The sequence below is a fragment of the Strix aluco genome, chromosome 3 (genome assembly GCF_031877795.1).
Source record: "Strix aluco isolate bStrAlu1 chromosome 3, bStrAlu1.hap1, whole genome shotgun sequence".
Taxonomy (NCBI): domain Eukaryota; kingdom Metazoa; phylum Chordata; class Aves; order Strigiformes; family Strigidae; genus Strix; species Strix aluco.
In genome coordinates, this window is record NC_133933.1 from 116,306,637 (window position 1) to 116,450,304 (window position 143,668).

The window sequence follows — 143,668 nt, forward strand, 5'->3', positions numbered from 1 at the left end:
CAGAAAGAGATTTGTTATGATCCTTCAGCATCATTCCTCTATTTGGGTTGCGTCTATTCTTTATGATCTTGCAGTTTTCCTATGCTGTTGCATATATCAGTGTAAACTGTTACACCATGGAATGCCTGGGATGATAGTGCCATGAATAAATTAACAATGTTTTCATGAAAATACACAAGGAAAGGTGTTTATGGAGGACTTGCCTTGCACCAACCAAAAATATCATGGAGCACAGTGCTGGGAAGAAATAACAAGATGTTGGTAGCATAGTTAGAGCAAGCCTAGTCTAATCTGAATTTTTCTTAGGTAGAAAAGGGAAGCCATGTGGATGGTTTGGCCTGGCAACAAGTGTGGTCATAATATAGGTCCATGCTAGAACTATAATTGTTCTATGTAAAGGCATTTGTTCTTACCACTGAAGCTTTGCTGAATATTCCAAATTTAGAGTTGAGTTCAAACTTCCTTTCTATGCAGACACAGATTCCAACATCACAAAATAAATGTAAAATAAGGTAAACTTCAAGTTGGAAATATATAATCTGTATGTCTTAAAGCCGCCGCCAGTCTGAATGAGACAATGTTGTCCCTTTTAGTCAATTATCCAAACTATTTAACCCACCTTTGACCTCAGTAAAGCACTTGTATCTTATGATATTGGCTTTGTCTGCATTACTGTGAGGCTACTGCATTGAATAAAATCATATCAAAATTTCTAATTTTCTTGCTTGAAGACTTCTGTCCTGAACTCTAGCTCTTGCTAGTAGCAGATCAACAAATATTATTAGTATGGGATTAGTTGGAAAGAGTCCAACAGTTATGTGTCATCTTCTTAGATCACCGCAGTGGTTAAATCTACCTTTCTGCTCTGCAGCATTTAAAGGATTTTCACAGTCCACTTCTTCTAAGCATGCCCAGTCCCTTTTCTTATCTTTATACAACAGTGGTTATAAATTGTACAAGTCAGATCAATAAAAGGGGATTTTGAAGAAGGGTGAAAATAAATGTCATGCTTCATAATTTCTTTCAAGACATCGCTATCTTTATTATTGTCATGCCTACACCTTGCTAAAAATAAGCACGGGTTAGAAGACAGAGTCAAATTCATTTTCAGAAATGTCCTTTTCAGGTGTTCCCAAAGAAATATTTGAGACTGATATTATTCACCACCACTCCGCTAAGTTATACACCTTCAGAAACTCAGAGAAGGCAGATCTTCTGCAGTTTTCCAGCCCAAAGAGTTCATGACATTGTCACTCAATGTGAAATCCTCTTTGAGCCTTTCATGCACTCAAGCCCTTCCAGTGGAGGAAACAGTTCCTTAATTTGGGGGGTAAAGTTGTTAGTGTTTCCATCGGATTTCCATGTGTACAAATACCTGCGGGGGAGGAAGGAAGAGGGAGCTAGACATTTCTCTGGAGTGCCGACTGACAGTGCAAGAGGCACTGGGCACAAGTAAACCCCACAGAATTCCATCTGAACACAAGAAAACACTTTTTTCTTGTGAGAGTGGTCAAACACTGGCACAGATTGCCCACAGAGGCTGTAGAGTCTCCATCAGTGGAGATGCTCAAAACCTGACTGGATGTGGTCCTGGGCAACCTGCTCTGAAAAGGTGAAGTTGGATGAAATGGTCTCCAGAGGACACCCCGTTGCAAGGGGCTGAGGAGCCTTCCAGACTTATCCATTTTGTGAGTCTGCAATTTTACATAGGACTCCAGGAGCTGCATATATTTTGCAGATGCCTCAATGCATTGAAAGGGGTGGTACATTTCGGCATCCCTAAAGCTATGTTATTGTTGTATCAGAAGGATATTTCCCATCTACATAGGAGTCTCCTTTTACATGCCCATGGAAACGTTTTTCCTTTGGAATATGCAATATATAGACCTTAACACTCGCAGGGCTCATGTCTGAATGCACAAACATAAAAGCAGGTAGGGAAGGGGAAAGCCTTGCTGGGCTGCAAGCTTTATTGTGAGCTATAGTCTCCTGCAGTGATCAATGAAAGTAGAGTGAAGCCTCTTCCTGTTATGAATTACCAGGTCAAACCCTTCATCTGTGAAGACTAAAGCTGTTGAGAGAACCTGCAGAGGTTATATTAGAGTCATGGATTGAAATCCCTTGTGTGACAGCTCGATAGCTTTAGGTCTACAGAGGCAGCTAATTTATTACATCAGGATTACATTCCTTTGAAAGCTCTTTGTGATCCAACTGTTGAGACTGAGTGCAAATGCATACTTTAAAATCTTGTATGAAAGATCTCAGTTCATTTAAATGATCTCATGGCAGTTGCTCTATCTTTAGGGAAGATAGATGTATGTATGTGGAGACTTTTGTTTCTGAAACGCCCTTGCTATACCTTTGTCATAGGTTTTATAATGGTTCTACATGTGATGGGACAAAATAAAGTTTAATCAGTCTGAAAGAAAAATGAAGGCTACAGAAACAATGCTTACTGGTGTATCCTTTGTGGGTTCATGCCTGCAGCTCTGGTGTGGGGCACTGCTGTGTTTGGCAGCCTCGAAGGACTGTTTCCAGCCCAGACGCTGCTTGTACAACACCAGAGCTGTGGGGATGTGGAAAGCAGCCCCTGTGATGCAGAGGGTGATTTGGAAATGCTTAGGGAACTCTCCCTTCTTTGGCTTTAGCATTCATTTTTCTCTACCCCAGCCAAGCCACTCTTTCTGGTGCGGTTACTTTAGCCCTAGAAGTACTCCTCCCTGGCGTGCAGTGTAAGGGGCTATACCTACCTCCCTGCTTGGTTTGGGCCCATTATACCTTATTGCTGAACTAGAAGTAGCACTAATCCCTTACATGCCACTGCAATGGTAATTTCTGCATTTTCACACATGCAGCCCTCACTTTTGGTCATCTGAATCTTGATACATATGACAGGCCTTCAAAACAAGCCTTCAAATAACATCATCAGACAACTTGAGTGAATAATTTTTTTGAGAAAATCTGATGCACAAGGACTACTGATAAGGAGAAACACAGAGACAGGGAAGTGAGGGAGGCGTCAGAGACAGAGAGACTGGGAGAGGAGGATGTCTCCAAAGTAAACCTATGCCACCCATGCTGCCAAATTGTTTTAAGGAGAAGCTGGAGTTTAGCATGCATGAAAGTGCAATATTCCTGTCCACCTCAATAAAGAACAATGTTGTCTCAAGTAGACAAAGTTGGAGGGAATTCAGCATGCAGCAAGCCCACAAAATTTTCTGAAATTTAACTCTGGATGGAAGAGCGAAGAAAGCCAGAACTGATCAGAGCAGACTGAGCTTAAATAAAAGTGCCTGAGCAGAGACGCAATGGCTACAGGTACACAACAGGAAACGGTAAAGAGGTCAGGGACGGAGTACCACCCCTAATGAGTGAGGACAGAACAAGGAATAATGGACTCAGCATGCAGCTGAACTGAAAAGGTGGCTATGAATACAGCACTGTATCCAGGAGGTCTCTTTTTTGTTCATGATGTTCGAATAACTTTCACAGGCAAACCACTACTGTGTGGGCTTTAACAGCAAGCTTGTGCAGTCCCGCTTTCTTGTCTGGGAGGATGTATTTGCAGCAGAGACTTCCTTTGCAGGGGAACTTCTCTGCTTTTGCTGGTAAACTGCAGCTGCAAGAATGCCCAGGGTAGTGAGGGAGAACACACCTGAGATGCCTCAGGGAAGAAGGGATGTCCTGTCCCCCAAATCCACACATCACAGGGGTGTAGACAGAGGAAAACTGCAGAGGCTGTGGGAAGAAGAAAAGTGAGGGAAAGGGGCAGGGATATCAGAGGGAGGGAAGAGAGGAGGTACTGGTTAGGAAGGGTGACCACAAGAGGTGAATGGAGGAAGCTGGACAACGTCCAGCCCACAGCAGCCCAGGAATGGGATGATTCCTGTTTGTGTGTGCCCACTGCACTGGTCTGGGGGCTGAACTTGCTCTGTTGAACAAGTGAAAACACCAGGGCTGCTGGTGCTTACAGCATAGCTGGGTACAGGTGGGCAGCAGTGGACACAGCCTGCAATGCCACCGTTTCCTGACTCCCCAGTGTCCTGTGCACCAAAGGAGAGACTTGGAGGGTTCAGAGGCAGGTGGTCAGAGTGCTCCTTGGAAGGTGGGCAAGCAGCGTTTCTCCTCTCAACTATTTTAGAAATTTGGGTTTATGCTTTCTGAAAGCTTGTTTGCAATTTCAGTAACACTGAGTTTGGTTTCCTCCTATAGCAGACACTCATGTCTTATTACTAAATACATTGATTTCTTTAAATGGAGATGGATACTCCTTACCTCTGCTACCACATCTTCAGGGCTGGTAATCATGTACTTTTGTGCCACCCTTAGACTATGAAATACTTTCCTTCTGTTTAGGCCTTGTCCTGTGATGTATTTAGAAAGTGCAATCATATTCCTTTTCAGCCCATGGTTAGCAAAACAAGACATCCTTTTTCACCCTTTGAGACAAGTTTTAGTCTCCTGCTCATCCCGGTTAACCTCCCTCTACAACTGCCCTGCTTTTAACCTCTCTGCCTTGTGTGCAGTGGGCAGAACAAAGCACATAGTTGCAGATTAAGTCTAATTTTCTGTTAATATAGCTTCCTTATCCTTGCTGGAAATATCTGATGGCTTCCTAATTGTCCACTGGACAATTTGTTGAGGTTCGTGAGTGCAAGTGGAACAGGACTTATTAGTTTAACTTCAATAACATAAAAGACTGGAACATAAGTTTTGAAGAAAAGAAGAACTAAATGGATAACATAAGGTCAAATGTACAGGTGGATCATGTTAGATTAATCTAACCTATCCTTGGTAAACGAGGCGAAGCACCACTGTACTGTGCATATATGAAATGGTGTTGCAGGGAGAAATGTTAGGGAAGTAGAGAAGACTGCTGCTGCTTCAGGGACTGATGGTCTGCAAGGAACCAGCTCAGAGGGAAGGAGATGCAGTGAGAATGAAAGCTTTGGCAGCAGCCATTTGCTAGAGGAGTTTCCCAAAGTCTGTCCCTGTAGGAAATCTCACAGGAATGTTTTCAATAACAACCTTAGCACAAAAAGGAGTGTGTTAATGAACTGGGTTTTGGCATCCCCACTAAATAAGAATGGAAGACCATTGAAGAATAGACCTTCAGAATGAATAAGGCAAAGGATGAAACAGGAACATGCAAACATCAAGATCATGCATGTATGAGCTATGGAAATATTCATGGAAAGTAACAGAGCCTAGAGCTATTGGAGGTGTAACTGCACCAACAGAGCATTTAAGGTAACTGGAAACTTTAATGTGGAATCTCAGTGACAACTACTAAGTAGTGTGTGCTGTTGTACAATAGTTTTTCTCATGCTTCTATTTGTAGCTCTTTTGCTCTGAGGAAATTGAACACTATGTCCTCGCCATGCAATCTGCATCTGGCTGGACTCCACAGGTTCCTGTGGAGCCCTGAGCAGGCAGAAAAGCCCATTTCCACAGACAGCCCCTGGGCTGGAGCGAGACCTCTGCAACACCAATATCACCAGCAAATGTCTGCATGGTACCTGCCGTGGCCAGGAAGCAACTGCTTATCCTCAAAGAGATGAAAGACTCTGGTGTGAAAAACACTGCTTTTGTCAGGGTTGTCCATTCATGCATTTCGGCATTACTTTCACAACTGCATTACTTAGTTCTTTGGTTGTAACAATTCACTTTTCCTGTTTTTAAAAGAATTGTTCCTTTGTGGCAGGGTATTCTTGCTTGCTCATATTTCCCAGTAAAGTGGTATTTGGTCCTTGTTTTAAGTCATTCTCAGGAGTTCAGGATCAATCAAACTACCTTCATGTGAAGCATGACTAAGCTATGTAGCTTGATGAAATTTTATTTGCACTCTAAAGTTATCCTGAGCAAACCTAGACCTTTCACAAAAGATAGGAGAACTTAAAAAAGAGGGTATAAGAAAAGGTATTCTGGTTTTGACCATATCTCAGATTATCCTGCACTGCACATCCACAAAGAATTCAGGGTATGGTTTCAGGTGAGAAACATGACTGCGGTGGGGAAACTCTTTTCTGTCATGTGTATGTGATTTGTTTACCTGGATTAAAAGGAAGGACACTACTAAAGAGGTCCATTAATGGCTGTGCAAACAGCAAAGACTTGTTACCAGTAGATGCTTGTGCTTTTACTGTAAATATTTAGCTGGTGCTGTGTGTTGGACAGGACCTTGAGTAATGGTAGGAAACTGGGTTGTCCTGGCAGGGCCAGGCCTTTTGGCAAACGTATTAATGGAGCTGCATAAACTTTCATCCTTGTTGAGCAGCCCATGGACAGGGAGATGGCTGAGCCACCAGTGCCTCCATCACAGCCAAAGGGATTGCAGCAGGATGGTGGCACAGCCTTGAGATGGAACTCCCTGTGAGCCTGGGGCAAAAACCAGAGGAGAAGGGAGATGAAAGTGTCAAGCATTTAATGAAAACCAAGACACACTAGGAAAGAGATTCTGGCAAAACTTCACCGAGGCTGCTGCTAGAAGGATGAGGAACGTGATCAGACTCAGGTAAAGATCAGGGAATGACTGATATGCCCCTGGGAGAGGAAATACTCATTTCTGAATGACTCAGTCTGTAATATTGTTGCCCATGGCTGCTCCGTTTCCTCAAACAACAGTTTGCATTTATGCAGTGCATTTAAAATCAGCTTTATGCAGAAATTATTTAACAGACACCAAAAGGCAAAAAGATACACCCTAAATGTTTTTACAGGGTGAGTCATCTGCCTGTAAGGCTATAGCAGGGTGACCATGTCAACATGACCATTTGTTATCTGAAGGTGTTATTGATTCATAACCTTGTAGCACATCCTAGATGTCAGCTGTACAAGGGACAGTTTCCAGGATCTCCTGGCCTGGAATGAACAAGGTGCAGAACAGAGAGAGCAATCATGATCTAGGCTTGAATCTCAGTGTTATTTATATATTCCTAGTTGTTGAAATTACAGCTCCACCTAAATGATGACCATGACACTGGTGGTTTTCTCAGATTTGAAGATACACCTCCTGAAAGGAGAGGAGATTTACACTTTTCAGTGAGTTGAGAAATCGTGTACAGACCTGTAAAAACAGGAATAATATAGTTTGTGCAAATTTTACATACTAATTTGCTCATTATGGAGTGTCAACTGTAAGAGTATACAAAAGGGACAGATGATAATTCTGTCATCATCTAAGAACTAAACTCTTAAATCTTTTTGCAAAGAAATCTGAATGTACAAAAACTAATGACTTGCAGAAGCAGTGAAAGGATGCCACAGATCTTTCCACTGTTTTTTATATAGATCACTTGATTGTGACAATAAATTTAAAATTGGTCCTCCTATATTCACCACAGCTCAAGACACACATCTCAACAGGACAAAAACTTTAGAATTACAGAAGGGAATTCGTTTTGGCAGTACTTGAACATGTGGTAATGTTAAGGCATGTCCAGCTGAAAGGCTGTTAAATGTTTTCTATCAGACATGGTTTTAGACGAAGCTTACTCACTGCAATATTAAGTTCTTCAAAGATTTTCTTCCTTCCCTAAGCACGTACAAAACAATAGGGATGATGGACAGATACTTTATTACTGAGTACTATTAGCTTTTTCACAATATCCTGAGTGCATTCCTGTTATCGTGTTAAATTTATAAAAAAACCTGATTGTATGTGCTGGAATTTGTCATGAAAATTAAGTTGAATGAAAATATATTAAAAAAGAATTCATTTAATGAGGCGTATATTAGTTCTCAAACACTGACTTCACATTTTCATTTCAACAGTGTTCATATGGTTCAGGAATCTTTGGGTTAGAAGTGATTTGGTATTTTTATCTTCAGGTCCTGGCTGTCTCCACTTCTTGGAACTAATGGAAGTTGCTGGTTTCACTTCTGCTTGAAATTCAACAATGGAGAGACCTTTTATGTGTGTGTGTTAACACACTTAGGCAGATTATATAAACCTGCTAAATATCGATTCTGTAAATGCTGAGTGTCAAATTAATTTTAATTACCCCTTTAAAGAGCTTAAGCAATGATTAAATATACTAAATGTCATTTTAAATAATAAATTGATGCTTTGGATAATTGTATATATTAATATAACTGCATATTTTATTATGATAAAAAAACATGCATGGCAGTAAAAATGCACACTCTGTTAAGGGCAGTGGTTCAGCTTTTAATTTTAAGAGGTGTTCCTCATTTCCACCCTAGAGACGTAAAGATGCTACTAGTGAATAATCCAATTAACATTTTGGGCAGGAGAGTGTTACGAAGCCCAAGCCCTCATTCAGCTCTCAGCTGAAGGGGTGTAGCTCTCCCCACTTCTGTCCTGGTCCCTTTTCATGAAGGTCCCCACTGCTGCGGAGAGTTGCCCAGCTGGAGTCCTTTGAAGGACAGAATCCTTTCTATAAAACAGTAAGAAACACTTCCATATCTTCCACAATTTTACGATGCAAAAATGTACATTTTACTGAACAGCTGCATAAAAATGTCTTCAGTAGCTGGGATGGAGTATATACAGTTGTCCCTGGATGTGAGTCACTGGAGCTGGCTGCTCCAGCCTGCGGTGCAGCAGAGATGCTGGGCTGCGTCTTACAGCAGAGCTGAGCTGGAGACCATAGCTGGCACCTTTGGAGATGGGGTCAGGCTTTGCTTTCCAGTGCGAGGGCATGTGTTCTACACTATAAGTGCACTGTTTTCACGTGTTGGCACTTGTCTGTGTTAGGGGGCAAAACCGGCTAGAACTGCCCAGGGATTGACATTTTCCCAGTTGGCACAGATGGTGTAGTGCTGGGGTCGGGTCACAGGTCCCAGCAGGTTCTGGCTCTGGCTGGCATTACCCTAGCTGTGCTTGACAGGGACCTTCAACAGACCCCAAATCCTTCTTGTGCTCTGTGCAAGTGACCTGATGCTTCTTAGTGAGTGATCGTGCAGGAGGGGAACCTAGGAGTAGCCAAGGATAGGAGGAGTCTGAATTATCATCTTGGTAGCTCTGTAATAAAACACAGGGAAAGGGTAAGCATGAATGGTCTGTGATGGACATTTATTCTAGTCAGTGGAGCTATGTCCACTTACTGGCATTGCCCCTCTGAAGAGGTGTTCCTCTTTTGTGATCATGACGTGCGCTTGTATAATGGTTCCTGTTTGATGCTAAGATCTCTGTGGTCTTTAAAGTTCTTGAGTGGGTCTTTTATAAGCAGAAACAAATGTCAAATGTTCCTTTGACTTTGCTCTGTTGGTGAGTCAGGAGAAGAAGGGCTGCGATATTATTTCTACCACTGGAGTTTAACCACTGGCTTTTCTGCCTCGTGCAGAGCTGCTGGGATGTTAGCACACTGGCTGGTCTGGCACATAGCAGTGATTCTCTGCTCTGAACCAACAGGCTAGTACAGAATGTCTCATCAACATGGAGTAGAGGGGATGGATTTAGATTATATGGAAATCTTCACAAAAATACACCTTTTTATGTTGAACATTTTCTGGCTTTCATTTCTTTTTTATTAAAATAGATTCTCCCATTTCTAGTCCTCATCTCTACCCAATGCCTGTTTTTCTTTCTATGTCTACTTTATCACTGTTCCTTAAGTAAACACAAAGATTTAATGAAGTGATATCTCAGAGTAGTTCCTTTCCCTTTGAAGTCCCACTGGAATTTTCTTATGCAAACCATATTATCAGGACAAATAATATTCTTCTGACTCCTTCACATATGATATGTTGAAACAATACGAAGTTCATGGCATGTAAGATGCCTCTTTGAGTCAGTACTGGAGTCAAGTGAAAGAGATAAAATAAATTATTCAGTGCAGTTTGGATTTGCTCATGCAAGTGAGTAGATCTCAGCGCTCTTGATCCAGGGCTCTGCAGTGTAGTAGCAGTCAGAAGTTCTGCTGCCAGCCTTTCTTTCATAAAAGCACCTTGCTGTTCCTCCTTGTATTCAATGTTGCATATAATGTGCACTGGCTGGCAATAAAATACTGCATGCAAGGTTGGAAGTAGAGCACCATGTGCACTAAAGTGCTTATTGAGCACTTTAAGGAGCACTTAGGTTCCTGCCTCTTGGAGATGGTCTGTGGGAACTGCGTACTCATTTCCCATGTGTCCTCTCCAGAGAGGGGGAAGGGCCCTTGAAAAGATATGCCCATTCTTGCTAAAGCTCTCTTAGCTTCTTTTCCAAGCAGTAGACTTTTGGAGCAGGAAAAAGTAGGTCTGCTGCTCCAGTAGATATGGGGACACCTGCAGTGAGTGGCCATCACCTTCCTGGAGTCAAGGCTTGAAGGAAATGCAAGGGAGTGAAATGGGTCTCCTATAGTATAGCCAGATGTCCAGGGAAGACAAGGTCAGGAATGGTGCACATGTGGCTGGCAAGGAACGAGCAATTTACCAAACCCTAATTAGAGTTTGGGGTAGGGGAGAAACTAAGGTTCTCCCATACAGATTCCAAGGAAATGGGTTTCAAAATCCCACAGGGTATGAGGGATGGAGTAGGATTTCAAAGTCAAAGCACGGATCCAGTAGAAGGTTGCTTCATTTTTACTGTATTAAGAATAATTATCTTTGTTTATTCTTGCTAAAGAGTGAAGAGACATCCTGTGATTTGATCAGAAGAACCAGCCATTTTCAGGAGCATTGTGATGAAGCCCTCCATGATCAGGGGCCTGAAGTGTCTGGAACTCAATGACTGGTGAGGGAGAGAGCAGCTCAGATGAGAAGGAAAATGAGATATGGTGCAATGGACTCAAACACAGTAAAGCAATCAAGCCATCATGAATTCCCAAATCTCAGACTTACAGCCTTTACAGTGACTTTAACTACTGCTCAACGGTAGTTGAGCAGCTACACATCTTCCGAAGATGAGAGCCAAAGTTTTTATTACCTTTCTACCATCTCTTGCGGATGACATTCTGGTTTAATTCCAGTCTCATTCCAATTTACAAGGCAGAGAATCACAGCTGTAACTGCTGACATTTACTCTTCTCCACAGAGAAGCCAAGTACAAGGACCTAATTCAGCATAGCAGTTAAGTCCAAAGTTTGTCTTCTACTGAAGTTTGCCGAGCATTGAGACAAATATATGTGTGTGAGAAAGGGCGCATTTAATGTGTGTTTAATCACAAAACAGTGTAGGATGAACACCTGACTTCCTATCCCAGGTTAGCTTGTCCAAAGCATGCTGGTTTAGTGATGCTGAGAAACATATGTCAGCTTGACCCCCTCTGTAGAAAAGAAGGCATCTTCAGTCTCCAGGGATGGTGTCTCAGTACTTTTTGCAACATTTAAATCATTTTAAAAGGTCTTTAAGAATTTACAGTAAACCCTTGAGTTCTTCCACAGGCCACAAATTAATTAGCTTGCTCCTTAAATTCCACCAAGCTAAGTGGAAATGCTTCAATTCCTTCCCTGGAAAATGTAAAACATCCTTTGATTAACTCCCCACTTCATGATAATGAAGGCCTGGATTTTTTTTAAGAGCTTGATGTGATTTCTAAATTTGTTTAAGTGTCAGAGTAGGTTTCCAGTCGGAGTGTTAGAGATTAAATCAGTACTTTACTCAGAGTTAGAAGGAAAGAATTTAGTTGGCCATCAACAAGGAGAGACCTTTCTGCCATGAGAGGAGTGTCCAGCTCTGCCTGCTGGCTGAGGCAGTCTGAAAAAAAAACAAAAGCAAAGCAATGTACTACTTCAAGTTGCAGATGGAGATGAACCAAAGGCTGGGGCTGCAGGCCCTGTGGGTGCCTGGTGTTGACTTCATGTGTTAGCTGTCAGTTCTCACACCCAACTGTGTTTGTCATGAGTCTGGAGAATGAACCATAAATCATCAGAGCTGTAAGGGTGTTTGAGAGAGACTTGTGAACTCTCCCCCTGGACCAGGCTATAAGCATGTCCTACCAAAGCATGGCTTGCATTGCCCTGCTGACCAGTCAGTCCTCTTTCTTGCAGTAATCTCTGGAGATTTTGGGATCCTGCCGCCTCCTCCTTGGGTTGCCTTTCCTTTAGTACATGAACACTTGTCCATCCTTTTCAACTGCTCTCAAAGACAGCACTGGCCTTCCTCAATTTGATGCTTGTTTCTAAGGTATGTCCTGCTTCCTGGATCCTCTGGCTGGCAGATTTGAAATGAGATCTCCTTATAGATGACAGTAAAGGAAAAATAAGCCTATTGCTTAGGTAGCTGCTAAATGCAAATGTCAGATGAAATCTCAAGGGATTTGAGAAGCTACAGTGAGAGAACAGGCTCCTCGGAGCTGCTGAAAACCATGAGCTGAACACTCCCAGAGCAAAGGAATCATACTGCCATTTACCTGGAGATAAAATAGCCAGAGGGCAGGTGGGATTTCTTGCAGAAGATCTAGTTCCAACCAACCAGCCGAGGTGGGTTCATTGCCAGCTCCTGGGAGTAGGTCCTGTGGGGTTTGGACCATGGAGCAGCAGAAATGGAGGTTGGACATTACTCCAGTTCTGATGCTGAAGCCTCCTCAGACAAGGCCTTGGAAGAGCTCTGTGAGGGTGCATTGCAGTAGGGAATTGCCAGCAGGTGCAGATATGGCATATCTATGCCAAAATACGCAGCTTCACTGTGAAACAGGGAGATGAGAGCCATATCTGGTCCTTGAGCCAGGGAGTGGCTTCACACAAGATCTGGAGGAGCTGTCACAGCTGTCACAGTTTAAAAATCAAATTTTCCCCATTACAGCCCTGTTCTCAGATCCCCCCTGCAGTGAGAGTCAGGGCTGGGGAGACATCTCTATGGCCTTCTGTGTCCATGACCACTTAAAAACTGATATCCCAAGTCCTGGGGTTCCTGGTTCACTTTCACTAAACTCTGGACAAGAAAATGCTCTCACTGAGTTAACTGATATTTTCGTTTTGTAAATCCTGAGATCCTTCATGACTGAGAAATATTACACCTCCAAACTGGTGGTATTTATTTTGTGCCAATGCCAGTAAGCCATGACTGTAGGAGATGATGCCACAGAACTAGGTGCTGTACCATTATGACCAGCTAGGTGAACTTGTGAAATAATGGGCTACCATACAGTTCCTGAAATGCTTAACATTTCTGCTGCCCTACAGGATCCAAATACACAAGTGGCCCTGTGAGAAGAGAGGGCTCATGCCTGCTGTCTAAGTGGTAATTGCCTCCCAGCCCATGACACTGTTCACCTCTCAGTAGAGTCCTGGGTGAGGTGTCCCCTCTCTCCTCCCTGCCCCTTTCTGCTTGATCCTCACACCAGATCTTATTTTTACCTCCGCCTCCAGCTGCATGGATGGCTCAGATCCACATTTGTGCCAACTCACTGAGATGCTATACTTGCCTGAGGTTCCCAATCTTGAAAAAAACCTTTCAAACAATGGGTGGACCCTCAACAGTAAATTTTAGCTGCCTCTCAATAACCTTGTTTTAGTTAGCTAGTTTAATTTGGGCACGGCAAATCTTGGCCTTGGTTTGTTAACTGTTTATGAATGCTTACACTGTGTGTAGAGTGCAAAAGCATCTACAAACTCTACTGCTGGTGGCATCGTTAAGGTACAAGTTGCTGAAGTATGGTTGCTAAAAAGGCTATGTTGTTTTGTGCGTCATTGGCTACTCAACACTAAGTCTCAGTCCTGCAGTGGGGTGACTTTGTTGAGTAAAGCAGCTGACAACTAAAATTCAACTAAAGAGGTTTTCTATTTACTTCATATGCCACAGAATTAACAATTTGCTGATAATCTGGCTCATGAGGGATGAGACTTGCAGGAGGGGAAACATTTTCTACCTGATCCTTGTTAATAGCTGTGTAACACCTGATTTTGTTTTCCAGAGAAAGCAAAGTATACAGCTGCCAAGGGTGAAAGATCTGAGTAAAAGACAGTTGAGGGGAAAAATGAGAGTGTAATAAACTGAAGCCTAATGAAAAGGCATTCTTAGAGGGTAGACTGAACAAGTACTTGAGCAGCAAGTCATGAAGTCTGGGGAAGACGACCAGACCAGCAAAACACCGTATTGCTACGGGATGGTTGTTTCTGTATTACAGCTATTTACATGCTTTCATCCATCTTCCAAGTAAGAATAATGTAAAAACTCTTTCATACTCTCAAGTCAAAATGTACTGCTTTATTTTTCCTTCAGCGGAGACATTGTGGAAGGTTATGAAGTGAAAACATTGCTATGTTGCTGCAGGAGAACTGAGTTCCTCTCCCTCTAATGACAGTTTTGCACTCTAATATGTCTGCATTTCTGTATCAGCCTACTGCTCCTCTTACTTAGGTTGTAACATAAGGCAGGATACAGATTGTGTATTTCAATGAGCGTAGTAGTATTTAAGGAGATAACAAAAGCCAAAATAGCTGAAAGCAAACTACTCAACCTTATTATAAAGGGGAAATTTGCAAAGCAAGCGTGCTACAAGGAAAGGCAGTTGCATAGTCTCAGAAAGTAGGTTAGGGTACCCAAGAGACAATTTAAATGGGCTAGTAAGGAAAAACAGATCTGGGACTACTGCGAGACTTTCCTGTCTGTTAGTATTGTAGAAATGAGTAAATCCAAGGGGAAAAAAAATCACATTTCATATATACTGCTTCATGTTGTGAAGATTTCTTAAGACCTCAGTGAATCATCTATATCTAAACTCTGCATGAAGAGAGGATGCCAGGAGGAGACTAATATTTGTGATCCAGTATAATAATGCTATGGCAAAATTTATGAGGAAGGACTGGGGGCTTTTTTCCATTATTAGATGTAGGGGAATATTCTGGGATCTTTGCTTTGTTGTGCATGGTGTGTATCCTTGCTAAACTCTTACTGTGGCTATCAACAAGCAAGAATAAGAGCCTGCCTTGACTGAGATGTCATGATTTAGCAAGATACATGACAGGAGTAAACATGATTTCTTGGAAGGTTGAAGGACAGGAGTGAATCATGGTACAAGTGAGATGAGGAACACGAACAGTGGCATGTGGGCTGGGAAAGGTTCTTTCTAAGGCTGCTCAGAGCACTATACTTGCAGCTTCAGCAGCAGTGTCTCAATATAGAAGTGCAAATAACAGTCAAAAATCAGAAAGTGAATGACTGCAAGATGTAAGCTATCAGTTTTGACTCTTGTTAGCCAAAGGCAAGTCTTTATGCTTGAGGCTGCTAATGGAGGGAGCTGCAGGCATCCCCTGCTGCAGTTTCTGTGGCTCTGAGCACTTCTGGGGGTCTGGAGCTCTGGATGCTCTCATTCGGCCATCCCAAGAGGAGTACACAATAGAGTCAAGCCTCAAATCTTTTACTTGGCAAGCTGGTAACCTTATTTCCTAATGTAGAAAAGATCCTCCATTTTAAACACACTAAATTACTGGCAGGTAGAATATCCAATGGTCCTAGAGCAGCTTTTATGCTTTTGTTCAGTTATGCTCCAGTTGTTCCTTCAACTGAGAACTTGCCATAGGGGAAAACACCACTTATGCCCTATCCTTATACCTTCACAGCATCCCCAGGTGAACAAGGCAGTTTAAAAAAACCCTCAGTATTACCTTCTATCTTCTTTATGACATGGGTCACTCACCTGAAAATAAGATCTTATCTGTTGGTAAAATTAGAAACCTTTGTGTGAAGTGAAACTTATTTCTATAGCAGTGTGTAACTACACTTATTTCATTTGGGATTAAATTCTGCAATTTCCAAAGCAGTAACTGTGAATGCTGGTGAACCTTATGTGGCAGAACTGCAATTCTGACCCCATTACAGTCTATGGTAAAACTCCCAGCTCAGCTGGAGCCAGGATTACAACATGGGAACAGGAACAACATACAGATTTTCATCCAGATGTTCCCAGTTTAAACTGATAATATCACTAGAGCAGAAGAAAGGGTGTAGGCATGCAAATTTGCTTGTAAATGTTTATATTGATACAGAAAATAGAATTCCAAAATTCAAATAAAAATCTTGAGGAAAAGAAGGGGTTAAAAACAGAGAAGAAACTGTCCAGCAGCAGCAAATGAAGACAATTAGCCTGATCCTTCATCCCTCATAATTTCCAGAATCAAGTGCTATTTATATTTCTACCTATCAGAAGAGAAGAAAGAACAAGCAATTTTGTGTGCACAGGTACTGATGAAGCCTGGTTTCCAGTGGATTTGTCTGCCAGTTGAACGCTGGCCCAGTGGATGTCTTCTTCCCAGGGAACAGAGGGACCTCATAAAACTGCTCACGTAGCTGACGTTAACGTGTGAGGTTGGGCTACAGTTTTTCCATTTGTCAAGGCACTTACAGTATGCATTCTCTCCCTGCTACTCACACAGGCCCTGTGCACATGGAGCTTGAAGATTATCTCTGAGTTTTGCTCTTTTTCTGTCAACTTCTGGCTGGGATGAGCCAAAGGATTCAGAAGTTATTAGGAGGAGACAAGAAGACAGTGTGGCTTCGTTAAGCCTCGTTCCCATAGAAACATGTCTAAAAAGTGTATTCATTGTCAAGTGGCAGGAAGGGAGAGCTGCAGGGGATGGCTTGCTGTTCCCAAGAGCTTGGCCGTGGGCAGGGGGACATGCAGTAGCTGTCTGGTTTGCATCTTCACGTGCTTGATCCTGTGTGCTGTCAGCAGGGCACAGACCCGCACCAAGGAGGAAGACTCCCCTCTGGTTGCCTTGTACTGGCTGCTGATCCTGGGTGAGGCGGGGACCTTATTTTGGAAAAGAGACTGCATGCCTGCACCCAGGGCAGGCATGCTTTCAACACGGGCTCCCAGAGAGCCAGACAGCAGGCAAAGAGACTGGGAATGTCCTGAGAAAAGCATGCTCCCAGCTGGATTCAGAGAAGAGGGAAAGAGACTGCACAGGGCTCACTGCAAACTAGGAGCCTTGTTGAGCTGACCAAAGGTTAGCCCAGAGGCTGGGATCTGCCCTTCAAGGCCATGGATGGCAAGGAAGAGACCTGCTTACATCTTATTTGGCATAGTTGAATTTCTCTACATAAAAAGCTTATTTTGCAAGTAAAACATAGCCTTATAGAGTTGAGACTCTCTTGGTGGTTTTGAGTGTTCACATTAGATCCATCTCTTAGTTTGCACTGGTTTGTTGTGAACGAGCTATCAGAGGCATGCTGGTTTGCCATCGTGGGGTTTCACTACAGCATGCAGCTTTGCTATAGCAAAAAGATGCATAGCAGCAGAGCACGACTGCTTTGAGCTGACAGACGGAATGATTTCACTGTGCCTCAGTGACAAGGACTCTATTCCTAGTACACACATTCTGAACAGGTGTCCTGTGGCCCTTATGTCCTGTCACTGGGAATCTGGGGACTTTTCTCACAGATGATTGAAGGACACCAGGTAGATGTTGGCCAGAATGAAGAGGGTTTCTGGAAATTTGGGCTAAACTTGCATACTTTAATGCATCTTTGTAGAAAATTATATTCTTGTCCAAGTTACCATGTTGTACCAGGCAGCATGCTGCAGCATTATAGGGCAACTTTTGCTTTCAAGGTCCTCCCACATTATTTCTCCATGCCAAGCACAGTACATCCTAAAGCATCTTGACTTGTTCTGAACCTTAAGGGTGTACTTTGAACTCCTGACCAGCTGCATGTGCTGGGTCACCAAGCAGAATGACAACATGATGATGACCTGTTGAAGATGCAGGTTGTCAGTTCAGTAGATAAGACTCTACTGGGTCTGCGTGAAAGGTAGTTTCTGAAAAATCTGTGCAGGGTCTTCCCTGAGCCATTTAATAATAAGTATGTGTCAAGGGGGTGGGGAAGAAAAGGAAACAAACCCCAGACAAAATCCCTGTAAGGAACAGCACATTTTGGGCTTACTCCATTGCTTTTGCTGAATATCTCTTTCCAAGTAGTTACTAAAACATTCTGGGACCACATCCTGCTCAGTAGAGCTCCTCTTTTTGACACCTTCAGCAGGATTTCAACCCTTAAATGGACTGCATTTAATATAAGTTGACATTCCTACATAAATCTAAGCTGACATTCCTGTATATGAGTGCTTACTGTGGTCATCTGAGCTCCTTTTGAAATCAATCATTGTTCTTAAAGAACAGAGCAACTGAAGCCTTGGAATATGGAAAAGAGATGTAGAAGAATAATTAAAATGATAATAGAAAATTATATCAACCCAGTTCATGGCTTAAGGTGACGCCTGTTCTGATCTTGACAGTGCGATTCTGTTAGAAATGTTCCCTTTTTTTCCCCACTGGGATGATGTTGCAGTCTGGTGATGATCCAAGCTTGCAGGTTTGAAATGCCAGCCATTTCTACCCTCCTTAATTGCAATATTGCATCAAAGAAGATGAGGAGTCTTCTGTATATGTATGTGGAGAGGTGGTTGAGGGGTGAGCAGTTAGCATTCTGGTAAAGGCCTGATAATGCCAAGCCAATTAAAGATAATTCAGGATATATACGTTCTGATTCAGTAACTGCAGGCTGAAAACAGTTTTTGGAGAAAATGAATACATTTTCTTCCTCAATTATTTGGAATTGATGGAGAATTTTGTTTTATTTTTAAAGCAACTTTTTTAAGCATTGATCTTTTTCTCCCTCCATGTCACTTGAATCTGATAACTGCATATTTATTTGTGTAAGACAAGCTCTTTCTTCTTACACTGAAGTTCTTGTAACTTTTCTTTTGGTCTCTTTGAAATCCTGAGGTTTTCTGTAACCAGCCTAAACTTGAGGAACTGATGAAGACGACCGATTTAAATGTGCTTAGAGATGAACTGGGTCAAAAGTTTTGGTCTAAACTGTGCTGCTGCTTTTTTTAACTAACTTTGCCTTTGTTAAATCATCTAAAACATTGGAATGGAAATCTTCAGGCTTTCAGAATGTCATTTTATATGCACAATGCTTTTTTTAACGTCAACAGTTGTTTGTGGGTGTAGCTCACAGTTTTTGGAAAACTAGCTCATTCTCTTCCATCAGAAAACGTCTTTAATGTTACATATGTTGAATTCAGCAAATTGCATCTTCAGTGACAATGTAGGCTGATGTGAGATCTGTCACAGACTATACCCAACTACCTTTCTGTACAAGGTTTGTTTATTTCTCATTTGTCAAATATACCTTCTCTCCCATATTTCTGAAATTACATATATAGACATGTAGCCATTTTACAGAGTTCACACATCTCTTGTTTGTCTCTTTTTTATTCATATCAGTATTATGGATTCACCATAAAGCTCTTCACCTAATGTGTGCTCTTAGCTACTTGAACAAGTTGCTTCGCAACTGAACATTCCTTTTAAAGGTGTGTTTGTGTTTTTAAAATCTGTATAGGAAAGCTTTGTTTTCACTAGTGTCAATCTCTTGATTGCATTCCCAACCAGCCCATAACACCAAAGCTTCTCTTCCCTCATTAACATTTTGCAATCTACACCGTGGCTCTTGCCTCCTGGTATATGTGCTCCCATGTTCTCTGAAGCACAGTCTTTCAGGAAGCAGCCTGAGGTTTGTCTGTCTCTTGTTCTGGTTGTTTTTTGTTTCCAGCCAGCAGAGAGAAGTGGGGTGCTGTGGATGCCCAGAGCAAGGGCATTGCTGCTGGCCACACTCCAGAAGCAAGTCCCAATGCAACCGCTGAAGGGGAAGGGCTTGAAGGCAAAACCAGGCATAAGGTCACCTTTGATGCAGAAACCCAAGAGCTCCGGCTGTTGTTCTGCAATTCTTTTAGAGGCTAAATTTTACGTTGTAGAGTTTGGACCTCAAGTTTCCCCTAAATATATCAGCAATCTGTAGCTTTAATAGCAAATCCCTTCACGTAACCCTCCTCTGTTTTGGACTCCCGCACAATTTAATGATATTCAATAGCAAGAAATTAAGGACTTGGACTGTGTAAGACCCCCTGTACATAATTTAAATGTACTCATTGGAATTGCCTCTGACCAATTATTTAATCAAGTGCAAACCTGGATGAACATCTATTCCCATATTTATGAAGACCACATTATGCTGGCAGACTGTCATTCACACTAAAACAGGACAGGAACAAAACATTCTCTGCTCCACAATACAAACTTTTTGGAGAAACCACAGGGCTTCCACATTATACTCTTTGAAGAAGTAGGCCAAAGGTCAGGAAGTGAAATTTTGGGCTATAAGAAACCAGGGCTGGAAACTCGAAAATGCTGCTGATACAAATTCTATAGAAAAAAAAAAAATACTTAAAATATTGAATTTGAAAGCAAGGTCATTGGAAAGAAGCTTTGAATCCTTTTGTATCTTTAAAGAACTCAGGAGGAATAAATCCCCACTCTTCACTAACTGCTACTTCATTTTTAAAGGAAAATCACCATTCTCTAACATTTTTACGACTGGACAATTTTAAGGTACCATTGCAGAAGTTTTAAACTATCTTTACCCCAAAATTTCACTTCTGAGAAAATGAGAACAGGATGTAAAAGCCATATTATTTTTTTGTTAGAAGAAATTTCAGCTTGCTGTAGGGGTGAGTTTTCCTGTTCTTTTTCTTTTCTCCCTTCATAACAAAGGAAGCATTTCTAGGGGCACAGAACAGGCTTGGAAAACCAAGGCTGATTTAATTAGTCCCTGTATTGTTAGATTGTAAGTGTCTGACCAGTGTAATTCGGAGCCTACTTACCTCATTGTAATTGTTCAGTTTCTCACTTTCTTATATGAAGTGGAATAAGAAGGAAACCATTTTCTTCCATTGCAGCCACAGTGAATAAACTCTGAGGGAAAGAGCAATAAAAACTTCAAAGAAATTGATGGCAGAAATATCTTAGTTCTGCAAATGCATACAACATTGTGTTACTATTATTCCTGAAACAAATTCAGGCACTAAATTTGTGAGGTCCAGGGATGGTGTTCCCTGACTTCTAGCAGTAAAAATTTGAAAGCATCATAAATTATCTGATGGGAATGAGGGAAGAAAAGCATCTTAGAGATGGGTTAGTGAGGAAATAGCAGAAAGCTATAGAAAGCAGGGGCCTGAGGGGGGAAGATAGGCCTGCAATTAGGCAGCATGTTGAGACTCCAATCTCAAGTCAGTTCTTGGCTCTGTCACAGGCTTTTTTTAAGCTTGGGCAAATTAATTGGTTTCTGTCCTTCGATTTCCAATCCATAAAATGTCCCCAGAATGTCTGGCAGGAATTCAAGCGCTATTGTTACAGACTCTCTGTAAAAACTGAAATGTTTGGGGTTTAGGCTGAGTTTTTGACAATGAAGAAATCTTACCCAATCAGTAGCTCTTGCATTACTGTTACTTCAAATGGTGCCAGAAAACAGCCTCATTTTTTCCTGTATAATTCAAGAATTTAATTTGGATGCCTCCTTACTAGCAAGAACTAACAAAGCTCGAATTTAAAGTTCTAATTTTAGTTCATCTCTATTACAAAGTCAAGGGTTGCTGGGGTTTTTTCTTTGTTTTGTTTTTAATGGAAATTCTTCCCAAAATATGTCAGTGATGAAGAGAGTCAGACGTGATGTGCAGAATGAAGGATGTGATAGTGGCAGCTCTCAGCACAGGCGGAAACACTCAGCTCCCCCAGTAGCTAGTTACTGCAGAGTGATTAATAAAGCACTGATAGCAACTGACTGGGATGCTGGGGAATAGGGAGACATGGTGGTAACACAGCTATGTCAAATTAAAAAAAAACAAAACAAAACCCCAGCACCTTTCTTGTTTTCCTTCAGGCACAGTCCCACAGGACTTTGTACTTGGGGTGTCTGTTTTTCTTCTGTAAGTAAGTTGGATTAAAAAAGACCTTGCAAAACATAATTTTTAGGGTTTGAAAAGAATTGGGGTACAAAGAGGGGAGGAAAAAGAAAGGGTAAAGACTGAATCTACTGTCTGCTGAAATGTCATGTGGTGGGTTAGGTCTGTCCATGGGATGGGAGATTACTGTGTTATAAATTTCATTTCATATATGCATGGTAAAAATTTATCACCAAACATTCTCTAAGCACTAAATCTCCCAGCATCCCAGATCACCAAGGACTTGAGCTTTTCCATCCTTTCTCTCGAGCTCTTAGCCTGAGTCATCTGTTAGAAACAGGTAACTGAATCCCAGATAATTAATCTCTTGTTAATACAGTGGTGCCATTGCATCTTCACCTGTCTTATGTTTCTCATGTGAAACAAATCTTTGGTCATTAAAGTAGCCAAAAGAAGAGAAGAGGCCGAGGGAAATGGTAACAAGAAGCAGAGGAGTGAATTAAAGTCTTTTATATATATATGTATGTATCTATGTATGTATATACACTGTTATTTATCAAGCAAGTGTTGTGTCTTGGAGTACAGAAAAGGTTTAGACTTAGGCATGATGGTAATGATCAGCTACCAGTGATGTTAAGATGGATGCAGGAGAGGAAAGTGAACAGAAATATGTGAGCTCTAGAGAGCAGGATTCAGATTTCAAGGATTAACAAGGATTTCCAGTTGCTAAAAACAAGAAGAAAGCTGCTGTGAAAAAGTATCATCTACCTGCTCTGCACTTTTTCCTAATGAATTTGCTGTTACACTAAGATGTCAGGCACAGTCATTGAACTTTGCTCCTTTTTTTTCCCCCTTTTTTCACTATATTTGCTATGGCTTTTCAACTTTTGTACCTGTAGTTCTCTTTTTTAATCATATGTAAACCTTTCTTGGCCTGTGGTATGAGCAGCTGACAGGGAGTAATGGGATAGGAGGGAATAGAAGTCCCACTGACAGGTCGAGAATAAGTATTAAGGGCACGGCACAGCTACCTGTGATTGCTCAACAATCCCTTCTGCCTTGTGCTACTGCTAGTGAGTTACAAAAGATAGGAAGTCATGTCCTTGTCCTCCTCCTCCTTGTAAAGTAACAACAGCAATGGAAGAGTAGACTGAATGTAAAGGTCCTATGAAGAAACAGGAGTTGCAAATTTTTGGTCATGCTATCAAAATGAGGACAGCTAGTTTGGGTATAATAGTTGTGTAGTTGTTTGTTGTCATTTTAGGGTATTGTCATTCTTCGTCATCCAGTATGACCAGGAAAAAACTGCTGATGGAGTTCAGCTGTAGCTTGTGCCAAGCACTTTATAGTGACTACTCAAAAGATGATGTGCTGGCTTCAGTTTCCTCATGTAATGAAATGTGAGGCAAATATTGGAGAGAAAACTCTTGCACAAGGAGATGAAGTGAGTCACTTCTGGTTGTGCTCTCAGTCAGCTGCAGAGCTGGGACCAGCACTCGGCTCTGGAGGGTCCCACCAAGGCAGCTCAGTCCTGTTCCTAGCTTGAATTGACTGATTTTAACTATAACTTCCAGATGGAAAAATGTGGTGGTTGTATCCTGTTGTGCTTCTTGGGATGGTGGCAACTTGGCAGGGCTGAGGGCAATGTCCTTCTAGTGCAAAGTCTGGGGGTGTCATCCTTCGGTGGCTTAAAATTGTTTTCCTGTTCAGGGGTGTGCTGTGCGATCCATGCGTTTCTGACTGAATGTAGCCAGAGACCCATCTTATTAGCATTTCTACACAAACATCTTTAGTCTTTACTCAGAAATGGGAACTATTTTAAAAACAGGCTGTGAATACAGATTCAATGATGTTGTTATAATTACTGTACCAGACAAGATGGCTCATTTTAGGAAGGGGAAAGTAGTTACAAATACAGCATCTCATAAAAGAGACTTTAATTAAGTCGAGAGGCAAAATATAATAACAGTCTTTTTAATGTAGACATGCTGTATCAAAGATCCCCAGACTGACAGGAAGATTAAGCTGGTTATGGTTTCTACGTCAGCATAACTGTTGAATTCAGCACTTGCCAAAATAAAGCCTGGATCATAAAATAGGCGAGTTCCCATATAGCAAACTATGGAAAGTTTTCAGGATTTAAAATTTTTTTTAATTTGGATGAAACAGTTTTATTCACAGTGAATGGTTTAATACCATGCACATTTGTATAATGACAGATAGAAGATCCTTAAAGTAATGAAAAGTACCAGATTCTACCTTAGTTCTTTCCAATATAATTAAATGCTGGGCACATCTATTCATTCATACAGTGCTATTCATATGTGCAGTGCTCCCACTAAAGCACTGCCGGTCATGGCAGCAGCTTCAATGGCTTTTCCCATGTCCCGCAGGATCCTTCAGTGGTGGTCCTGTGATGCTCCCCACTAAAACCCTCAATGACCTTCCCAAAGCTCCCCAGCTTTTGTGCCTCCCTGGAGGTGACTCTACTTCCTACCCCAGCTTGTTCATGCTTGCACTTTCCCCGCTCTGTGTTGCTACCTATTCTCCAACCCTACAAGGTGGCAGGGCTTCTCTTCAGGTTGGCTTGGGATGCACAAATCTCAGTGGAAGCAACTCAAAACTTTTTCTCTGAATAAGTAACATCTTCCTTGTCTAATTTAGAAAGTCAGGCTGTGTTGGCTTGATCCCTAGTGCTGCCTTTGGAGTGGACAGTCTACTTGGGCTGGTTTCTGGATGTTCCCCTTGCTTCCATGCTATGGTTAAAGACACTGGGTTTGGCTGCTCTAGCAGCAGATGGGACCATCATGGACTAATGCTGGGGTTTGTACCCCAGGAAGGAAAGGGTGAACTTTTCTGACCAAATGAGCATCAAGTACCTCTTGCACTGTGGGCTTGTGCTGCCAAGTCCTTAAGATCTTGGACTGAAATAGAGGCATCAGTTCCTACCTTTGCCATAGACTTTTTTTCCAAGTCAGGTAGGTCCATATCAATAAAGATAACTTTAGGAGCCAGACTCCACTTGGAATGTTATTTATTTATGGTTAACTTCAGCATGACTTAAACACTTGGATATAGATCTTCTCTCTTTATGAGATGTGGATACTTTGCCTTTTATTTGCCAAAGCTAGTAAGTCTGTCCCCCAAAGAGCTAACTCTGTGCACATGAAATAATTTGATAATAGGATGCTGCTACAGTAATACTATTAATTGTTAGTGAAATTCTGGCACAGAAGTAGTAAATGAGAGTTGCAAATCACTATCTGCTTATACAACTTTATTGGGATTTTAAAGTAGGAAGCAAACCAAGAATATGGTGCTATAGGCTAGACTGTAACTTCCCGATAATTTTATTTATAATGGTCCTTTTGAATGAAAGATATTTTGTGAATGTTATTTGTAATCATTCAATACTTCAGAGCTCCCCTGCTATTGCTGACTGTCATTACTGGGAAAAAGCAGGCCTTTTGGAATTCAAATGAGATGCAGAGAGCATCCTTCAGCAGACTGACTCCACTTTTGTTGGCAATCTATCAAATACGCTGCCAGTGGGAGTCCGATTCTGCAAGATGAAGAACAGTGAAAAATGCTGGCCCCGCCACACCCCACGCTGGTTTTCAGCCAGGTTTGAAGATGGGTTACTAAACATCCATTCTCAGCCAAGGCTAGTTGTGGGGTTGATCATGGCTGCTTGAGGTTCTCTTGAAGGTGGCAATATTTCACTGGCAACAGGAGAGATGTTGAAGGCTCCCGGACCAGGGTCTTGTTGCAACAGCATCAGCTTTTTCATCAAAAAGATCCTCAGAAAAGCATTGCCTCTACCTGTAAAATTTTTGTTGCTTGGGTTTTTTTGCTCCTGAGGCTTGTTGGCAGTTTTTAATAATGATGTAAAAGGCATCTGTTTTCACTAGTAGTACGTGCACAGCATTCTTGGGAGACAAGTAACCCTTGTCTGGTCAAGTGTTTGGTTTGATGCTTTCTTCCATCCAACTTAGCTTTCACTTAACTAAGAAATTAGAGGGAGGTATTGTTTTCCTTTGGAGCCAGGAAGCAATTTCCCAGGGCAGTGATTATCTGCCTGCATGTTTGGGTCATCTCTCCAGGCACCCCCTCACAAGTGGAGAATCTCTAGGGATGTCTGGGCAAAGCTGTTGTAGCTGTCACAGTTCAAAGGCTGCTCTGAACCACTCTGTCCTGGGCTGTCTGGGAGATCACTCCTTATTTTGGCTGCTCTGCAGCTTTCAGAGGTGTCCTTCAGCTACTTGGCTTCTGCTCTGGGACCAGGCGTGCCATAAGCATCCCTTTCCTGCCCTCCTTGGGGGGCCACAGGCTCCAGCTCATTCTTACATCCCTGCTGTCCAGGGCTCTCTGCCTTTCTGCCTGTGCTTCATCACAAGCAGAGTTTCTATCAATAGCTGAAAGTTTCAACCCAGAATAGGAAAAGATCAAGTTAGAGGGTAGTTCCTGGAGTTAAGAGTTCATTCTTGCTTTCACCTTTGAAGATAAAGCGATGTGAGGACCATGATAGATGGATGAGTTATTTGGAAGTCCAGGAGCACGTAGGTGTACTGAAGAGGAAGTGAGAGAAAAGACTCACAGATGAATAAGCCAAAGGTACCACCTTCGTCCCCAAAAGCACGTGGAATAATAAGACTATTGGAAAGCACCTGGAAGGACCAGGTAAGACAGGTAGCAACAAAACCAACCCAGTCTCTTAAAGTCCCAGATATTTTCACTTTATAGTTAGATAAAAGCCAATGTGCTCAAGGGAGAAACCGGTATCAGAGATACTGTCCTCAGGCTTTGGATGTTACATGTGAATGCCCTGTCTGACCAGGAAGGGAAACATGGTCTGGCTGGACCTACCATGACATATGTGTGAGGTTAGTTGATAACAGTGTATGAAGTGTAGTAATGGTTCACTTCAAAATGAAATGAGGTTGCTGTTGGGCATTGCTGCATCCGTCCTGGCTGTGGTTTTGCTCTGTGTTCTTCGATGATTACCTGGATGATGGACCAAGGCAGTCTGAGCTTGTTAATCTGCAGACAACATGCAACCAGGAGTATCTGCAAGTGCATTGGTGGGCAGGATGAGAATTCAAAATAACCGTAAGAAAATGGACTAAACTGTAGGAGGTGAGTCAGTGATGGCAAATGCAAGGTGCTGACATGTGTGGAGGAAGATAGGGAACATGAAGGTGGGTGGCAGCTGCCCTGTGGGGAAGGGATGACAAGCAGCGGGCTCCCAGTGACCCCAGTGTGTGGCTGCTGGGAGACGCAGACAAGAAAGGAGGAATCAGTTCTTTGTGCTTTTGGTGGGTAGAATAAAAAATCAGAAGCTTAAATTTGCAGGAAGAAAGAATCAAGTTTTACATTATCAAGAAACTCTCAAACCACCAGGAAAGCAAGGTCATGGCAAAGCAGGGGGAGGAAATGTTTTCTTTGCTTATGTCTCCCTTCTGTCAACTGCTAAATTATTAACAGCTGAATTGTTTCCAATGGTGGACAGTCTAGTTCATCTGAACTGGTTTCAGGCAAGTGCTTCTTGTTTTTCAGACCAAAGTGCAGAGATCAGTGCTCAGTCATCTGTCTCCATGACAGCAAAACACTAATTTTGTGGGGAGGGGAACATGGGGGAGATTTAAATCGGGAACCTTTTGGCTCTTTAAACCTGGTGGATAAACGTTGGTTTTGCTCCTGGCAGATGTTCTTAGCACAACTCTTAAAGAAGGTAACAAGTGAAGTTGGGCCGTGACTGAATGCATGGGCAGTGCAGGGCGATGTGCTGGCACAAAACAGGCTGGAGGAGAGATGGTTCTGTCTCTCTTCACAGAGTGCTTGAGAACTGGTGAAATGAAGGGCTAAATATGAGCCTGGCATTGTTGTTAATGTTATAAATGAGATGTTAAGCCAGAAAAAATGGAGAGACTAAGTCATTCCTTTTTGTCCCTTACCCTCTCTACTTGCCGTCTTTAGCTTGCCTCTGCTCATTGTGCCCTCTTTTCACATCCAGCAACCAGCCACAGGCTTTGGCAGGTTTCCCAGCCCTCCTCCAAGGTCCAGCCATCACAGCTGGAGACAGCAAGCTCTGCTGCTGGCCACACTATACTGAGAGGGTGGATGAAGACACTTTCCTCAATCTGGGACTAGATGGTAACATTCTTTAAAAATAATGGGTCCTAGATTTTGCAAAGATCTTGTCATGTGTCCAGCTGCCCTTACTCCTCTATGAATCCTTATGCAGTGAACTGTCCTAGCACTTGCTGTGGTGAGGTGTAGAAATAGCTTCATTATTTAAAGATGCAAAACAGTGATAACCTTGCTGGGTTATATTCCTATGGTTGAATTCTCTTCTTACACACTGTTGCCCATTCAGTTACTATGAATGCTCGAGTAGGTGAAAGGCAGTGTTGGGTGTCTGTTGTTTTACGTTCCTTCTCAGTCGCTGTCAAATTGGAAATTTAAATAACATATGTGGGTAGAGTTCCAGTCAAGTTGTAGAGGTCCCATTTGGATGTTGACTGTCAGGGTTATATTCTGATTCTTAGAGATGCTGAAATGTGTTTTGTGAGATGGAGGCAGGCAGTGGTCATGGATACTTGAATCTTTTATGACTTATTTGATAAATGAATCTTTTATTGCTATTGTAGCAATCAGGCTAATAGACTGAGTTTTCTGATTGCTTTCTGATATCATTAAGCAATTCCAAATGCTTAAGCACCTTCACAGGTTTTGATATCTGCAATACCAGAATTAAACATATTAAATCAAAATTAAAGTAAGCTTTGTTTGTTTCTCCATGAGAAGTATTTCCTATTTAATTTCTGAGATGTTACCAGTATCTGCATGATACTAGTATCATGCTTAGGGAATGAATGGTTTTAACTGGTAAAATATGACAACTATTAGTACATTATAGGTTACGGTTTTAGGCACAAGGAATTGCTCAAATGCATAATGCTGTCTACATGATGATCCAGCCCTTCCCAGAAACATGGTGATTTTCAGAGTTATAGAAGAGTGAAGGAACAGATTGAGCATGTGGCAACATGTTCACACCTTCTTTCCATCTGCATCTCCCACCTGTTCAGAGCTACAGGTGGTATTTCTCCAGGTTGATACTCCTCAGTGGGCTCCCATCCTCCTACAGATGAGTGTAGCTCCATTTTTTGCACCCACAAGCTTTTTGTAACCTGAAGCAAGGAACTCTAGAGATGTTTCATAATCAGGTATTTTCTGCATGTCCACCATTTTGTCCAGTTGTAGAGCATTAAAAAACCTGATAGGAGCCAGGTTCAGTAATTATCATCCTGTTAGCCCTCCCTGTCACACCTGGACCTTGTGGCTCTCTGTGGTGCCTCCGATCCGTTGTCTCTACTGGCCTGAAGATGACGGGCGTGTTGAGCCTTTGTTGCCCTTCCCTGTGTCTCTCCCAGCTCCAGTCAGTGCTGCTGGAGGTGGAGGGCACCTGACCCACATACCACGTGCTAGATGGAGATGTTCCCTGCATGGTCCCAGTCCCACTAGGACAATTTCTTTTCTGTTCTTTGCTTCTCTCCTTATTTTTATGTTCCTTACTTTTAACAGCTACTGTGCTGAGTTTTTAAAAAAACTATCCATCCATTAACCACATGGAAAAATAAATTTAAAATTCATCATTGTGCAGGATTAGAATTTTTTCTGTATGTGTCACTTTGTATTTATCCATAAGTTGCCTACCAGCTTGCTGCCCAATTGCTGCCCAGTGAGGTCCTTCTGAAATTCCTGTGTCACCTTCAGGTTCTCTTTGTTCTAAATAACTCTGTATCATCAGCAACATTTTTCATGTCATTATTCAAGCTCTTTACAGCTCATTACATCTGTTATAACTTCAGGATCTTTTTCCTGAGTGGTAATGGTTTGTTCAGAAACCACTATCATGGAAGTAAAGCAAGAACTGTTCTTCCTGTGTTTATTTATCCACAGTGAATTTAATTTGCCATTATAGAAAATTACGTTGCTTTAAAAACCAGAAGATATCTATTTGAAACAGTTTTTGGTAAGAAGCAAAGTTAAAATTAAACTACAATAATGAAACAGATGATCTGTTTTAAGACATGAAAATATGACAAGTGTGTTAAGGCCAGAACTTGCTATAATATCTGACAATTTAAGTTGATGTAAATGAAATAATGTATTTAAGAATGACATTGCTTATTTCCAAAGTTTGAAAAAGAAAGAACATAAAGATCATAAAAGTCACCAGACAAGCATCTAAAACAAGTTTTTTGTCAAAATAATAAGACAGTTTTACAGCTATTCCATCTCAGCAGGAATTCAGTGGGGTTTTTGTTTCAGCATGTTCATCTAGTTCAGCTTGAAAACAAGTTAATTGAAAGCTGAAAAACTGTTTTGAAATAGTAAAAGCAAAGTGTGATTTTTCTGCACTAACATACAAGTAAAAGTGGGATGTGAGGAGACCAGCTCTAATGATTTTAATGTCTTAAAGTACCTTTAGGTTAGTAATGGCCAGTTCAATTCACCTGCCATAGAAAATGAATATGTTAATAAATGAGAAACTTTTTCAATATAAATCACATTTTATTAAGGATTTAAAGACTATACAACCAAAATAACTGGGTTTTTTAAAAGTTGTTATTGTGCTTTGTATCTGCATTTTTAGCCAAATACATCTTGACCCCAATTACCTAGGAAAATAGTCACAAGCAAATAGCAAATCTTTAACTTACATTTTAAAATATGAAATTATGAGCTACAATAAAAAATTACAGTCTGGAGGTACAAACACAGCTTATTTCCTAGTCCTCAGAAAGTACCACGTGTACCTCCATATTTTGTTAAGTTGTAAAATGACATATCCTGGTGGATGCCAGGCAATAAGAATGATTTTTTTTTTCAATTCAAGTAAAATAGCCAAAGTATGATTAAAATTAATTTGTTTCTATCTGCAGTTGGCAGAACTTTTTGAAACTGGTAAAAATTGCAAGTGGTCAGAGTCAGCTCTTTAGGATAGAGCTGTTGCTGTATGCCTACTTCATCATCGTCCGGTCAGCCAACAGCTCAGTGCACAATTCTCCCTGGCTGATGAAATCAAAATAATCTCGTAATCTTACTTCCAAGTCTGTAAGCAAGATATCACAGCTAGACTCATGCATGATATCGGTCTATGACAATAGGTTAAAATCAAGGGGAATGGCTGGGTGACTCGATTAATACATTCTGGCTAAAGTCTTAATGCAATTTAGCAGCTATTCCAGGTAAACTTTAGCATTCATAACAGAGATATCCTGATTGGGAGCAAACTGGGGATTCCCTTCTTGATAATGCCTCTGACACCCTGAGCTTGTGTGAGTTTTCATTGGCCATCAAATGCTGCAGCTTCCTCTGGGTGACATCTGGCACTGAGAACTTCCCGAATTTCAACAGACTCCTCCTGGACACTTTTGGCACCAACCTGGGTCTCGGCCAGTGCAAATCCATGTAACTCCATTGACTGCAAAGGAGGCAAATTAACAGCAACCATGGACTGAGCCCTGTTTATGCATACATGTGTGCTTTACCTCTAATATAAAAGAAATGTGGTAATTGTTCATATTGGTAATGGCCTCCCTTCCTCATCTACCCCCTCTAAGGTACGAATTAGCTTTCTTGCTTCTCCTCTGATGAGCTAAACAGGGTGGCCTTCTCAGAGGAGGATTCAATTAACATGCAAATATCAGATTGTATAGAGAATAGCTGACACCTCTGTCTAGACCTTTGTGATCTTAATTCATAAAGCATTGTAAGCAAAATAATTGCTTCTTTTCTGAGGCTGTAATTGCCAAGTACATTATACTTGGTGTTCAGGAAGAAATTATCAGACAAAAAAATCAGGAACTAATAGGAAACACATGATTTTATGTCAGGGAAATACAAAACAAGGTCATGTAATTTCTGCACATAATTGTGATAATACAAGGCCTAATTCTGCAAGACCATGAAATTCACCCACTGTACAGGAGTCCTGATCACAAGGGTAATTCAGGAGTGGGCTCCTATTAAAATAACAATTGTGAATAACATTCCTAACTAGATTTAAGTTAGGATAAAAAAGCACTGCAGTAAGCATTTGGATAAGACACACATTAGATTCAATCATAAGATGCATATATAGATAATGACATTTAAGAGTTTCAGGGAGTCAGCTGACTTGCTTTTATCACATGTAACTTTTTAAAGAGAACTATAGCAGACTGCCTGATTAGAGAGATAGTATCTCAGTTGCTGATTTGAGGCAGAATTTGAGAGTAGCTTCTCTCACTCCAAATCACTGATCTAGTACAATCAGGCAGATGTCTTTTGACTGTGGTATTTTTGTGGATGGACCAGATCAAGGAGATGGAGATAGTCTTAAAAAGCAGATTGAAAATGTAAAAAGAAAAAACCCACAACTGTTTAGCAAAGAAAATATGAATAGAACTATATTGCAAAGGAAGGATGTTAGATGCTGAAATCTCGCATACTAAACTTGTCTAAGCAAAATACCTGTAACAGGGTTATCAGCTTCAAAACAAGGCTTATGTTGGTAGTGCTGCCTTCTGAGCTACCGCAGTGCTCCTGGGATAGCTCAGGCCGCCAGAAGAGTAACAAAGCTGATTCTTTAAAATATGAAACGAGGAGGAGAAAAAAACATCTCTTTATGTAGAGCAGGAGCCAGCAGTGGCATGGGGTAAAATAAGAGGAAAGGACTAGACTCCTGCCCAGGCTCTGCCTGCCTGGGTGGCTTGGAGCAGTTCGGAAAGCACCACGCCCTTCCATTGGGAGCTGCCCTCGCTGGAAGGACGCTGGAAGGAGATCGTTTCAGATGCACCAGGGTGTGTAAATGCACGTGGGGAGCGGATGGGATCCTTGCTGGCAGCTGCGGCAGGACTGCTGGAAACACCTCCCCACGCACAGCTCTCCCAGCCCCGCGCAGCTGGTGGTGGGGAGGAGATGGCTGTCAGCACAGGGGCAGGGCTGGCCACATGACACGTGCCTTGCCCCTTGGTGTTGACAAGGTGAAGTGCTTTGCAAGGGCGGATAAAGGCCTCAGATGTTCCCGTCCACACCAAAGAAGACAATCTGCAGCAGCAGCTGAGAACCAGTAACTAACACAGCGTTGTACCCAGTACTGAGCTCGCTTGTCTTAGCACAAAAACATGCTTCACCTTTCCGCATGTGAAGCCCTTAGTGTTATAGTTGAGTTCATTTTGAAAGAAGGTAGTAAGGCCTATTTAACTGTGCTTTTTAATGCAACTCGATAATGTTGATGGAAGTGTGCATGGGCTTGCCTTGGACTAGGTGAGGGAGTAAGCAAGCTCTGACAATTGCTGCATAATAAGAGGTAAGATTATCCCTTGGAGAGAGATCTTCATTGGTACTAGATTAATCTAGTTAGCCTTACTTGTGCCAGGCATTTATGAGTATGTTTAAATAAAGAAAAGATGTTCTCTTTTTTCAGGATTTGCTTACTGCCTAGGTACTACTCACCTTTCCCTGCCCTTCACCCACGTGTCGGTATCCAGTGGGAGTAGCCACAGCCTTTGTCAACTGAAACTGCAGCTTCTCACAAAATGGGACATGAAGTCAGGACATCCAGATGTTCCTGTAGGGTAAACAGCAGCATATGGGTGGTAGTGTGTTACATAAACTATGGGAGAAAGAGATGTTAATATGATTATGAGACATTCACTGTTGCACTCCTGAATTTCAGAAAGTAATGCCTTCTGGGTACACACACTACTCTGTACCTGGGATTATTGACCGAATTTTAATTTATATGTTAAACACAATGCACTCATAGTATTGGCGTTATATTGCAGACATCTTCTTATCTTTTGTTACCAACTCCAGAAACAAAGAATATTTTATGCTGGCATCTGCATTATTTGTAAGATGTTCTCCCTATTCATCACAATAATTTTGTTTCTTCTCTCCTTCCATATGCAACCTATCAGCTGGGTTTCACCATTTTCTTTCTCTTATTGTTCAAGATTAAATTTCTCAGAATTATATTTTCTCTTCCAAATAAGACTGACCATACAGTCTGATATTGCTTCTTTTCTGAGAGTATTAGATTTCTCAACAGATGAAATATGGACACTATTAGATGGCATTGACTTTTTTAAAGCTGTAAGTAGTAACTGATAAAATCAGTAACAGACAATTTTAAACGACCTTTCATCCTAATAATTCTCTGGCTTAGTCTGATACGGAAATTAATTTTACATAATGGGAGAAGATATATTTATGGAGTCTTGAAAGAGCATATCTTCTTCTGAGTTATTGAGAAGAGCAGGTCTATTTTCTTTTTGAAGTTTGTATCATTTTTTGTGGTAAATGACTAAACATGCTATTCGGCTCTGTGTGTTAAAATTTTGTGCAGTGGAAGATCCGGCTAATCTGCCGTATAGTTATTACAGTCACGCTGTGTGAGTTTTATAATTCCGTGAGGGTCTGCAGGAGGCAACCTGTAGCTGATGCCGCTTGGTTATTTGAAGGTGGCTATTTGCAGGGGTTTACTCTCAGGGACAGTAACACCCAGACTTATGACAGTGAGATCAGTAAAGATGAAGTCCTGAAGGTGGAGTGGGAAAGAGGTCTCTGCATTGCTGGAGTCCTCTGCTAAGGTTGTGACAGCAATTGGAGAAAACGTGTGTGGCTGAGGATGAGGGTGGTGGGATGAAGCCGCCTTGCCCAGGAGCTGTGTTGTGTAGATAGATTGCAGAGCCAAATCGGGTGCATGCATTTGGGGAGGTCCAGCAGCTTGTGATCTGCAAGGAGGAAGGTTTACATGAAGAGCTGAGACAACGTCTAGCAGATCCCTAAGCCAGAGGCGTTGTTTTTTTCCCCTTTACCATAGATGGGTGGGTAGAATAGATCCCCAAATCCAGAAAAACTTGTGTCCCAGGCTCCTCCAAAAAGGAGCTGCAGATGCTCACTAAGTGGACGACAGAGCTCCCACTCTTGTTCAGAGACAAATATCTGGGTCTGTATATGTGAAAGAGGACTGGGGTGGGAAGGGCAGCCTGCAGTGTTACGGTTGGGATGGGACAGGAGCCAGAGACTGCAGCTATTGCTGTTACTGAAGTGGGAGCAATGGCAACTACGTCTGTGAAGTGTGGAGATGGGAAAAGTTCTGGGGGAAAGCTGTGCTGGTAATAGAGATGTAATAGTGTTGATTCATATTGTTGTAACACTCAGGGTCTGCTATGTTGAGTGCTAGGTAAACACATAATTGCCATCAGCAAATGAGAGCAAATGTCAGCTTTGCTTTGAGGTGAGAACCCTTTTCTAATTAAGGGTAAACTAAAGCCCATGACAGGCCCAAATTACTTGGAAATGTCATGTTCTGCAGCATGGTGCAGGGTGACAGAGAGACCTATTTTTTTTGGCAATTGAGCAAGGGATTCCTGAGATATAATACATGACCATGAAAGGTCTTCCATCAGCTTGTAACTCAATCTTGCATTTTTTGTCTTTCAGAAGCTTGAACTGGCTATTTAGGGAGTGCTCAAGATGACTGCTGGCAACGAAACTTGACATTTTTCTGGCACTTAATGAGATAAAGCTTGTTTAGTCTTTAATTTTTTATATTACTAAATATGAAGAGTATTACAGGTAACTTGTATTTCATCAAGGCTTACCTTTTCTCTGTGCTTCCAGACTCTTGGAGAAGAACATTTAAAGTTGCACAGCTGTGTAGACTTAGAGTTACTAAACAATTTCCATTCTCAAGTCCTGTTTTTAGTTGCTTATGCCTTGTCAAATAAGATTGAATCCAAGTGGATTACATATTATACTGCCTATCCTAGAGCTTGGTGGCTTTGCAAGCTTCAGCAAATCTGATCCAGGAAATTTGGAACAAGTCTGACACAGACCAGCTTAATTTCCTTAAGTCAGAATTCTTGGAGTTATTTAGCCCAAACTGCAGTGCCTCATTTTTGAGTAGGAATTGAAGCTCAGTAGGAGGGTTTCATTTGCAACTGGATCAGTTTTCAGTTTACTTTCTCACCCAAATCTGGCAAGACGCAAAACTCTGGAAAAAAAAAATTACTATTTGACATACTTTCAATATATGGTGGTGTGGGTAAATTCTTGGATGATAATTTAATCTCCAAACCCAAGGCTCCAGCATAGTCTCTGGAGATCTTCCTTTGTAATTGGGCATTGGAGCCAAGAGCAAAGAAATGCTACGCCTGGAGTTGAAGCATATGGATGCAGAAGGCAAAGCTGTGAAAAGCAGATGAAGATGAGGCAGACTAGTGAGTGTAAAGATGTAAAGATAGACAGGGTAATCCGGATGGTAGGAATAGGAGCAGGGTAAAAACCATGGTAAGGAGCTGGGATATTAAGCAAGAGAAGATAGTGGGGAGGCAGGTGAGTCTGTAACCAGTGGGACATATGACCTAAGATCAAATTCAGGATGGGTGGGTTTCTTTAGCATCTTCCCAAACTATTGTACTAGAAATAATGTCATGTAAAATGTGAGTGTCTTCCTACACAGAAGGCAAGAGTTTGCTATCTCTGCTCCACTTGCTTAATTTGAAGGGATTCACAGATCGAAGTGGCCCAGTTTGGGTAAGGACTGCTTTGGGGTGGAGCATAGAGACACTTGAGGTGCCCCATACACACAAGAGACAACAGGCCAGTGCATCAGAGGGAAACAGAAAAGGGTTGAGACATTTCAGTGGAAAGCCTCTTCAGTCACTGCTGTGGGACAAGGTCATCTCTGAGGAACATGGCCACAACATTAAGCAGACTAGTCTCTAGTGATAGCGTTTGAATAAGACTATCAAAATGCTGGCAGACATATTTCAGAACACTCTAATATCTTATATAATATCCGCCAAGGGCTGAATTGTTTTGCCAAGCTTCATCAAGACAACTGGGACAGACTGGCAGAGCACATCATACCGCAGGATGCATGATACTTCAAGGGAGAGAAGTACAGGAGAGAAGAGATATTGAACTTAATATCTTTTGTATTAACACTGGCTGCAGAAAATAAGAAGCTCTACGTGTTTCTATGCCAAACCTGAAGCAATCCATTCACCTTCGTATGGCGAACCCTAGCACTTATTTGCCATCTGGGCTAGGGTCTGCTTATCTCAGACAGGAGAGGCAGCCTGCATGTCAATGAAAGGACTGTGAAGCGTAGACAGCATTTGAGCAGGGTTGATGTGGAGATGCAATGAATGGACCAGGCAGGTATTAAACTTAGCGAGTAGCCAAGGGGCATTGATCATAGGAAAGTGACAGTCCTGCATCTTGAGCACAGGCTGAGTGTGATACCTTGGCTGGGAGCAGAAGTGAAAGGCTGGGGAAGAAGTGAGGGATGCAGCTGAGTCATGAAGGCAGGAGGTTGGGGGTGTGTGGGGGATGCTTTGTGCTTCCATTCAAAGCCAGGGAGATGTCAGCAGCAGTATTTCAGTTGTGAATGACTGATGCAGGCTTGTTTTGAAGAAGCAGCCTTGAGTGTCTGCAAAATATTTGTTGGAGGCAACATTTGCAAAAGCAATACATTTCCAATACGAGATTAGTGCTCTTGAATCCAACCGAGGAGGCTTTTGTGAAAGATGATGTGTCTTGCAGGGAGCTCAGGGGCACACCCTTGTTGGGGCATGAGGGCCAGGAGACCACTCAGCAGTCTCGGTGGGCTCCCTGAGCAGAGCTGGCTGAGTGCAGTCATGACATTAGTACAAGGAAGAGACCTTCCCCTGTGCTCCCAGTTACATCCTGAGTTTGACCACTTTGATAGAATGCAATATGAATGATCCCATGGTCGCTGAATGCTTGTTTGTAGAACTGCTAGAAAATAATAATGAAGTTGCAAAAATAAACTCAAATAATTGAATTTACTCATTTGGAAATTTTTACTGAAGCCTCGTTTGACTTCTGCATGCCTTTAGCATATGCATATGCTGTAACTGCCAGGAGAAATTCTATATGCAGGTCATGAAATGGACCTTTGGATGGCCTCTCGGGGAAATGTGGGGATATTTAAAACACGATTGAAAAGCTCCCCTCTAGGGCAATGCTTTTCTGGCAGAGATGGCCTAAATTGCCCTTTTTGATCACCATATCAATATGAAAAAGTGTGTCAGTCTTACTTTTAAAGCCAGGTAAGATTCAAAACTCTGAAATATTGGATTTAGCAGAAATATATAATTTAACAATTTAATGTTAACAATATATTAACATCAATTTCATTTTAAGTGCTGCTTCATTTGCACTTAGACTGAATCTAAAATGAAGCATGGATCTTTGGTCTTGTCCCCAAGCTGGGACCAAGCTCAGCATTTCCTTCCTGCACAGTGAAGGGAGAAGTTGGCATGCACCCGGGTCCTAACATGGACTTGGGCACTGTCTGGGTCCCTCTATGTCCACCAGAACCTAACAGATATTGTGTGTATCACAACAGGCTTTTTCTTGCCTTGCAAAAGCACGCATAAAACAAACTAGCCTTGGGACACACTTTCAATAGAGAAATAATGTGCTTAACATACACAGAGAATTTAGGGTTCGTGCATAAATCCCACCTTCATGGAAACAGTTTTCATGGGGCAGCCTTTTCTGTCAGTATTAATGCTCTACCTTGGAAACATGATTCTATAACTCTACTCAGGTTCTTCATATAAGTAAAAGAAGATAAATCATGAGCTTCAGAATCCAAGTCAAGGCAGGTAGGTAATGTCTGAGAGAATGGTTCTGGTGGTGGCTGCATCATATTTCTGTAATGGTTTCAGTGCTGATACCATCAACATAGGCATATTGCAGCAGCATTGTGTATACAGAAGAAAAAAAGAAAAAAGCATCAGTTTGGAGCTGAATTTTACTTTCCCTCTTCTTTTAGGTTGATGGGTTTTGTATTACTCATTTAATTCTGTGGTCACTTTTCAGGAGCTCCTGCAGGGGATTATGCCTCCTCCTCTTCCCTGGGAAGAAGGTTATACAGGGAGTTTCCAGCTGTGTTGAAGTGCTGTGCAAATACGAACTTTAAAAAAAAATCCATCTTTTTAAAAGGTGAGAGTCAGACATCTTTGCACAGAGTTGCAGGAAATGATGGATGAAATTTGGAAGCTTGTTATGAACATGAGTGGTTTGGCTGCCTGGTCTATTTGTTTCATACTTAATTGTGGCTTAGGTTTAAATGAAGTTAAATGCCAGAGCTGTCAATCTAGCACAAAAATGGTACAAAATCTGGGAATCTGGCTGCAGGACTCATGTTGCTCAAGGCAACCTGCATTCATAGTCAGAGAAAAAGGTAGCACATCTTGCTTTTCCTACAACACAGAGAGTCAGCCATTTGGGTGATGTATATGCTGCTGTCTACTGTAAGTGTTGGTGATACTTCCCATGTAGAAAATGCCGTCAGTATGACAGATATTCACTGCCAACACACTGAAATGGAAAGCCTGCTGCAATTCGAATAGAAATATCCTGGGAGATTCTCAGCTATGTTGAATTAAGGAAGAATAGATCAAATGGTTTTTTTTTTAAGCTCAGTTAACTCCACGAGAACAGGACACAGCTGTGAATCCCTTAAAAGCGGTACACGTCCTCTGCCAAATTAGAAGGCAATTATTCTTCATAAATCTGTCTTTTTAAATTCAAGCAGATCGATTGTCTCGTCTATCCTTTCCCTATGCAAGCACCCGGAAAGGCTTTTAGCACCATCTATGACTAAGTACCCCGCTTATCAGGAGACCCACACCATGGAGGCAGTGAAAGCCCTGTCAACCCTGTGTATCCCTTTATAATGGTGGATGTAAAGGTACGTTCAGATTTTTAATGTTTTAACCAGGAAGTTTCTGTGCTGTTTTTAAACAGTCTTGGCTTTAGATATCTGACCTTTATGCAAAGAAATAGGACACTCCTAAAAATTTATTGTCTAGCTAATAGGCAGAAAAGTGTTGCAAGAAAACAGGATCGTTTCCTTACGTGTACTGTCATGGTTGCATCAGCATAGAGCTTCCAGAGCTGCACTAAACTGGCTTGGTTACAAGACAGTCATCTCCTAATAGCCCGTTCTGCCAAATCACCCTGGCTCTGAAAGTCAAAATGGCTTCTGCCCTTTCTAGTGACCTATAATCACGGCTAGACATTCTGCAGGTAAATATTGTTTGGTGAGCAAAGCCTATGTAAAAACACGTGTGAGACTTGGGAGGATTGGTTGCCTTCAGGGCTTTAAGGTGCTCATTGTGATCTGAGTAACACGCTAGTCTTGATATTTTTCACTTTTTTTTTTCAGATAGGGAGAATGCTTTGCAGTCTTTGTAAAGTGCTTTTTGAGATTGTACTGATTACAGCCATTACTGCCACGGTGTGTCTTCTCTGGCTGACATTTGGTGGATTTACTAAGGCCCTAAGAAAACAACAAACAGTATGGGAAAAGGAGAGAAGTTAGCATAAATTGTCCTCTCCCACACTGCAGTGGCACAGCAATGAAAAAAGGGCATTTTTTTTTTTTTTTAAAGACCATATTGGTATATGTGCCTTGTTTGCATTCTGTTGTAATGAAACAAAGCACGTAAATGAGATGTTTGTCCTTATCAACCAGCCTCCAGAGCCCAGCAGGAGAGGTGAGCCAAGGAGAACAGAGGGGTGGAACAGACCCGGCAGCAAGTCCTGGGTCAGATGCTTGGTGGCACTGGGGCAGGACTGGGGCAGCCCAGGGACACACGCTAATTGTTGACAACTTAAATCCAGAGAAAAAATGTGTTCTAGGAATGAAGAAGTATGGAAAATTCTGCTGTCACTTAGGAAATTTCTGGTTTACTACTGCTGGCATCATATAAGAGTCCTCTGAGATCTTAGTCCCACCTCTGATCACAGTATGGCCAACTTCAAAATTAGGTGAGATTGTCCAGGGCCTCGTTCCACTGAGTTCTGAAACTCCAGGATGGAGATACTACCGCTTCCCTGAGCAACTTCTTCCTGTGCTTGCCCACCCACCCTCATGATGATAATTTCTTCCTCGCTTCTAACCAGAATTTCCCTTGCTGTATCTGTGACTGCTGTGCCTCATACTCTTGTGGTGCCTATCTGCAGAGAGTCTGGCTTTGTCCTCTATCACCACCATGCTATTAGGCAGCGGGAGGTATTGCTGCTTCCCCCAGAAATAGCAAATGAAGGAACTAGAACTGAGCCAATATATTCATAATAGCTTCTGGGGGACTGAAAGGCCATGTGAATCTCAATTTCTGAATCATTTCTGCTACCAAAGCAGAAGGAATTCAGAAAAGTCAGCAGCTTGGCATTGGCACTTCCAGGACAGGAATTTGAGAGTTTTTTCTTTCATCTTCACTTTGAAGAGACCTAGATGTTGACAAGGAATGATGGGAGAGAAAAGGGTTAAACAACCTGGAAGCCGAACTGAAATACTGCTCTTATTTTGACTCATCTGTAATTTGTTATTGATATTTTAGCTGCACAAAAACTGGAGAGAAAAGATTGGAGTGTTACTTTTTCAGCTCCTGAGGAGACCAGAACACAGGTTGCTGGTGACTTCACGGTGGCTTTTCTCCAAAAGTGGTGGGGTGTCACTGGGCTTAGACAAGAAGGCTTCCACGTTCTCCCAACATCTCCACTGTGGTGTTGGCCAGTAGAGCTACATTTTTAAACCCTGAAAATGTAGAAAACTGCAGCTGTGAATCCTATGATAAATCACAGAAAAACAGGGCTAGAAAGATTCACAAGGGCTCATTTAATCTTTTCTCCAGCCTCAAGGCAGGTTGTACCACTTTATCATCTCTAACCACCACTTGTCTGACCTGTTTGTAGCGTGATGGAAATTTCAATCCCGCCTCGCAATCCTGTCCAGTGGTTTGCTGCCCTTATCTGAAGAAATTTTTTTCCCGTGCATGCTCTGACTCTCGCTTGTTTTAATTTAAGGTCATTGCTCCTGTTCACTGCAGATATCGCCCTCCATTTAAAACAACATTTTACATAGGATTATGTTTCCCTCCAGGCTTCATGTATTTAGGCTAAACCCCAATTCAGTCAGGCTCTGCTCTTGGGGTGTTTTCCACCTCCCTGCTTGGCAGCTGGGCTCTCTGCAAGTGCCACTCCTCAAGCCACGGTGCATCTCTCTAGCTGATGTGGAAGGGTAATTTCCCATTGTATGGGCTCTGCTCCTCCTTTATCCACCCTAGAACATCTGTCTTCTCCACAACAACGTGACATTGTTGATTCATGTTCACTCTGCAATCCACAACCACCCTCTCAGACCTTTTTTTGGCAGAGCTGCTGCAGCTGAACCCAGGCTGTGTTTGCACAGCTGATTGTTCCTGCCTACCTCACACGTGTCTCTACTGAACCACATCCTTTTTTCCAGGCCTTTTCCCCAACTTGTAAACATTGGTTTGAATTGTCATCCTGCCCTCCTCTCTGCCCGCAGCTCCCACTCACTTTGTCTTGTCTATAAGCTAATAAGCATACTCTCCATTTCTTCATCATCTGTACTCTTATCAGATGCTGTCCCCTTCAATTGACCCTAATGTTTTTGGACACAAGGGAAATATGTGATGCTTTACCTGCCACCCACTTAAGATCTTAAGAGCTCTAAAGAGCTGAGTCTTACAGAGGTGGCCTTTTGTTCCCCTCCCAGCAAGAACCCCACAGCAGAGCTGGATGCATTTCTGACTGATACAGTAATCCTTGTTCCTTTTCTCCAGTTGCTTTGTGTTGTGTCAAACAGCTCCCGCACTTACAAATGAAGGAGAGGATATCTTCTTATAATACAAGCCTCCTCTTATGTGCATTTTAAGTTCAAGGAATAGCATGGGTTTATAGGAGAGCCTTTTGCTTTGAAGGATGCTCTTAATAAATTAAATCTATAGAAAATCATAGCTCACCACTATGAAAAGAGCACTTGTTTGATAGCATGCTATGACTGTACCCAATAACTTCATACTGGGAATGAATAATGCCAGAACAGGGAGCTTGTGGAAACGTGAGCTGACACAGGACAGACACCTCTGCCATTCTGCAGGTGTCTTTGGCCAGGAGGTATTACTGGAACTGCCTGGTCCTGTGCCACCGAGAGTCATGCTGAAACAGGGCATTGGACATTAAAACAGCTCTTCTGAAGTAGTGATAATCTCCCTGTTTGTTAGCCTGTGAACAGCCTGTCACTTCTGGCTTGCATAAAACTGAATTCTCAGGTGATCTGTTGCTGTTATTAAAAAAAGGCAATAAACTTCTGCTTCTCTGTGTGTGTGCTCTTTTACCAGAAAGCAACACATAAAGGTCAGAGTCTGTCCTGGGGAGCCCTGTGTGGAGCCTTGGGGAGCCCACTGAGATGCTGAGGGCACTGGGGTTGCATGATGACAGTCATAAACCAATCACCCAGTGTTGGCTCCTCCAATATTCAATTAAAACATGCTGGGTATACAGCCTGACTACATGTGTTAGTATGTAAACTATAAAAATCTCACATCCCCCTACCTGAGAGTGGTGAGTTAAATGAGCAGTCCCAAGGATTCAACATCTTAAACTGGACACTGTAATGACTGGCTTAAAAACTGGAAAACTGGAAGAAAACATCTGTTTGCTTGCTGGTGACTCAGGGCTCAGGGTTAATGTTTTCAAACTTGCCATGAAAAATACAGACTAGAAATATAACTGGTTAGAAAACTGAAGGTCTGCTTTAGCAAATAACACGTGAATTCCAGCATCTGGAGCTTTGAAAAAAGCCCAAATGTGATAAGGTCTGCAAACAAACTGGGATTTTATAGAACCAGTTGTAACACAGTAGACGTGATAGTGGAGGCAGGGTGGGGGGAAGCAGGTTAAACTAGCATTATAACAAAATATTTCAGAAAATATCACTCCCTGTTTACACCTGAGGCATGAATGCTAACCTGAAACAATTTCTCTCCTTTCTTCTATGCTTTCTATATTAAGAAGTGCTATTTTAGATTTCTACTCACTTCATCAATCTAACCGCAGGGTCTGCTTTCTGTCCCCGGGCTGAATCCATCCCGGGAGGAGCTCTGTAGAAGACTATGCAGTTCTGTCGAGTATGAATTTGACCCACTGTGCTCGGCTGTCCTACTAATGTATCTGTTTTGGGTCCAAGTGCTCTCCTGATTTGTACTATAATTATCCTAAAACTAGATTTTTCTAAATTTCATTCCCTTGTAGCTTTTTATAGTTCTGGGAATTAATTATTCAGAGCTGTTCTCAGCAGTGCTTTTCCCCAGCTTTAATGGACATGGATACATTTGGCTCATGTAGAGCAGAGCGCACAATGGCACTTCAGGTGGGGACAAGGGAATGACTTTGGCCAACTGCTAAACACACTGTGTTCAGTGTTTCCTCCTCTGATACCATATCCTTGAATCTTTTGAGGTATAGACAATCTCTGAGCCTAACAACGTCTGTATTCCCTCCCTGGCATTCATAGGCTTTAAAGTCTCCCTTTACCTGTTACAGGTTGATGCCACTTGTAGCTTTGTGAGGCAGGAGGGGCTGTGATGATCATGGGAACCAGTGTGGCTGCAGAACTGGGCACTGTCAAAAACACCCTCATATTTTGGCTGGGATGGGAGTGAAGTGGAGCAGGGGTGTAGTGGGGAAGCTGAAGGAGACAGACTTCTAGCCTGGAACCAGAAGCTGGGGAGAAGTCAGAAATCTCATTTTGCTGTCTGCGAGTGAGGGGACGTGTGGTCAGAGATGGCCGGGCTCTGGGGGACATGTCAGAGGGGTGTCTCTCTGGGGTGAAGGCTGGAGGAGATGTGTCCTTACAGCCATAAGGCTTTGGTTGAATTTCATTTGAGTTGGAAGTTTGGAGGCGTGTTTGGAGGGCGTGGGAGCACCAAAGCACATACCTACAAGGCTGCTGCCAGCACAGCTCCTCTGGCTTCCTTGGCTCGGAACAGAGCGGTCTCCAGCACAGGCGTGTGGGGAGCAGTGCCTGCATTGGGGTGTTGCTCCCTCCCTCACCAGGCTCGCACCATCTGCCTGGGGAGTCACGGCCACTTCTTTCACTCAGCCCTTTCCCTTGGAGGTTGCCACTCACACACTGGGGGTTTCCATCACATGGAGCAGTGGTGACGAAAAGAGTCCACACTGCAGATGCTGGGCTCTGAGCAGGACCCTGGTTCCCCTGTGGTTGGCTCTGCAGAGGCAATACAGCAGCAGAAAATGAGATTGAGCCTCTTCTGCCTCCCACATCCTCGTCTGGGTAAGTGCAGAGTGTGTACTTTAATTAGCGATGATACATGAGGGAGACAGGAGATGAAGCAGAATTCAAATTAAGTATCTGCAGAGCTGGTGAGAAGGTAAATATGAGCTCCCAGACTTGGGGGATTGTTTTCAGTCCCTTTTTCTGTAGCAACAGTTTTGAGTTTTAATTTAAAAAGCAAAGAAACCATTGTTGCAGCATTTTTTTCCCCCAAACTCACCACCTTTGAGGTCCACCTTCACAGGCCCCTGGGCTTTATGGCACTGAAAAACCCCAGGGAGGGTTAGCTGGGCTCCCACTGCAGCTGGGGGCTAGGTATCCCCTCAGGCACAGCTTGGCATCAGGCAAAAGGCTACTGCTCCCCTGCTGCAAACCCACAGGGAGGAAAATGGACTGACGCCTGCATGACACCACCCACCCTCCTGCAGCAAATCACCCTTTAACAGAAGCAAACCACAATAGATTTGGGATCTTTCCTCATGGATGGAGGCTGCAGTGACCTGCCAACCAGCCCGACTCCTCTCTCCCATCACTTTGCACTGCTGGGGGGGCTGTGGGTGCACCTCTCCTCCCACCCCTGCATGCATTTCTGCTCCCACGATCAGGAAGCACCGTTCACAGCTGTGTACCTTGTACTGCTGCATCCCCAGGACATCTGAACACCTCATCCTTCATGCTGAGCATCCTCTTCCCTGACAGAATGGACAGGGGCTTCAGACTGAAAGCGGGTGGGACACTGTACACAAATATTACACGTGTCGGGAGGATAAATGAAGGTTTATTGAAGAATAAATTAACCTTACATTTCAAAATTGTTGTTTAAGTGCTTGACCTTGTCTGTGATAGATTTTTTGTTTTCTTTTGCAAATAATACAGTATGCTGTAATATAAAGCATGCTCCACAGCAAATATGGTTTCTAATGCGTTTTAAACTGGTAAATACCAAGTATCCACACCCCCTTTGCTAGGATTTCACTTTAATAATGATTTTGGTGTTTCAGTATGAGTCAGGCAACAACACAGGAATTGCTGAAGAAATTTCGCTGAAAACCTCTCTGAAAAACCAGTTATGAGTCAGAGGAAACACAGATGAATTTTACTGGTTCAGGCCTGGCTTGGTTGGGTCTGTAATTTCAGAAACCAAATTCCACATCTGGAATTGTCTACAGTTTGGCTATTAATAGGATGTCTGTATTTTTATTTCAATACCACCACTGAGAGATGAGACCTGCCTTGGGGAAGGAGGTGGCCGCCAGTGCCCACTGCTGCCTGGCAGAGAGGACCCCGCTAGAACAGGAGATTTCCTGCAGAGATGACTCAGAAGAAACAACCTTTTTTCCAATGAAAAAATGCATTGCCAATATGAAAGAAAAACTTAAAGAGGAACAGCCAGGAGAGGAGGACACTGGAAGACCCCAAAGGCTCCAGAGTCCCTACTTTTTGCTTTCTGCCCCTGCTAGTGTGACTTGTCTACCTACCTTTTTGTTACCAAAAATTAAATTTTATATGCTGTTAAAGGCTGGCTGTTCCCAACAGAAGCCCAAAGCAAAGCAACAGTTGTGTCGCTCTTGGGAGTTCATGTGTGCAAGGGCAGAAATGTGCTCTTTGCATGGTTGAAGCCAAACTGTACATTAATTAAATGGTGCTGAAATTCTTATGTAAAAGGTGACCCAGTCCATCATTTTTTAGGAATTCATTTGGTTTGGGAACCCATCGGGTGCCCTTTATTATTTTTTAATCTCTGTCAGCCTGAAGGAATGTCTCTAAAATCTCTTATCAGACAGAATTAATGTCGTTCAGATACCCCCAGCATGGAGTAAGTAACTGAATTTCTCTTACTTGCCTGGATAGCATTTTATATAAAACAAGACACCTGGTATCATAATAATATGAAAAATCTGGCAGTATTTGCATGGCAATCTGAGCGCAGAGGAGCTGCTGGCTTCAGTAAGCTGTGCCACTGTTTGGCTTTGAATGCTGTTGGGCAGATCAGCTGAGAGCGGCCACACCAGCGGGTGCCGTGAGCACCAGGTACCTTGCCAGAACACCAGTAGGATGCTGATGAGAACATGGTGTCACGCATTGCCCAGGATCCTGCTGGCGGGCTTTTATATTGGATTATTGTCTCCTTGGAGGGGGAAAAAAATAACCTCTGCTTGAAGCAAATTGCCTCATGGTTTGTGTTGTGATGAAAGGCAATTATACATCCCTGAAAACTGATTGCTTTTAGTTGCAAAGTTTCTGCCCTCTCCCTGTTGGTTCTATAAAAAAATGCATGTTTTGGTAGCACTGTGGCAAAGGTAGGGCAGGATGCTTGGCAAGGCTAGAAAGTAGCTGCCCTTGAGGAAAGTCCTCCCATTTCAGCAAGAGTCCTCTACATTTTGCTGTGATATTCCCAGCTGGTGAGCAGCACTAGCTGGGAGGATGCTGCTCCCCTGTGTGCCTGCCCCAGGCCCACCACCTCGATGGGTCCTTCAGCCTCCCTCCTCTCCTGCACCCACCAGGTTGGGCACTGAGCCTGCATCGCTGCCTGTCCCAGCTAACCCTGGTGCTCAGCAGGTCGGAGGCCTCAGCAGAGCCTTTTGCTCAGCCCACAAGCTGTGGTGGCTTTGTGGGGTCATGTGTTGGGCTCTCCAGCTGATGGGAAACACACACAGATTTTTCAGGTGAAGACCAGTGAGTGAAACGCAGTTGTCTGCATGCTTGAAATTAAGCATATTTTTCACCCCTTGAAATCAAAGCTCAAGACAACAGAATTGGGACATTCCTGCAATAGTATGGAGGATCTGGTGATTATCTAAATGCGTAATCAATACCACCATTTAATTATTAGTGTGCATTTGTCAAATGCCCAACAATGTGATTACCCTATTTAAGGATTTTCTCCAGGCATAACCCAACCTTTTTAAAATTACTAACATTTTTCTTATTGAAAGTGTTGTTAATTAATACTTTTATTGTCCTCCCCTGTGATTTGCTTTCTCTTAATTACCAACAGGAGCAATACAAGAGTGCTCCATCACCCGTGCCAAAATTAAACTGACTCCTTCCAAATTGCACTGAACAATCCACATGGCTTTGCCTTCGGCTGCTGAGCTGGAGAGCCTGATCCCATGCGAAATGGTGCTTTATGAGGCCCTTTGATTTCACGGAATCACAGAATGGTTTGGGTGTGAAGGGACCTTAAAAGGTCACGTAGTCCAACCCCCCTGCATTAAGTAGGGACATCTTCAACCATATCAAGTTGCTCAAAGCCCTGTCCAACCTGGCCTTGAACACTTCCAGGGATGGGGCATCTACCACCTCTCTGGGCAACCCTGTGCCAGTGTTACACCACCCTCATCGTAAAAAATTTCTTCCTTATATCTAGTCTACATCCACCCTCTTTTAGTTTAAAACCATTACCCCTTGCCCTGTTGCAACAGGCCCTGTTAATAATCTGTACCCATCTTTCTTACAAGCCCCCTTTAAGTATTGAAAGGAATTTCGATATTGAGTATTTCAGGGCAGATTTATACAGACGGGAGCAGCATGAGGACACGAGTATCTCAGCAGGAAGGTTTGAGCCCTGGATGAGTGCAAACATGATGCAAAGCCCCTTAACCCCAGAGCACTGGGGCAGCATCCTGCGGCTGGTGTGGGGTCCCCTGGCTCTTGCAGGGCTCTGGAAGGCATCCCAGAGCACACAGGCTGGCAGAGCACTAAATTAGCATCTTGTTGGCTCCAACATCCCAAAAAGCACCGTCGGGTTTCTTTCTTTTCCTCTTTTGTTCAGCCATATGAAAAAAAGTGATCTCAGCAAAACTGAAAGTTGCTGTGGAGAAACACCAGGTTTACTATATTATTGATTGAATAAAAATACTTTGTTTTGTTTTGCTTTTTAAAGCTTTTGTAATGCCAGACTAAACCACTGATTTTCATTTAGACACACAGGTATTTTTCACAATTTCAGGCTTTAGCATTTTCCTGTTGTGGTTCAGAATAGAAACAAGTAACAACATTGATATTTTCTGCTGCGTAGAAACACTTGAGTTTTCTTCTCTATCCCACCTCTCAGCATAAATCTACCATTTTGGACCACAAACCCAGAGTTCACTTTGTTGTATCCCATAGGCGTGACAGTCTTGCAATGGCTCTGTGGGACCTCTTCCATTTCAAAGGCTCCCTGTTATTTTCCGCTCAGGCAAGTTAGACACAGCATTTTGTGTTTTGATATAGCTACTGCTGCTGGTGTGGGTTAAAACCCCGGGTGGGAATGCCAAGGCCAAAGATGCCGAGGCCCTCACCGTGCCACGGGATGGCGGGTGAATACCCAAAGCCCTGCTGCTCTGCCCTGGTAGAGGGTATCATTGCATGTCGAGCCCACAGGAGAACTGGGTTCTTGATGGATGCAACTCTAAATAAGCATGTGCAGGCTATGGAGCATAGGAAATTCCAATTTTTTAGTTTCAGTTAAAACACCCCCTGCCCCACATAGTTTTTTTTGATGATAAGTCCCAGCAAACATTGTGGCAAACCCCGGGGTGCAAAACTACAGTAAAGCACCATGGAGAGAAATGAGGCTTTTTAATTTTCCCTATTTAGCATGGTTTTTCCTTTTTAGTGTAAGAAGCTTTAATATTAAAATCTTATCTAAAATATGTAACTTTAGTGTCTGGCATAGCAACTGCAGCCTGGGAGGCAAAATCAAGTCCCTTTTAGATTCCCATGTAATAAACTGGTAGACAACAGTAAATGAAATGAAAATGTCCTCATTTAATTCATAAATTCATCACCTCTGTCAGGCCTAATTTTTTTTTAATATTTCTACCCTCAGTCATTCTATTATCAGAGAGAAAAACCACGCAGCCAAATTTCCTTTATGTTGCTTTAATCGTTGCTCTCTCTGACTTTGAAAAGGACACCAAGTGTTCTTATATATGTAAATGTGCCTAATGGCTTTGGCTGTTCATATGCTAAGTCCCCCCTAGGCACTGGGGTATCCCTGGGGCAACCTTAATACAAATGTAGGTAGCAAAGTGCATTTTTTTCTTTGTCCAGCTGTGCAAACTCACATCTGCTGTTCTCAGGCTTAGTGCCAATCATCACAGCTCTTACTATTCATTTTTCCTCGCAGGGGAAGAAAGCACCCAAGACAATCTCCTGCTAAGAGAATAGAAGGGCAATCATGCAAAGATGGAGTATTGCCACTATTTTTGTTATTTTTATTTTTTTACATCTATCTGATGTTACTGGCACAGTGGCAGGCATAGCAAGTAGGTTGGAGATGAAAAAGCATGCAAAAATTACGTTAAATATTGTGTGGTAGCTAAATTATCTGAACACCCATTTGCCCTTGCTCCACATTATATTATTCAAACTAGACAAAAAGACTCCAGAGGGTACTAGCAGATTCCTGCCTCCTGCCTCTCCCCATCCTCCAAGGTCATTTAAAACAGGCCAGGAAAATACACTAGAAGATACTGCAGGGAACAATCCTACTTTGGCAGGAAAATGCACTGTAAAAGCCTACCTGTTCTTCTCCACTTCCAGTTTCTGTGATTCAGATGACTGGCAAAACCCTTCGGCATATTTCTTTTGGTAGTACGTTAAATACTGGGTCTGCCAGTTCAGGTGATGCTGCTTGCCCATACTGTGGGTGACAGCAACGCATGCAGCTGGCATTTCCCAAGTTATGTTTGTTTGCCTGTTAAGTTCCACTTGGATATGCAAAGGAGAACAAAGAGGGGTTAAACTGATGTAGGCAAAGATTCAAGCCCCAGCATCTGGTAGCAAACAATGGGAGGCTTTGTAGATGAGCATCCAGGATTCTATTACTGTAAGACAAAACTTATCAAAGAAAATAGTTCTGATATAAACAATTTTCCCTCAGATTTCCCCAAGCACCTGCCATCCAGCTTGGCTTTATCACAATGAAATAGCACTGGCTGCACTTCTCTGTTTTCATTTGAATTTCTCTAAAGTGATTTCTTGGTGAGGGATTTCCAAAAGCAAGATTAAAACAGCATGAAAAAAATACAGTGTCTTTTGAAACGTGGCTTCCTTCCATCAAATGTGAGTTGTGAGGAAGCTCGGTAATGGAGGGGGTGCTTCTCCGACCACTCCCATGGGGTTGTCCTGCAAATGCCCCGGCCGGACAGGAGCTCCTTCCCAGGCAAAACTGCTGTCCAGCAGCTCCCCCCGGAGAAGTGCCATCCACCTCCAGGAGGACAGCATGGGGATGACCAGGATAACCATGTCCCCAGCTCAAAGCCAGAAGACATGCTTTTGCTGTCACTGTCTGCAGTGGAGGCAATTCCTGTCTCTTCTGGGAGAGGCAGATCACAGTCTGTCTGATCCATGCAAGCTTTCCACCAGACACCTGGCCTGAAAGCGGCTGGAACAACTGGCCTCCTTCAAGGATGCTGCCAGTGCTTTCCATCCCAACAACCATGACAGGTATCAGGAGACCAACGGGGAAAGTGGGCTGAATCCTTGCCAGCAGTTTCTTCCTTTGTTTTCTGGTGCTGGGCTGTCCAGGTCAAGCTGATGAACTGCTCAAAAAAGGTAAATATCACTTTAATCTCTTCCTTGAGTTAATCATGCCAAACCACAGGAAGGCAGGTAATAATTCAAGATTAGCAATAGCCTTATGAAGCTCACATTATTATGGCAGATATTTAAAGAACAGCAGCATGCCACACACCTCAAATACTTGTTTTCATCTAATCCCTGGGTGATTAAACCACAGACAGAAGAAAGAATTTCACACAAATTCAGCATTGTTGGAATGATGCAGATGAATCTAATTTAATCCCTCTTTGTTTCTCACTCCTGACTGTGGAAACAGAAAGAAAAGCAGAAAGAAAAATCAAGCACAAGGTGAGATGTCAGAACAGCTATGGATTTAAGTTTGCGAAGGTCTATGCTAGGTCATCATGGGAGTATTACAGATAGGCTTAATGAACATATGCCATCAAAAGAACTTCAAATAAGCCAGATACACCCAGAGGGCCCAATTTTGCAAATGGTTTCATGGAATCACACAATCATTTAGGTTGGAAAAGACCCTTAAGATCATGAAGTCCTACCATAAACCTACCACTGCCAAGTCCACCACTAAACCATGTCCCTAAGCAGCACACCTACACGTCTTTTAAATAGGTCCATGGATGGTGACTCAACCACTTCCCTAGGCAGTCTGTTCCAGTGCTTGATAACCCCTTCAGTGAAGAAATGTTTCCTAATATCCAATCTAAGCCTCCCCTGGCTCAACTTGAGGCTGTTTCTTTTCATCCCTATCACTTGCTACTTGAGAAAAGAGACTGACACCCACCTTGCTACAATCTCCTTTCAGGTAGTTGTAGAGATCAAGAAGGTCTCCTCTGAGACTCCTTTTCTCCAGGCTAAACAACCCCAGTTCCCTCAGCTGCTCATCATAAGACTTGTGCTCTTCACCAGCTTCGTTGCTTTTCTTTGGACACGCTCCAGCACCTCAACGTCTTTCTTGTAGTGAGAGGCCCAAAACTGAACATGGTATTTCAGAGGTCATTAAGTTCTCATAGTAGCATGCTCATAATATGAGAAAGTAACTGCCCACATACGGATCTTGCAAATGTAAGGCTTGACTGTCTTCACCCAGCACATTCTCTGAAGAGGAGAGCAGAGCTGGAAGGCTGCAGACTGGGAGCAGCACCCATCACAAACTCATTGCAGGGATGAATCTGTATCTTCTTTTTATCTGTTTGTGAGCAGTCGATGACTTTTTAAAGGCATCTTTCCTTGTTTCCCAAAGGATTTCTGTAACTCAGGAATTGCTTGCTATTGAGCATTAGGACTCGAAATCATCTGAAATCTTGGCAGTGTTTCTTTGGTTGGCTTGCATGGCAAGATGGATTGCACCATCTTGCATCTGATCACAGCCGGAAGGGTACAATTCTTGAAGAAAGAAGTTGGGTATAAATGATAGTAACGCCTCATATGGTCCTTGTTGTGTGTTCCCTAATAATGGTTGAACCCAGAACTATTTTCAGTATTTATGCAATTTATCATGGGATAATATACAGACTACTAGAGGGCTCGAAGGCAGGAGCACTTCTCAAGTAGGTACCCACTGATCATAACATGTGCCCAAGTCTCCCAGCATAGTCAGCTCCTGACAGAAACATTGGAGCACTGTGCTGAGCAGGGTGCAGCGCAGCACGAGGACACCCCCTGAGGATCACCCCAAACCGAGGGCAGGGCGCCCGCAGCTGCCAAGCCCCATCGAACCAGGGCATCCCTGCAAGGAGCCGCTGCAGCCTCCAGCAACGGCTGCAGGTCTCATCTCACAACCCGTCCACTGCAGGACGCGGGGCAGCGCCGTGCAGCAGAAAATCTGCTGCTGTTGGGGCTACCGGCTGAAAACCGCGTTAAAAATTACAGTGGGATTGTCATAAACTGCCTCCTCTCTCCAGACGTCAGCCCAAGGGCTGTAAATCTCAGAGGAGGCCTCAAGTAGGTACTTGGTCTGTTGTCACCTATTCCTGGGTGAAGGGTGGTGTCATCACCCGTGCCACCGCCCTCCCTGACAGAGCAGCCAACGAGGCACGGCGGGAGCCACAGCCCCATCCCCTGTGGCCAGCCACGCTTACATGGGCAATGCACACGCAGGGAAGGGTTTGCAGGGAAATCAAGGGGATTACTCACGTATAATCATCTCCTGCAAGGAGAACCCAGCTACAAGTATGCGAAGTTGGCAGCGATGGTGGTTGCATACAGTTTTCCATTATATGTTCCTGGTCGAGTTGCTTCTAGTTCTAACTGTTCAGGTTCTTTACTTTCCAAGCTTGTTCTTTGCCTTGGGCTGACACTGTTATTAATTTTTTTTTAACCTGACAAAAAGGTTGAACTATTTCTGAAAGGCCTTGGAGAAAATGGTTATTGCCGAGTAACATTTTCATGTCTTTGCATTAATGTATTCAGTTTCAATTCAGTTTCAACTCAGTATTCGAGTTTAGGAGTACATGTGAAAGGTTTTTGGGTTTTTTGCTGTCCTTATAAAAATCTGTTGGGACTTAGTGCAGAGATAAGCTTTGAAAAACTGCTGCTTTGGTGGTGGTGGTATTTTTCTGTTTGTTCCTGCCTGCCCTTGCCTCCCAAGGTTTGTCGCTAAAATCTTTAAGTATCTTTTTCCTGGTGTGGCCTTGATTTCAGCTCTATTCAGCTCTTATCTTTCGACTGCACTGAATGTGCTCACTTAGTCTCCTATAAGGGGAGGCAGAGTGAAAGCTACCGATAAGGCACAGTGGCAACTACATTAAATTCTCCATATATTTTTTGACTTGAAAATGTGCCGGGCAGGAGCTGGGGGGAAGAAAATATATCCTAAAAGGAAGATTCACTTCTTTGTCTGTGCTGCAGGCCGTATTTCTGAGCAACGCTTCCAATTACCTCCCTCGGGAAGCAGATTAGCATCAATCCCTAAATCCCCTCCATTTTGTGATGGGGTACGCGGGTAGGCTGTGCAAGTTCATGTCTCGCACAGAACCGCGAGCGCCGGTCTCCAGCCGGGTGGGACTGCACCCCCCCCTCCCCAAACTCAGCTGCTGGTACCGAATTCTCCGGTGCCGCTCTCAGCCGCGGCGGGGGCAGTGCCGGGGTGGGAGGGGGGCACTTTGGGTGGTGGCGGAGGGGGTCTTGTCCGCACCGTCCTGCTCAGCGGGGAAGCGGGGGGTGCGTTGCGAGGCTGCTGTGCTCTCTTCCAGCGGCCGCTCCGCAGCTGGCGCCGTTCTCCCCGCGCACCGAAAACTTGCCACCTCCAGCCGCGCTGGAGATGCGCGCAGGGCCTGGCGTGAGCCGGTGCCATGGGAGTCCTTGTTTGCTTTGGGGTTAGAAAAAAAACGGGGGGGGGGGGGGGGAGAGAGAAAAAAGGGAGAAAGAAAAAACAACCCTCAACGAAAAATCCAAAGTTTTTCCCACCCCCCCTCCCTATGTCCATGCCCGCGTTGCCGGTGAGGCCGGCGGCGAGCCCCGGTGGGGCGGGCGCACTCCCCGCGGGCGCGCAGCCCTGCGGAGCCTCCTCTCCGCGCTGCCCCGCCGGCCTCGCACTTCCTGCCCGGCGGCGGCGGCGGCGGCGGCCCGGGGAGGCGGGCAGGGCGATACCAAGTGGCCCGGCTGGGCGGGAGCGCCGGCAGCGGGCGGGCCGCCCCTGCGCGGGGCTCGGCGCTGCGCACGCCGCGGGGCGGCCGCGGAGCAGCGGCGCGGTGCGCTCCGCCCCCCCCCCCCCGGCGCGCCCGCTGCCCCGCCGGGGAAGTTGAGCTCCGTCCCTCGCTCTCCCCGGTCCCTCGGCGACGGCTCCTTCCTCCCCCTCCCTCCAATGCGCCTCCCGCTCATTTCCTCTTTTCCTCCCCGCTCGCCGCCGCTCCGCAGGCGCGCGGCTCGCCCGGGCGCCGCCGCGGAGTTGTAGCTCCCAGGAAGCCGCCGCGCCCCCGCGCAGCCGCCGCCGCCGCTCCCAGGCCGCCGCGGGACCCCGCTCCGCCAGCCGGGTAAGGGGCTGGGGCTGCCCCGCTGCCGCTCACCGCCGCCCGCGGAGCGGCGCGGAAACTTCGACGGGGCTGCGGGAGAGCCCGCGCTGCCCGCTCTTGCCTCGGGGTCTGTAGGAGAGCGGAGCTGGGGGGGCGGAGGGGGCTTTCCGCCTTTTGGGGGGGGAAATTTTTTGGGAGCGAGGGTTGGAAAGATCTCGGCTGGGGTGCGGGCGCGGGGCGCTCCGCGCATCTCTTACACCCGCGCGGGGCGCGGAGCGGGGCCGGCGCCCCCTTTGCCGTCGGGGGCCGCGGAGCGGATCCCCCCGGCCCCGCCGGCGCGGGGCTGCGGTGGCAGCGCTGCCTCGCCCCGAGCCCTGGGGAGCGCCGGCGTTTTCCCCGGCCCTCGGGAAAATACATCTGTGCGTATTTGTGTGTCCTTCTGTGTGTGTGTGTGTACGTATATCTGCGGGTATATGTGTGTATATATATACGTGTGCATATATACACATGCAGCCCGCGTGTGTGTTTGGGGTGTGTGTGAGTCTCGGCTGATGATGATGGAGTTACGCAGCTCTGCTTTATGGTGGTTAATGGTTTACCCGGCGAAGTTCCCGCCGCGTGAATGTTGCAGGGCGCTTTGAGTCAACTCCCTCAGATCCGGACTTCCTATTTGCCACCTTCCCAAACGGCCTCTAAAAAATGCTGGCATCTGTCTCTGGTGAGTAGGCTTTTTTGGCAGTCTCCTCCCCTGGGAGATGTCTGGGGCCGCGCCGGAGGCCGGATGGCTGCGGCCAAGGTCACCCTTGGTCCCCTGAACCCGGGAGGACACCCCGCTCCCCGGAGGTCGCGGCAGCGAAGGCGTCTGCCAGCCAGGGTCTGCATCGGGGTGCTGGGGGACCGGCCGGAGCGCAGGGCTGCGGCGCGCGATAGCTGCCAGAGTGCCGAGAATCGGAAGAAACAGGGAATAAAACAAGGCAAGCGTGTTTACGAGTAAGTTTCCATGCAAATAAGTTTCTGCTCGGTTTGGGAAAAGGTCGTGTAATGCACCATCTGGAATGAAGGGTTTGCTGAGAAAAACAGCTGGGTGTTCAGTAGGTCTGTGTCTCCTGCTCACAGTTGGGTGATTTATACCTTCATGACACGGTCCTGAGTTTTTTCACAGGAATACTTATAGGCAGGCGCTGGAACTGGGCGTTATCCTGTAATCCCATTCACAAGTGAAAATCTGGTAGAGAGATCAAATTTTCTCTGTGTGGGAATCAGTTCCTCCCTCCCTAAAATATTCTGCAGTTTTCACAACAGGAATCATTTGTGGTGGTTACAGGTTTGAAAGCTCTCCTTGTCTGAGATGAAACTGGAGCAAAGACCAGGGGGCTATTTCGGTAGCCCACCGGCATGATAACGCTGTCCTGTGTGGGGTCCCACCAGCGTCATCGGGTGCTTCCTGTGGTGGCCGGGGAGCAGAACCAGCGAGAAGCCTGTGTGGGGCCCTGCCTGCTCCAGGACTGAGTATCCACCTTGCTCCCCGTGCCTCGACTCCTCTCAGGTGCTTGGATCAGGAGCCCTTCGATTCAGGCAAAAGGATCTTACGACTGCATATGTTTGATTTGGTGTGGTGAGGATCGGGGGAAAAAGGCAGATAGTCTCCCCACACCTTCCCTTAGGTTAGGTGGGGAGATGCTGGCCAGGCAGCAGGGCACGCGTCGCCTCTTCCTGACACCTGTTTTCTCCTTTGTTTCTTGCCTTAAATTTAGGGTTTCTCTGTGTAGAAGTGGAAGCGTAGGAAACTGGGAGGGAAAAAGAGCGTGTGCCACTATGGAGCGGCTGTCGCAACGCTGGCAGCAGCTCTGCTGAGGAGTCAGCTATGCTGGCAAAAAAAGTGCTTTTTGTTGGCACAGCTTAGTCCGTTCAGGGAATTGCAATGGTGAGAAGAGTTCTGCCAGCTGCAGGAGTGGGGTTTGCTTTTGCAGCTGGATGCTTGCACCGGCAGGAACTAGTGTAAGTGTAGACAAACCTTTTAAGCTCTCGAAGGAGGCTGTGGCTGTGGAGGTGCAGGCGATGCTTTGCTCGCTGTGTGTCGCAGCTGGCACTGTGGTGCCTCGTTCTGTGACCCCAGCTCATGGGCATGGCAATAACATGGGCCACTTGTTGGGAGCCCATGATAGAGATTACATTGTAGCCTAAGCAACATTAAACTTGGATTAGGACTCTGCCAAAAAAAGCCCCCCAAAAAGGCAAAAATAAAGAAGGCATGGGATCTGTGATTAGAAATGGTTGCAATTAAAAATACTTATGCAACATGATTTTATTTTTTCCAAGCAAGATAATAATGAGTGTTGGTTACTTTGACGTGAGACAAGAATGCTGGTAGACCAAGGGAACAATGTGAATTAAAATTCTATATTGTTGGAGTTTTTTTTCTTGTTTTTAGTGATGTGAGACTGTAAGGAATGAGGTTGCACTGTTTGTGTATGCAAGATGCGCTGATACTGATGGGAAGAGGATCTCACACTTTTCTAGAGAACTGCTGGTCTTTCCTTCAAGCATGACTTTTAGGTCAGACAGTAACAAATGCAGTATGTTTTCCAGTGAATAGAAGAAAAACAGACTTTTTTTTTTCTTTAAATCTGTTTTTCCACATGTTCCTAGGATGCTTCCTGTGACATCTGTATGTGGGATCAGTTTCATTGCTCGTTGTCTGTATTAGAAAATAGTTTGTGTCCAACTTGAGCATCTTCATGGAGCTTAACTCAAACTGAAGTTAAATTTCTTTTGGCAAGAAGTGATTTATCTTAGCTCATGTTGATTGTATTACTTTGTTGTGTGGGATCCTACCCATGGATTGTGGAAGGATTTGCTCTTGCAAAATTGTTGGATTTTAGCCTGAATGAGCAGAAAATGTTTTAAATCAATGCCTGAAATTTCTATTGTTCCAATAATACTCTACCATCCTGAAAGTATAACAAATGCAAACAATTATCTTCACTTCATCAGCCGTTTGTTGCATAAAAGCTTATGTTTTGCTAACCTGCTAATTAACCCATTGACTTCTGCATTTCTTGACTTCGCCAGATGAATATCTTCTGCCTATTGTCATGTTCTAATATCAAGGTAATTGTGAATACTTAGACAACAGGGGCACATACTCCATGAAGAAGCTCCTTACCTTACCTCCCTGAGTCTTTCAGTGGGTAAGAGAGAACATTCTTCAGCTGAACCTCCTGGAAATGTGACCTTTCTGGAAATTCAGTGTTAACGTTTCTTAATGACTGGGAGACCCATAGGATCGACTGCGGAATGAATTATGCATTCTCCTGCACTGATTGCACTGGAATTAGAAGGCAGGAGCTGGGGGGGAAGCTGGATCCATCTCGTAATCGAAGAAATATTGTAGTTCTTCTGGATTGCACTGCATGAAATATGCCTTTATTATTATTAAGAAATTCTGCTTACGATTTGCACAGTAGGTATGTAGACCTGTGAATAACAGGATGGAAGAGATGGCAGTGGTACTTTGACTATTTCAGTGTTTCTTGTCCTGTGGGTGTGTATTTTTTTTAAAGTCAAAGCAGCAAGTAGTTTAAGGAATTCTCCCTGGTGATCTATGTCAGTTGAGATACTGTGGAAGCCCATGCCGGCAGCTTTCTGTGCAAAAGATGCCAGCTACAGCCTGGTCAGCTTTTCTCTACTCTTGCTCGCCACATGCTTTCCGATGATCAAACTGCCTGTATCAAGTGACACAATCTACTTGAAATCTGGCTGGGGAAAAAAAACCAGCAATGAAACGTAGATGTAGCTATAGTTACATACAGTTCATGCACCAGCCTTTGAGACCTTCTGCCAGTTTTTTTGGTGACTTCTACAAATATGTTTTAGCCTTATTTTCTTTTTCTGCCCTCTTTTCAAGGGAAATCAGGCTGCCTAAATAGGAGAGGGTGCAGCTGGATAAATACATGTTTAACAAGGGGGAAAAGGATGCTTGGTAGCATCCTATTTCAGTTGTTGTAATCTTAATGTATTCAGAGGGGTGTTGTGAGCTGATGGTGTCTCTTTAAATATCCACTTGGGTCGGAAAACACTTGATTTGGAGACTTCTAGGGTGGAAGGCATGGCTTGCACCTACAGAGATGCTTGCTGAAAATGAGGCGTACTGAGATCCTGCCACGCTTGCCAAGAGCAATGGCTAAACTTGGGCAGCTGGTTTAGCAATTAAATTATGTTTTTGTTTTGGACAATGGGTTTATCGTAATGAATTAACCGGTGGACTAGTCAGAGTGGCAAAGGGGTTTGTTTTTGATTCCCCAACCATGCAGCGTGCCAGCATTGGGAACGTACTTCCCACCAGTGGAAATGCAAGAAGCATTTCATGCCAAGTGCCCCAGGGAGAGGGAGGATGCACGTGTGTCTTCTGGTGTGCAAACCCCAAGTTCTTGTAATTTCTTGAAAATACAAGCGTGTGATGGATGGTATAGCTTGGGCATGGGATAAGGAAACAGATCTTGCTGATGCTTGAAAGTTGGCACGTGGCTCATGCAAAGTCATTTTAGAATAGGTGGGGGTGGCGGCAGGGGGAGGAGGGAGGAAGAGAAATGTCTTTGGGGGGCCGGGAGCCAGGGCGTGGGCGTGCTTCTCATTCACCTCTGCTCCACACAGGCTAGCGTGTCTGTGCAGAAGGGATGCTTGTCCTCGCTCGGAGGTAGCAGGGTTTTTTTTCAGGTTTCTTTATTTCTCTGTAAAGGGCATTGTGCGCAGGATGCTCTGTCCTTGGCAGCTTGCCCGTGGTGTGAAGGGAGAGAGCTCACTGCTTTTGGTCATGCTGCAGATAGCCGCCGTCAAAGCCAGTTAGCATTTGTGGGGCATCCTTTCCTTTTTCTCTTTAGTGAAGCTTTTTTTTTTTTTTAGCAGGTAACCGAAGACATTGCTTTGTCTTTCTTAAAACTTATCTGGGGAGAAGCAGACTTCCCTTTGGAGGACAATTTAGGGCTGGTTGATGAGAGCTGCTTGCGCAGGAGGGGAGTGGGAGTCACAAGGGAGGATGTGGATGCATAAACACGACTTTAATGTGGATACATTAGCACCAACTTTAATTATGAAATGTGTGTTCAAAAGAAAACAAGCATACTTTGTGGTGCTTTGGAAAGGGCCTAGAAGCTACATGTTAAATATGTTAGAAGATGCTTGAAAACCCTCTATCCCCTTCACCAGAACTGAAGCAGCTTGAAACTTGGGCTTGGAGCACAGGCCTGGCAGGAGCTGCCTGGCTGGTTGGTATTGCAGGCAGCTGCCTTTTGTTCTCCTTCTCACAGAGTGGTCAAAGCACCACCTGTGAACAAGCCAGGGCTTCTGCTGTTTCTCCCAGTTTCCGATTTGAGTTGCTTCTTCAATGGTCAGTACCCCTGTGTCTTGTGTCACCTCTCCGTCTCCTCTTCCTGGTGTCTGTCCTCCTAAAGATCTTGTACCAACAGAGCTGGAGTTGCTGTACGGAGGAGAGGGGAGAAGAAAGTGAACTCAGCATAAAAGGCCCTCTCTGATTAGACACTACTTTTATTTTTGCTAGACTGAGTTTTATTGCTCTTGAGTTCATGTATGTCAGCTTTGCTTCAGAGGGATTCTGGGGGGCTTTCCAGAAAACAGGTGCTCCAGTGTATAAGAGTTATTAAAGAAGGCACTTAGGCAAAATAAAACTGAGGTTGGAAATGCAGGTATTTGAGTCACCTTTTTGTGGCTAGTCTCTGAAAGCCAGAACCATTTAAATGGGAACGAGCATGTGCCTGTGTCCAACCTCTCTCCTGGCTTTGTGCAGTGAAGCCTGGATGGTGTAAGGAGCCCAATTCCCCCAAATCCCATAGCAAACAATTCCCTTGGCTTAGGTTTGATGTGGAAATCAATTGCGGGAGACCTTTTAATTTAAGTTGGCTCTCTTGCTGTTGGTAACTCATCGGCTGGGGCGGTTCGCTGGGTGCTGTGCCCTCAGTGATGGCTGTGGCCCCTTCTCAGGTTGTTGGGACAGGAGTTTGCGCACTGCATGCGTGCCTGTCCCCCTGGGGAGCAGTGTGAGCCTGGGGGTGCTGCGGTCCTCCACGGCAGGCTTGTCCCAGGAGCAGCAGCTCTGTGTGGGCTAGCCAGGGGCTCTCTAGGTGTGTCAGAAGACATAGCAGAATATTAGAAGATTTTTTTTTTTTTTTTTTAATGGAAATTGGATTTCATTCCAGCTGAGGGTAATTGGAGCTGTGGTAATGGTCTGAAACCAAATGAGAATGAGCTGCGTAGACTGCAGCCCCAACTTTCTGTTCTGCTCATGTCATGCTTCTTAAAATGGCATTCATTCCTAAATCTGGCCCTAAAGCTCAGTTACTAAGAGCTGTGTTTTTCTCAGGAGATGGGCAAAGTGAGGGACGACCACTCTTCATTTTTAATTCATCCTCTAGCTCTCTTCTCCCATCTCCTTAAGGATGCCCTGAACCTGCAGACTTGACTTGCCCAGCCAGGCTTGTTCCTATGGAAGGCCTCCTGACCCTGGTGTCACTTTGCAAAGGAGCAAATAGTCTGTTCTGTCCTGTTGAGATAGCGAACAGCCCTCCAAAGCAGCTTGTGGTTGCAAGAGCAGGAATCTGTGACTCCAGTAACGTCTCCCTGCCAGCCAGGAGGAGGAGAGGAGTCTTTGCAGGAGAAAATCCCATCACCGATGCCTGCCGAGGTACCGAGGATCCTCCAGAGCAGAGAACAGAAGCAACTGCTGTGCCCATGACAGGAGGGGGTCTCTCTTCTGACAAAATAGCTTACTGCATGTGGGTTTTGCCAGATCTGAGCTTCTCAGCCACACTGACTGTGACTTCTCCTCTCTCAGATCTCTTGGTGCATGCCCGGTGGGGACTGTTGGCAGGCTGTTCGCAAGGTGTGTGCTCCAGCTTTCCAGAAGTCCTGTCCCTTAAGTGAGGCAAGCTGTTATGAACTGGTAGCACCAGAAACAATTGAATTTACTGAGTTCTTATTTTTATGGGTGTAATTCAGAAGGCGTGGTTTGGAGGTGAAGGTGGCCTTGCTGGCTGTTTCCAGACCTCTGGCTTGTTGCAGGACACATTCAAGGATCTTCTTTCTCAGCAGCTTGCTTAGCCATTGTCTTCTGGGCACCAGGAGCTTCACAGCCAGGTGTTGTCCAATTTGTGTTGGAACATTTTGAGTTAACTGCATCTTGGTGCCAAGCTTTGTTTTCAGATGATTGGTGCCCATGGCTGGTGCTGGGGAGGTGTGTTTCTATCAAAAACACTCTGCATTGCTTGCTCAATTTCATGAAAGCATTGCAAAAACATTTTTGGGGAAGTTTTAATATTATTGAGCTGTACGCATGCAAAAGGCTGGGCCAACTATTGAATATTAATGCCTGCTCAGGGGCTTATAATGAGTGTGCCTCCTGGTGAAACAGTTATTAGACAGAAAGATGACTGTCAGTGACTTTTAAATATTGTGAGGGGTATAGCGTTGTGCCTCCTGCTTTCCCTGCGAGCACACTCGCTGTTTTGTGCCTGGTGTTTGGGCGGACTCTGACCCAAGGAGGATGAGTGGGCGCTGGGGCAGATCCGTGCCGCTGGCTGAGCTCCTTGGGGCTGGCCGCTGCTGCCACCTCTGTCTGTGACAGCATTTGTGAGATGCCAGGCTCCTGCTTATTACCAGCCTGAGTTTAAACCCATTTCTTAATGTCAGTCAGCAGTGGAAGGAGAGAGAAAAATCTCTAACCAGAGTAGCAACGGTGACATCCCAAAGAGTAGACTTGAAGGTGGTCACCCGTCAGTCCTCTCCAGGTGCCTGGTTTCATGCAGGTCGTGGCTCCCACCAAGTACAAAGAGGAGGGGACTTCCAGCGCTGTCACCCAAGTGTCCCTGCGGCCCCGAGGAGGGGTTCATCTGGCTGTTTCAGACAGCCCTGCTGCTCGCTGAACCACATCTCCGCGTCCCCCAGTTGTGCCAGGACAGCCCGTGCCAAGGTAAGCTGCAGACTGCGGGAGGGCTCTCTGTGGGGAAGCAGCAGCCTGTCCTGGCAGAGCAGGGAAGACCCATCAGCCTGGAAAAATCTTTGTCATCTGAGGTTGATATTTTATAGCCTCTAAAGCCGTGATTGATGTGTGCAGGAATTTTTGCTCTTAATGTTGCTTTTCCAGCTCTCTGGAGGTTAAGACAATGGTGCATCTAGTTTTTGGTTTGCTTTCAAGGTGGTTTTCCCCTTATAATTATAAAGATGAGAATGCGTACATTTTTTTAGACAAGTAAGTGATCTGCCCAGGAACACTAGTTTGTGATAAACTCAATTTAAATGCAACTGCATATTCTGTAGCTGAAGTGTGGTTTTATGTAATGTAAAAGAGCCTCGATATGTAGAGAGAGTTAAGATTATATGAGGCACCTTGGCTGTGCCATAACAGCATTTATCACTGTAATTTGGTTTTTGAATAAATTCAGGCTTTATTCAGTCCTTGGAAAGTTTTTGAACTCTTTCAACCACTGTTCTGCTGTGTCCCTCCACCTGGTATCTTAGCTGATAGAAATTTGCAGTCTCCTTTAATAAAAGGCAGTTGACACTATGTCCTGCGTAGCTGCTTAGCAAATCTTATTTTAGCAGATACCTCCCTTCCCATGACCTTCCCTTATTCACTCCATCCCTTCCAAATCTTTATTGTATAACTTGAATGTAATGTTTAGTTTAGAGCATCCTGTGAAGCAAGGAACTGCAGTTGAAAAGGAGGCTAAAAAAGGGAAGAGAGAAACTTCCTGGACAATGAATGTGTAATGACATAATTTAGTTAATTGTATTGGAAAAAAGTTTAAAGAGGAAATAGAGTAAATAACTGGCACTGTTCTGTCCCCAACTGCCTGTATCCTTTTTAACTGTAGATGGATTGCTTGTGTGTCAGACCAGGCTGTATGTGGCATTTGTCAGTAGTCTTTTTGCAAAAAAAAAAAAAACCTACCTAAACAACCCTGCAATTCAGTAAGGGAAAAATATTTAAGTGAAAATAATTCATCTTGTTCTGACACTTTAAATTAGATTAAATAAAATGTAATGCATTTAGTCGGCAGAGTCTTCGAATTTCCATGCCTTCCTTTCCTTCTTTCATATGCATGCAACTTCTAGGGGAATTCAGTGCAGTAAGTGAGCTTATACAGCTTGCTTTGGCAACCAATTCTGTGATAACGTCAATTTACCAGCTTGGCTTATCAGCATGGCTTCTAGACTTAGCCCTAGTGATGTTCTGAAAAAGCCATTGCTTATCCTTCAATTTTTAAAGCTTCCTTACCCTGTTGTGGTTTCCTTTTAGTTGCTTTTGGGGAACCCAAGTTTGGGGTGTGTTTAATATGCCAAATAGCTTTCCTTGTGTAAAACTGTGCTAAGGGCTGCAGATGTTAATTAACCATTGGATTGGGCAGAGGAGATGTTCGTACAGCTTCTTCACCCTTCTGAAGTGGGGCATCACAGCATGGTCATCCTCAGTGGCCAGGGGTTACTGGCTAACTTGTGAGAGGGTCTGTTAGCTGGAGGGACTGGAGCCAAAACCGTTATGTAATGCAGAGATGCAGTCTGCAGCTTTGGGCTGAAGTGAGCAAAGCTCCTCTGAAGCCAGGGGAGTTGCATCTGCCTCCACCAAGATGAATCTGTGGTAGTGTAGCCCATGATGTATTTCATGATAGGGCTTGTTGGCATGCAGATTTCTCCTTTGCATGGGCTTCTTTCAGTTTCTGTTGTTTTCCCTGTTGTTCCCCTGAATCTGGAAGGGATAACTGTTTGTGTTACGATAGCATCAGCCAGAGATAAGATTCTTGTACCGCACACTTCAGACTGTTCTTCAGTCAATGGTTTCACCACTACATTGCAGCTGCATTCAATAAATAAATCTTCAAGGATGCTCAGAGTGGGGTTTTTGGAGATGTGGAACAACAGTTACTGTAGACCTAATCTTCTACTGATTTAGGTCCAGGCTTTTTGGATTGTACTCCAAGCGTTTCTGTGCCGTAAAGAGAGCTCCAGCACAGCAGACATGCACTGGAGATGTGCGGGACAGGATGGCGTGTTTCCTAAAATCCCACAGTAAAAATTGAGGGCATAGATGCGTTCATTTGGTAGGATTTCTGTGACTCCTGTGAGCCCAACTCTGATGACATAGAGTTAAGGTGTGATGTTCCTGCTTGGGTAGGAGCACAAGTCACAGTCCTCTAGACAGAGACGTAGGTCTCTTACTCACTGGGGGAGTTTACATTTAAGCACCCAGGTAAACATCTTGTCATGCTCTTAGGACTTGCTGACTTACCTTAGAGACCTGAGTGCCAAAGGAAAACCGAAGTAAAACAACCTTCTGCCAGGGCAGAGATTATACGACCATCCCCGCAACACCCAGCAGCCCCGGTCTCCCTGTTTTTTCGGGGTTTTTTGGTTTTTAATGGTACAATATCCACCATTCTTTGTTCTGTCTTCTCTGCTGAGAGGTGGACCTGGCTTTGCATTTCACCTCACTGTTACAGGTTAAATTCATCCAGCAGTGTCAGGGTGGCTTCGTGAGCAGGTGTAGGTACCAGTGATTCTGCAACAGGCTTCAGGTTGCAAAAATTTGTGTTGGGAAGTTGTCCAAATAAACTGCAGAGAGAGAAAGGCTGAAGGCAGAGAGCTGGCAGGAGTTGGACACCTTCTGAAAATGCAAACTGCTTTACAGCATCAGAAGTGAAAGTAGCCTGGGAGCCTGTAGTCTGTTCAGTCAGTAGGTGCAGGAGGTGCTCCAAATAAGCAAGCATGGCCTCGGAGGAATCTTTTGAACTCCTTGTTGCTGTTTCCTGATACTGTTGGTGCTTGGTATTTCCTTCATGCTCTGGAAGCTGCCTGGTTACAGTCTTCCCTGTGAGAAGTGGTGCTTCACTATGGCGACTGCTGGGAGCTTTCATAGAGAGTTTTTGGGCTGTGTGACCATCTCGCTCCATATATCCAGTTTGATGCGTTCAAGATGAGATTCACTGTTGCTATGATTGTGGTGATAGCTGGAAGCAGGTATAGGACGTATCTCCTCTCTGCTACCGGAGCTGAGGCACTTGCGGTCTGGCTGATGGCCTGTGGCTGGAGGGAGCTACATTCAATCTCCGACTTAACCATATGCTTCCTGAGATATTCCTGGGGAGGCTGTAGGGTCCCTGTACATAGGTTTCCCATTGCAGTGGTTTGATTATAATACATTTCTGGGGGTGTTGCAAGCACGTTGCTTAGGTGAAACGGTAATGAGAGAGGTGCTGCTACAGTATTGAAGGCAGAGAAAGGAGGGGCAGCAGTTTATTGTGTTGGCACAACAGAAATCTCTCTCAGCAGTACCAGCCCCTCAGGGGACACACAGCCTGAGGTGTATCTGCAGGTGACTATAGCAGGGTATTGAGAAGAACACTTGAATTAGCTTTTACATTAGCCATCATCTAAATCTCTAGTTGTAGCACTCTGGAGCTCAGTATGGGCTAGTGTCCTGGTTTGGGCAGGTGACCTGCCTGGGAGCCGAGGGAAGTGAGCCTGCGCTGGGCTGCGGTGCTGTCTGGGCTCTGTACCACACCGTGCGGTGTAAGTGATCCCTGGGACTTAGGCAGGTTGAAAGTGAGCTTGGGTAGTGACAGTCCTTTGATGGACAGGGTGAACTTCTGGTATGTAGGGGCCTTAAAGAAAACAAACCTGGAGGTTAGAGTCCTCTGGGAGTTTCCTTGTACTGTGGGTTGAATTATATGTTGAGGTTGGACCTCTCAGAGCTGCTGGGTGGACTCCGAGCGTGGTGGCTCATAGACCTGGTGTGAAAGGCGAGGAGGAGGAAGGGGGCAAGACGTGAGTGGGAAGAGACTGTGCTATGGAGGAAGGGGTGGGTGGACACACTCCAGAGCAGTTTGTCAGCTGGCACACGTGCAGTCTGGATGCGTCCACAAGCATGTGTAGAAGTGCAGTAGCCAAAGGTGAGGTGCAGTGGTGGGTGATGAGCTGGCTGCCTGGAGCGGACTGGAGGAAAATTGGAATCGAATCGAATAGAATAGTTTAGTTGGAAGGGACCTACAACAATATCTAGCCCAATTGCATAGCAAGTGACAGGACTGTTAGTTGCTTGGCTGTCCATGGACTATTTCTTACCCGCATGTAGAGGGGACTGGAAAATTGTATGTCCTACAAGCCCTCACCAGTTTGCATTTGCAAGAAAAAATGAAAAAAAAACCCCAAATTTTTATAAAATAGCAGAGTCTAGTTGTAAAAGAAATTGCAAATAAGGGAGAGCAGAGACTTCTGTGTAGTGCTGGGCTTTATCTCCACTGCTGCATGTGATGTTTGCAGGCAAGTCACACCATACACAAACACAGCAACATTAATAACAGTATTGATTTGTCTTAATGCAGTTATGAAAGCTGAACCTTGGAGGTGTGGGAGGGCCATATTGGTAATCAGCATCGAGACTGATGAAGGATAGTGTCAACCAAAGGGGAACAAATGGAGGCTAGAACAGGGCAGGATAAAATAGTGGCTATTAAAGGAAGAAAAGTGCCCAAAACACTTGAGCCTTCTTCATCATGTAGAAAGAAATTTGCTTAATATATTAATTTCTATGACTCGAAGCAAAGGAATGGGGTTAAAATCACTTTGGAAAACAGGACAAAAGAAAAATAAAGGTGTCTACAACGGTTTTGGTGCAAGCTAAGGCAGGTCCGAGGACACTGCAGGATGTGGCAGAGCTGCAGTGCCTGTGGGGGAGGCAGGGGTGGGTGATGCATGACCATTGGAACAGAGTTTTACCCCTGCCACATAGGTCAAAGCATGGTCTCGAAAAAGTCATTTGTCACCTTGGTTTCTCTGGTCCGTTGATGAAGCTCTGTTTATAAGGAGGATCTTTACAAATGATTCTTTGGAGCAGTCTCCTCCTTAAGCTTTTTGCTAGCAGCTCTGAAAATAGTAGATTGATGCACTCACCTCTTCCTGCCCAGCCTCAAAAGTTACTGACATCTCTTCCTTTAATTCTGCTTTGTAATTGAGTTTGTCATAAGTTGCTTCTGCTAATTCAATTATACCTTACTTTTAATTGGCAGTGGATTTAAATGTTTCATGTGCTGTTAACATAGAGATTAACATGTGCTGTCTGGTTACCCTCTACTCCATCGGTTTGGAGCAAAGATTTTGTATGATTATAAGAATTTAGCCATTTTCTTTCCAAAAGTCTTTTGGGATGCCAGAATCTAGCCGAGGACTAGGAAATGCCATTTATTTTGAACGTATAAATATGGCCAAATAATCTTACACTATTCTGTAAAGTTTGTTGAATGGGGAAGGCACAACAATTTTGTATCAGCAACACAGAAGAGAAATCAGAACTTCTGGGTTGTATCTCCTATTTTGCCATTGACTGGGTTCAATCCTTACCTTGCCTTTCCATTGGGCTTCATTGGGTTGGCAGTTTGGAGAGATAACATCCGTCCCTGTATGAAATGAGGATACTAGGTTCTCTTCCTAAAAAGATGTTGACACTAAAATGAGTTGTTTAAATGCTTGTATTGCTGCCAGGTTGCACCATTTGTGAGCACCTGCCAGAGGATCTCAAGAGTAATAGAAAATTTCATGGAGTCTTGAATCTTCCTTCCTGTGAGCAGAAGACTGGTGTAGTTAACATCTGCACTGATTACAAGGGAAGATACCAGGGTAAACCAGGGAAAGAACCATTTAGGGATCACTCACATAAAACAAAAAGAGAAAAGCCCTTTTCTTCCAGGTTCTCTCGGCCTTAGGAAAGGGTTTGTTTAAAACGACCCCCCAGATATTGGGAGGATGCATGTGGCAGGGTTGGTCTTCAGTAAAAGCCAGTGAACCAGCACCACCAGTGATCAGGGGAGAGGACACCTGCAGGGGGTGGCTGGTGACCCCACGGCAGGGTGGGATGCCTTGACCTCACCTCCGTGACACTTGTCTCACTCTCATGATTTGTAGAAGGAGCTGGATTTCATCTGACTGCTTGACTTTGGTTCTTTTCAGTTTCTTCTGGGTGATTATTTCTGAAAACCTGTGGAGAATTTGTGAGGTTTCCATAACATGAAAAAGCAAAAAATATAGTGCTAAATTTTTTAAAAAGGAGGAGATGGAATTGCAGTACAGTCAGTCTGACTTTTCTTACAGTATTTTTCTGGAAGTTAATAAATTATTTCCCACCTAGGCATCTTCTGGGTGCTCTATGAGCAACAGTCAGGATGGATTAGTCTGGAACAAATCATGTCAGACATCCTAATTTCCTTCTACAACAGGGTAACAGGTCTTGTGGATAGAAGGAGAGCAGATGAGATGATGTACTTCAATCCTAGTTAGTTTTTTGGCACTGTTTTGATATTCTCAGAAGGAAGCTAGGGAAAAGAAATTTGGGTGAACCTTTTGACTTATAGATGATGCAGTGTAGGTGTGCTAACCGTGCTCCAGGCTTGGCTCCAGTATGTCATCAAGCTCAGAAGAAGTAATGGGTGGGGATTTCCAGAGGTGGACCCAGTGGCTTGGGTTATTGTAGTTGATGCATTTGATAAGATACTGGTTCAGGCTCAACAGGTAGCACCAAACTAGTGGAGGTTACAAGCACCTGGGATTAGATTTTCAAATAGTTTTGGACAAAACGAGAAAATTATCTTGGAGAGTCCATCATTCACACCTGAAGGCATTAAGATGGGCTTGCAGTTATTGTTGGTGAATGAGTTAGGTGTACAGATTACCCATGGGTGGTTGGAGGGGCTCCGCTGGAAAATGTGGTAAATCACACACCGCTTTTCTAGCATCATCCTGCCCCAGCAGCAGGAGGCAGTCTTCTGTAAACAGGAGGATGGACTTGCTGTGCCCTGTGTTGCGTCTCCTGGTCCTTTGGCGTCTCTAGAGTACTGAAGCTAGTGTGGAGCCCTGCATCTGGGGGGAAGATGTGGAGAAAATGAGAGAGGCTAGTGGGGATCTGAAGAACAGGACCCAAAAGGAAATATGGGAAGGAGCAGGATGTTTGGTCTGGAGAGAAGGCGAAGGATTGGCACAATGGGTTTGCAGTCACTGGAAGACTGCTGTGAAGGAAGAAATATGAAACCTCTGCCCCACATCTGTGGGGGTTAGGGCAAGCAGTAATGAGTTTGAATGGTATCATGGAAGGAAGAAACTCCTACTTGTAGGGATGGTGAAATGTTGAAGGAGACTGTTGGGGGGCTTTGATAATGTCTGGGATCTCAGCGGCTGGGGTTTTGTGTTGGGCAGACCAAATGTGTGTTGCGGGTGGGCTGGAGGCACCTGGTAATAGGTCCCAAATCCTGTTGTAGAAGTTATGGGGTTACTGGGTCAGACAAGGGTCTGGCAGGAAAGAATTCGGTGTGGTGGGTCTAGAGGAGATGAATGCTTCCTAGCTGTGCCTGGCCTCAGTGGTGGGGGAAATCACGGTCACCTCTGTGGGAGAGTGGAAATTGGAGCGAGTCACTTGTTTTCGATTTTCTAATCTACAGACTTTGAGAGATTAGGAATCACAGGAGCAGGTGAGATGGCTCCTGGTGCTCTCATCTGTGACTCTTTAAGCGCTGATGAATCCTCAGGATTCACAGCTGGCAGATGCCAAAGGGATGCAAATTATTATACTCTGCTTTCTCAAGAAGCATGCTCAACAGAAAGAGAAGTGATTTCTAACCTTTCAGAGCAATGCTTAATGGCTCCAGAAAACTTGAAACTGTCTCTGTTATATTTTATTTCTTTTTCACCTGTTTTTAGATCTTGGCGTGGTAATATTTTGAGGTATAAGCCAAGCAAACCTTTGAATCTGAACTTGATACTTATTTTGAAAGATGAGTTTTGCAAAAAAGATTTAAAGTGGGAAGGGTGGTTTCAGCAGATTTTTGAAAGCCAGAAGAATTTGCTGTCTGAATTTGAGACAAGCATTTTTCAACATGGGAGCTCTTTTCTATTTCAAGACAAATAATAAAATGCAAATGTAGGTAACAAAGTTGTTTCTCAGTGTACGGTAAGAACTGGAGCAGAGTTTTTGCATGTTTAGACTACTTCTGATTTCTTTTTCAGCTGGGAAAATTGGTTTTTACAGGGGAGGCCAAAAAGTGGGAAGGTTGTCACTTAGAAGAAAGCTGTAATGTAAAGCATGTTTGATTTGTGTCTTCTCCTCCAGGCAATCGAGCCCCGTGGACTTTCTCTGAAGAGGTTCCAAGATAGGTGGTGAGTACTTTCCAGAGCCTGTTCCTTTCAAGGCACTCTTTAAGTCAGTAGCAGAAAAATTAAATTAGTAATAGAAAATACAAGTGCTGGGTTTTGTTCTGCATTTGGTGCAGAAGTTTGCATTTGCTTGAGCTTGTGGTACACTTAAATTTTAAAGCTGACAGGCCTAATCTTTGAGTAGGGGTTTGGCATCAAAATGTTAAGCTTTACCTTTGCACCAAAATGAATTTCCTGAGACTTGATTAGTGAAAGAAATGTTTTGTTTTTAAAAATATTTGACTTCAGGGAAAAGTGTATTACACTGCATTTTTTACCAAAAGCCTATGCTGTCCAGTGGGACCAAGTGTTTTCAGTGTCAGAGAGCAACATTAGGTTTTCCTTTTGCTTCTGTCTAACTGTGTTAATCTAAAGGAATGCAACTTCCAGAGGGTTAAACAAGCTGCATAACTTGTGCTAATCTCTGCCATATGTCCTGATTTTGTCCTGTCTGCACCCAAGACTCCCATATATTTAATTTTTATGCACTTCACTGGGTCCTTATTTGTAAGTAAGCAAAACGTTAAATTGGTAAAGAGCAGCAAGAGAGTGAGATTGCTAAGAAATGCCAATGCTGTGGGATGCAGCCGGAGAGCCACCTCTTACAATGATGTAAATCAGTCCAGTTTCTTTTTCTCTGGTGGAGCCGATCTCTTCTGGCAAATGCCAGCCGGGACTCTGCTCTGTAGCACCCTTTGCTGTTTGTTTTCGTTGTTTCTGGAGAAATGTGTACCCTGTTTCCTCTTTCAATTCTAGATTTCTTTCTAATGAGATTAACCAAATTATATCATTACCCATTAATTGCTCAGGAAGTTTATCCTTTAGTTGCATTTCCCTAGTGCACAGGATACAAGCTATTAGAGCTCTTGTGTGTTCAGACTGACTAATGAACTACAGTTGAATGTCCCAAACCTCTAATGGACTTCTCCATCTTCCAAATCAATACATTTTCCATAGATGAGGTGCCTTTTCTTACAGATGATCCCAGGTTGATTTGAAGTGTCTGTACATGTAAAATATAGCCGTCTGCACTTGTTTCTTGTTGGGGCAGGGGAGGATTCTGGGGTTTGGTGTGTTGTACTGTGCTTGTGTCCACCTTAAATGTGTTCATTTTGGCCAGAAAATGCTTATTTAACATTTATATAAGGGTCTTATTTAATACCCGTTAAATGTATTTATCACCAATTACTTCTTTCATCGATGAAAACATCTCCTACCTAATAAACTTTATTATCCATGTTTTCTGTATAAGGGGAGCTAATTTAACCCCAGATGGTTCTTCTGACTGAGGCTTATGTCCGTAAACCATGAGTCCTATGAGGCTGCATTATGCATCCTGTGTGCCTTTTGCCAAAGTGCTCTTGTGAGTAATAGCTTATGAACCCTTCCTCTCCCTCAGCCCCACAACTACGACTGGATCTGTATTATAAACCTGCATGCTGTTTGTACTGATAATTGCTATATTGGGACCTGAATCATCAGTTGATCTTTTCGAGATGTTGAAAGATGAATCAAGCTCCCTTTTCTTGAGGGCAGAGAGGAGCATGGGGTTGGTGACTGTAATACCACGTATGTAAAGGCCAGACAATTTTAAACTGTAAGTTTAAATTGTACTTACAATTGGATTTTCTTTTCTTGTTGGTTTTTTTGCTTATAACCTATTCAGGTGTTACCTGAAACAACTTGTTAATACTCCAGACTGTTAATGCTTCTTTCTCCTGGGTAGTCCCTTTGGGTAGTGCTTTTAAAAGCACGAAGGTCATGAAGGTCCTGTGGTCTTTTGTGTACTTTTGCAGAGTTTAGAGCTGTTGGGTGTTTATACTCCTCCTCGCCTTTTCAAATTCAGGTGTGTCCTTCATTGCAATAGATGATCCATACCAGTATGAAGAGGTATCTCCAAAGTGTAACAGTTTCTGTATGGAGCCGCATGGTGGTCTGGCTGTGTCAGTTTGTATTTAACATACAGTGAGAGGCAGACTTGAAGGCAGACCAGTGTTGAGCCAGCTGGACATTTTCCAAAATTTAGTGTGGCTAGTGACACATGGGTGGCTTCAGAGAAAAGTATAGCATCATGAAAACAAAATATATATGAAAGTACCTGCAAGTAGCTTGAATTTTACCCTAGCTGAGCACATCTGGAGGTGAGGGTGTTGGCTGGGAAAGGGGGCAACAGGCACTTGGGTGCTCTCCTGACGGGGTACCGGAGGCCCTGACAGAGCAAGCTGCTTACCTGTGTTTCTGCCTGTAAGCACATAAGCAGCTCTGAGCAGCGGAGTCTGGGGAGCCGGACACACAGTGGGAGACTCACCTGTGTTGGGGCTGCCCTGGGCATGGTGGCCAAATCAGTGACAGTGCTGGGGGTCTCTCGTGCCTTGGCATCTTTTGCGGTGCTGCTGGGGTGGTTATGCTGGGAGGTTGGAGATGTGATGTGGGCATGAGGGCCATCCTGGTCCCAGGTGTGATGCAGTGGGGCCGCAACGGTGGCATTGCTGTAGCCTCTGTGCTGTTTTGGAGAAGCATGTGAGTGGCTGCAACCTGTGGCCAGGGAAGGCAGAGGATGGGTCGTAAAATGGCATGAACAACAGCAGAAACTGCCTGTTGCTTGCATGGATATGGGGCTCTGTGGCTGAAATAGGGCTCCTCACTTCTCTGGTCCAGAGCTGATATGCATCAATGCAACATCTAGAACTTGAATTTTGAAGTGAAACTTTTTGCAGCCAAAGACTGACAGATCTGTCCTACCAAACTGGTTTTGAGATACATTTATTTTTAAACTGAAAGCAGAGCTGAAACGCAGCCTGTTTTCGATGGAAGGTGGGCCCACTTGAATGGGAGGTCACATGGAGTACTGAAGGGTTAGGCGTCTGGAGATACCTCAGGACCACCTGTGGCTTGGTGTGGAAATCACCAACTTGTCATTGGTGCTGGGGCATTTTTGGAAATACTCCTGTGCGTCGAGTGGGACTGTGGACATCTTCCCCATGGCCTGGCTCTGGGACCTTCTCCATCACTAGGACGTTCCCCCTCACCAGGATGTCCTCATTCCTGAGTCCCAGTGCCTTCTGGCACAGCTCCTATTCTACTGTCCCTGCCAGTATCTCCCTGGCTTCCCCACAGCCCACCCATGTCCCCATATCCAGGGTCCCATGGTGTCACCCTCCCTGTGAGCATCTGGGCTCTGTGGGGAGGAAAAACCAGCAGCAGAACTGGGCTAAGCACTGGGGCAGAAGAGGAGGAAGAGGAGGGAGCAGGCAAGACAAGGGGGAATTTGAAGCTGTTTTCCCCTTTCCTTGGGCATCCTCTGTGCTACAGCCTTAGGAAACCCCCTGGCTTGAGGATTCACATCCTGTTGGGGAAAGGGAGACCTTTCAGTGTTGTTGCCTTTTCCTGTTGCCTTTCCCCACAGTCTGCTGAAACCCTCTGGAGGAAGCTGCGAGGGCTAGATGTCTGCCATACGTACCGCAGCGGGGGAAGAAAAGTGCAATTAATTGGAAAATGTGTCTTAAAAAAGAATAAATGGGGAGCACAATGGCAAATGAAATACCTTGTGTGAGTGGCTTATGTAACAAGGTAATTAAGAAGAATTCATTATGGTTTCATGTGTCACTAATCAAAGCTTGTATTTTTCCTCCTTACCACGTTTAAAAATAGCTATTTGAGTATTTGTCTTCTAGATTTTTATTATAAATAGGTTTTATTAGTATTTTCACTGTTGAGGCTTTTCTGTGTTGTATTTCACATTTGCTTTCCATATATGCTGTTTGCTCATTCAAGGATATTAAGGAAAAAACCCGAATGAACGTACAACACTGCTGTTCATCCGTGTTTATTTTTATGAATGAATCTTCTGCCTGGGTGCACACAGGCTTGAGGATCGCCCACTTTTCAAAAACTTACAAAATTCAAACTTTTTCATTAATTCTTTACTGTGATAGAGAAAATTTAAAAACAGGCTTTTCTTTGAAAAGTTATTAGCCAAGATTGCCAATCTGGAAGATAGTGGGGTACCAGGTTTGGTTTATTCTATAATAGCGCTGGTTTTCCTCATCATGTACTGTGCATCCTACAAACACCACCTGCCTTCTACATTTTGTATAGATGTTGCTATATAGCATGAATGTATAATGCAAGTATCTTGTGTTGATTCACTGCTATACAACTGTTCATCCTCTAATAGTGTGGGATTACAAAGCATTATCATGCTCAGATTGACTCAGGTAGTGCTATTTTTATTTAAGCTGTATTAAGGTATCATTGTGAATCTTTGGTCTTGCAGCATGGGGGTAATACGATTTACTATTTTTATAAAAAATCAGCATGGCTGTACAAATCCTGTCCATAGCAAGAGCTTCAAAGATTAGTCATGAGTTCGACACCTTTCCCCCCCCTTTCCTCTACAGTGAGTCGTTAAATTATTTTCATGTGACCTCCATCATGTTGGCTAGGCTTGGAATAAAATAAGAGGGTGACTTGGCTTATGGTCAGGGACTTGGTACTTGCTGGGAGAAGCTTTGGTGTAAGTGGAGGGCTTTGATGTAAGAGGGTAGCGGGTTTGGGAATGCTCGGTAGAGTTATTTGGGCAGCCACCGAGGGAGCGCAGTGAGTTTCATCCATGTGAGCCCTTGTGGAGTTGTCTAATTTAAGCAAATGAAACCTCCCGTGGACATCATACCGTCACTCGTGTCCTTCCACCTCACTGACTTTTATATCTGGTCCCACCCCTCTTAATTAAAAAATCTGCGGTAATTTGGTGTGGATACTTTTCTCCCTCCCTTTCCTCCTTATCACCCTGCAGCAGCTTGGTGCCCTGATAAAGCAAAAATAAACGTACACCCTAGGCTTGAGGTTGGTTGAGGGGTGCAGTCAGATATCTATGGACAGCATGTCTGTCCGGCTGGATCCCCACAGGTTGGACGGACTGTCAACCGTTGCGTTTCCAGAGGGGGAAGATAAAAAAACATGACTTTTCTTGGACAGGGAATGCAATGAGAAGTGGGGTGTGATTTTCCTCAATTGGGACAAATATGAAGTTGATCAAAATCAGATTCCTCAGAGGAGTTACCACTAAAAGTCAGTGTGGTTTGGTTTTAGCTGTGGGTGCAAAAATGGCTTCACAACATTGCTTTGGTGCTTTAGGAATTGTCTAGAAGAGTTACAGTGGGGCAGAGATCATTTCCCAAAAGCAGTTTGGATGCAGCCCCCTTTCTGGGGAACACAGTAGGAAGGACATCGCCCACTCCTAAACTTCCCACCTTCAGGATTTGTTGGGATGGGGGGCTGCTCCAGAGCAGGGGTGCAGCACTGTTTCTTTGGGGGAGTTTCTGGTCATCTTTCTGGCCTTCATCGGCATTTGGAAGGAGAGGCAATGGTCGACAGGAGGAGTGGTGATGGAGCAGCTCAATGTGGGCATCCTCCTGGGCTCCTCCGGGGTGGCCTGGCTGGCGAGCAGCTTAGTTGCTCTAATCAGCTCGTGGCACCCAAAGACATCAGGATTCTGGTGGGAACGCTACCATGAGCAGCCACGGCTGTCTCAAGTGTGGTCCCCAGCTGTGCATGTATGAACACTCAGAGAGACACATGGGGCCTCAACCCACTAAAAAGTGTGAATGAACATTTCCATCCCCGTCAAGCCTTCATTTGAAACGAAGTAGATACGTAACGATGGGAATTTCTACAGCTTTCTCCTTAATTACCGGGAATGCAGAATAACTTTCAGTAACTACTTGACTTGTACCTTACACAGAAAAAAGCCAGTGGTAGTGGCTGGATGCTCCACAGTTTGGCGTGGAGCACAGCATGTCCATTGAAGGGATGAGAAGATGCTGTAGGCTTGCGAGTGCAGCACTGCGGTTGGTGTCTTGCAAAGACTTTCAGTCCTGTTCCCTGCTGACCACAAGCTGTTGAGTTACGTATGGAAATCAGCTGGTGAAGTCTGATCTCCGTTACGCCATTTAGGGTAGAGGAACATAAACTGTAAATTTTTCCATAATAGAATATGTGAATAATTTTGATGTGGGATGCATGCTGGGTTTGAGAATAGCCAGGCTTGAAGTCAGAGTAAAATTTCTGAATGTTAATCAAAAGGTTTTTTGAAGTGAAGGCTGAAAACCCCATCCTATTTTGAGGGTTTTGACCTATCTAATGTGTTTTGTCTTTTTAAAAAAAAACCACCTCTCATTTATTGTACCCCTTTTTATGCTTAGTGTGTATTTTAGCTGTATTTAAGTGTTTTGGTAGCAAAGTTAACTATTTAACAAGTTAACCACTCACAGATTTACAGGTCTGAGCATTTTGCTGCAGCCAGGAGCTTAGGCTCCATTGCTTTGTTAATGGTTTTGTTTAAAGAGCTTGATTTGGGGCTTTTTGCGGGGGTGGGGGTGGGGGTTTTTCCCCAACACCACCAAGTGTTGCATCTACATCTGCTGTCATGTCCAGACATCGCCCTCCTGTGTGGCATTCTGGTGATGTTCCAGTAGAGCATCAGTGGGTTTGGGGGTGCAAGCTAGTTTTTGTGTGAGCAAAGAGGGTCAGAGCTAAGCTAGACAGTTTTATTTTCTTCTCCCTAAGCATTTGGTATTTATAAATACTGCCCTGAGGTTACCAGAAGATCTTGTCTCTTTGCAATCGAAACCTCACTTGCTCCCTTCCAGAGAGCTGCCCTGCATCGCCAGGGGAAGCAGATGTGGCCATCACACCCTTGTCTGGATACTGTTGTTGTCCACTGCAGATCCTGATGCTTCATCCCAGACTAGATGATCGTTGTAGGTCCCTTCCAACTGAACTACTCTCTTCTATTCAAGTGCAGAGGACGGGGTTGTAGATCCCAGCTGGTATCTCTGTTCCTGCTGTGGTGCAGGAGGGGTGGGGGAGGTTTTCTTTGCTAGGTGTCTTACACCCTGAACCCTGAGAATTAATTGTCTCAATTTTGATGTCATCAGCAAATGGAGTGTGGTCACAAAATGTAGTGAATTTGCTACAGTAAACGTGAAGTGGATTCATCTACAGAGTTTTTCATTCCACAAAAAAAAAAATAAATTTGGTTTTCACTGAATTTCAGTGAAATGCTAGGACAAAAATCATTTAGGAAAAATATTAATTTTTGTAATTTAGGGAGGAAATGTCATTTTAGGGATTTACCATCAAAAAATTTCATGTCATGTCAGTATTAAGGAATGTATCCTTAAGGGTGCATATTATGTTCCATTGTTTATGTACTGTTACTACCTGTATGTCGTAGTTAATTATCTAGTTCTGATAATTTATACTGAATCACTAAGGCAGCTTGTTTTTAAGTCTTTTTCTAGGTTAAAATACCTACTGTCTGAAGTATGATGAAATATTTTAATGCTGTAACAAGGAGCACTATAGATATGTTAATATAAGTGTATGAAAATAGAAACTTCAGGATTCAAAACTTTGAGCAGATTGGTTTCAGAATATACTAGGAGTACTTTCCCTCGGTTTGCATATGCTTTCTAAGTGTTTTGAATCTGAGGAAAAGAGCTTTTTCCTTTTGTTTTCCTTTGGTTTTGGTTGGGCTTTTTGTTTTCAGTTTGACCAAATGTATGTGACAGACTCTGTGGCTCACTTAGTCAGGTAAGAGGATTGAATGGTCCCTCTTCACCACTATAAAGATAGTAGGAGATGAATTTACCTGCAAAATAGCAACTGAATGGAGGATTGATAGAAGATAGCAGGTGCAAAAGACATTTCAAAGCAGGAAGGTACTAAATGTTGAATTTTGTAGAGTACCTGGGAAATTACTTCAGGCTGTCCTCTTGAATCAGGGTGCTTTTAAAGATCGTAGGTGGTGTCTGTAATGAAAGGGGTTTGGTTTTGCAGGCTGTCTGGTTCTTTGGTTGTTTCCAGGTGTCTGCCAGCTCTGTGGTTGTGTTCCCCTCCAGCCACATGCTTTCTCTGTGCCCTGGATAAAGTGTGACTTAGTAGGAGAATGGGCCTTACCATGCTCTCAATCCCTCCCAAACCCTTCCCATGATGACAAGGGATTTGTTCTATTTCTAGCTAAACAAATGTAAAAGTTTGATTTTATTTCTCATTGTATCTTAAGCATCCTTCTCCCTTCAGCCTTCCATGCTCTGCAAGATGCCCTGGTCACGGTGGCGATGGCTCTGCCTTGGAGTCCCAGAGCAGCATCCACCTCTGACATCATCCATGCAGAATCCAGGGCTTGTTATGTCTAAATGCAAGTCAAAACCTGCAAGAAGTGGTTTAATAACGGGAATGTCAGCAGACCCCTGAGTGCAATGATGCTGCTGGATGCTTTCATAAATCTAAGGTTTAGGGATGACAGTTATGATACATGGCATTGAGAGAATGTGAAACTGCAGTCATTAAACAACAACGGGCTTTTAAACTGATGGCAGCTGCCTAAACAGTTTTGCAGCGAAACAGATTCCCTTAGGCTACCATTCTTCAAATAATACAGGTCCTATTGACTTAAAAAAACAGGAAAATATTTTGTTTTGGTGCTGTAGCACTGCTTTTACATTCATCCCAAAGGTCAGGCTGCTAAGTGTTTGCTAGGTTTTAAGCTGGAGATGTTAGAAAATAATGAACGGCAATGTTTCCAGATAATTCGTTCACTATTATTCCCCTGAATTAAGCCACCTGCAATACCAAGGATTCACATCTGTTCCTAGATGGGTTTCCAAGCAAGTAGGCGGTCACTTTTCTCAATCTAAACTTGGCTGTGTTTAACCCAGTAGGGTTAAACTGTCTTTTGTACAATGTCTTTTGTACAGAATTTTATCCAAATATCTCCATCAAAACCTGTTCCAACTCCTCCTTATTTAAAATGATCCACAATAAAGCTGCATGTTGCCTTGTCTCCTTTGAAGCCATCATTCCCAGCCTAAAGCTGGAGATGTAAAGATGCAGGTATTGCCTTTTCCTTTGTGCCAGAGAGGTTCTGATGGACAAGGGCTAGCCATGATCTGAAATGCATTGGCCAGTTTCCTATGAAGAGGCATTTCAGGAGGGTTTGGTGGTTGCAGAAGACCAACCCATTCTCAGCTGCCTACTTTCACATCTTTTTAACTTTTACTTTTCCCCTGCCCAGGCTTGGTTTCTTCCTGAAAATAGCTTGCTTTGGCTCTGTCTCCCTGTCCCCCTCATTCTTCAGCTTGATCAGAAATCATCATCTTTCTTCTTCACTTCTCTTTTCTCCCCCCTTTCATTACAAGGAATAGAGGAGAGGACAGAATAACCCAGACTGTGAAAGGATGCCAAACAGCAGAATTTGGTTATTTTGTGTAATCTCTCTTCATACCATACACAGCTCAGCCCATTTATCTCACTATAAGCTCAGTTTCAGCCTGGGGCTGACCTTGCTTTCTGAGTAACTCCAGACCGATTTTAATTTTTTTTAAATTTTTTTTTTTTTTAAAGCAAACAGTTTCATTACAAATGTATGTGAAATCCATTGAGAGCAGTCATATTTTACTTTGAAGCCCTCCATATCATGAGATGACAGTTTAAAGTTGGATGCTGTAATGGTCTCTAGCTTTTCTAGGAGCCCTGCAAGTCTAAGCAGAGTTTGGGAAGGATGGGCTGGAGGTCTGGAGGTCTCCTGCTGTGTCAGGGACCTGGAGGGCAGCTTTTACAACCTGAGGAGTTCCCTTCTGAACATCATTTGCAGTCCCAGCTCTCTGCAGATTTTGGCTGTCCTATGAGACCTGGATAACATACTGCTTCTTTCCACCACTTTTCTACTTTGCTTCCGTAGTCTGTTGTAACCATAAAAGTGTTTTCTGTGGACAGTTCTTTGTGGAAGAGGAGAGCTGTCTAACTGTGGTGACTTCAGCCATGTTTTCTTCTTCCTGGGGAGTATGCTTGAGTCAGGAGAGTGGAAGAAGAAAGGTTAAATTAACTATAACATGAACGTTTGAACAGATGGCTGACCTCTGTAACACCAAGAACCGTTTAATTTTAGGAATTTGCAGGCTGTTCTAAGTTTGTCATGCTCTTTACAACCATCTGAGTGTAGATACATGACAGGATTTATGAGATTACTGCAAAGCTTTGTTGCCTAATTTTCCTGCTGTTTGAAACACTTAGCTTTAGGTGGAATGAGCAGGATCCTGGAGCATTGATAGGGCTGGCTTCCTTTGGGCCAACTTCCTTTAAACCCCTGGAAGCTGAGAGAGGAGGGATGCTCCTGGTCATGCTGGAAGGAATTCAGCTCCTCCGCTTCACTTGCTCCCCCGACGGTGCTCAGCCCTAGCACAGATGAGGGCCATGGAACAGTTAATTGTGGGCAGGGCAGGGACAGGTGATCATCCTGCCCCAAATCACTTAACCGTCTTAAGGGTCTACCCTTGCCTGCCTGAACCAGCCAACTAATCTTTCAGTGAGCCGCACAAGTGAGTTCTGAGCTATATATGGTATGAAGAGGGAGGTGACACAGAATCATCAATTTCCCCTATTCTACCTCTCCCCAAAAAGCTGTGCACCGTGTGCTTGCGTAACAGTGGAAGAATATTGCTGTTTGGAGCAAATTATTTCAGACTGTGGTGCAGTTTCCATCCTCTGGAGGCTTTTAGGTCAGGGTTGCATATCTTTTGAAAATGTAGTGTAGGCCAAATGTGTGGTGTCTGGATGCAGAAATTCTTGGAGAAATGCTTTGAATCAAGAGGTATCAGACTAGATCAGTGGTTCTCAAGGCTTTTTCTGAGAACGCAGCAAATTCCTGGGGGTTGCACTTCAGACACTTGTGTGAGGATGTGGAAGAGCAGTATCTGCATGGTGGCCACACACAAAATCCTTGACTCTGTCCTGGAGACCTGCAGGGATGAGTGATGCCAAGGGTCCCATCTGGGATTTAGTGAGTCAAGGATGGAGGAATAACTGTGAAGTGCTTGGAAATTGTCTTTATAAGGAGCATACCGTGTTAGTCCACCACAGTGAAAGAAAAAAAAATATCAGTGCAGCGTGTATTTCTTTTAGATGTCTGGCTTATCACTACGGTTGACTTTTCTTAATTACTGCTAATGCTTCTGCAGTATGCAGTTGGAGCTGGAATGTGGCTGGCCTGGAGTCAGGGTGCAGAGGCTTTTACCAGGGCCACTCGGAGACAGGCCATCTGCAAGATGTATTTATTTTTTTCTTATTTGTCTTCTCTAAATAAAAACGTGATGCTCTGAGAATGTCTGTTCCATCCTATTAATTCACTCCACTGAAGTTGCCATTTTCTGACAAACTTGTTTTAGAAAGTTATATTTGGCAAATGGCTGTTTACTTAATTCCTCTCCTGTCGTTGCTGCTTGTCCGTGAAACCCGAATCTGTTTGTGTGCAAGTTCAGCTGTAGCTCAGTTCAGAGGATTCTTTAAACCATAGTTTTCCTTCTGCTCTCGTTTGCCTTTTTTAGCTCCTTTCTTGCATGATGGAGAAACTGCAGGTACTCCATATCTGACGGAGGCGAATGACGAAGGTACATGTAGAGCTGAGGGCCGTTAGAAGGCTGCAACAAACCGTGTGGTTGAGTTTCCTTGCTTAACCCAAGTGTTGGAGCTTTTCAGCACTCTTGGCATCCTGCAGCTGTAACACAGAGAGAGTAACGAGGATAAGATTTGCAGGGGTTAATTTCTTCTGTCTGCAGAAAACCATGTGAAGCTCCACAGAGGAGTAGCCACTCATGTTAGTTCCCCAAGTCCTGCTTGCTCAGGTCCTCAGCCAGCAAGGGAGACTTCTCCATGATTACCTTCAGCAAGATTGGCTTGTCAGGAGGATTTGGGAGCACTGGCTTTTTTTTTTTTTCTTCTTTTTTTAAGAAAAGTGATTTCTTTGGGCTCAGCACCTTCTCTGAACTGAACTTAGCTGCTTGGGACACTGCAATTTGTTTTAGAAATAAAATACTCCATCATGGAGCTCAGTGCAAAACTCTGCTGTTCAAATCACTGGGGGAAAGGGATAGTCCCTTGGTGACATGAGTTGTTGCAGGAATTTTCTTAGACTTATAAACTTAAGACTGTCCCTATCAAAGTGAGCTTAAGCAAGGCTTGATGTGCTTTGCCCACAGTTACTGCAATATAACCCAGCTTTGGCCACCCAAGCCTAGCAACGGGTGTTTCTGGAGGAAGGTAGAGCATAAGGATTGTAGTTACAAAGGGAAGTGCAATTATAAAAGCAAAAGAGCAAAGAGTTGTTTATAATCTATAAAAATTGATACTCTTTGCTCCAAAGTTCGCCTTCCTTGACTTCAGGTTTTCTCATTAGAAGCAGTTTCTGTAAATACCATCTCTTTCTTTCCCCTTGGAGAGATCTCAAATTGCTGGGCTGGAATTGTTGCCTGGGTGATCAATAAACTTTAATCTACATGATGGGGTGTTTTCCTTGAAGTTGGTTCTTTCTGTAGAGGACATAACATGTCTGAAGCAAATGTGAAATGAAGAAGGGTTGAATTTGACTTGGCTCACTCTTACTGTATGCTCTTAGAATTTTGCCATGTAAATGTCTTCCAAAACAATTACAGTTATTGCTAAGTGGACACTAAATGATTAATCTACTAACAGACAGCAAGCACAGTATTGTCTTTGAAACAGTTTTGGAGACTCTTCCCTGCTGTTTTTTTTCTGCAAGACTGGTTTAAAGATAAGACACTGACAATGACATAAATTGTGATTTGTAGCCTGGTTCTCTTCCAGTCTATGCCTTTGCTTCAATGTTGTGCTTCTGTCTCGCACTGAAAAGCATATAATGAAAGGGTTTTAAAGTCTGCCCTGAGCCAGAAGAACATTCAATCTTGTATTTCATTTGAGGCATATGCTTAAATTATCATGGGGTTGGCTGGATTTATTCATGCACTTAGATGCACGCTTAATCCGGGTGAATAACGATGCTTGAGAGCTTTTGTTAATGGGGGGGTCACAAGTGCTCTTCTTTGTGAGTTGGTGGCATTGTGTGCAGAGCATGTGAAAATATTCATTGATCATTTTACTATCTGGAGTAGTCCTTGTACCAGGAATACCTGCTTATGTACTGTTTTTCTTCTCAGAAGGTCTCTCTTTTGGGCTGTGTGTTGTAGAGAGAGAACTTGCTCTAGTGTGTAGTTAAGGAGCAGTCTGATTTGCAGCTGAATTTAGGAAGATGACTAAACACTTTAAAATGCAATGATTTGTGAGAGAAAAGGCAAGACTGCAGAAAAGACTCCAGTTTGGTTCCTCATACATTCTGTAAACTTGTACATTTTTAACATTTTTACAGCTACAAGTCATAAAGCTACGTACCATGTTGCATTGAGACAACTGACTAAGAAAATCCTCTGGTATCTCTTGATGCTGTGGGTTTGCCTATGTGCTAATGCTGGTTTTAATTGTCTTTCTGTTTGAGGAGATGACCTCAGAGTATCCTCTCAGGTTAGAGGTTAAGCTGTTTCTCGTTACTTTGAATAGCAATGATACGTTTGGTTGTATGCCCAGTTGAGACGGCTCAGAGCTGGTGAGCAGCAGTGGAGCTGGGTGTAAGTCATGGAGTTACCCGTGTAGCTTCTTACCCTTCCCTTAAGTTGTTCTGGTTAATAATATAATATAATAACTCTGGACAATAATAGGTTTGCTTCCCTGGCTTATGTGACGGCAGTTCTGTTGTTGCAGAGGTTTTGTGTTCAACTCTTAACTGCAGGCACAAAGCCACTTACTGCCTGTGTGGAATACTGGCTTGATGGAGCTACAAACCAGATCATACCCATGCTCCCTGAAGTGGTAGGGTTCATTAAAAAGAAATTGGTGTTAGTCTAGGAAAGAGCTACATCTCCTTGTTGGGAATATTTTCTCTGGACTTGAAGCTTTTCTCATCCCCTAAAGGCCACCCTGTGCTCCGGTAGTGACACTTTTGTTGGGAAACGAGAAGGCTTAAAAACTGGCTTATACTGCACACTTTTTTAATCCCAGCTTTCTTAGGTAAATTAATCACATTTTCTTAATTCCATATGATTGAAGAAACAGTCATGATAGTGCTTATAAATTATGTAGTTTTCTTTTGCTTAGGATGCTGAAGTTAGGGAGTGAATTCCAGGCAGGCATCTGTGCTACATTAAGGTTATTCAAAGCAAAGCTTGGTTTTAGTCTTAACTTATTTACTACCAAATTTTAATAAATATGAGACAGACTTCTCCCACCCAGCAACAGATATGATTGTTTGGTGTAGTTTTGGTGCCTGTTCTAAAATGGATCTGATGACCAGCGTTTAAAAATCAGCAACGTCCTATCCTCCAAACCTCCCGTGTGGGAGCCTGTGCTGCAACTCCTGCTGAAGGAGTTCAGGGAGGGGTGATGGTGTGCTGACGTCAGGAAATGGATATGAACATGCTGAAGGAGAGCACCATAGAGTCTTGTCTATGGGTGCTGAGGCTACAGGTGGCAATTAATCCACTTTAATCTTATTTTTAAAATAGTTTTCTTAATGCATCATGAGACTCTCTCATCATCCTGTTGTTTAGGTTTCTCTGTGAGCTGGTGGTGGTCAGTGTGTTTCAAAATAGCCAGTTTCATGAAGCTGTGTTGATCGCCAAGTCCAATATCATGCTGTTGCAGAGAGCGGGAAGTAGACTTCCAACCCGAACAAACGGGTCCCCTCTCGGGTGCTTGCCCTGCTGAGAGGCTGTCCCCTGATTAGAAACTGCCCCACTTTCATTTTTAACTTACTCGTGGGCTGTTTAATAGTTCGGGGTTTTTTTGTCAGCACTATGGGTTTATTTTTTTCCATCTGCTGCTCATTGCCCTGATGCAGTGACAACAAAAGCTCCTCTCCCTTCTTGTGCTTTTGTTTTAAGATGCATCAGCCAAGTGCTGCTAGTCTGCCACTTTCCATAGCTTTTTTTTTTTTTTTAATTTGTATCACTGAAGAACATTTTGACCTTTGCTCTTTATTTTTATTTGCATGATCTAATTCAGCTTGACTTTGGCAATTTCTCTACCCCTTTGCTTCCTGACCTCTGTGACACAACTGTCTCTGCTGAGCAGCCTTTCCTTTCCATTCCTCACAGGCACTCTGCTTAGTCCTAAAATCCCTTTTTTGGTGACTGTTTCTCCAGTTAGATTGGGAGTCATTCCCTAGACATCTCCCCTACTTCGCTTGGGGTTATAAGTACTGACTTTTTTTGTCTGTGTGTCTTTTTGTCTTTGCCATAAAGATATTCTAAGCTTCTTACACGTGTCCTTGAGCACTTCGGTCCGGTTGACTTCCGTACTGAGTTCCTTTGATTCCTCAAAGCTTATTGGAAATTGAAAATATGAATTTCTGTGTTTCACTTCAGAGTATTCTTCTACCTAAACCACCTCTCCATGATTACAGTCGCCTCTAGAGTTATTTTCTGTGATCACTTACAGCTACTTACACTGTCTAAATTAGTATGGCCCTTTTCTAGTTCAGCAGCTGGAGGATTACAACTGCTGTCTGCTGCTTCCAGGAATATCTGTGGTCAGCTCTTAACATTAATAGTAGGTTCTTCAGTTGAATATTTTGGGAAGTTACAGTCCCACAGTAAGATAAACCCTTTTTAGCGCTTTTATCTCACTGTGAACCTTGCAATCTACACTGCACTCCCATACAAACTGTAGGGTGTAGGACAACCGTGCAGTTGTCCCTCCTTCTCCCAAGTGGCACGGACCCTGTAGCAGCCATAGGCCAACCATGACTGCCGTCCTCCTGAGTTTCTTCTCGTTCTGCTTCCTGACTTTTCCATTGCATTGCCCTGTATCCCAGTATCAGTATGTTAATGCTTGATCTTGTTTCTTACTCATCATCTGTGAATTTCTGGCTTATTATCTACCATCCTATCTACTGCTGTTGATGTTAATATGTTCTTTGTTCTCCTAAGTTTGGATGATATTACGTGCTTTTTTGTCCACATTTACCAATCCCCCTGCCTGTTTATTAAAACCAGATGTGGGAATTAGCTGATTTTCCTCTCTCTAGAGGTTTTTTTTTTTCTTCAGTTTAAAACTCTCAGCTGTGCCTGCTGTGATCACAGAAGGCCATCTCTCATCCATGGAGAAACATCCTTTTTCCACAGATGCCTTCTGGTGGTGGAACACCCTAAAACTTCTCTTGCAGTGTCAGTTCTTGAACCATATGGATGACATTAACTTGTAATGGATTTTCCTTCCTTTTGTAGCATCAAAAGAAAGTCCCTTGGGATGATGCTCAGAGGCTAAGCCTGGTCTCCCTAGGCTCTCACTCTAGCCTAGAGGGAGGTAGGCACCACCAGGGAGCATCTAAAACAGGCTCCTGCTCCAAATTGCCTTCCTAGTCTACTTCTCCCACTGGCAGAGAGACTATCCTCTTTGGGGCTAAATTTAGTCCTGAGCCTTGTTCATGCCTGTGGTTGAGTTCTCCATCTGCACACTGAGAGCAAGAGCACTTCTTCTCTTACTGGAAGGTCAAGGATAAACCTCTTGGGGAACAAGGAACTAGAATACTCTTAATAATAAGGACGAAATAAAGTGGTGTGCGTAAACAGAGAGCTGAGGATGGTACAGTGGAGCACCCTGGGGCATGGGATGGAAAAGCGGGGTATGATGGAGAGAAGTCAGGCCCCCAACACATAATCTGTGGCCTTGCAATCAGAAGCAGCTAAAATACTTTCACGGTGCAAAGAAATCTTACAGGATCTCTCCAAGCAGGAACAGTAAGTGCAGATTGCTATGTCTACAGAGAGCGATTGTTTTATTTCCCATTAAGAAGGTAGACACAAAATCAGATTTCCACTCTGAGTTGTCTTATATTTTTAGCCTGTGATTGGATTGCAAATGCACACTGGATATTTACATTTCTGGAAACAGGCTCTGGTGCCGTCTTCTTAACCAGGATCCAAGTTAATTTGCTGCACTTCCAGATGGAAGCCATTCATTTCTCTATTACAGATTTGCAGGAATGCTTAATTTAATCTAGATTTTCTAGCTGAGTAGTTTGCCTATTCTAACATTCAAGCATTTTCCTTACCTCTTGCTTTTCCTTACCTCCTGCTTTTTTTTTTTCCTTCCCCTTGAGCTGAATTATCCACTTGTGCAGAGTAAAGAAAAATAAATGGGTTTTGCAGAAGGAGCCACCTGTCCATCATCCATCCTGTGTGGAAGCTCTTAGAGAGCAGATTGTCCTTCCATCTCCTACAGAAGGTTTCCTAAGAGGGGACTAAGTGCAAGGCATAGCTGGTAGAGCCTCTTAACCCTGTTTCACTTGGTTTGTTGAGGCTTATTAAATCTTGCTAGCTTCTTTGTTTTAAACTGTTTAATGATCACCTTATTCTGGTCCTAGTACATGTGCTGAATAAAGATGTTGTTAAACTACTGGCTTTTTCTCTGCTGCAGGTAGATAAGGATATTTGCAGGGGGAGGCTCATAATTTTCCTTAGCAACATTCAGCCTCCAGTGCATTGAGTGACTTGTGATTGTATTATAGCCATTTCTTTAATGAAATTTTAAACTACATGTCTCTTTACAATCACTTCTGCCTAGGGTTCTTAGACAGCCATGCAAACACTATGTATATCATTGCTGTGGCGTGCAGTACATACTGAAGAAGCAGACGGGGTACAGACAGGTAAGGTTAGCTCACAAGCCAGCCCCTTTCTTCATTACTGCATTTTCCATAACAGTTAAGGCTGTGGTAGGAAAAAATGATGCATCATGTTTTAGCTACATTAGTTTAAGAATGAGTGTATTGAACCAGCTTGAGGTCAACTTTATTATTTATTCTTCTTGTGTTACGAATTCCCAGTGCTCCCAATAGCCAAACCTCATCCCAGAAAAACACAGAAGTGCTGCACAGAGCTACTGCATCCCTAAGCCCTGGAGCCACAGCGTGCCTGGAGCAACAGACGTGCTTGTCCTGAGCTATTCGGGTTAGTGACCTGCAATACTTAGCATATGGATGAGCATTTACAGTTCTCCTGCATGGTTCCTGTGTGGATTGTGGTCATGCAGCAGTTGAAGGAAGCTGGAGTTGGTAGGGAATATGCAATATGAAACTGTCCTACTTCATTCCTTGCTCAGGATTGTTGCCCGTGAGGCAGTGATGATAGAAATGACATCATAAGGTGCCAGAAGACATCTTTTTGTTCTGCATATGTACAGCATAAAATCTTGCTGTCTCCTGGTCTGTGGCTCAGGCCCCAAGCTGCCGGGGTGACACTTCCAGCCAGGTGATGCTCAACCCTTGCAATGGTAGGGCAAAGTGGGGTAGTTGGCTACGCAGTCAGGAGACTCTGGCTGCTTACTTCTGATATAAGTAGTCCTTGGTACTTTGACATTTTGCGGATGGAAGTGTAAGTATTGGTTTTCCCCACAGCAGATGAGTGACAGGTTTTGGAGTATTTTTATCAGGTGATGGAAGCGATGGGGGCTCGCTTCTGGAAGGCAAATGATGAAGCGTGGGGCAGGGCTGGGTGAAGCGATACTGCAGTTGTGCCCGGGAAGGGCAGGCAAGGGCTTGGCAGCGCAGCCCAGCCTCTGGACCAAGGGCAGGGGGTACATCTCGTACATGCTTGAAGGGTCAAGGCACAATCTGGACCTGATGCCTAGCACCACCGTCAGGCTGTGAAACACCACAAAGACAAAGGTGGTGTGGTGGAAATGACACAGTAAAAAATTATTTGGTTAACAGTACTCAGGGCAGCATCTCAGGTTAAAAGACAGTAACCCAAACAGGGTGGGATTCCTTTAGGAGGAATAAAGTAATATAAGATATGTTTAAATTCTTATCTTACGCATTTGTTTGAATACAGTACTGACTCATCAGTGGGAAAACTGGTTTAGTTTACTTACAGGAGGTGAGATGACATGATAAACTTGAGTAGGAAAACAATCTAGTATTTTACATTATTTGACATTATATAAATGGTACTGTAATATACATTTTATTAGAGCATTGTTTTTTGTCTTACTCTACCACTATAAAAAAGGATGAATATAAAGGAGAAAGAAACAACATTTGTAGTAGAAACTTCTGAAATGTAGCTGTGAGATAAACTTGTTACATCAAAACGGTCATCCTGGAAGTTTTCTCCCTGTTGTACTGTATGTGCAAACTCATTGTAACCCTTCAGGAGTTTCTCCCAGTCTCCTCCTGCCTTAGTGTGACCAGGACACCAAAACCATGGGATTATCCCTGTGTTCCCCCCAGTCACAGCACCATGTGGTATGCACATGTTGTGATAATTGTTCAGCAAGGCTGCCCTGCAGCAGCCAGAGCTGGTTCGGGCTACCTAGCAAATCCTATTAAGTCAGGAGTGTCAATATAATGTGTACAACTTTGGTTCAGAGGGGGCTATTTATAGCTGCAGTAAGAGTATTGTGTGCACTGGGCTTTTCTTTCACGCCTAATCAGGGACCTTGGCAGATTCACTGTCCCCTTTAACTGCTCAGCAGCTCAGGTGCCAGACCTTCGAGAGCACCAGTCTTCTAGCTGGAAATCCTGGTCATCTTCTAAGGCCATCTGAGGGCCATCGTGGAGGAGGAGGTTATGATTTTCTGCCTGCCTCTCTGTACAGCATCTCTTCATCTCCTGGCTCTCTGGGTTCAGCGGTTCGGCTCTCTGGGTGTGCAGTGCCCCGCCATCACCACAAGTGCTGTGGTGGGAAGGAGGAGGGACACCATATCTATGTCAGTGATGTCATTAAACTTCTCAAGCTTTTCTCAGTGATGAATGAGCTTTCTGAAATGTTTTGGGGTAAAGTGTGTAGGATCTGGAGTTTGGAGGGACCAAATGTGGCAGAACTACAGGGGCAGGGTAACAAGAAGATGTGCTTGGCCTTCATGGGAAGGATGATTTACACACCCTTTTGGCAACGTCAGTTCGTGGTTTTAGGGTCTGGCTGGGGAGATAGGATGGACTCGCCTATAAGAAGTTTCTAGCCTGGGGTAATCTAGCAGTGGAGCAAGGACCTCCTTTGTGAGCATGTGTTCAGTCTGGTTTTAGGCTTTGACATTTGGCGAGCACACTAATGGTATGCAAGGAATTGCCATGAACTTAGTTTTAAAATAACACAGCATTAGTGGAGCACAAACAGCAAAGACCAGCAAGAACATGTTTCTCCCTGCAGCCGGCTTGGGCCGAGGTCCCCCCACCAACGCCAGACCCTGGGATGCTGCTGTGAAGTGCAATCAAATGTGTTAATAAATTGTATGAGCTTTCTGCACACTTGCTGCATTACATTGAGCAAGTTGATTATAAGGATTGTTTATTTTATGGGTTTTTTATATTCTTATTGGGAGCCATTTGTCAGTCTGCATGGAAATCTGATTAGCTGAGAATTGCTAGCTCTCTGGTATATGTTGACCTATAAAGTGAAGGACGCAGCAATAGACACAGTCCATTAGGCTGCTGGAGAAGTCTGTAGGCTTCTTTGGAGGTTGGAAAGGAGAGGTCTTGACACTTAAATGCCTTTCCCTTGGGAACTCGCCCGTGTTTGTCACGAAGGGTTCTATGCCAGCATCCCCTGGGCAGTCTGGCAGCCTGTTTCAGCCCACTGGTGCTGCTCTCTGCTGCTGGAAATCTGAGGTCTGGGTGTCAGTGGGTCTCTGTGCGGGCCCTGGTGTTGAGCTGGGAAGGAGCTGCCTTGCTATGGGTGATCTCCTGCAGGAAGGGAGCCGGACACTGGTGTCACTGCAGTCACAAATCCACTCCATTGGCAGAGCGGTGTGGCAAAGCCTCAGGCAGTGTGAAGGGGGAAGATGCTGCTTCTGTAGACGAAAGGAATAGGGAATTGTAGCTGACTGTGGTGCTTTTGCAATGCTTCCTGCAAGTAAGCATGATGCTCCTTGCAGAGTGCAGTTCATTAGTTAAGTAGGTTTAAATTCAAGTCTCCTTCAGAGTATGGGGGCACAGCATAAGGCTTCTGCTTCACCCAGCAAATGCCCCTCCCCCTCGCTCTGCATAAAATAACTTCTAGTTTTAAAGCAAGGGGATACTTAAACTTGGCACCAGGCACTTCAGTGTGTTGCCAGAGGGTGTTCAGTGGGCACTATACATGATTGGATAAAGCATGGACAAGGTGACTAATGACACCTGCAGCCTTGCAGTGATCTTTTTGTGAAATGTCTTCCCTGTAGTAAAAGCCTAGGGCTCTTCTCACCAATATCCTCTTCCTCTTTCTTAATTACAACAAAAGATTTAATTTTTTGTTAACAATGTAGGAAAAGGTTTTGGCAGTAAGGCAAGCAGAGGCTGTGGAAAGCTTTGCCCGTTGTGATGATGTGTTCAGAATCACACTGGGTGAGATGGTTTAGGGCAGCAGAGCAGCGCTGCTCGCATCCCCAGAAGAGGCCGAGCCACCATCCAGGACAGGATAAAGGCATATTTTTAACACTGTTTTGACAGGATGAGTTCAGCTGCTTGGTCGAGGTGGATCGTGTGCTCCAAGTGTGCCTGAACAGTGCATCAGTGTGCATCCTGCCCTGGTCCCTTCTGGGCTCCTCGATACACTGACCTGTTTTGAAAACCCGGTCTGGCTAGTTGAGACGGGCCAAGAGGGCTGAGTAAGAGTGAAACAGAGGGTGGTTGTTAGCTAACATAATGTTCTAAAGCCAGCCTGTGTCTTACCATGTGTTAGTTAGGTTGGACTGGAAAAAGATGTTCCACGTCAACTCTGCTTCTTAAAACACACAAAAAATATTTGCCAGCCTTTCTAAGAGATTTTTGAATTAATTATCTGCAAGGCTGTGTTGAATCTGCTTTTTATTCTAACGTAGAGGACCACTGAGTGGTTGGAGTGACCCAGCTGTCTTAGCTTCCACCTTTTTATATTCATGCACATCTTATTATTGTTGAGGTTGTGGAGCAAAGCTTGTGTCTTCAAGTCTTGTAGTGCTTGAAGCTGTCCAGTTCATCCCTGAAGCTGCTCTACAGTGGCATACCTACCAAATTTTTCTTGTCTTGGAGATAAAAATCAGCAGTGAGATACTAAAACTGAGGCAGACGCCTTCTTATGATTTCAAGTGGCTTCGTTTTATCTTTCAAGTTTACTTTCATCAAAATGACAGCTTACACTTGTTGTCTAAGCAGTATGGTATCCAGCAAGTAGCGAGGGCATTTTTCTGCATGGGATGAAGCATTGCCGGTGACATCTGGGTGGTGTGGAACTGGCGTGGCATTTGCAAACAAACACTCATAAAACCAATGCTGTGATTAATTAGGGTTTTCAGAGGTCTGAAACAGTCATTTCTATATTAATAATGTTCACGTTTAAGTGGCCCTCCACTGACACGGGGTTTCTCTTTGAACAGAGGTTGAAACAGGTAATTTTACCGTTGGACCCTGAATAATGTAGCCACGTCAGGCTGTGGGCACAAATTGGGTCGTGTGTAAATGTATTTTCTCCTTGAAGGTTTTTTTCTCTTTGATGCAGAAGTCTTGCTGCTGTAGGGGTAGATATGTGCATGCTGACCTAGTGCCCCCTTTTTTTAAAGAAAGATTTGTGAATTTCCAATAGACACATTTTGGAAAACCAAGGGATCTTTCAACTTTTTATCTCTATTTTACCTTTGAGGGAAACTAAGTGCTGTACCAGAAATTCCCAGAGTGGATGGGTGACCAGTGGGGTGGTCTCCTCCTAGCTCCAAAAATTCAGCCTGAGGAGCTGTAGACTGCAAAACTATCAACTGCTTGGAAACCCTTCAACCCTTTCTACCTGCCTGTGCCTCTGAAACTAAAGTTTGGGGTGTCTCTTGAGATCCTGTATCTGATTCACCAAAACATTTGAAGATACTATGAGTAATGATGGCTGAGGAGCTGCAGGAGAGAATCAACAGCCAACTCCTGGCTAGTAGGAATTCAGAACTGTGTTTGAACAGGTAGGAAGGGACAAATAATCCCACACTAGCACTTCTTTCTCTGAAGTGTCTGCAATGAAGCTTTGGAGGTACGAGCTGCATGTTCTGCCAGTGCTCCTGGATGTCCTGAGCCTGGATGGTTTTTGGGGAAGAGGGAAAAGGGGAGACAAGCTGAGAGCAGAGCCACCTGCCTGCTTTTACACTGTAGCAGTGCTAAGGGCATGTTCCCTCTCAAAGTTCTCTCTTCAGGCTTTGTCTGCTTTGTGAAGAGACTTAATTCAGTGTTTGAGAGATTCTTATTTTGCCCGTGTAGGAATGGGGGTGCTGAGGGGTATAATGGAAATGTATGGGGTGATAGGATGATGTCTATTCTCCACCATTGCCCAGGAATTTCCCAGTGTTGGAAGGATGTAAAACGTAAACCCCATCGCTGGGCGGAGTGAGGGTGTACGCGTGCTTTGTGTTTTTGCTTTGTATTTAAGAAAAAAAAAAAACCTCATCTAAAAATAAACTCACCGTTCGCCTCTACTTCCTGGATGGTGCAGGGCTGCAGCAGAGCAGCCGGAGGGATGGGGCAGCTGGCCCAATCGGGGGAACCCCCTGCCTGAGCCCGGCATGGCTGGAGGGGCAAGGTGAGGGGGTGAGCGGGGGGCGGCCAGCACCCCCTCGGGCAGCCGGCGAGGAGTGGGGCTGGTGGTGTGCGGCTGGCCCTTCTCTGGGTGCGGGGTGATCATGCTGCCGTCAGTCGGTGCGTAGGCACCCTGGGGGTGTCTGTCTGCATGGGGTGGCTGCATGAAGTCCCTCTGTGCCTGTAAATATATGGTGTGCTGCAAACGTGTAGGTCCTCCCTGGGTCCTGAGCATATGTTTTGGCAATTGAGGAAGGTTGGCTTTAAACCCTAGATCTCAGAGAGTGGTTTACAGGTCCAGAGTGGTTTAGAGGTGCAGCTGCTGCTCTGGGTGAAATGGGTGAGCATGCAGAGCAACGGTGAGGCCATCGAAAATGTGTAACATAATGGCAGCCTTTCATGCTGTCACGTCCCGCTCAGATGAGGGAGACAAGCTCTGGCTTTCCCAGGCTGTTTTTCTTAGTTGCTCGCAGGCCTGGTTTCTCGTCTCTCACACATGCCGATGCAGCAGTGTGGCGTTACAGTGGTGTAACCGGCACCAGAACTTGGCTCAAGAGCCAGTGGGACACTGTGCAGCGGCAGCTGTGCCGGCTGGCGTGGGGCTTTGCTGTCCAGGTAGGGAGGAGCAGCACGGCACTGGGGTGGTTTGCTGAGCCAGTACTTGGAGAGCTGCAGACGGGAAGTGAGAAAGGCAGTGCCCGGCTGAAACCGCAGGGCAGCTGTGTTCGAGAGCTGCCCTGGGAGCTTATTTTTTCATTAAGGATACTTACGACGTTTCCTAATGTGTTGCCTTTTTTTTTTTTTTTTGTTAGAAGACCTAATGATATTGTGCAGGGGATGCACAGGCAATTCAAATGTTCATAATACTGAAGTGTTTATGAATAAGCTGACAAAAGCAATAGGAAGTTGCGTCGTTTTCTCTGCCCTTTACAGACTGGGATTGAAACTCCCCTAGCTTGGTCAGTAAGATATTGCATGCAGAACCTGGTTCTGGCCTGCGCTGCCAGCAGGAACCTTTACTTTTTTCTTCATGTGAGCTAAATCCATTTTACTCCATGTACCTCCATGAACATACGTTACTTGTGTCAAATCCAGAAGCTGATGATTTGGAAAGATTTCTTTGAAAGTCATCCTGAGTTTTATCAGTGATTTCTTTGTCATTAGTTCTACTGACATAATATATTGTCTGTATATTTACATTGCGTATTTATACTTCACAGCTTGTTAGTTCTTAGAGGTTTAGCAATCGCCTGGAAAAATTTGCACTGAGCAATGAAGCAGCCTGATGGGGGAATCAGTGGCTTTGATTCTTCATAGTCTCAGTTTTCTGACCTGTATTAACGTATTTTTCCCCCAGCCCAGAGGAGATGGCACTTGCAGGTTCATCAGTGGGCTGGTAAAGCAGCACCGGGGAGGTACAAGCTTGCTGACTGGTGGGTTGGCCATCTGGGGTGGCCAGATGAGAAGCATCTGGCATTTTAAAAGCATTAGTGGATGATGGATATTATATCTGTATGTAAAAGGTACTTTAAAAAGTGCCTGGAGGAGTTGCAGATTGCCCAGCTAGCTGGCAAAGCATCTGAATAGTAGAGCTCCATGGAGAGCATCTTGCCATACTTGGGGCTTTTCTGAGCGGGGATAAGCTTGACGGATACAGCTTAGTTTCTGTAAAACCGTAGGCAGTTTTGCACAAGTAATTGTGAAGGGAGTAATAGTGCGTGGAAAGAGAAATGTGATGGAGCAGGACTCTGAGAGTTACAGGCTGCATTTCTTTCTCTCCACCCTTTTTTTACCTGAAGCAAGTCCCAGCCCTGGTGGCTCTGTCTCTGCTGTGTGGCCCCGTGGGGATGCTCTGGGCTGTGGCTGTTGGTGCCAAAGCACCCAGGGAAGAGATGCTCCTAAATTGACTTGAGTGGTGGCATGAGGGCCAGGTGTTTTAACAAGGGCTGCTATCACCTCGTCCTTGTCGATACTGCAGCCCAGGGATGGCTAGCTGCTTTTTAACTCCAGGTTATTCATCCGCTTGGTTTTCCTGTGTGGGGAAGAACTGGTTATAATGCAGGGATGCTCTTTGGTGTATCCGGTGGTTTCAACTCGTCTTGAATTTCATGACTAGTTGCTGCAGCAGCCAAATGTGGTGTCTGAAGGCAGCACTTCAGTCATGCGTGATGGGAAGGAACAAAAGTAATTTATCTGTTTTGCTTCTCTGAAGACTTCTTTTCATCTGGCCAGTTTGGCCAGTTTTGCTGTTGGTTCGTTGGGGTTTTGATATTTTGAGGTGTGTATGTGGGGTTTTTTGTTACTAAAGACAAAATAATACCTCCTTGCTTCTTTAATATAATGTAATTAGATGGAGGAGCAGGCTGTGGAATGCTTCTGGCTAAAGCTGTGAAAAAGAATAATTTTAACTGCTGTTATATGAAGAATCTTCCTTTTTCTGCTTTTATGATGATGACTGCCTGTTTGTGTTTTAGCATCTGTTCCTGTAAGAATGTGGAAGGAAATGAGCTGGCTCAGCAGAAACTGAAACCCAAACTAATCTCATGCTGTAGTAAATGCTCAATAGTCTCATTGTCCATGGGCACTTCAGCAGCAAACCCAGAAAAAAATCCACCAAAACCAGCATTAAAAACTGGAATGGACGGCAGAGAAAGCATCAAAGCCCTTTTGTTGTTTTCCCCAGCATCCCACAGGCTCCACGCACGTGCCTGGCAAGCACAAAGCTTGGCAGCAAACTGCTGAGAGCTTTGCCCTGCTGCTCGGGGTGCTGGGTATGGGGTCCCACAGCCGGTGGTGCCGGAGCCCGGCTTCGCCGTCACCGGCGGGACGGCTGGTTCCTGCCAAAGCTCTTTATGAGCTTTCCGAGGCTGGCTGCTGTGCATCCTGCAGAGCCCTCCTGTCCTTTCACCCTGTGCTTCCTATTTGCATAACTGACTTAGGCATTACCCTCCCTACTCTCCTTGCCGTGTCTTCAGCACTCATGCATCACTTGGCCTCTCTGTTTTGATAAATAACTTTCCAGCCAAGTTGCTCCTTAGGTGAGGCTAGGAGTGTTTCAAAGCAGAGACACTAAGTTTACATTCTTGCCTATTTATTTTTGCAGATCTGTTTCATACCTAAACTCACTGGGATTATTTACTGGAAGTTTACGGAGGATAATATTTCTCATTTAAAAAAATCCTGGTAGCTTGTGAACTTGTGATGCTTTCTCTGGTCAGAAACTGAAAGTGGAATGGTTTTTTTTTTTTTTAATTACTTTATCAGACTAAGAGAAGTGTAGAGATTAGTAGAGCATAAACAGAAGGAAGTAAAGCAGCTCTCAAGTGCTTTAATGATCTGAGTAGCTAATTTGTTTAGTATGAGTTGTCAGTGAGCCTTCAGTTTGGCACGTAAGGTTTTAGTTTGTAAAATACAAATAAATAAAGCATGGAAATGGAGTTTCTAGAAATTGTGGTCCAGTTTAGCTGTGAATACATTCTTCAGTCCCACATGCGGGATTGCTTGGTCCATGCTGGTATTCCCCAGCTGGGCTTCTCCTTGCAAGGTGTTGTTGTGTATTTTAACTTATTAATGCCACTGACAGTGGGATTGAGTGCTCCCTCGGCCAGTTTGCAGATGACACCAAGTTCAGTGGTGCAGTTGATATATTTGAGGGAAGGGATGTCATCCAGAGGGACTTTGACAGGCTGGAGGAGTGGGCCTGTGCAAACCTCATGAAGTTCAGCAACACCATGTGCCAGGTCCTGCACATGGGTCAGGCCGCCCCCAGTATCAGTACAGACTGGGGGATGAAGGAATTGAGAAGGACTTGGGAATACTGATGGACGAAATATTGGACATGAGCCAGCAATGTGCGCTCGCAGCCCAGAAAGCCAACCATATCCTGGGCTGGATCAAGAGAAGTGTGACCAGCAGGTCGAGGGAGGTGATTTTCCCCCTCTACTCTGCTCTCGTGAGACCCCACCTGCAGTACTGCGTCCAGCTCTGGGGCCCCCAGCATAAGAAGGACATGGACCTGCTCGAGCGGGTCCAGAGGAGGGCCACAAATGATCAGAGGGCTGGCTCCCATCCTGGGAGGAAAGGCTGAGAGAGTTGGCGTTGTTCAGTCTGGAGAAGAAAAGGCTCCAGGGAGACCTTATTGAGTCCTTTCAACATAAAAAGAGGGCTTATAAAAAAGATGGAGAAAGATTTTTATTTTTTTTTTTTTTTTTTTTAGCAGGGCTTGTAGTGACAGGACAAGGGGCAACAGTTTTAGACCGAAAGAGAGTAGTTTTAGACTGGACATAAGGAAGAAATTCTTTATTTGGTGAGGCACTGGCAACCTGATCTAGTGGAAGGTGTCCCTACCTATGGCAGGGGGGTTGAACTGGATGATCTTTAAAGGTCCCTTCCAACCCAAACCATTCTGTGATTCTGTGATTATTCCTGTGAGATCTGGTGCCAAAATCTGCATTTGTTTACTGGCAAAGGCTGATATTTATACTGTACTTGAACAACTGTTGGCGCTGCTGCTTGATGAAGGTAAGCAAAATTCCTGTGTCTGAGTGGAAAAAATGTTCTTCAAGTTTAAGACATGAGGCATCTAATATTTTCAGTCAGGGTAAATTTAATGATATTTTATGGGCTGGGAGGCAACAGTGGGAAAAAGTTCTGTAACCTTTTGAAGGAGAGGAAGCAGATACGTGGTGGTTTTTTTTCTTAGGCTTGCCAAGTGTTGCCATTTATCAGGCAGCTCCTCTTAATCCCCAGCCCCTGTCCTTGAACCTGCCCAGGACTGATTTGAAAGGACCCTCCACCTTGTCGATGCAGGGTGATGTTTGCTGCAAGATATGTTTCTCCAGCTGTCTGCTTGGCAACGCAGGGAAGTCCTGTCAGCTGCCTTTCTAGTTAAATTATCTGCTTTTTGGCACAGCGACAGGCTTTTTTTTAGCCCCGTGCATGGTGCCTGGCACGGCAGAGGCCAGATCTCAGCTGCCACTTCTCCGCATCACAGTGGGAGCCCCCCAGCATCTTGCTTTTGGGCTGGGGCAGCTGCAGGCAGATGCAATCCCCCTCACAGAGCCAGAGCAGTGGGCTCTGCTGCTGGTTAACTTTAACATGTACCAGCTTAAGATGTGCTCTTAGGAAAGAAACAATAGCTCCCACTGCTTGTATGGATGCGTAAAACCAGGCTACTCATGTTAAACATAGTGTGGGCTGGAGCATGGGTGTGCTGTGGTTTCTCCCAGGAAAGCTTCAGGCTTGGAAGTGCAGGCTGCAACAGCAGTGTCAAGATATTGTGTGTGTTTTAGAGGGATTATTTGTGGGTAAGGCGTGGTGCTCTGTTGCTGAGGGGCAATGTAAGCTCTGCCTGTGGTGCTCCTGGCAGCCCTCATGGCTTCGTGGTGCACCCTGGAGAAACATGCTGCCGCAGCTCCCCTCCTGCCAGAAAGAGCAGCTTCAGTCAAGAAACAGTTACTTTTTATAGGAAAAGTCAATGTGGAGTATTTATGCATACACAAGTTTTATTCACTGGCATGCTGAGATGTGTAGTGGTTTGAAGCTTTTTCACGACTCCCATGTCAGCAGCGATGGACCATCAGAGAGGGTGCCTGGCTGAGCAGGCTTGTGCCTGGCCAAAGCTGCCTGCCTGCCCCAGCGTACAACCAAACGCCATTACAGCATAGCCCAGAGTTTTGGCAAACTTGTGGTATTTTCGCATAGTTTCTCCCCATTCGTTTGCTTGCATGATGACCTAATCCAGGGCACCTTTCTGGTTTGCAGAGGGTCCTGTTGTGTTGCTCTGGTGCGAGTGCTGCTTGGAGCTAGGGGAGGAGTTGTGCCAGATCACCATGGTCCCACCCAGCAGCAAAGCAGCAAAGGCCATGCTTCTCCTGATGTCAAAAAAAAAAAAAAAGTGCTTTTCTCAGTGTCAGATTTCTCATTGACTAGAAGCGCGGTGTGTCTGTAAGCGTGCATGAACTTGTGTTTGTTGAACTGTTTCCCCTGCCCCTATGGTGGATCCAGAGGCTCTTCACCCTCCAAGGAGGCTGCAACCTGCTCGTAGCAGTCAGGGGTATTTTCAGTCACCTTTTTCACTGCTCTAGTAAAGGGAGATTTTTAAATTTTGTTTTCAGAGCAGACTGCCCAATGGCCTTTCTGTTTGTTACAGCTGTTTCTCTAATGTGCCAGATCTGAATCTTCCCCTTTAGGAGGAGAAAAAACTTTTTTGGATAAAATAGAAATATATGTGTGTGAGAGCTGCGTTTGAAAATGTTTTCTCTTACACAGATCCTATTGAATAGCAAATAAGTGAGTGATTGTGGTCTCCCCTAGTTAAGGCTGTGGTTAGATTGTTTGGTTGGTTGGTTTTGTACAAGCCTGTTGTTTTGTTTATAAAACAAATACGCCGTTATTCCCTGTTCTTACACTGGATGAGCAGTAGAAGTGGCCCTCCTTGGTTGCCTGACCAACACTTATAGCTGGAGAAGAAACTGGAAAATCCTTGTGTGACTTGCACCCTAGATTTTACATTTGGAGATGTTCCAGAAACCTGTTGGATCACTTATTTCTTAACATTGTTTTTCCACTGAGCTTCACATCTCTTCCATTAGACCTTCTCAGCAGATGGGTTTTGAAGCTCCACATTTGGGAGTGCATCTGATGCCACGACACTGCCATTCGTTATTAACGTGAAAGAAGATCAGGACATGGTTCTGAGAGAGCTGGGTAACCCTGAGAATACCAGTCACAGAAAAGGCACGAAGCACAGGGGGAGTCCATCTCTGAATGGGGGAGAAGCTACTCATCTGGAAGCATGGAGAAGAGCCCGGGCAGAGCTGAACACATATTGACCCCAGGCACTAAGGTGAAAAGACAAATCCGCTTCTTGGATGAGTTCCCAGTGCAGATAAGGAAACTCAGTGTTGAGGCGAGACCTTGTCCAAGATGGTATGTACAGTCCCAGTGGCCAGGAGCAGGAAGGCTGTCACTGCACTAAGTGCAGGGGAGGATTTCTGTGTCACCGGGAAAGGAAAATGTGTGTCTGAGAGGATGCAAGAAGAGCCTGGTCAGTTAAGCCAAGAAAGCCAAGGCTGATGTGGGAGCAGTGGCTCTCTATCCGTGTGTGTAGCAGAGAAGTTCTAGAGAAGTCAGTGTTGGGACTAGAGCAAATGTGGTCAGCAGCACTGAGTATGTTCTGGCTGGAAGTTAGAAGATGATTTTGAGCTGATAGCGGAATGAGACCTGTGACTGGGGTGGTGGGAGCAAAGCCTGGCTGGCTTTTGGGATGGAGCTCAGGAAGAAAGTCAATGGGGGATGCTACATCTGCTGTATCAGGGCCTGAACATGGTATTTCCAGGAGGAGCAGCTCATCTTTAGGAACATTGAAAATAATGAGTATTGACTACATTAAAGTGCAAGTATATTGAGATACATCCATCCTGACATAGCTCTGTACAGAAACCATTAGGACAGAGATGAGTAACGGAAGCTTATAGGACACCAAGATGACTCAGAAGCAACAAGAAAAAGAGAAATAACCTATAATAGCCAAATTGAATTTGCAGGAATGGTGGAATTCAGTGTCTTTGCTTCAGTGCATGCCTGTGGTGGATATATCACCTCTCCAGGGCTGGCACTCGGGAAGGTCTGCCCTTCTCATCCTTGGCTGTGAATTTGGTGTTGCCACGGGCTGTTTCTTACTGCACTTTGTCTAATTTCAGCCCAACAAAGCCTCCTTCTCAGCCGAGTGCTTACTGTATTGCCATAATATGAATTAGTAGAGATAACCCAGGAGTTTTGTAACAACAGTACATTTACAGAGCGCATTTCATTGTCCACTGAGCCCAAAACCTGGCAGATAATTGCTATGAGAAATAGTTTTGACTCTTTCACTCCCTTGTAAGACCAGGGAGGAGCTGATAACTTTATCTCTCCCAGTTTTGGTCCAAGCATGGTTTTGATGCTTGTCTCGGCAGGTCAGAACCACAGACGTCTGTTCCAAACCAGTGGGTAGTTGCTTTGTGCGAAGCCATTCATGAACTAATTTTTTTTTCCAGGAAGGTGAAGTTTGTTTATTCAATCCCATTTCAAAGCAATGCCATTTCTTACCAGAGACCATAGCAGAAATGTGTGCACAACTCAGATTTTTGTGACTTGCCTATATCTTCATTTTTGTTCTGAGAATATAATTTGGAGTATATTTCTTCTGCATTGCTGTTTAATTTGTCTAGCCTGATGTTTTCCAAACCTGTGGTTTCCTTCCTTCTCTCCCTTATTTGCTGTTATTAAATCTTCCAGCCCATTGAAAATATCTGAGATGTAGATTTAAGCAACTTTGGCACAGCACAAGTCATCTTCTTTTGAGTTAATAGGTAACGGGTTCTCCAGCTCCCTAAGGATGGGTTGAAAAACAACAAACAGGCTTCCTCCCATGGGATGATGCTCAGAGCAGAGAACAGGGCAGGTGAGAGGTGTGACAACTGAATATATACATTAAAATGGACAGGTAAGATAACTGATGAAGTACTGTACAGAGGAAAGATCCAAGAGGCCTGCAAATATGTACTACTGTATTTAGGGTCTGATTCTGTTGCATCCAAACAAAGTAAATATTCCATCAGTATTCATTAGGAGTGGGTGGGTTTTTTTGGTCAATGCCAGTTATTTGGTTATCAGTACTGCTGCCCAGCCTATAGGTTGTCCTGACTCCAGTGTTCATGGTCTACACATGGGACCACATGAGTGGCAGGAGAGAGGGGAGAGGGGAAGGTCTGCAGAGGTGGGGAGGGATGGATGGAGCAGGTTGAGTGTCTCTGTCTATCAGAATCAGGGGTCTGCTGCAGCCCTACAGGCCATATGAGAAAGGGCTAAAAGGTAAATGGGGTTGAGAAATAGTGTGATGTTGAGATGGCATTGCAAAGTGTAAAGGTAGGTTCTTGATTTCCCTTTTTCAGCAAAGAATGTGCTTGGGGAGCAGGTCTGGCTCTGCATGGTTGGTGGGGGAGCCGAGAGCCCTGTTCTGGGTTTTCCACAGGCTTTTTTATCTGGATGGTGCCGGTCAAAACGGGACTGCAGGCAGCCCAGCCTTCCTCTTCCCACCAGCGTGGTGGGAACCACAGCGGGGCGGCCACATCCCGTGGGAGACCCCTGGCAGCCTTCAGCTGGGTCCCAGAAAGATAGGACTTTCTTCTAGAGACAACCCTTTTGGTCTCAGGAGGGCTCAGGAGGAGGGTTATTTAAAGCCCTCATCATTTCTGTGGAGTATAGGAAGTAGGAAGCGCTTCCTCCCCGCAGATCTCTATCCAAAGCTTTTGTCTGCTTCCTCACAGCCCCACCCTGTTTGGAGTCACTCCAAAACCCAGCATGCTGGGGCGATGTGCTGTTGTTCAATGGGGTCATCCTCTGCTGCAGCTCCTCTCCTTTTCCAAAACAGAAGGTTTTGGCATCAAAATGCCAAAGAGCGCTGTCCTGAGCTGGGCTATGGGATATGTCTGTCTGCCCCGCCTCACCACCCATCCTGCAGTTGGAAATGTTGGTGTTGCAGAGAGGAAATACAGGGGGTCAACCTTCCTTTGAGAGCCTGATTGATGCTTGCTGCTGCATTTTAGTTGTGAAATGTAAGGGAGGTCTCAAAGTCTGACAAGTCATGATCTCTGCAATAGAGAGTCAAGAAGCTAAAAAAATAACCACAAGAATGTGAAGGCCTGAAATACTGTTAAAGTACTGCCCACTCTCTTCAGAACATGTGGGGGAAATGTGGGACTATTTCTGTTGTGCTGGGTATATCTCAGCAAAGCCCAGCAGTAGGATTGTGCCTGTGTTTGCAGAGGGGAGAGAGAAGAGACTGAATGGGAGGCTCAGTCAGGGCAGAGCATCAGCTGGAGGATCTGCCTGCTGCCTCCATGGTCTGAACTGCCTTCAGCTGAGCAGATAAAGCTTCACCTCCCTCTGTCAGGAACATCTTCCTTGATGCCAGTGTGACCCCAAACATCTGCATCAGTTTTGGAGCTGACTCCCCTGACCCTGAAGGTGGTACGTTTGCTGGCCTTCCCTTTTCAACATGAGTACTGCCAACAAAAAGCTGTTAGCAGGCTTCAAGGTGAAGGGAAGCAGCCTCGCTGTTATGTGCTGAAAGATGATGTCTGCACACCCCAGGAGAAGGCATCGCTTCAGAAACTTCTAATTAGTGCACCACCCTCCACCAGTGTAGCCCTCCTTTTAACCACTGCCGTGTCCTTTAAACACTTTTTTCCTGTTCCTCTCGGGAGGAAAAAATAAATTATTGTGTTGACATTACGCAAATGTTGCACTTACGGAAAGGTCTTGTTGACATGGTTTCTCACACAGGATACCTTCTCCTCATGCAGAAACGTTGCTGAAAATTTCCAGGAAAATAGATATGTCATCCTTGGGGAAGGGAGATTAAAAAAAAAAAAAAGATAACCTGATAACCTGGTGGCTAGCATGGATCTTGGTTTGTAAAAGGTGCAGAAGTTGGTGAAAGTGTTGGGTTTAGTAGGATTTTCTGTAGCCCTGTTAGAAGTGAAGTTGATACCAGGTATAGCGTAGGGTCTCTTCAGAGACCAGAGTAATGAATGAAAAGATCAAAAAGTGACTGAGGTCAGTATTCTGGCATGGCTGGACCCAGAAGAGCTTAACTGTCCGTGACCTATGTTAAAACCTTACTTACTACATGCTTTTCTTTTTTTGCCTTTGGTAAACAAAGTTCATGAAGATAGTGACATCTGTAAGAGAGACCTTAAGGTGGTGGTATCAGGAGTAGGTTTTCTCCCTCATCTCCTTCTCCCCCATGAATGTCTGTCTTGAACAACACTGTTGAGAGAAGATGTTAATTTCCTGTTTTTCCAGTTGAGACCTTCATTGATGCGGCACCGAGGCGGTGGGACAGGATGTGCCCCATGTGTGGTCTCAGGTGGAGGTCAGCTCTTCTCATCCCATGCCTGTTGGGGTGCTTCCTGCTTCGAAACCATCACATCTCCTTCCTGCTACTGTACCCAGTTAGGGAGGAAAATACACCCATTTGGCCACTACTGGCATCACTTAGATATAAATATAAAATTCAGCGTGATTTGATTTTCCATTTGCTGTCTTACCCAGCCTGCTGACAGAGACTTAGCTCCAGGCAGCCCTCGCCCGCAGCGCTCAGCAAAGCACATTTGGTGTGGATATTGCTGGGGCTGGAGCCCTGTGGTGGACGTTAATGAAAAAAGTGATGTCTTCAGTGTGGGTTGCATGGTTTGCTTCCGAGATGATTTTCATTCAGGTGTTGAATGCCACGCAGAAATGCCAGAGAAGAGAAAGGACTTTCATAGGGCTGTTCTTGGTGCACCTAAAAATGTCATCGTGTGTCTGGGTCAGGGGGTCTTCAGCTGTCTCCTGATATGGAGCACTCCCTTTCTCTGAGACACAGTCATACAGCTCTTCTGCATAATTTATAGTGAACACGTTTAAAAGCAAATCATACTGTTGAGCGTTCAGGATTAATGAAAGTTGCAGCTACTTAGTGCGTGGGCTAGGACTGGAGGTGTCCTGCCGTGCTGCTGCATCAGCCTCTGCATACCTTGGACTCAGCAGCTGGGAGAGACCAGCAAGTGCAGTCTCTGACAGCTCAGTGAAGGGGTGTTGCCCGTTTTTGTACTGATTTTGTAGGAACTAGTCACAAAATAATATGACGTCTCATGTTTTCTGAGATCTTGTCCCATTTTTAATGATGGGAACTGAAGTAAGAGGTGAGAGGGGATATTACTTGTATCACCGAGCATCATGCATGGCCAGAGAGGTGGTCTGTCATATCACCACTGATCAAGCAAAGATGTCCTTCTCGTCTCAGCAACAGGTATAGAAAATGACACTTTGTGTTCAAGATCCATCTAACAGGAATGTCAACACCCCGCTCATCCCTGTGACCACTGGGTCTGGAGTTCACACAGGCACTGCCTTGGGCAAACACCCACACATGCCCTCGCACGTGTTGCCTATGGGGAGCCACTGGCCTGGGCATGCCTTGGCATGGGCAAACCTTGCCATCCCAGGAGGACAACAGGACGTTGCCCCAGCTGGGTGTCTGCATCCCAGTATAGATTTTGCTATAATTCAGTAGAAGGTGTTCGGCGTTGGTGTTCTCAAGGCATGAAGGCTTGTGGTTGCCCTGACACTAACCTGAGCACAAACCTCGTGTCACATTCCTTATGTCACACTCTTGTCCAAGATGTATGCTGGGGACATGGCTTTCCTGCACGTGATAGTAGTCTCTGCACTTTTGGCTCCCTGATTTTAAAAATAAATCTTAAAAAATCCCTGTGAGGCTGGTACAGTCACCTGCACTGAGACTTGAGAAATTTCCTCAGCTAGCGTAGAGCTTGTGCTGATTCCTACCAGCAGAAGATTTGATCTTCTGCTGCCTGAATTGCTGCATCCAGCAAAACCAGGTTCCTTCCTTACAGGTGGGATGCTGTTCTCATGTAGTTTTTTTTTACAGAGTTTTTATTTCACAGGGTTTTTACACCTCTGCAAAAAAATAGTTAGACTCTATGTTTGCTTTTAGATTTTTAACTTCAGTGTTTTTTTCATTCAACAAACAGGAAAATAAATGTGTGAAACAATTACATTACTGTCATTAGTGGTTGCCACTGAAGGGGGAAGAGAACTGTTTTGAGAAGAATTTTGGTTTAGTGGAATCTATTTTTACAAGGAAGTTAACTAGTGGTTTTTGTGCTATTTTAAAGTGATTATCTACATTAAAAAAGCACATTTAGAAAGCATTTAATAAAATAAATGGATGCATTTATATTAGATTTGAGATTTTTGGAACAAAAAATTGGGTAGTAGCATAAAGTGTTAGCAACAGCTGTGTATTTGGTGGATGAAAATGTTAGTTGCAAACAATCTTTCTTTTAGTTGATTTCTTTCCCCCCAGTGTTTCAGTATTTTTAATTAAGCATCTAAATAAATGCTGGTTGATTTTTTTATTAAAGGTAGCTAGTTGATGTATCTCCAAAACCACATTTTTGAAAATTCTTTTACTAGATAATGCTTTTTTTTAAAAAAAAAAAAAAGTTTCTTTCCACTCTTTGGAAACAAACCTAACTCTCTTCTATTCCCTGTTTCAAATTAGCTACCCTGAAATCCCCCTTGGTTGCTCCAACTCCCATATTTCAACACAGTACCTGCAGCTGGGTCGGCATCATTAGCAGTGAGGATGGTCTTGAACACCAGCTTCTGAGGGCTGATTATCATCTGTCACTGTCTCTTTAGCAAGTGTCATTGTTCCCAAACTCTCCGTCTTCTCCACGTGGCTCTGCTACAGGGTTTGTTCGTGTGCCGTTGGCTGGCTCTTAATAATGCCATATTTTGGCTGATTCTTCTGAAATTTAATCCAGCTTCCTTTCTCTGAGGGCTGCAATTATTCTTGCAAGAATTATTGTGATTTACCTTCGTCAATTAAATAAATGTATCATATGAAACTTAAAATCCAATGACAAAACAGCCCAACTATGCTAATTCTTTGGTCTTAATTATATTAAAAATATAATGCCCTGTGCTAATTTTTGTCACTTTTCTTCCCTTTTTCTAAAAGGTTGCAATGTTCTGATTTCCCAGTTCACATCAGGCACCTTCCCCTGTCCTGCAGGCCTGCACTTACAAAGCTTTATTTAAAATCATCTATCACAATAGTATATTCAGTGAACATGATGTGGGTTTTTCCTCATGCATCACAGCCTTCTCAGAAAAAGACCTTGTGTGCTAAGACATTGTGCTGACATGTTTTCCTTGCTCTGTAATATTGTGTAAACAAACTGTAATTTTTTTTTTTTTAAGCCTTGCCAACTTTGCACAGTGTCTGAAGGCAAAATAGGACTGTCTGCTTCTCCCTTGGTTTCGTGTTAAAAAAAGAAGAAAAAAAAAAAAGGGCAGAGGGAGGAGACAAGGAAAATGCACTCATGATTTTCGTTTCCTGTCTGCAATCACAAGCTGCGTTGCTGCCCAACCTGCTCCCACCCAAATTAAGCCAATTCCCTAATTTACTCTAAATATTTCTGTGCTTTTCTTATTGCATTGGGAATATTTGCCCTTTACAGTAACAAGCTCTCCTCCCTGAGCTGGAGAACATTATGGAGAGCTTCCCGAGGAACTTCCATTTTTCTGGTCCCAATGCAGGTCTTGTTTTTTCCTCATTGGGAGCATTTCATGAATGTTTGGGGGTGTTCTCTGGTTCTTTTGTTTCTCGGCAGTGAATTTGTAACCGTGCCTTCGATGGCAAACTCTCATCTCCTGGTGATGGGGGTCAGTGTTGGCAGGTGTGGCGGGTACCAGCATGGCCTGGCTCGTTGCAGTGACTGCAATGGCTGGGAAGATACTGCTGCTGTCACCTGCAAATGCCTCTGCACAGCATACCAATGATTTGGAGGTAAAATGGTTTTCAGGTTAATGCATTGATGCTCGATGTCAGAGACTAACTGATTTTTTCCATGTAAATCAGGACTATAATCCCGAGTAAAGTGACTTCAATAGACAGGAGCAATCCAGAGACCTTAGGTTTCAGCTCTTGCAGCTGACTCCATGAAATTAATGTGCCAGCATGGAAATACTCCTCTCACATAGCTGTTTGTAGGATTGGAGCCTTTATAATTATGTGTCTTTGGTGAGCTGGGGGTAGGTGGTTTTCTATAATGGGTTTTCATCCCAGACTTGGAATGGGGTTTTCAAGACCACACAGTTCCTGGGTATGTGCTTATGGATAAAGTTACAAAGTAAGGTAGCTCAAGGTTTGTTACTGTGTCTTTTGGAAGGATGTTCGATGTACATACCTGGATTGTTACTGAGTCTTCTGGAGCTGAAAATGTGGGTGATACAGAGGACAGAGGGTGGTCCTTCCCCTTCACCTACTTTATTTAATAAGCTTCTGAAAAGGATTTAACATGAAAATTAAGTTGCACGTAAGCAATGTTACTTATTTAAGTAAAAGTGTGATTAGTCATTGAAAGTGAAAAATTTTAAAAGCCCGTTTATTTATTTAGTATGGTCTGTTCTTTGCTTGTCAGTTTTCGTTTCTCTTTCTGTTTCCCCGAAGGCAGCAGAGGAAGGAGCTTCAGCTCCTCTTCACGCCAGCCTTTCGCATCTCAAACCTCACAGCGTTTCTGCAGGGTTTGAATTTTTCATGGCATTTATTGATTGAGGTTTCTCTTTTTGTCTTGCTGCTTCTATTAGTAACTTTTCAAGAGGTGAAGATATTCCTTGTTGCACTTCAAACTTTATCAAAAGGTGTTACTTTTGAACCCTAAATTTACAGCTTGGGAAGACAAAGCGAGTGCTGTGGTAGCTGGTATGTGAGTGTCAGCGCTGCTTTTGCCGCAGGGCAGGAAAGAAGTTCACATGAGTTTACCAGACAGGACCAGATATCTATAGCAACGCACTGGTATATCCTGTGCCACGTCTATTGCAATGTTTGTTGCTTAGGATACTGGATTAAAACATGTAACAAAATCTGCTCTTTACTCCAGAGTTCATTATCTACCCGAGTCCCATGTAATTGCACATTCCCTCTCCCAGTTCAGATCAGACCCATTGACTGGCCCTGGGCAAAACATGGTCCAGAGGATGTCACTTCTTACCGCTAGGCATTTGTTGCTGGCTGAGGTGCCCAAGAACCCACCTCCCTCTTGCAGCTTGGCCCACAGGAGCTGGAGTCTTCTTAAGTACATGTGTGCGTTGACTAACTTGGTGTGTGCTGGTCCTCACCAGAGCCCAAAACACTTTTCCCCAAGGGTGTGATCCTGAAGTGTGGCAGCAGTGTTTGTTGTTTTTTTAATACAAGGATCAAACTTTAAAAAAATACAGCCTCAGAACAAGGCACCATGGTAGCTGAATTGCCCCGGGGGAGCTGGACCTCCTCATGGCTCTCGTTGTCACCTGGTCATAGGGAAAAGGATATTGAGGCTATTTCACAGAATGGTTGAGGTTGGCAGGGACCTCTTGAAATTGTCCAGTCCACCCAACTGCTTAAGCAGGGTCAACTAGAGCAGATTGCCCATGACCATATCCAGTTGGGTTTTCAGTGTCTCCAAGGATGGAGACTTCACAGCTTCTCTGGGCAACCTACGGGAGTGTTTGACCACCATCAGTGTAAAGTAGTGTTTCCAACCAAAGCTCACAAGGTCCCCGTGGATTAAATCCTTTTGTCTGTTCTTCTGCACACCAAGGCAGAAGGCATCAGTGATGGATCTGATGCTTTAGGTGTTTTAATAAAAAAATATTCCACCCATATGGGAATGGTTCTTGCAATTCAGACTAACTTAGAGCAGTATTTGCTGCTTATGCTGTTCATTTGCTTTGGGCTCCTACACAGGGACACTGTGGTACATACAGCTTGAGGACCGTAACAGATCTCAGACACGCTTGTTCTGTTTCATAAGTGAGCACTGCAAGACAAATGGTCTAGATTTCCCCGTGCAAAGCAGATAGCTCAGATAATATAAAGAGTATTTATTCTATTTCTCTGTGAACTGTCTTTCTCTGTCCTACAGACAAGCATTTTCATCAATCTTCCTCTTTTTATTAACACTAGGTCAGTATCCAAGGGGGTTTGCACAATGAAGTGCATCTCTAAGGAGTCATTCCTCTTTTTGCAGCTATAACTGATGCACTGAGAGAATCCCATCAGGAGTTCAGTTCAAAGGGGTTCTGCCTTCAGAAGGTTTGCAGTGAAAAAGCCTGGTTGGTCTCCGGCTTTCTGGGTTACGTGATCAGAGAACACTTCTACCCGCAGTAACTGCTGGTTGATGGGGAGTTCATGTAAAAGTACATGAGCTTTTACAAGTATTTCAAATACTTCAGTGCGTGGATGTTGACAACCAGTCCATCTATTGGTTAAAACACAGCATTGCTCCTTCGGCTGTTTCAGAGTTAGCTACAGTTACTCGCCGTAGTGCTGCATAGTTGGTGTGGGTCTTGGCCTCAGTAAAAGACCTTTTTTCTCATTGATAGGCTTTTGCTGTGAGATTACTGCTTATTTTTGGTGAGTCTAGAACAGAGGATATATTCAGGTAGGAGATATCTGGCCTCTCAGTTTCTAGCCTGGCTGAATGTAACTTACTGCAGGCAGGCAGCGACACTGCATAATTTTAACAAAAATTTTGCTGTGAAACTGGAACAAAAGTGCATCTGCATTTCCCCTGGTTTGTGCCTTACATGACTGAGCATTGATTTCATGAGCAGTGATATACTTGTGAAGTCTACTGGTCTGCAGTTATACTTCCAAGCTTTTCCTTGTCTGATCACCTCAAGGGCATTCCTGTGATTATTTTTGTTACTGCCATGATAGTGCCGGATGCTCTGAGGGCTTTTGCTTGTCAAGCTAAGCAGGGACAGACCTCTCTGCAATGTATGTGGCACTGCCTCCCTGGATTTCACCCTGGTGTGATGGGAAATGTGAGACAGGCAGGCTGTGCTGGAGTTAGGTCTCTGCTGACTGCCCGGGGCAACATTGGGTGCAAGGATGTCTCTCCTCCCTCGCCTTCTACACCCACTGCAGCAAGTGATTTGGCTGGTACAGGCTTGTTGAAAAAAACACCCCACAGCCCTAATCACAAGACTGACCTGAGCATCCTAGACCCACTCCCTGTGATTTCCATTAGCAGTCATCCTCCAAGTGGTCTTGTGGCTAAATCAGCCGCCGAGCCTCTGGAAAGTGATTTGATGAAAGCATTTTATATCAATCGAATGAAATGTTGGTTGGATGCCAGCAGCAGGGGTTGCTGTCATGATTAATGAGATATTTAGGCCTTTCATTTTGGAGAAGCTACCTGCAACACAATTCACACTGAAGCTGGTTTTTTTAGATGGGCTTTAATAAATTAGTGTTAATGTTTGTTATTTAATTATTCGTAACAAATTGGTTACAACAACTGCAGGGTTACGGGTTGAACACATTATGAAGCCTTTCAGAAAGCTCATAAACAAAAAAGGGTTGTGTTCAGAGCATTGCACATTACTTTTCTGATACAAAACAATGTAAAAGAGGCGGAAGGGTTGAAATAATCTGTAATTTATTGAATGCAAAGACTACTTGAGTATAAAGCTTTTGAAGCTGATAGTAAACGAGCATGCATCAACGGGATACATCTTGCCGCTAGTAGAAGTAGTGAAATCTATTAAATGAAAGCAACATCTTACCTCTCTGTTGTCTAGGGGCCTCTATTTTTAAGTGAACAGGAATAATAAAGGTAGAGACACAGGGAGAAATGGCATTAAACCTTTTCAAACCTCTTTTAACTACCAGTTGAAAGTTTTAAAGTCCCTTAACCGTGGGCATGATTAAAGCTGAGGCTATTGCTGCTTGAAGTCCAGCTCCTGCATTAAGTGGGCTCTGCTGCTCCTCCTGCCCCTCTCCCAGGGAAGTCCAGGACAGCAGCTGGCGAGGCAGGGACTGCTTTTGGACCGGGACCATAGCTCTTACAAAGCACCCAGGCATCATGAAGTGAAGGGGTTCGCTGAAGGATGGAACCTGAAGGCACCTCCTCGCCCAAGGACAGAAACATAGTGTTACAATTTCTGCTCTTAAAAAAAAGGACCATACTTGATCCGTTATTTGCTCCAAGCCACTGTTTTCTGTAAATTGACTGCAGCAGAGTAGAATATTGTGTTCTCTGCCCTCAGTACTGCAAGGATGAATATCTGGAGCAGGGAAGATTGAAAGATGGAAAGGCAGCAGGAGCAGCTGGGAGTTAGAGGTTTAACTGGAGGGCAGCCCAGTGCTCTCGTAGGGATGATGCTGGCAAAGACCAAGAGCTGTAGCATCCCTGCGTGTTGGAAGCAAGCAGAGGTATGTCAGGGCCCCGGAGAAAACTCTGCGATATAATGGACAAAAATAAAGCTTTGGAGCTGAAATATTGGCAGCTTTTCTAGAAAACAGAAGTGCTAATGGTAACACAGTTTTCTGTTAAGCCCAGTGCATTGAACTAATGAGCAGCTGGCTGGTTTTTGTCTGAGTATTAAGCCACAGAGCAGGATGTGGATTTTTTACATTGCTGAGGTGACACAGAGACTAAGTGGAATACAAATAAAATGAGCTTAAAGTCAGCTGTTGCAAATCTCTCTGCTGTAGAGCAACTTATTTTTTGCTGACCTTTAACATTTTTTTTAAGGTTCTTATGCATGCCTGGGATTTTTACTCTCTGGGAATTACTTAGCCCTTGTTATATTTTTCCCCATCTCTGCACGCTTTGTTGCTCAGCTCTTGAAGTTTCTGAGTAGCCACGCAGGGCTGGCCTGTTGCTAACCTGCCTTCTGCACCAGCTGTGAGTGAGCTTAACGGACACATAACAGGCTGTGCAGAGAAATGTCATTTATGCTGGATCAGTCACAGGGGTTTGGATGTGACTTTGTGCAAAGCTTGTGACTAAATTTCTTGAGTCTGGGGAAGAAGGTGCAGCTCAACCTCTTGCTTGGCAGCTTGGTTTGGTATTGCTGGGAAGCTATGAAAGGCCGAGAGGGACAAAAGCCAAAAATACATCATGGTATCTTTTTTTTCCTGTTGTTTTCTAAGTGCAGATTGACCATCTTTCATTTTGCTGAAGGAGCTTTCCTGTTGCTGGGCAGTCTCACCTGAGCAGTCACCCGCACATCACGGGCACTGTCAAAGGAGGGAACAAACCCAGCCCCTTCCGGAAATGCTGACAAAATCCTGAGGTTGAAATGCCCTTTTGCCCACTTTGGGGAATATTGAACTTACTGAATAAGCTTATATAAAAGTATAAACCCCAGTAAACCTGGAAGGAGTTGCGTTGCCAAACATTTTGCTTTAAAAAGCCCTTTTCTCTGCTTGTCCAGGGAGGCAGAGGGTTGAGATCTGCTGGAAAGGATGAAGTCCCTTGTGCCAGTGCTGCTGTCATGGGAGAAGGGAGAAGATGCTGCATAAGCCAGGGGATTTCAAAGACCATCTGGGCAATGTGAATGTGATTGGCACAGAGCCACCTGCCCTTCCTGCCCCTCACTTCATCCCTGCTTACTTTCACTTTTGAACAGATGGATTTTTCATCACCACTGCTCTCCCTTCCCACTCAGTCAGCACAGATCAGCCTGTTGGAGTGGATCGAGAGTTGGGATCCAGACCTGGGCATTACAAGCCATATGATAGAGGAGTGGGATTGTAGCAGAGAAGTAAAATAATGAGGATTATTATTTCCCAAATAATAAGTATTGATGATAATAAGGATTAATACTGCTCTAACAGTCCCTCCCAGACTGTGTTCCCTTGTCCTTCCATGGCATACTACTAACTGAGAAAACCTAGAGGAGAGGAAAAGAGGCCAGATGAAATGAGATATTTTCCTAGTGATTTATAGCACCCTTTTTCTCCTCTTTTCCCCTTGCCCTGGGCAGGGTCTACATTTCCCAGGCTCTGCCTGCACCTGGCCCTCTCCACCAAGTGGGGCTGGATCTCAGACGGGTGCTCTCTTGATTTGCAGCTGCTGAACCCGGACCCAGAAGAGGATGGGGAAGCAGAACAGCAAGCTGCGCCCTGAGGTGCTCCAGGACCTGCGCGAGAACACTGAGTTCACAGACCATGAGCTGCAGGAGTGGTACAAGGGCTTCCTAAAAGATTGCCCAACGGGCCATTTGACTGTGGAGGAGTTCAAAAAAATATACGCAAATTTTTTCCCCTATGGCGATGCATCGAAGTTTGCGGAGCATGTCTTCCGCACCTTCGACACCAATGGTGATGGGACGATTGACTTTAGGGAATTCATCATCGCCCTGAGCGTCACCTCTCGGGGCAAGCTGGAACAGAAGCTGAAGTGGGCGTTTAGTATGTATGACCTGGATGGCAACGGGTACATCAGCCGTGGGGAAATGCTAGAAATAGTGCAGGTGAGATGTTGTCTCTGTTTTATTCATGTTGTTGTAACCTCTTCACCCTGAGACAGCTGGAACTGGAGATGAGGGATGTGCTGAGCTGGGTCCCTCCTGCTCGGGGAAGCTCCTGAGCCTGTGGTCCCCAAAACGACACTGGGGGCCGTGGTGGGGCCTGCGAGGTGTAAATGAGGAAAGAGACCAAGAGACGAACAGGGCGCTGTGTGACTGGTCTGCAGCCAAAATCTTGCAGCTGTCCCTGGAGATTTCTTAATGGGGCGTTGGTGGGATCAAAAACCCTCAAAAGCCAATTTTATTGAGCTCATTAATCTCAAGACTAATCCTTTGAAACTTCAAATCTGAGTCAGTGTGAGCTCCGAATGAAAGGCTGTAGTATGATTTTGTCTCCTGAAGACTGGGGAGTGTCGCCCGTGGGCTGCACTGGGGGGTCATGTGGGCCAGAGCCCCTTGTGCCCTTGCCCCACATGCTGGCCAGAGCTCAGCCTCGACAGCGGGCTGCTTGCCATCTGCTCTGCAGCTGGGATGTGTCTACAGTGCACTGGGAAGCACATAATGCATCCAGCTAGTGTCCTGGCGGTTGGTCCTTGTGGATGAGCAGGGATAATTTAGGAGGAGGGCCAGGACTGCAGATGTCCTAAAGAGGTCTCGTCTTTATTCACATTCTTGTAAGTCTGAAAATGCATTTCCTTACCCATCCACAGAGAAAAACAACACCTATTCCTATACCTCCATATTCACCTGTAGTCTATGCAACACCCCACATGCATACATGTAACTGAGTGTATGCTGAGAGCCAGCTGAAGAGGCAATGCCTTAGCCCAGCTGCAGAAAAGAGAATTACACACCAGTGCCTCCTGTATTTTAGCTCAGTCCTGCTCATACATTAATCTAGATCCTGACTTTCAGTTAAACTGACCCAGCAATGCGGGAGCTCCTTTTGAAGTGCGAATGAATACAGGAAAGAAAAATAAAATATGCTGCAGTCAGAATTTCCTATTTGTTTTGGTTTATAAAGTCCCACAGCTGCCTGCCAGGGTCAGCTGCCTTTTTTTATTGCTACAGGCTTAAATTTCTTTTTCTCAGTCCTGATGCTTTATTGTTTGGGTTGTGTTTTTCCTATATCTGTTTTTATTTTTTATATTATTACTCAGGCAATCTACAAAATGGTTTCATCAGTAATGAAAATGCCAGAAGATGAATCCACTCCCGAGAAGCGAACAGACAAGATTTTCAGACAGATGGACACAAACAACGATGGTAGGATCTCCATCAGCACCCCTTCACAGGCTCTAGAAATACAGGTTTTCTAGTCCAGCATTGGTTGAAGCAGATGATGGTATTTGTGGGGCGGGTAGAGAGCAGGGATGTCTCCACCAGTGCCTCTGGTCTGTGCCTGGCCTCAGTGGGCATCTCTGGGCCATAACAAATAGGATGAGTAAGTAGGCAGCGGGGCACTTTTCCTCCTGGAAGGACAAAGGGATGGGAGGGGAGCGGTCCTTCCTCGATGTCTTTTGGGTAATTCCCCTTCTGCAAAGGCTTCTCTGAAACTCCCCTGAGTCCAGTGTCTTTGGGCTATTTTCTCTGGGTATAGCACAACCTAGGCACAAAGTTTTGCTCCTGTGTTGCCTTTGATAGGGGTTGTGCTTCTGGGCTTGTCATCAATAATGCAGGCTGGGGATGTGCTTGGATACCTGAAGGCAAAAATTCCCCTGGGTCCATAATATTTTCTGTGCATGTTTATGGCATGTGTATGTATACACATGGTCACACAGGGTTCTGCAGTGTTCACTCTGTTGCAGTGTGCACGTCGGGGGGATGTAACAGCTCCCAAGCCAGTTATGGAGCCACTTGATAAATTATCTGACAGCATACCCGTCATGACCCCTCCACCTGAGCTAGCTCATTTCCTTAGGCTCAGAAAACACAGGCGAAAATAAGCAATTTCCTCTGCCCATCAGCCTGCCAACGTGTTTCCTTGCATTCCAGTGGAGGTGGAGCTTTCCCTGGGAATTACCCCGGCAGCAGCCAAGGTGGCACCTGCTCACGTCAAAATGAGGAGCTGTATCCTACTGATGTGCTCAGCAGGAGCAAAGATTTGGTTCTAGCGCTAAGATATGGAGACCTGGAAAAATATGATCTTATGTATAGAAAGGTTTTTATTTAACAGAATTTTATGGCTGTGTTTTGGCATCTGCTGCTGCAGCCCCGGGGGCAAATTCCTGGCCTCGATGAAGTCCTTGAGTATTTTATCTTTGACTTCTTCAAAACTAGCACTTCATCCCTGACTTCACATGTGGAAGGCCCTAAAATAACATGATTAAAGTATTTTTGTTCTGTGGAAAATAACAGCACATGCAGATGTGCGACAGAGTAGCGGTCACAGAACCTGCTATATACATCCTCCATCTGTTGTGCTTTGTTGCTGAAATAAAGTCATCTTATTTCCAGTAAAATACCAGCCCTGCAAGCCATGCAGTGCCAAGCGATAAAGTCTGCGCACGGGAAGCATGTGTGCTCTTGGTGGCTGGAAATGTTTCTTATTCCCCATTTGACTCTTGGACACTGCAAATAGATTTTGATTTGTGCTTTGCTTTTAAGTATTACAAGGAGAGGGGAAAACTAATAAATGTCCTGGTAGTTATGAGTATCCTCAGACGGAAGAAAACACTTAAGAAAACACTTGGTTTGGGAACATTAGCTTAAAAGCCAGAAATTATGACAGAAGTATGCCACAGGTTTTTGAGCTTCTGTAGTTTCTTCAAGAGGAAAGTTTACTTGTTGCTCCCTGTTGGACCCGATTTGGGTACTGGTCGCCCAAGGCAGACTGGGAGCATCCTCGGACTGGTAAAAACCGGCTGGATGAGCTTGTACCTCCCTCACCTTGGGGGCACATGGCCAAATTCGCAGCAGGCAGCTGCCAGGTGTTCATGTGTGGGTCCTGCCTGTCTCAAGTGAAGCAGTTTGGGTTGAGTAAGGGTGGCCCTGGGGTGTTGTGTGAGGGTAGGAGTGGGTCATGCTGGGAGCACAAGGTAGATGGGAGATCACCGGACACAGGGTCAGGGACACAGCAAATGCTTTGTTGTCCCTGGTTCATAGGGAAAACTGTTCCATTAATATTGCTACAGCTTATTTCTGCCATGGTTCAGAGTGCTGGAGCAGGAGAGCACTGGTGGTAGCAGGCAAGGCAGAGGCTGCTCACAGGTTCCTGATGGCATTTGTGCAGGGGATTGGTCCTGAGCTCAGGAAAACCTGCCAGGAGGCTGGGTCTCCCCAGGATGAGGTCTGGGAGACCAGATGGGATCTTTTATCCTTGCTGTACTGAACCGTGCTGTGCCATGGGACTGTTGGAGTCAGGGAATGCTGGGGCAGTTGCTCCTCATGGTCGCTCCTCCAGAGATCACCTTTTCAGACCCACAGGGTCCGCCCAAGTCAGTGCCTCTGGCCTAAACCAAAGATGTATAAACCAGAAATGCTCAGGAGTGACACGTAGCAATAGGTCGCTCCCCAAAGGCTGACTTTTCTTGCTGCCCCATGAAACCAGTCCTGTTCCTGTACACCCAGCAGAGCACAGCAAGTGGCTTGTAGAATCACAGAATAGTAGAATAGTTTGGGTTGGAAGGGACCTTTAAAGGTCATCCAGTCCAACCCCCCTGCCATGGGCAGGGACATCTTCAACTAGATGAGGTTGCTCAGAGCCCTGTCCAAACTGACCTTGTAGGCACAGGAGAAGTCATCACTGCTCAGCCCTACACATCACAGCAGACAAGGGGGCAAAGTGTCAAGATTTGGGATATTTATGTTTAAAATGTAGTAATATAAGCATCATTTTCAAAGCGTACACGTGTTCAGGTACTGTACCTTGTGTTCATGTGTCATGTAATTTGTATAGTCTGGGTATGCTTTTATATTTGGTGCTGTCTTTCTAAAGAAAAAATAACAATTACTATGCTAGATTGTTTTGCAGAAGAAAAATGTATCAGGGCTTAAGGGCTTGAGTAGGATTTGGCTGCTGTGCATTGTACTAAATTCCCTTCGATGCCTTTGTGATAGATTAAATATACATATGTTGCTTTGGTGAGGAGGGGTTTTTTTTTAAGCTACAGCAATAGTGGTGGCAACAACTGACTTCTTAAAAACTATTTCCATTTTGGTTTTCCTCCCTTTCAGGTAAACTGTCGCTGGAAGAGTTCATCAAAGGTGCCAAGAGCGATCCCTCCATTGTGCGGTTGTTACAGTGTGACCCCAGTAGCGCGAGTCAATTCTGATTAAAGTGGACTGTGCACAGAGAATCTCGGCTTGTGTCCTTCAAGCTTTGCTCGCAAACGGATGCCTTCTCAACCATCCCTCCACACTTTGCGGATAAGATCCCATTGCCAGATTGTGCGTGTGTGTGTCCGAGCGAACCAGCCCTCGCTCCCCTCACTAACACCAGTGCAGCTCTCCTTTGGCAGCTCCGTTTCTGCTTTCCAGTAACGTTATGATTCACTCTACACATTTTAAACTTTAATCGAAAGGTATGTTTACATGCAGCTACAAAAGAGTTCAAATCGCTGGTGAGATACCACTTCACTTAGTCCATAAGAAAGGTGATGTTCTAATAGTTCCCGAGAAGATGCTAGGTAGGACTTTTACCCAACATAGCAGATGGTAGATAATTTATTTTGCTTCAGAAATTACTATGTAAAAAAAAAAAAAAAGTGGACTGAATGGAGTAGAAAGTTAAAAAAAAAAAAAAAGCAAAAAAAAAAAAAAGCAGCTTTCCTGGGCATGGTTCCAATTTTCTTTTTGAGGAAAATTGCTTGCACTTATCTAATGGTCTTTACTTTCTTTTAATATATATATAAATTATATATATATGGTGAAGTAAAATTTTAAATATTTAGGTCATCTATTTAAGGCATAAAATAGAATTCGAGCTTTGTTTCTTCTAGTCGTCTGTGATTTATTCAAATCTTGGAGATTGTTTTTTTGTGATATTTATGCATTAGCAAATTGCTGTTCCAGAAGAAATGCATGACTAGCAGTTTGTGGATATTTCACTCTGTTTAATTCCTGAATGCAAGTATTTGTTCATTTTTACTGTCAGTCATTCCAACATTACTGTATTAACAAAGGATCTGAAAGGAGTTCATCCTCATTTTGTATTTCTCAGTGGAGTCCTACTTTCTGGTGGTTGCTGCATTAAATGGCTTTTGAATGCCCCGAGGTGACGTGACTCGCACTGCTGTTCTCAACTTGGCTACACCTCCTCCCTTTTGCTGTCAATATGTTAATAGTCTTGTGCATTCCAGTGTTATTTAATATCTGCCTAATGCCAAGAAATATTAATTGAAATAAAAGACTACTTTTCTTGTCACTGCCTGTCTTGGTCTAACCCATGCAACAAGTTCCTAGCATCGCGTGTTTGGGGAAGGACGAGGCTAGCTCCCTGCCTGAAATGTCCCCATCTTGTCCAACACACTTTGCCTTGTAAGTACGTACCTTTTTTGGGAGCCTGCTGTTGTGGCTGGGTGAATGCAGCAGTATTAGTCCCTGTGGGTGCCTGTGGGTTCCTGCTCCCTCCCAGCTGGGTGCTGGGTGAAGGCAATTCCTTGGTGAAGACCTCAGGAAGATGACAGCTCAGTTCTTCCTGGATGTGGAGCAGCTCAAGACAATGAAAGGAAAGCTGCCAGCTCTGCTGACTGGGCTGTTGTGACCATGATTCACAAAATAAAAGTATCTTGATCCTGTCAGGTACCAGGTGCATGCTATTGGAATAATGTTTGACACTGGTAGTGTGGAAAGCAGTTTTTCCCATGTTCATCAGGTCTGCAGGTAGCTGCTTAAGCCTGTGCTCTCTCTAGAATAAAGTATCAACAAATTATTTGGCCCAAGGTTAATGTTAAGCATGTAATTAAAGGATTTTTGCTGTGCAGAATGTCCTAGTAGTGGTTAGGTGTTAATACTTTAATATTAAAAAAAAAAGATAGTTATAATATCCAAATGGAAATGTGTTATTAGGTCAGACTTGGTCTACAGTACAGACTCATGTCAGTGCTGCCAAGCAGAAAAGCGTGTTCATTTTTTTCTCTAGAAATTCAAATTTGAGCTATTGAACCAACAGTCCTTTCAACCTCAACACCTGCTGATGAGTGCAACCTTGAAAGGGAGGTTAATCAGAAGCCGGACCGCTTTCCCTGGGCGAGCCCAGCAAAAAAAGCAAACTACTGAGGAAAAAAAAAGTAATTCTATGGTTACTTATAGTCTGTCTCCAGCCTATTTGTGTTCATGCTGGCTGGCTGGCTGCCAGAAGATGCTGTGGTGTTAAAGATACTGCAGATGTTCTTACACTAACAGCTAGCGGTTGTTTAGATGCAGATCAGCGACTGTGGGCTTTATTGTCTTGTCTGTGGGATGGTGCCTCTGAGAGGGACCGCAGCATTTGAATCTTGTCCGTGCAATATTAGAATGAGTCAGGCATATTTTTAGTCAAGCATTGCACAATATCCTTTTCTTAGGTAGCAAGGATGTAAAAACTGTTTTGATGTAACATTCATAAATGCAGCAGTTCTTCTGTCATCGTTCATCTGCTCTTGCCAGTGGGACTTCTGTCACCTCTTTCACCTTTTCCTGACATTTCTCCCCTTCTGGTTTCCACTTCTGTCTGTAGTGAATAGCAGGTTTAAGTAGCTGTTTAGCAAAGCCCAAACTCTTCTCATTTGAAAAGAAAAAATATCTCCCTACAAAAGCTCTTTTTAACCTTGTTTTTGCAGAAACAAAATGGAAGCGTCTGAATTTTAGTGGTCAAAAAATTCCCATTTCTTTGACTTTATAATTTTTGCTCTGAAATGTGCCAGGGTATCCATGATGGAGTTTGCTGCCTGCTGTGGGCTGACAAGCCCCTGAACAGCCCTGTGCAGACACTGGGATTGTGTCCTGCTTGGTTTGGTCCAATTTCTTCTGCCTTTCTCTTTGCCTCTTTAAACTTTCCAGTCCCAGGTTAGATTTTTTTTTTTTTTTTAAAGGTTGTCCCCACTGTTTTCCCAGCTTTTAAGGGCAGGGTGGATTGGCTCCGTTTCAGACCGGGGTTGGCACAGATATGCAAGCAAGGCGCTCCCAGCTTGCCTTTTGAAAAGCAAATGAGGAAGATGCCCAGGAAAGGTGGTCACGCACAGCATCCTAGGGGGACCGGGGAGATGCTCTGAAGCCCAACCAGGCTGAGCTTTTCAAAGGTGGCTTCTGATACAGGGAACCTTTTGATTACAGGCCAGCTAAGTACTGAAAAGGGCTTTATCTGCTGCTGCCAAACAGCTCTCTTAAGAAAATGAGACCTGCTTCAGAGGCTGAAGTTGTGCATCTGCAGTCACTGGGTAACTTTGAACATCTTGGCTGTGCTTTGAAGAGTTCCTCTGAGGAAGTGTCTGCTTCCCTGGCTGGTAACGAGGACTAGGAGGAGAGAGCAATTTCCAGGCCTGTCCTTCAGGGTGTGTCATTTGAGAGTTGATCCAGGCAGAGTTCAAAACCAATGGAGAAATCAATGAAAAGCTCACAGAGCTTTACTGCTCACTGGGCTCTGGAGGTGTCTTTTGGGGAGGGACTGGTGTGTAGGGAGGTTAATCACTTGTGAAATGATGTCCAAGTGATTAATAGAAAACTTCAACTTGTTAAGTGATTTTTGGTGTTTTGGTGAAGTGTATGTTCAATAAAATACTGAGTCTAACATAGTGAAAGTGGAGTTTAGCACAAAAAACCCCCATCAGTGGGTCCATTTTTACCTCGCTTTAATAAGCTATGTAATTATTTTCTCACCACAGAGATATTTAGCACTCTGAAAGCTCTGGCTAATTACTACATAAATTCAGGCTTTTCTGTATGAATTGCAGGTCCTGTTAAGCTAATTCAGAATTATGTCATTGCCTTTCAAATTAAGTTAATGCCTGTCTGGTTTCAGCCTAACTCCAGCCTGGGTGGTGGAGGTGTTTGGATTTGGTTTTGTGTTTCTCTGTCACCAGGTTTGCATTGGCCCTTTGTTTTTAAATAAAGCCCTTTGCAACGTAATTTTAGCATTAGCCTCTCAGTAATAAACTTATGCGAAGAACAACGTGAGCATTTCTGCAGCCACCAGGCAGATGGTCTCCATGGATAGTCCCTGATCCATTATGCAGGGCACCATCTATTCATATTTAAAGGTTAGGAACAGCCATCAACTTTAATGGTCCAGTGGGCAGACTGGCATTTTGAGATCCTCGAGCTGTGTGATAGCAGATATATTGCTGATGAACCTGATAATTGCTGTTACCTCTTTTGGGATGAGAGATGCTTCACTGAAAAGAAGGAAAAGGGGGGAGGAGAGCAGAGTATCTCTCAGTGTAGAAGCTTTGGAGATGTGCCTGCATCACTGGGAGCAGTGTGCTTGCAAGCAGACCTTACCTGTTGCCTACCTGTACCAAGTGTGATGGTTTGGACCCCGACATGCTTCTGAACATGGTCACTGTGGTTAAAAGGCAACCAGTGCATCACCAGAGGGTCGGGTTATTTCCAGGCTGATGGCCATGTCACACAGAAGAAGGAGGCGAGGAGCTGTCGCAGTGGTTGCCTGGTGTCTTCAGAGACACAGGGCTAAGCCCATCACCACTAGTTGTGCAGGTTATTTTAACAGGCTTGCAGCAGGCTGGCTCTTCCTGATGGAGGAGCAATTTATCCCGAATAAAACCTGTACTGGTTGGGCTGTCACTAGAAGGAATCATCTCTCACCTGAAGTTGAGAACAAGGTCCCCTCCTTGCTTCTCTCCATGCACATTCCCACACTTTGGTATTTGGTGCATGCTGGGTCATCCTCAGCTCCCCCAAACCCTCCCTGCCTATAGGGCTTACAGCTCTCAGTACATCTTTGGTGTCTTCTCTACCCCGTACCTGGCACCAGGATCTGCATCACTAAAACTCTGGGCACTGCCATTTCACAGCTGTGCTCCTGAGTCCCTACCCCAGCATTTTTTTACTTGCACTCTTTTGCCTAGGATCTTGGTAGCTTCCTTTGCCTTAACTGCATCTGACATGCAGCAATATGGAACTTGGTGCAGAAGACAGGGCACACAAGTCCAAGCTGGTCCCAGATATATTATAGCAAATATGATAAATTACATCCTGGATGAAGTTTGCCTCTGCATTCCTGCTCCTGTCACCCAGGCCATTCTGCAGGTAATGAGGTGTAAGCAAGGGAGCTTGTTTCTCCCCGGTGATGCTGGCTATGCCTGCTCTTCCCTGGCGATGGGGATGGGGTTGCACTGCAGAAGAGAGCAGGAGTGGGGACAGGTGCTGCCTAAGAGTCCCATCCTGTCAAAGTCACTCATGGTGAAAACTTGAATTGTCTTTCCCAGGTTGGGACACAGGCATCTTTCCAGTTGCTATTTGCATTTTGCTCTTCAGCAAAGTGAAATAACTTTTTCAAAGTGAAGAAAGTAATATCCCGAAAGCCCAATGTGGGTTAAGATTCAGCCAGTGTTGAATCCAGACTTTCTCCAGAAAAGTCTGGAGAAAAGGAGGCTAAGGAGAAACATTGCTCTCTACAACTATCTGAAAGGAGATTGTAGGGAGGTGGGTGTTAGTCTCTTTTCCCAAGTAGCAAGTGATGAGAGGAAATGGCCTCAAGTCAAGCCAGAGGAGGTTTAGATGGGATATTAGAAAAAACAACAAAAGCATTATCAGGTATTGGAACAGGCTGCTCAGGGAAGTGGTTGAGTCACCATCCCTGGAGGTATTTAAAAGACGTGTAGACATGGCACTTAGCGACGTGGTTTAGTGGTAGACTTGGCAGTGTTAGGTTAACAGGTGGACTTGGTGATTTTAAAGGTCTCTTCCAACCTAAATGATTGTGTGGTTCTGTGAGTCTAGAGTCCCGGCCCTGTGGCCATGCACGGTTCAGCCTGTCCTCACGGGCAAGAACAGCAATGTATTTCTTCTACATACTAAAGCACCTCTGATGCATTCCTTGACTTGTTTGCACAGAAGGAAAATGCGAACTGCCATGTCTAGCTGGTGTTTCCAGCATGGGTACGTACAAGAAGAAACACACTCTTCCTACCACGTGGGGTTTGGGTTGTAGCCAGTGCTGTGCTGAGCACACCTCAGTGGTCAAGTCCAAAGGAGGTATCTGGCAGGCAGCCTCCCCAGGGTTTGGTCCTTTCCACCACTGCGGGACCCTATGTTGCTTCTGAGAACTTTTCTCCTGCATCTTCACTGTGGTGGTGACTACAGACATCCCACGCTCACTGCACTGTGGCCATAGGAGCTCGTGGTGGGGGTCTGCAGAGAAGGGCTGGGGTGCTCCTCACCAAGGTCTTAAAACAAATGTGTGAATAAAGCTGGAGAAGAATCCAGTAAGAGAAATCACAGGGTTGTTTGGAGAAATGCTGAGGTGCCCAGACTCAGAGAAGAGTGCCAGCTAACCCATATAATTAGGCTACTGGCCCGTCCCATCTTATGGAGAAACACAGAACTGGTATAGATAATCCTGTGCCAGAAGCTGGGATTCATCTTCCATTTGGGATGTTTCTCCAGGGGCAAAATGTCTTCGTGAGTGTTTTTAAAAGTGTTTTGGGAGCAGCCAAGGGAAAGGCTATGTGCTGAGCATCACAGCATGGAGCTGAGGAGCATTGTCCTCCTGGGGATGCCGGGAGTCGCTGCTTGCTGCAGCCAGCAGGAGCAGCAGGCTGCCTGCCTCCAGCTCCCCGAGAGGGATCCATGCGGGACCACCGCTTCCCCACCACCCTTATTGCAAAGGTGCAGTGGCAAAGCAGTGGTGGGAGAAGAGACCCTTCCTCCTTCTGCCAGACCCAGCAGGTGGGGGCAAACGTCCTGCTCCTGGGGCTGCGGTGATGGCTGGACCTCTCAGCCGAGAGCCAGGTTGCTGCTGAAGCTGTGTGGTTTTCCTCTTTATTCTTTTTTCAATACTTTCCTGGACCCTTTTCACAGCCAATCATTGATTCTACTGCTGAGCGGGTGCTGTGGGCAGCAGGCGTAATACTGGCAGCTGGTTCCTTGGGGAAAGGTGAGCGCAACGACTGTGCCTGAATATGCCACTAATAGCCAGGAACAAAACACAAACACTGCACACACTTTCCTCGGAGAAAAGAAAATAAAGTCAGCTAATTTAGATGTTAGTGTTGCACAGCTGTGGTTATTCCTGTGCTTAATAATTCCTTCTGAATTATTAATACTTGAGGGGCTTGTAACAAGCAGGTTTGATGCCTGCTGAAGGACACAGGTAGCAGCACCGCATGCATATGGTGACACCAAGAAGCAAGGCTGCACGCATGCTGGGGACAGTACTGATGCTCCAGAAATGAGTTGCAGGTGCCAGGGTTTGCCCCACACTGTGTCATCCTCCGTCTCACCAACTTTTGCGCCCAGCGAGCTGCTGCTGCCAGGCACCCTGGCCATGCTGGGGAAACGTAGTTTTTGGGGAAACTGGCTTTGGTAGCCACCACCATGCCCCACCTGGGGAGTCCTATGGGCTAAAGATAACTGTACATAAGAACTTAGTTTTTAAGCAGGAGTGGCTTAAGCTAGCTTAAAAACAGCTGTTGAACCCTTCTGAGATACTTGTCAGGAGATTTCATAGCCACGTCTCACTGAGCTAACGGTGCTATCAGCTGCCCTTCAGGCATGCCACCACCAGCCCGCTGTCCCCCGTGGGACCCAGTGACAGCTGTCCGGTATAGCAGGTCTTCCAGGGCTGGCCCCTGTGGGGCCCCAGCTCTCCCATGAGGATCCAGAAGTCTGCTGGACCAAGCCATCATGGGCCACGTTGGTGAAATCTGCAGGACTGCTCAATCAATTTAATTCATCAACTCCAGGTCTGCTCAGCCAGCACTGCTGGAAACTAGGTAAAGAACAGAAAAAAATGGTTGTTTTTTGTTTTTTTTTTCCCCCGTGAGTGTAATGCTTTCCCATAATGCCTGTGAAGGGGGGGATGCTTGCCACACTGGCTGCACCTCCATGTGGCCTCTTCTGTGCCCACAGCATGGTACCCAGGTGATGGTCTCCAGGCAGCAGAGGCCAGGGCCACCTCAGTTGCTATGGCAACACTCAAAAAGGAGCCAGGAGTTTAAATATTTTCTCCTCTCAAAGCAAGGCAACTTGCTTGAAGACCTCACTTTTCATTTTGGATGGCTTTGCAGCCCCCGTTAACCTTCTGTGTGCAGTTCACAGCACCCATGCTGGGCAGGATGCTTGAATGGGCCAAAAAGTCCATGCCAGGCAACATGTGTGTGACCGTGTGTGGGATGGTCTGGGGAGGTGGCAACAGAGGGGACCAAAGCCTTCTATTTCTCTGTTCTGTTACAGTAATCATCTAGCAGTTACTCTCAGGGCAATTGTGCTTTGCACTGCCCTGCATTTTTGGGAGGTTTTGACACCACCCAGAATACAGGGAAAGGGATGAAGGGAACTGTTAAAGACAATTATAATGAATTTCCATGTTCTGGTAGCTGATTTTCAAAGCTCATGTTAGACCATTCCTCCACTAGCCACCAAGGTTTGTGCTGTTTCTTGCGTTTTCAACACCATTTTTCTGGTTTTAGTTTCTTCTGTGCCAGCTGCCTTTGTATGCTGCTTCCACCTGGCTACAAGTTTCAGTGCTCTTATTTGGCTTGTGTTCTTAAACTTCCTTTTCACGCTTGAGCCAGCACCAATTGATGGTAATTCCCCCACCAGCCCATGCTTGCTTGGTTTGGGTGTGCCACAAATCTCAGCAAGCCTCCTCGCAGCTGAACCTGCCTGCAAGCAGGAGGCACCAGTGACAGCCACATGTCTTGCCAGGAAGATCATCTGCTCCTGGGTTTCCTGTAGACCATGTGGCAATTTCAGAATTATCCAATCATCAGCAATCACCATTTTGAGTGGCATGAACTGCCACATCTCTTGGAAACCTTTTCTGTACAAGATCACCTCTTCTAATCTATGTGCACTTGCTAATGTGCTTCGCCACGGTGTGGCTGAAGAGCTGCTGTCACCAGGGGTGAAAGCGTGAGCATGGGCACAGGAGCTGACACAGACAGTGGGATCAAGTGCACCTTCAGCAAGTTTGCAGATGACACCAAGCTGAATGGTGCAGTTGACACGTCTGAGGGACAGGATGCCATCCAGAGGGACCTGGACAAGCTCGAGAAGTGGGCCCATGTGAACCTCATGAGGTTCTGCACCACAATGTGCAAGGTCCTGCAGGTGTGTCAGGGCAACCCCCAGTATCAATACAGGCTGGGGGATAAAGGAATTGAGAAGGACTTGTGATACTACAGACAGTGACTAAGTGGAGTGGGAGGGTAAGCCATGCTGCTGGGCCAGAGCTCACCTTTGGGATGGATGCCTTTCCTCTGCTCCATGCTGGCTTCAGGCAAGGATGAGCCTTAGAGGGAAGTGGTACACTGGCTGCTGTAATAAGCAAGACAAGGAAAGTAGTTGTTCTGCATGGGATGAAGAGCAGTTCTTCCCTGCCCCTCAGCCACTGTGGAGGTCACATGAGGGGCTGTTTCCTCATTGCCTGGACATGAAGCCCCCTGCAATTGGGTGTGCCAGTGGCCCAGGGAAACAAGAAATGGTCATGGACCTCAGCAGGTAATGAGCTCAATGCAGATTCCTTGCTGGACTGGCATGCCAGGCACAGATGCTACTTGAATACATGGTCACCAGATCTCACCTGGACTGGGTAGCCAGGGAAATGGAGCAGAGAGACCTGTCCCAAGTCTGGAGGAAGAAGAGGCCTAGCAGACCCAGTTGGACTTTCCCAAACAACTTCAGGATTCAGCAGCAAAAAACCCCAACATGTTCTGACAACAGCCAAGGAAGCTTGGCCATGATGTTATAAAATATATTTTCCCAGAGCTACTGTCTGCATCCAGCCATATGAAAGAACCCCTGTCCCAAGTGCCCTCGGGCACTGGAAGCTGCACTGACAGGCTCATCAGCTCCTCACATGTAACTCGTTAGGTCCTTAGCTGGTGTAATTTTGGCACATATCAGCTAGCAGTCTCCCAGCTATTTCCTTGGCAGTTTGGGAATCAGCATCTCTTCTGTCTTAGAGGCCAACCAAGGTCAGCATCAGCTCAGGCTTCTCCATGTCAGGGGCTTGGGCAGGTTTAATGTGGGAGGGGAGCATTTCTCACGCTATCCAGGGAGAGGAGAAGGGACTTTGGCAGGAGGAGAAGACAAGCCACCCTCCTGGGAGCTGCTGGTTCATGGTACAGTTTGGGTTTACACCACACCTTACTGGCTGTGGCCAGGTGCTTGTCAATGGGAAGCCAGGGGGGCAGCAGCTCCATGTACCTGAATGTGCTGCTGAGTCATATCACCTAGTCTGTGTGTGTGTGTGTGTGTGTGTGTGTGCACAGCTATACTGGGCATTTATTTTCAAATTGCCACCATGCATGTCCAGCATGGTGCACACAGGCAGGCTCTGGCAGGGAGGAAGCAGCAGGAGCATGCTTGCAGCATGGCCATCTGTGCCAGGGAGGTGTGTGGGGACAGGGACAGAGAATATCCCATCCTGGACAAAGCTGCCAAGGCATGTAAATACAGGGTGCAGTGCAGTGACTGGTAATGCCAGATGGTGTCTCTTTACTCAGGGTCTTCCCATAAGCTTTCTTTAACCAAGCACAAAATTCAGCAACAGCATTTAGAAACTAGGGAAGGGCAAGTGGGCAGGAGGAAGAGGAGGGGACCAGCAGTGGGAGGCTGAGCCTGAAATGTTGCCTGTGGATGCGATGGTAGATCAGCCATGTAGGATTTACACCCACTAAACAAGGGGACTTTCTTGAAGTGTCCACCTGCCACCAGCATGGAGCTGATGGCACGGGCAGCATGGTTCCTTGCTGCATTACTTTATACTACTTACAAACACTTTCCTAAGGATGAAGATAAATGTCCTGCCTCTGGGTTTGCCTTGTTCTCCCCTGGGATGAGCAATTCCCACCTCTGTCCTGGAGCACCAGTCATTTCAAAGTCTTCACCTCCATCAACTGCACAGCCCTCTCTTAGGGGCTTTTTCCAAAGCAAGACTTCTAATTGATTCCCTCCTCAGTAATGTGATTTAAATCACCTTTCAAACACCAGTCATTTCCACATCTTATTGCAATAAGGACAAATTAGCACCTTAAATGAGAGGAAGGTGCTTCTAGGAAATGGGTTTAATTTCTAAAGGGTTTTTGAGAAGGGACTGCCAACCTTGGATCAATTGGTTCCTCTGCTGTAGGTGTATGAAGGAAAAGGGCACAAAGAGGAAAAAAGGGCACATCCCTGTGTTGTGCACAGCACCGATACAGAAAAATGCTTTCTGAGTGCCATAGGGGGCACCTGGGAGGCTACCAGGGGATTGTGGTGGTCCCTGCCCACATCCTGCCTTCACCTGCACCAGAAGCTGACAGCCACAGGGGGTACATTTTTCTGGATTGCCCAGCACCCTCTAAAACTCAGAAGTTTCAGTGCTAAATCAAAAGGTAGCTGGAAATGAGCCCAGGAGGGTACAGGAGCCTGTGCCCCACTGCTGGTACATAACCACCTGTGTCATTGAACAGTGGTGAGATTTACCTTCCAGCTTGCTTCCAGGTCATGCCTTTTCCTTAAAAATAGGGGGAAATTAATTTTTAATGTAAAAAATAGTGATGTTGGGAGGTGTTGAGACCCAGATGCAGGGGATGACATGGTGGAATTGCCTCTGGAAGCAAAGCTCAAAGGCACATCACTAGCTCTACCCAAGCGGATTAAGATGATTTTAGTACTTCAGAGAATTGAGCACAGCCTTACCAGGCTGGACAGATGTCTTGGATGACTAATTAGTGATTGACAATGAGTTGGAGCCCACAGGCATCCCCTGTCATGTCTGGAAGAGAGAATGGAGTCACACAGCAAGGACCTGGGTAAGATGGGGCTGGATGAAACCAGTGACCAAAGCCACCTGCTGTGACTTTAGGATTCATACAGATAAGAAGAGCTGAAGTGAATGCATTTGACCCAGGCAGGTTTTTACCTTTATTCCTGTATCTTAGAGTAGCGAGCATTTTTTTCTTCTCAGAATAGTAATATTTTACTATTTATGCCACCAGCATGGCAGTGAGAAGCAAAGCTTCAGCAGTTCATTTCCTTAATCAAAAGCTGCAACTGCAGCCCCACACAGCCGTGGGTGACAGCAACCCAGACTGAGGAACTGTCGCCATCTGAAATGCCACAGGAAAGGTTTTATGACAGCCTGCTGAAACGAACAGCAACAAATTGCTCAGATCAGGTGGTACCCACCTGAGTGCACCCAAAGAGCAGAAGGATGAGAGGGTAACTGCTCATTTATATGAGCCTCTGGCAAACATGATACCAGATTATTATTAGTACTTTTTTTAATGACTCCAAGGCACGGTCTGAGGAACTCCAGACCAGTAAACCTGACATCAGAACCAGAGAAAAAATGGTGGAAACTGTAACAAAGTGCAGACATTGCAGATCCTAGGATAAATGTGATGTATTAGGGAAGAGACAAAAATGGGCTTTCACAAGTGGAAGTCTTGCCTGATGAATCTGCTCACGGTCTCTGCAGGAATGAAGAGGTAACACATTCCTAAATGGTCTGACAAGGGAGGGGTAGATGGATGGACGGATGGATAGGTACAGTGAGATAAGGAAGTTTGCTAATGATACAGGATTGGGGTACAGGATCATCGAAGATGGTGCAAAATACTGCAGAAGTGTTTCTTCATATTGATGACTGGGCAGTAAAAATGCTAGTTAAGATACCTATTATTAACTACAAAAAAACCAGGACTCAGAAAAAAAAATAGTTCTAATTATTCATACACTTCGGAGTCCAAACTAACATGATATTTGGATCACTTTGAGTAGAGGTTTGAAAATATCAGCTGAATACTCGACTTATACCATGAATAAACTTTTGGAGAGCCTTCGGGTTTAGGATGTTACTGAGCTGGGTAAAAGGGTTCCCCAGGCACCACACATATTATGTGGAATTACAGTGGCCTCCAAAACATCCATCTTCTGCTCAGGCATGTCCAGTCCTCCCTGTGAAGCCCGTGTGCCAGTGTTTCTGTGCCCTTAGCTCCTCGCTTGACAATTTAAACTTTCAGGCTAGTTATGTGGCAGCTGGTACCTGGCTAAATCACGTACAGTATCAGCGGTACTCGCACAGACCAATGGCAAATAGCTCCACAGCTGCTTAATGCTGGCAGGGAACATTTTGATCAGCCCATCCTGACCCTGCGGCTAACACAGGTCAGCGAATCTGCCTTGGTAATTTGTGTCCCAGGCTTGTACCTTTGGCCCAAGGCTGGAGATGATGCTAAACATCTACTGTTGGACTCCTGAGTGTGACGTCAATAGTCTTTTGTCTTAAGACAGGTTCCAGCTCAGCTGCATCCATCTCTCTCAAAGATAAATTATACTTTATTGCATGGTATTGCTCGATAGGAAAAAAATCTCATTAGGCACCAGCAATTCAGCACTTAAAACTCAGAGTAATAAATAGCTTGACCAGGGTAGTTTTTTGTCCCTTTCCACTTTGTCTTTCTTTTTCCCCTTTCTGCCCGCACACACACACACTGGCTCTCAGGAGACACAGAGGGGCTGGTGGGATGGCAGAGGATGGTTGCACGGTTGCATGGTTGTACCTGGGCATTACTGGGGACAGCACAGGGAAGTCAGGACAGTGGAGATATACTCTGCCACGCTGCAGCCCCACTGGCATCATCTGCCCAAGCAGGATGGTTTTCTTCTCCAGGAGGGGACAACAGCAGGAGAAACTTGAGGCCTCTCCCAGTGCATGTCTCAGGGTGCATCCAAGCCTCGGCTTACACCCAGACTAAGCTGTCCAGCCCTGGGTATGGGGTGACCTCTGCTTTTCATGTGCAATAAGCACTGTAAGGCATCTGGCTCCAGCCCTCCTTGGGCCATGTGGCACTGGTCTGGCCCTGGGAAGGGGACATGGGCAGGAGTCCAGGGAGCTGGGGACAGCGGGGCTTATCTCATGCAGAGATTTTTAGGGAACCATCACTTCACCAGCCTGCCCTCGTCTCTCAGCAGCTGCTCAGGGACTCTCAGGGAGTCTCCACTGTGTCCTGCAAACGCCTGGACTTGGTGGCATCAAGCAGAAGGATGCCTGAGGCTGCTGGCAACCCATCTGGAGGGATGCATCCTGGTCAGAGTACACTGGTGCTGTCTGCTCTGGCCTCCTCCCTTCCTACCATCTTCCCCCCAACTCAGAAGCCAACGATTTAAGGAGTTACATTTTCCCTGCAAGCACCATTTCCTCTTGGCTCACCTCAGCACAGGTCAATTTATTTGCTAGTAATAAAGACAATTTTCTCTCTCTGCCAAAAAATGAAGTGTGCAGGCAGTAACCATAGCCTTGGGAAGGTCCCAGAGCTGAAGGTCTGGATTGCTGAGAAGCAGGTGGCAGCAAACACCGACCCTGAGTTTTGGGATTAAGGAGGGAGCCGGTGAAGCGAGGCCCTAACACGAGCTGTTGCTGCCATCTAGCCATGCCCGCCGCTCAGGCACGGCACAGCCCTTGCCCACACGCCCTTTTTAGTCTGTTTTCTGTGCAAGTGTTTCTGCATCTTTCCTCTTCTGAGCCACCAAGGAGAAGATATCTTTTAAGGTCTCTTCGTTTAGCCCACCCTTTCTGAGACTGCTGCCACAGCTGCTGCAGTACTTAGAGCCAGGACACGCAGCAGCTCAGTGGTCAAACCAGGGTGGGACATGCCGGCTGCTCTCCCTGCTCCCCTGGCCGTGGGCTCACATCCAGGGAGTGCTGTGGGGCCACGTTTGCTGGGTTGTGTCCTTCCACTCACTTGAGGTTCACCTCCCCTGGGGGGAGACACCCTCCCTGCCCTGATGCTGGCATGGACATCAGACCCTGCAGATCTCCCACCACCCTGCCCAGTGTCCTAAACCTAAGGCTGGGAATGGGTCTCTGCTTTTGAAGCCATTGCCTCTCTGCAATGCCTGTAGTTATTGGCTGACCCGGGAGGATGAGCGAATGGTGGTCCCCAGCCTGATGGGCAGCACATTCAGCTGGGGACACAGGGAAACTGCTTCAGGAAGGTGAGATGTCACCTTATGAGGGTCAAGGCTCCTGGGGGAGGAACCTTCTTCACCCTGTGGAGCAGGATGCAGCTCTTTCCTTTGCTCCAACAGCCACACTGTGGCTTTGGTTCAGCATCCATTACCACTTCTCATGCCACTCTGCCTTTCTTTTGAGGCAGGAGTGGGTCCTCTCTCCTCAGAGGCAGCTGCCCAGTTTAGATATATTTTAGCACTGGAGCACAGGCACCTCACCAAGCGGAGCCCCACCAGTGAGAAGGCAGCCAAGGAACTGGTGGTGTTGGCAAAACTTGATGCTGAATCAAGAGGACTGCGTGGCGGGGCTCAGCCCCATGGCACTGCCAGACTTGCTGGGGAGCGGGCTGAGGACAAGTGCACTAGGATTGGAAGGGGCTTCAGGAGGTCTCTAGCCCAAGCTCCTGCTCCAAGCAAAATCAGCCCATGGTTGCTCAGGGCTTTGGCCCCTCAGGTCTCAAAAGCCTCCAGAGATGGCGCCTGGCCAGCCCCACCAGCAGCCGGGTACCTTCCTGGCTGTCCTCATGGGGAAAGTTCCTCCTTGCACCCAGCCTGACCCTCCTGGTTCCAGCTTGTGTCCATTGTCACTTAACATCAGCAATCTTGCAAAGCTGCTCTATGGGTGATGACATAAATCAGTTCCATGGACTTACTGACCCCCCCCAAAAAAACCCCTGACATCAGTGAACATAAATTGCTCAGAAGCAATAGAGGAGAATAAAAAATGTCAAAGAAATAGCTGCTGGAAGAGCCAAGCCTTGGACTGGGCTCTCCAAGCAGGAAGCTGAAAGCTACAGGACATTTGAGGTAACAGCCTTAATAAATAATAAAAAAGCCACTCATGTTGAAGTTTTCTGTGTATTAAAAACCTCAAATCCAAGTTTCCCATTTCTGTGAATGGATGGGAAGGGAGCTTTCTTTGATTGGGGGGTTTTTTTGAGCTGTGCAATAGTTTAATTATTACTTTGTACATACTTTTTCCTTGTACTTTCTTATTTGTGTTTGTTCTTGCTAATAACATCTTGCTCATGCTGCGGTCTGACATCAGGAGTGTGGGATTCATTTGAAAGCTTTCCATTTCTCTCCTTTCTCCTGTCTTCCCTGGCTCTGACAGGCAGGGGTTTTTGATGCTTTTTTTGAGCTGAGCTCCATCTTGCGGGCTTTTGCTTGGCTAATTAGTCACCACATCCTTATCTCTGAGAGGATCTCCCTTGGCCCCGGTCAGAGGAACACCCCTGCTTTGCTAGTAGTCAGGTATAATCACCCACTGGGAGATGAAACCCACATGGCACAAGCAGATGAGTCCTATAGCACATACCTCCCGGGGAGTCTGGCGAGCCATCCTGGCAGAGTGCAGGAGGAATTTCCCTCCCCTGAATCTGCAGCCTCCGTGGCGAGTTGGATTTTCTTTTGCTTTTCACTTTGGTCAGATGCTTTAATGGCTTAATATGAGTTTTGACTGCAGGAAAGCAGGACAATCGTTAGTGAGAAATATTTATTGAACTGCTACAGTAAAATGCTGTTGCTACGGATGAACTATAGTTAACAGCAAGTAACTGGAGTTTTTAAGCAGGAGTTTTTTTATCTAGCAACACAATAGATGGTTTTTCTTCTTGTTCTCACAGTAAGGGCAGCAGCACCTCCATTAGCTTACTGAAAACTGCATCCACGTTATCCTGTTCAAGCATTGCAATCCTATTCCTTGCATTAGTGCCAACCTAGAGCTAGTATCTTGTTCTTACCAGCTAGCTCAGTAGCCAAATATAAAAGGGTGATGCTTAAGCCCACTGAATGCCCAAATCCTGTTCTCCCAAGGTAGGGAACTGCATTTTAAGGATGGATGAAACAATACCTGTGATTACAAAGTATTTTGGGAATCTTTCATACTGAGCTGCTACTGTTGCCCTTTCTCAGCTGGTATGGGGTGGTTACTGTGTTCCCAAGGTATGTAGACTGACCCTGCACTTCCTCAGCAGTGGTAAGGCAAACCAGCTGGGAGCACTTTGCATCGCTGGTCCGAAAGCGTCTCTGCCTTTGCTTCCTTCCCTGAATTGCTGCACCGCCTTGCTGTCTCTTGACCGCTTTCTGGACTGGAACAGGGCAGTTGGCTTTGTACCACAAAGGCAGGGTGAGACAATTAGTCCTTTGCAAAGCACTCTGAGAGCATGAATTGAAGAGAGTACAACTGGAAGGCACTTCTTTTTTGTGGGAATACTGTGGGCAAGACTGGGACCAGCTCCCTGAAATGAGGGAGAGGAAGAGGGAGGGTTGGTTTCAGTGTGCTAATGCTTTTGTCTTGAGGCAAAGACTAACAGACTGAAGAAAATTGCTGCTGTAGTGCAAGAATCAAGAAACACATGCAAATAAGGGTCTAATATGAGTTGGACTGTAGCAATATTTGCAAGATAACATGGACATACACAAGACTGCAGTGCACTCCCCCAAGGGAGCTCTCTTCATTTGCCAGCGCTCGGGTGGCCTCTCCTTGCTGAAATGGAGGGGATTCAAGGGGCCACGGTTGTCCTTGGCTGAAGTGCTCACCTTTGCATTAACTGTCAACATGCAACGTCTTGGTGGCTGCACCTCTCTGAGTGCTCATCATCAGCTTTCCAAAAGTGGCACCACTGTGGTTTAGCTGCTCTAAACATTTTCTGTATGCAGAGGACTACAAAACCAGCTGAAGAGCAATAGCAAAGCTTGCCAAAATATGTCCCAGGTCTACATATGCTCCCTGTTCTCCATGTACTTTCAGGATAGTCAGATACAGTGTTTTAACTTGCTAAAGATGAATTTGAATTGGAGGTATTTGTGACATGGCTACTGAAACCAGACCATAGCCACTGAGATACCAACTGCCTTCAAACTGTAAAGAAAACCAGGCGATGCACGCCAAAACCACACTTCTCTAGAGCAATCACTTCTTCTGGTATTGATCAGTGCTTATTTCAAGATAAAATTAAAAATAGTAATTATTACTGCAATGATTGATGACCTTTTACTTTTTAACAATCAAATAACATATTCGTCTAAGCTTGTGCAATTCTTGGGGATAATGATTTTTATTTTTTGTGGAAGAGGGTTGGTTTTGATCTAGCTTTCCACTTCAGTCTTATTGCAAACTGGTGCTGTGTTTAGCTATAAAAGATCTGTTTAAATGATAGTACTTGCTGGGGGTGAGGTCTGCAAGAGGAGAGCTCTCTCTCCAACTCCAGATTTGTTCCTGGACGAAGCCTGGCTCCTCAAGGTGAACTGTGGGGTCATTGCTCAGTGCTTCTCCCAGCTCTGGGTTAGTCTGCTGGTGCAAATGAGGTGGCAGACTTCCCTCTTCCAAGGGGATTCATGCACTGACACAGTTTGTCTGCAAGGCCTATGTTATAGCTTACAAGTAAGCAGCTTAAAAATTAAATTGCAAGTTAAATGCTCATGCAGCAACACGGGGGCAGTCTGCCCCACAGTACACTCTGCCAGCAGTAACTCTCTACGTTGTTCCTTACTTCCTCAGTCTACTCCTTTATTTCAGTATTCTCCACTCTTTCCTTAACATGTTCCCACCTTTGATTCTCCATCTGATGTCATTTTAGTGTTTCTCAACTTTTCTTTGGTATATGAAACTACATTTGCACCAATGGATGTCAGCTGAACTCCAGCACAGGCCATGTATAGCCATAGGTGGACTTATGGAAGGTCTCAGCTACACTTGTTTCAGACCTCACATGGCTTCACCACTCAAGAAAGAGGAATGGGGTGATGAGAAGCCATGCCCTCTGCTTGGGGACATGTCTTGGTATTTCCCTCAGATATTGCTCCCTTTTTCCAAGAGTGATCCCAAGAAAACACACGCCACCATCACCGGTGCCAGTGAGAGGAGTGACTGCTGGGGACAGGAGGAGCAGGAATGCCACAATCTCTCCAAAGAGTCCAGGAGAGTCCATGTGTCCACAGTGAGACAGACACAGCACTGCACAGGGAGTGGTTAGCAAGAAGTGAGCTGAGAGGCACAGGCTAGTCTTGATTCTAACTTTGGTATTTGTTGAGCTAATTATGTAAAACAAATGCAGCCAATCTCAATTTTTCTGGCATGCAGCTCCTCCCTCCCTCCAGTATCAGACAAGCTTGCTCCAGGGAGAAATAATTCAGATGTGCAGTTAGAACAACTGGATTTGACCAATGAACATGGCAAACTGAGCTAAGTCTTTAATGGCCCAAGACTTGTGGAAGGGAGGTCAAACCAAGCCACTGGAGTTCACTGCTTGCTCTGTTACATCTCTGCTGTCCTACTAGGAAACATATTTCCCTACTTTGGAGGGTAGGAAATGCCCATAGTCACCAATTCCTGTCACTTGGGATATTTTAAAATCAATTAAAAAAGTGGAAATGGACCACTAAGATTCTATGGAAGCCAAGAAAGCTGTGATAGGAAGGATATATACTCATTATCTCAAAAGTTCAGAACATCTGCTCAGGTTATTTTTGTTTGTTTTGGGTTTGACATACCTGCCAGGAAAAATGAAGGTAAATAACTGAGGTCAGCTCTATCTCTTTTGGGGAGCATTATAAATCAATCAAAATGCTTATTAGCATGTTGCCACTATCCTGGCCTCCAGCAGAGAAACAATATTTTTTTTTTTTTTGAGACAAAACCCTGTGAAATAGCTGAAATAACCAGTCAAGTTAAATGCAGATAAAAAATTGGCAGCTTGCTGAAGTCCTCTCACAGCTTTCAAGTGATTGGCTTCAAACTACCTGCTGGAGCTGGTCTCCACTGGCTGCGAGTAGAGGACACCAGACTGTCACTGGCCCAGCAGGGCACTAGTCACTAATGCAGGTATCACACAAGGTCTCACTATGGCCATACTCCATTCTGGCTCCACCATCCTCAGCATTCCAACAGACAGGTTTAAAAAGTGACTACCTCCTTTAGACAACTGCAGGCTGTCCAAGGGTACTTTATTCTGCATGTCTGTTGTTTCCCACAGTTAAAATACACTTAGCTCTTCCAGGGCAAGACTGAGATGTGAAATTGTTACAGTATTAACATGTTACCATTCATTACTTTTGCTTTTATGCTAAGAATCAAGTTTTCATGAATTTGGAGAAGCTAAAAAACCCCCAAGTTTCTTTGAGATTAAGGCTATTGCTCCATGATGTGTATGTATTGAAGTTTGCACCAGTGTAGTTTAGTAGCCAAACAGCTGGTGACTGTATGCACGAGAAGTCAAGTGCCATTTCAATTGCAAACTTGAAGCTAGGAGTAAAGCAAACAGAGAAATGAAAAGTCATTTGGGATGCTTCAAGATACTCAGGAATGACGTACCATCACTTTTGGTTACCCTACTAGTTCAGCTAGTGAAGAGTGTCTGTTGTCTCGGCTGAAAACACAGAATGGAGGTTGAGCACTGCCCTTCACAGCTGCTTGGAAGCTTGCTTTCTCATCTTGCTGGAGTCACTGTTTCTACGAGCAATCCTACCCTTTGGATAACCCTTTCAGTTTTAACACTTAAGCTGACTTAAAGAGTAAGCTTTACATACTTTTCTATACATTAAGGTTTTCCTCTTTACACATCAGGCATTGCTAAGGAATGCCTGCAGTCCAGGACCTTCTGGCAGACAAAAGAGATCCAGATCTGGGACTGATTAGTTTGTCAGAAACATTTTACAATTTTAGTGCAAGTGGCAGCAAGCTAGCATCAGGTTAAATAGAAGTCAGAAAGCTCTACTCCAGTAAGCAGACTCACTAATTTTATCATCAACAGACCCTGTATTAGCTCCTGGTATTTACTAGTGTCATCTATCACACTTAATCCAAAGTCAAAAGTTTAATGGGGTAGCACATGTTTTCATGACAATAAATAAAAGTTTCTAATTGTATTGCATGCACAAAGGATGTCAAGTCCCATCTCATCATCCATTTTATACTAAAGCCCTAGGCAACAAGGGTCAGAGTAGTCATCACCTACCAGTCAACCACAGTTTCAGCTTAAGTTTTCCCATGACGTTATTTTAATCCTCACACACATAACAAGCAGCTTGTCAGTGGCAGCCATGAAGCCCGTGCTGTAGTCTCTCATTGATGACTAGATGTGTTTAAATAGCCATCAGTCCTAGCCACAGCAGTTAGACTAACATGAATTAAAGCGCCCTTTTTACTCGCAATATGCAGTTGTGTTAAGCCCATGTTCAAAAGCAAATGTGATCCCACAAAAATTCATGCAGTATTCAACTTGTTGACACTCAAGCTATATCTAATCATGTATTAAAAAGACACAGTTTAGTTTCCCTACCCATTAACGGGTTCCCCTTTGCTTCAGTAAGCTGGGAGGACAAGGGTAGGGAAAGAGATAGCAATTGTGTTACTCATCTATTAATAAAGCTCTGGGCTTGCAGCATCTGGTCTGTCTTCATATATGCTGTAAGAGCCATCCATGACAGATTAGTTTTCCACAGATTAACCAAACACAGGACCAGTTATTTCAATATACTTTATTTTAAAACAGGTAGGTCACAAAACACTAAGCTTAGCCCATTCTGCCATACACAAGCTACAAATACTTGTTTGACAGTTGAGGGTCAGTGTTTAGTAGCATACATGAAAAGTGAATAAAAATCCATATAAAACAATATTCAAATAGTTTCCATAGGAACACAGATAATTGTGACCCATCTCCTAGTCATTTCTGTTGTATTTATGCCAAACCTAAACTTTAAAAAAACCACTTAAAAATTCTAGCAAGAATTAAGTTAATAGTCCCCCAAATGCCCTAAATTCAATGACTAACCTTGCAGTTAATTACTAAATATTACCTATACATTAATACTAGCTGAAGCACAAGTTGCTGGATATTCAATTCCACTTTCCCAGGCACAAGAGAGTGGCAGACTAGAAACATCCTGCTCCTCCACTTCATCTAGGAACCCTTGCTCCTTGATCTGCTGCATTAGTTGCCTAGAAAGAAAAAAAGCAACAGTCAAAAAGCATTTCACTACAATGTGCCAAAAGGAAGGTAAGCAAAGTATTTTTTTTTACTGCCAGGGAGCATGAAATGAACTCTTTACTCATCTGCAATCCAGACAATATTACTGGGATGGGGGCAGGGGGAGCAGGTCACTCGTGGCTGGCTAGGCTTTAGGGCAAGTGCCAATACCAAGGTGGTTTCACCATTTGTGGGTAGGATCTAGATCTGCAAAGATGCACCTGTGTATCTGTATAGCACGTGCTATAGAGATTTAATGACTTGGTGTTCAGTAGTTCAGAATTTCAGACCTATGGCACTGACTATCCCTTATCCCACACCACCACATTCCTGGGTAACTTGAATCAAGTCAAAGATCAGATGACACTAGGAATGGAAGGGAGCTGACCAGTGAGAACCATGTAACGCCTTCCATACTCAGAAGTTGTACTGAAAGACAAGCTCAGAAGAACTTCAGTTGACTGAGTTTTTGGACTTAAGTTATCTTACACTATATGCAAGGCAAGAAGTTGTGCTACTACATGGCCCCCCACATACTACTAGATTTTACTTAAGACATATGCAGCAACTTTTCCCTTATCTTTCACTGTTATCTAGCCACTAATTTAGTTGTACACCTTTATACACATAAGTTACATTCCAAAAAGCTTTTGCCTGTGCTAGAAATATCTGTACCATAACTTCATTGATACACGCCTTCAGTTAAGAGTCAGCTTCTCTCTCAGAATTTTCTTGCCAAAACAGAAAACAGGCAATCATGTGGGGCTGAAAGAGGATTGTAGCCTTGGATGATGGTTATGTCTGCATTATTAAGCTCAGCATGCCTCAGACCAAGTACTGCATTTTAACAGAAACCCAGTGCTATAGTGAAAAACCTAACAGTTCTCTTGCACAGCCATTTTTAGTTCAATTAGACCCAAGTTTGGAGTCTTGTGGGACATCTAAAAGCTTTGTTTGGTTTGAGAAATGCTTCAATTTACAGGTTTCACTAAAGGAAAGAAACAATACAAGCCTTGCTTTTAGAGGCAAGGCTACTAAAATAGAGGAAGCTTCCTCTTAATTTTATGGCAATAAAATGAATTCCCCTGAACTTCAGCATTTTCAGTAAATTTGAAAGCAATCCAATACCAAAGTTAATCATGCTTTAGGGTAATATTGCTGCCCAAATGCTCTCTGTCAGTTTAGTAGGCAGACTTCAAAATACAGAGGGAAGGGCTTCCTCTTACAGGAAACCCCACTTTTATAGAAGATGCAATCCATTAACCTGTCTTGCACAGAAAAGCATCCATGTTACTTTAAAATACTGTTTAAGGTGCAGTTTCACAGTATGTCCTTGCACTCAAGAGGTAGTCCTGCTTTCTTTGCTTACCTGTTTAATAACTTCCCATGGAGATCTAGCACTCTGCACTGAGCAATGAGCCAGAGCTCAACCTAAACCAAGGAATAGCTCTCAAATAAACAGAAAAGTCATATTGTGAAGCAGCACTGTTGAGTATTCTTGTCTCCTGTGGTCAGGATTTAGCAAGCTATCAATTTAGAAGACAGCAGACTATTAGAACTGCAATTGACTGGTCTCTTAATTACTGGTCACAAGCTAACTGTAAAGAATCCATAATGATTCTGGATGTCGTGCAAGAGTAAAAAACACTGGCTAGAATCCTAGGTTAATGAAGACTCCTAACATTACCCATTTAAAAGCACCTCTCCTGGAAGCGAGTACATCAGAAAAGAGTAATAAGTAGTGCTAGCATT

General features: G+C 44.6%; 2 protein-coding genes across 4 annotated transcripts in view; one reads left to right on the forward strand and one right to left on the reverse strand.

Moving 5' to 3' along the window:
- Window positions 1-55,091: 55,091 nt before the first annotated feature.
- On the forward strand, window positions 55,092-121,209 carry HPCAL1 (hippocalcin like 1). 2 transcript variants are annotated; one of them, XM_074820055.1, is made up of 5 exons: window positions 55,092-55,345; window positions 71,484-71,530; window positions 115,448-115,850; window positions 117,005-117,110; window positions 120,021-121,209. In XM_074820055.1, exons 3-5 carry the CDS (start codon window positions 115,473-115,475, stop codon window positions 120,116-120,118), a joined length of 582 nt encoding a protein of 193 aa, XP_074676156.1. In that variant the 5' UTR covers window positions 55,092-55,345; window positions 71,484-71,530; window positions 115,448-115,472; the 3' UTR covers window positions 120,119-121,209. The 2 variants fall into 2 exon arrangements, with proteins under 2 accessions (XP_074676156.1, XP_074676157.1); XM_074820056.1 differs by lacking the exon at window positions 55,092-55,345 and adding an exon at window positions 55,876-56,042.
- Window positions 121,210-141,410: 20,201 nt separating this feature from the next.
- The window catches only part of ODC1 (ornithine decarboxylase 1), a 9,645-nt gene continuing 7,387 nt past the window's right edge, over window positions 141,411-143,668 (reverse strand). For both annotated transcript variants that reach the window (XM_074820057.1, XM_074820058.1), the window contains exon 12: window positions 141,411-141,888. In XM_074820057.1, the coding sequence (XP_074676158.1) occupies window positions 141,747-141,888 (142 nt within the window). In that variant the 3' untranslated portion in view covers window positions 141,411-141,746. The remainder of the gene's footprint in view (window positions 141,889-143,668) is intronic.

Coding starts and splice junctions, on each gene's coding strand:
- HPCAL1 (XM_074820055.1), top strand. CDS start 115,473: ATGGGGAAGCAGAACAGCAAGCTGCGCCCTGAGGTGCTCCAGGACCTG. Junction 115,851..117,004: donor AAATGCTAGAAATAGTGCAG/GTGAGATGTTGT, acceptor ATTATTACTCAG/GCAATCTACAAAATGGTTTC. Junction 117,111..120,020: donor GATGGACACAAACAACGATG/GTAGGATCTCCA, acceptor CCTCCCTTTCAG/GTAAACTGTCGCTGGAAGAG.